The sequence below is a fragment of the Podarcis filfolensis genome (assembly GCF_964270895.1).
Source record: "Podarcis filfolensis genome assembly, chromosome: 2".
Classification (NCBI taxonomy): Eukaryota; Metazoa; Chordata; class Lepidosauria; order Squamata; family Lacertidae; genus Podarcis; species Podarcis filfolensis.
The window spans coordinates 118,486,977-118,630,581 of NC_139605.1; the positions used below are offsets into that span (position 1 = coordinate 118,486,977).

Genomic DNA, 143,605 nt, shown 5'->3' on the forward strand with positions numbered 1-143,605 from the left:
TGTTCTGTAAAGTCTGTCATCGTTTGGTAAAATAGGCCAGCTATTATGCCTGTATCACAGCTGTGGGCCTGAGACAGGGAGAGAACAGTAGCCCATAGCTGTTTCCCTTTTTTAAAGGGAAATTCCCTTATTCTGAATAGGATTCCTCGCAAGAAAAGGGAAAAGTTGACAGCTATGCAGTAGCCATCTAGTGGAGTTAATGGAATGTAACTTAATCATTAAAATCCTCTTCATGATTGTCTTGTTTCACCCCAAGGGACAAAGTATATGCTTAAAAACAACAGTTTTGCCTGAAGTTGTGGAATGGCTTTGAGGAGACCAGAGTCTTGACTCTTTATGAAGCCATGGTTTGACTAGTCTGCGTGTTCAGACTAAGGTATTAAAATGTGGTGACAGTGTTACCTTGGTGTAAAAACACAAATTGAATGGATAGTATTCAAGGAAGTCTTACTCAGAGTGCAGCCTTTGGGATCACTTTTAGTCCCGTCCATTAGTTTCAGTGGGTCTATTCTGAGTATTGGATATGACGCAAGCTCTCTGAAATCCTACATTACAAACAAGGTGGAAATGAAGGGTCTTCTCAGTAGTGGCGCCCTCCCTGTGGAAGCCCTCCCATCAGATGTCAAGGAAATAAACAATGATCTGACTTTTAGAAGACATCTGAAGGCAGCCCTGTTTAGGGAAGTTTTTAATGGTTGAAGTTTTATTTTGTTTTTAGTGTTCTGTTGGGAGCCGCCCAGAGTGGCTGGGGAAATCTAGCCAGGTGGGCGGGGTATAAATAATAAAATAATAATAATAATAATAATAATAATAATAATAATAATAATAATTTTATCAGATCCCTCTCTGTGTGTTGGCAAAGTGGGAAGAGGTAACCAAATGGGAGAAGGAAACAAAGATTTCCAGGAGAGGTGATGTGGCTACAATTTTATACCTTAGAATAACTAAATCAAGGTCATCAACATGGTGCAGTTACTCTTCTAAAAACCAAATCAAAGAGTGTTTGCATTTTGCTATGAACACCTCATATGTAAGTTCCATTATACTCTACAGTGATGCATATGGCAATGTGTATTGGTGCTTTCAGAAAATAATTACAGTGGTACCTCAGGTTAAGAACTTAATTCGTTCTGGAGGTCCGTTCTTAACCTGAAAATGTTCTTAACCTGAAGCGACGTCTTCAGGTGCAAGGAGAGCCCGGGCGATTTCAAACGTCTCCTCTCCGCAGACGCTGAAGAATATCGCCCTCTTCTTGGCGTCTTCTTCATCGGTGACCCCTTTGGCTTCTAGGAGGAAGGTGAAACGGGAGGCATACACTTCCCAGTCTCCAGATGCTGGGTTGAACGGCGAGAAGCTGCTGTCGGTTGCCATTCTGAGTTCCTTGTGTCCCGGAGCTGAAGCCTGGATACACGGTGCGAGGCAGCGGTGCGGCAGGTGGCGGTGCTGCGGTGCTGTGTGTGGCAGTCAGCTCAGCGGGATCCCACCTTCGTCGCCAGTGAAATATACTCAGAGTCGCAAAGTGATTTCATGCTCTTTATTCAGCTCATAGTGGTGAGGAGGAATGAATGAATGTCCCCTCAAAGTATCTGCTTTATATACATTATTTACACAATGGGCTGCACATGATTGGCTAATTCTGGAATTCTACTGTAAGCCAATCAGGTTGTGGATTCACTTATATCTGGAGCATGATTTGGTGGTTCCTGCCAACCAATCATACTGCTGCATTGCTCTAGGACCAATCAGACTGCTGCATTCTGAATTCTATTGTTCTAGGACCAATCAGACTGCTGCAATTTGGATCCTATTGTTCTAGGACCAATCAGACTGCTGCAGTTTGGATCCTATTCAACTCAGTACATAACAGGGACTATCAACTACGATGAACTGAAATAATAATACAGTGGTACCTCAGGTTAAGAACTTAATTCGTTCCGGAGGTCCGTTCTTAACCTGAAAATGTTCTTAACCTGAAGCCCCACTTTAGCTAATGGGGCCTCCCGCTGCCACTGCGCTGCCGGCGTACGATTTCTGTTCTCATCCTGAAGCAAAGTTCTTAACCCGAGGTAATATTTCTGGGTTAGCAGAGTCTGTAACCTGAAGCATATGTAACCCGAGGTACCACTGTACATGTGGTCTGAAGTCAAGCTTGCAAAAATATATCATTTGCCCGATAATAAATGTTGGAAATGTAAAGAAAATGAAGGTACATTCTTTCACCTTTGGTGGACGTGCCCAAAGATTAAGGCTTTCTGGGAGATGATATATAATGAAATGAAAAAGGTATTTAAATATACCTTCCTGAAGAAACCAGAGGCCTTTCTCCTGGGCATAGTCGGCCAATTGGTGCCAAAGAAGGATAGAATTTTCTTCATGTATGCAACAACAGCAGCAAGAATACTTATTGCAAAGTATTGGAAGACACAAGAGTTACCCACCCTGGAAGAGTGGCAGATGAAGGTGATGGACTATATGGAATTGGCGGAAATGACTGGCAGAATCCGAGACCAGGGAGAAGAGTTGGTGGAAGAAGACTGGAAGAAATTTAAAGACTATTTGCAGAAATATTGTAAAATTAATGAATGTTAGAATGATGCTGGATTGAAAATAAGTGGCATTAGCAACAAAGTTAATAAGAATATGCAAAAATGAATTGATAATGGATGAAAATATAGAGTTATAATATGTTAAGATATAGAGTTAAGATAAACGAAAGAGGGTAAGGATGTGCTGATTTGATTATTTAAATGGGAATACAAAAAGGGGAGGTGTGAGGAGGCCAAGGAAACAAGCTAATGAGTTTAAAGTTACAAAAAATGGATTTGTTTTTAATTCTTTTTCATCTATTTGTTTTTTGTATTTTGTATTTTTATTCTTCTTTTTTCTCTTTTATGTATTTTTGTATGTTCTCTTTTTTATCTTTTTCTTTCTATATGACTTTTTTCTATTTTGTAAACTTAACTTATGTTTTTGTAAAATCTCAATAAATATCTTATAAAAAAAAATGAAATCACTTTTTTTAAAGAGCATGGCTTTCCCCAAGTAGTCTTGGAGAGTGTAGTTTAGCCTCCACACAGTTACAATTCCCAGCACCCTTAATAAACTACGGTTCCCATGATTTTGGGGGGAAAGCTGTGTGCCTTAAATATGCATTGAATGCACTTTAAATGTATGGTGTGGTCCTGAGACATGAAGGCGAGAGGTGAGATGCTCCCTTTGCTACCCTTAAATTATACCCGTGGCTCCATGACTGAGCATCTCAGATTAAACCCACAGTTATGTAGGGAGGACGAAGCACATTCTTTTCATGCAGAAGGCCTTAGGTTCATTCACTGGCGTTGCCAACTAGAAGCCACCTGCTTCTCAAGACTCCAGAGAGCTGCTGCCAGCCAGAGCACGGGTTGCAGCGTGGGCCGCCGGGCCAGCCCTGTGTTGCCAAGCAGGTTAATGGCTATTTGTCTGGTGCATCGATTGGCTGACTGGGTTGCTGGGGCAAATTGCATGTAGCAAATTGGTGGGTGGGACCATAGTCTTTAAATATTGGGGCACTCTGGCTTTTGGTTTCTCTTTAGTAGAGTGCATCGGATCACCCGCCCGCCCACCCTGTGTTCCGGTTGACCTTGCTTTGCCTGTCATGGGGTCGTCTGCCTTGGTGCAGGGGCCTAGTAGGAATTTTGCCATTTGGCTGATTGGCTGGTGCCATTTGGTTTTTGCCTACTACTTAGCAATTCGTCACAACTTGTAAGGTTGCAGTTAGGCATTGGTTATAAAAAGCTGGTGGTGGAGGGGTCAGGATAGGCTGTGCCTGCCCCTCCAATGGTGCTGAAGGGAATTCCGTTAAAGGAATCCTGGGGCTTGCCATGATTTCGTCCAATCCCTGAAATGGGACCAGGGCCGGCAAGCCTTGGGGAGCTGGTTGGGTGAGTGGTGAGAGACTGACGCTCAGCTCAGCTGATCGCCAGCATTGACTTTCCCTTCAACTGGCTTCCGATTGGAGCTCGGAATGTCAGTTCTGTCCCAGGCGGGGGGACAGATAGTCATAACCAATGTCTAAACAGATTTTGTATTTTAATAAAGTTGTGGCCAAAATAGTGCCCAAAAACCTAAAACTAAAATTACGTGTGATGTGTGAATTATTTTGAGGGGTGGCTTGGGGACCTACGCACGCAATACTACGCTGGATGCTCCAATGGTCTAATTAAGAACAAGGCAGCTTCATATGCTCCAGCCCTCATCCAGCCTGGGGACTAGTGACATGACTCAAAAAGACTGAAAAAGGATGTCTGAATTCCAGAGAAAGACCAGTGTGAATTGTGGAAACAGTTTTAGCAGATTGGCAATGAACATAAAACCTGTGGGGTGTTTTTTTTTTTTTTTTTGAGGAAAAGAAGACAACGAGAACAGCAAGCTTAAAAATGACAGTTGCTCTTTATTTGTCACGCAGCCTTGCATGGGTCCATAGCCATTAGAAACAAGCGTTAGAATTCAGTGTTACAGTTCATAAAACAGCAGCAGCAGAATAAGCAATCACCTTTTCCAATTTTGCTTTCACTTCAAAGAAGGAATCAAATACGATTTTGCTGTTAGAAAATAAGCTCCATGCATGTTACAACAGAAGGGTGAGAGCAAGATCTTATCACTGGTGTCTCAAAACTATTTCCTTTTGGCAAGATCTGATGACTTTACGGGTCTACAGCTTTACACTGTCTCCATTCGAAATTACAAAGAACATGCTTGAGCAGGAGAGAGATTTCAGAAAGTGTGTGTGCAGGCAGATTCATGCTGCCTGTCTACCTGGAAGTTCCCATAAGCTTTGATGTTAGCTGTCTATTAAGCATAGCACTGAAAGCTGTTAATTCAACCAAGAACTTAACTGTAAGTGCAAGCTTAAATCCGATTGCCGTCCAAAGGACCTAAGGGTGTATTTAAGGTTAACCATCTACTACACAAACTTTTCTAAAATGGGATTCCCTTTTTTACACACACCTAGGAGAAATCATGCAATCACTGAACAGTGAGACCCTGTTGCTTAGTAGATAATTTTGAGACCTTTGTTTAAAGAGCTCTATGGATGGCTCACGATTTGTCAGCACAGGAGCTCACTGCGCACTGGCTGCAGCTGATCCCGGTGCAGAAACCTGCGATCCGAGTCAGCAGTGCTGGATCAGGGTGCAAAGGTCTGGATCCATATGGCAGGCAAACTCAAATGGAAAAGGTGACAGTATCAGAGGGGAAGAGCTTTGCTGAGCTATTTACACAGTGGGCTGAAGAGCTTCGATTTGCAGGTGGCAACGCTCATTGCTATTTCAGAAGTGGTGGTGGTAGTGGCGAGTTAACCCTTTTTAATAGACACTTTTCTTGCTCGAAGTGGTTTTTGATACAATTTTCACACTGGAGCTTCCTCCTCCCCCACTTGAGGAGACACGGCCCCCGCCAGAACTGTAACTGCTACCACCTCCCATACTGACTCCGCCGCCGTAGCCACTGCCGCCGCCGAAACCACTGCCGCCGCCGAAGCCGCCGCCGCTGCCGCCGCCGAAGCCGCTTCCACCTCCAACCGCATAGCCGCCACCGCCTCCTCCGAGTCCAAAACCTCCTCCCATGCCACCACCGTGTCCTCCTAACGCAAGGCCACTTCCGCCAGCGTAGCCAGAGGTGGTGGTGCTGCTGACCACAGCTGGAAAATATTAACAACGGAAAGTTAAGTTCCTTGTGTCTCTTGGAAAGAGCCATGATTTCAACAGAATCTCTTTGAACCAATGTTTCTCAAACTTGGGTCCCCATCATCCCTAGTGGCCAGGGATGATGGGAGTTGTGGTCCAACAACAGCTTGGAGACCCCAGTTTGAGAAACACTGCCTTAAGCAAAGAAAAACCAGCAGCTCGCTTTCATTTTCAGAAAGGCAACCAATTTATACTAGCTGCTATTCAAATTTTTCAAGCTAAAGTGTCGTCCCAGCTACCATTTGGGATCCCAATATGGATACAAGCATATAATAGTGATTTAGATAAGATACACTCAAGTTTCTTGAGACGCATCCTGTTTAGGGAAGTTTTTAATGACTGAAGTTTTAATGTATTTTTAATATTTTGTTGGAAGCTGCCAGATGGGTGGGATATAAATAATAAATTAATTATCATCATCATCATCACCACCACTACCACCATCATCCTGGGGCTCCAAAATTCAATCAAGTATGAGACAATGTGTGCAGGACTAAGTATACACATGATGGAATATTGGTTGTGGGCTAGCACTATAAAATACTGGCTGTGTTGCTGTTGCCAACCTTTGAGTCTGCTTTCTGACTTATTTAAGAACTCTTAGAAATCCAGATCTATTGGTATTGATTTGGAACTCTTGTGTAATTCAAGTGAGCAATATATTTATCGCAATATTCAAATCAGATTAAGGGACATTGAAAAACAAAACATCAAGTCAGTTGTAAATAAAATTTGCTCCCCCAAGTTCTATGGTTTAAATACAACAGATAACAGGGTCACTTATATTTCAAAATTAAGAACTCCAGTCCAATGCAGGGCCTTTATGTTAGCCCAACTGAACTGTTTTGTCAAGGGCAGATATTTAGCTTTTGTCAAGGGCAGATATTTAAACATCCCCAGAAACGACAGACATTGCAGATGTTCTTTGAACGAGCCAGACACAATAGAACACAGTTTTTTCTACTGTCCATTGTACAACCAGCTACGCAAACGAGTGCTATTTTGGGTGTCTAACATCACGGCACTAGGAAAGTATCTGATTCTATCTGTCTGATATTAACTCGGAAGAAACTGCAAGGGTGGCTGAGTTTTTATCAATAGTATCTCATAGAGTGGTGAATGGCACTATTTTGCGGGAAGAAACTCCAATGAAAATCCTCGTTATTACATATTTTTAAAGTGCAAGTAGATAAATAGGTTCCGCTCTGGAGGGAAGGTAAATGGCGTTTCCGTGCGCTGCTCTGGTTTCGCCAGAAGCAGCTTAGTCATGCTGGCCACATGACCTGGAAAAACTGTCTGCGGACAAACGCCGGCTCCCTCGGCCAGTAAAGCGAGATGAGCGCTGCAACCCCAGAGTCGTCCGCTACTGGACTTAACCTTTTTTTTTTTACAAGACTGTTTATTTGTATATATTTTAAAATTTTATATATGGATGTTTTATGATGGCCTATATTTGTAATGCCTAATAAAGGTTTGGCGAAGTAAGTAAGTAAACAAAAAGCAAATCCAGAAACAGAGATGGTACTTACAGTAGCTCACATTTCCAGGGCCTTCTGACAACCTAGGAAGATGAAAGGAGGACATAATTGGTATAATTAATTCAGTGGATGCCTCAGCTTGTAGTAAACTAGGTCCCACATTTTAATCTAATCAAGGAGCTATTGTGAAGACAGAACTCTTGCGGAGTCATCTGTTCCTTAGCCAAGTAAAAGTTGCATATTCACACAGCATTTTTTTAAAAAAAAAACCTGCAAAGAAAAGTCAGCTCAATCTCCTTTTTTGGTCATATTGCTAATTGCTTTAATAATGCATATATGCATGATTCTGTATGTTTGTTTGTTTGTTTGATTATTCATTTATTTGCTTTCCCTCTATTCTAAGCAGCTAAAGACAAGTAATTTAAAGCAAGCAATTATCAGTTTTGTATGTGTGTGTGTGTTTTTAATTATAAAAGTAACAATAAAATAGGCAACAGGAGTGTAATCCCCACAATAATCACAGTAAGAGAAAGTCACCCGCCAACATTCTCAAAAGACCTTCCCAAAGAGCTACAGTTAAACCAAACAGATGTTATTGCATATGTAATGATAGGACCAGATGGTCCCTCTGGAAAAGGCAAAGGGAATCTGTGGCTCTTGAGATGTTACTGAACTCCAATTCCCACCCTCCCCAGTTAGCATGATGAATGATCAGGGGCGATGAGAACTACAGTCCAAAAACTTTCAAAGGGCCATAGGCTGTTATACTTCCTTGCTATACTGTAGAAGTATTCTTTTCGCATCACATTTCAACAAATGCTGAGGTTAGCCCCATACCTTGGCATCTAAGTGCCTAAACACAACTGCACAAGAACATGATATTGTGGTTGGATTGCCAGAAACCTTACTGGCGCCTCAGGCACATCCATCAGTACCGTCTTTTAGCTTCAAGGTGTGATTTTTGCCTGGCTTTGAGGTGAGTTTGGAATGTTCTCTTTGGGGGAAATTTAAAATGATTTTTGACGGAATCTATTCAAAGGGGAGATGACCGATTGGTTTAGTAAACCATCAAGGGCATTTTTGCTAGAGTATGGTTGCTGCTGCCAGCCTACCTGATTTCCTCTCCTTCTAGCAGCTTCCTGTAGGTGGCGATTTCAATGTCCAGGGCCAGTTTGACGTTCATCAGCTCCTGGTACTCCTTCAGCTGCCTAGCCAGGTCCTGCTTCGTTCTTTGCAAGGCTTCCTCCAACTCATTCAGCTTATGCCTGGCATCCTTGAGGGCGAGCTCTCCGCGGTCCTCTGCCTCAGCAATGGCAGCTTGTAGATTGGCACACTGCACACAAGGAGATTTATTTATTAATGATACTAATAAAAAGTAACTGCAATATCTGGACAGTTTTTGGGACCATCACCAATAAATAATAATTGTGACTTCTGGACATTTTTTTGGGGGGGCGGGGTTATCACTATGGTCCAATCAGTGGCGTAGCGTGGGTTGTCAGCACCCGGGGCAAGGCAAGTAATTTGCGCCCCCTAACCCATGGATGTGCGCCCCCTAACCCATGGATTTGCGCCCCCTAACCCTAACCCCCAGATGTTGCACCCGGTGCAGCCGGCCCCCCTGCACCCCCACGCTACGCCACTGGGTCCAATCTTCCCCCTTCCCTACACCAGAATAAAAAAAGGTTTCACCCAGTTAGCATCTAAAGTTTTTGTTTCTCCTGCATCAATCAGGACAAAGCAGAAACAGTGGCTCCAGATATTCCAGCCAATAGCCAACATTGTCCAAGAATTAAAGCAGAGGATTTGTGCTCTCAAAGATCTGGATGTTTTCTTTCACCAAATCTGCCAATGGCATTAATGGAATCCATGGAGTGCTTTTCAAATAAAGTTTGACTGCAACTCCTGGAAAGTACTATTGGAATGGTTGCTGTGGGGAGATGGGACTTCTGCGTGAAAACTGTTACAATGGACATTTTAGGGGAAATGCTCTTTCCATCCCTTAATGATTCATGAGTAATTGCAGGAAAGTCCAATGGACAATGAATTCTGATGCAAGCCCTGAAATGGCCATGCTCACATGCAACAAGATGCTCTGTACAGCTTCTGCTATCTGCAGAGGTAACCCAAGAGGTATGGACACTGCATGCACAATTGTAAGAAGGTGTAGATATAAAACCATAATAATAACTAGATTGACTCATTGTAGATACATGCTAGGGGTGCATTATCATGCACCCGAGCATGTGTGTGGGTTGTTCATTTTGCCCATTTTCTGCAGTGCTGGAAATAACCTACATTTGATGAGGGCAGACCTGTCCCAAAGCAGTAAGGCTGAGTGCAAACTTTTTGCATGTAAAAAATATTATACTTCAGCAGGGCCTCCACTGTACACTGTATTGATTCCCTGCTCCCCACAGGTATGCCTCCATGTGCATACTATATATATATATATATATATATATATATATATATATATATATATATGGTTTTTTTTTGTTTTGCTTTTTGCTTTGCGGTGCCCATTCCCTAAGAGTGGATATTAAAAGGCAAATGATCAATATAAATAATAATTAGATTTGCTTTGCTTGGCTTGGCAATAAGGGAAAGATATCAACACACTCCTATTGTGAACTTTGTAGGGTGTGGACTCTTTCAGTACACTGTCTACCTGTGTGGTACCTAGGGAAATGTGGAGGAGGAGATTCCTCCTCGCCTTTGCAATGCCTGGGAGATACTGTAAAACAACTAATTTATGGTTTGTTCAGCTCTCTTGCATAGACACCCTGTAGCACTTGTGCAATGAGAGCTGTATTATTATCCGTGATATTTATCAGCACTGTGAAACGGACTGATAGTGATGATTAAACCTTTGTTACAAACAACATCAACAATAGCAACCAACACCATTTCTAAAGCCAGTTTCACAGGAGGAGGAGAAAGAGCCGGGCAAATTAGTGCTCCCAGACCCTATTTCCATGAATCTCCTGCTGCTTCTGTACCCATTTTGCTCGCCTTTCTTGTTTTGCCACTGCTAGTGCAACAGAAGCATATCTCCCCATCCTTCCCTTCTCAACTGCACTCTGAGGAAGGGAAGGAGCTTCTTTCTCAGAGCAAGGCATTCTGGGAAGAGGTGGCCTGGGACAGTGCCTGCACTGCCACATTGGGCTCACCTTGGCTAGTGACCTGTCTTGTGCTAGCCCTGGTATGACCTTGTTGAGGGAGACTTGGTTTGCCCAAAGTGAGTTAGCAGCTACACAACTACTATTCTATGAAACAGAAGCAGCCACTGGTCTGCCCTGCATGTCAAACATAAAAAGATTGTACCTGTTTCTTTATGGCATCAATTTCACTTCGCAGCCTCTGGATCACCCGGTTAAGCTCAGAAATTTCTGTTTTGGTGTTGCGAAGGTCATCGCCGTGGCGTCCGGCAGAGACCTGTAGCTCTTCATACTAATATTCAGAGGAAAAGGAGGAAGGGTTAGAATCTCATCCATTATATATGGTTGAAGCCCCCACGACACAGCTGGGAAATCAGGTGGGAGTGAGAACTAAATGTAGCCCCAAAGGAGGACTGGATTGAGGGAGGCCTGGGACACTGAATTTCAGATGATAGATAAATAAGAGTTGTAAGGTTTCAGTGTGATCAATTGTCATTGCATATGTCTTTTGCTGGGATGCGGGTGGCGCTGTGGTCTAAACCACAGAGCCTAGGGCTTGCCGATCAGAAGGTCGGCGGTTCGAATCCCCGCAACAGGGTGAGCTCCCGTTGCTCGGTCCCTGCTCCTGCCCACCTAGCAGTTCGAAAGCACGAAGTGCAAGTAGATAAATAGGTACCGCTCCAGCGGGAAGGTAAATGGCATTTCTGTGTGCTGCTCTGGTTCGCCAGAAGCAGCTTAGTCATGCTGGCCACATGACCCAGAAGCTGTCTGTGGACAAACGCCGGCTCCCTTGGCCAGTAAAGCAAGATGAGCACTGCAACTCCAGAGTCATCCGCGACTGGACCTAACGGTCAGGGGTCCCTTTCGCTTTCCCTTTCCCTTTCCATTTCCCTATGTCTTTTGCTAACACTTTGAGGCAGCCACAACTGAGACAGGGAATTAGCTAGCAATCTCAGGGTGTTCCATACATCTCTGTCTTGCATCGAATGACACGGTTTTGAAAAGCAAATCTGAGAAGTGAGGGCTCAGCTTTTGCTGGAGGCCTGCAGGATCACCAGGCCAGATGTATCTGTCAAGCATTATTTCTGGATGAAGCTGCATCTATGATAGGGCTGGTGGGTGCACCTCAGCCTGCTCTCTCCAAACAGGAGATCTGCTTGCGATCCAGGAGCAGGGCTGGCCAGAGATATTTTGGATCCTGAAGTGGAAAATCTAAATGGTTCTTCTCCTCTTTCAATTTATTTTTTTTAAAGTTATAATAAAAGAAGTTACTTGCTCCACTTCAATGACACTAAGAATCTGCTGCCTGAGGCAGCTGCCTACTTAATAGTAGGGCCAACTCAGCCACAGAGGAAGAAAGCTGCCAAGATTTGCTGCGAGGATTTGCTAAGTTTTATTTGCTAAGCCACTCTTCATTCAGGTCCTCTTTCCATTAATACTTTAGGAATGGAATCTCATTGCCACACCTTTTACATTGCTCTGCCTAGACAGTCAAGATCAATTCAAGTTCCTATTTGCTTTCTGTATCTGTGTTGCCGCAGTTTATAATTCCAGCTATTTATTTCTAGCTTGGCTTGTTGAGCAGCAGGGCAGCAAAGGGGGCACATTTCCACCCCAATCTCAGTCGTTTCACTCTCTTAGCTTTTCACACTTCTTTTAAGTGTTGTGAATACAATCCTTATACACTACATATGTTGCAAATCTTAGAGAGTCTGACTGATGTATCTCCTGAGGAAGACCCTTCATATTTGCTTCAAATTTGACTTTAAGTTGAACCCAAGAGTATCTCTGAGTATTTCAAGCCTGCCTGGTCTACACATGTCAATGAGTTAGGAGGTAAAATCTGGCTGAGGTAGCAGACCAGGGGTCACCAGTGTGGTGTCCTCTAGATGTTGTGGTCTCCAGCTCCCACCATCCCTGATCATTGACCATGCCACTGAGGCTGGTGAGAGTCCAGCAACAGCAACATTGACTATCCCTCTACTGCTTTAGGTTGCAGGTGGATGATGCCATTTTGGAATGTTCCCTTATCAAAAACTTTCTCAGCTTAGAGGTAACTCCTAGGCCTTGAGCTGCCACTCACCTTGCTTTGATACCAGCTTTCAGCTTCGGTTCTGCTCCTGTTGGCAATGTCTTCATACTGTGCCTTGACTTCAGCAATGATGCTGTTCAGGTCCAGGCTTCTGTTGTTGTCCATTGACAGCACAACAGAGGTATCTGATACCTGCTGCTGCATATTGGCTAGTTCCTGCAAAGATTAAAAAAAAAATGTGTCTGATTGTATGAAGCAATGGAACATGGCAGTTTTGAATGTAGAAAATAACAACCTTCTGTAAATTCTCCAAGCCTGAATTTTTTATTTTATTTTTTGGAAACATGTTCATTTATATTCTGATTTGGCTTCTACTTTTCATCCTCCAGTGTTCCCTATGATGGATTTTGTTGCATTCTGGAATGCATTGAAAGAAGGCAATATAAATGTATTTAGGGAGTTGCTTACTTAACATGGTTGTTATCTAGGTAATTGTACTGACAGAGCAAGGAGATCCCCACGTGGAACCCATTTTTTATGTGAATAGCCAGTGCAGATATATTTATGCATCTTCAACCCCTGTCACATTGTGATGCTCATCAAAGCCCAATGAACTAACTGCGTTTTGATTGGCATCCCCAGCCGGTACCACCAATGCTTAAACGTAACAAATTGTCTGTGATTCAAACTGCATCAGGGCCCAAACATTTTCACATTCTTTCAGACACGGGTGCAAACTGAACAGGACAATCTGCCAGTTCTACTAACACAGTATTATGAAAACACTCAGGATTCTTTGGTTTTGGCCTCCAAAAAGGAAGCTGTTGATCTGATGATGACCAAAGTGCACATGAAAAACTGGAAACTCTGGAGGATTATTTTTCCTAATGGCATAGTCAGCGCAGGGACAGATATCTGGGGTCCCACTCATCAGAATGTGCAGGAGGACCCCAAACACAGCAAGACTATCTTACACATCACTATCTAGAAGACTCACTCCCAATAACACCATTCAGTCCAGAAAGTCTAAAATTACCAAACTACATCACTGCCCCCACTTTGCTTGAATTTTGACACTTTGAACTGCAGCATGAATGAAATAACTGTGCAGTTAACAAATCTTCCCCTTTTGAGACATAAACCTTACATATATGTTTTGAAAATTGTAGTCTGATCCTCAGCTCAGCTATACATCGACACACACAGAATAGGCAAGATAAGCCAGAGTACTATTTTTGTTTGCTCTTTCTAAAGGCTAAGAACATAAGAAGAGCCCTGCTGGATCAGGCCCAATTTAAAGGCCCACTTAGTCCAGCATCCTGTTTTCACAGTGGCCAACCAGATGTGTGTAGGAAGCCTGCAAAAAGCCCCTGAGTACAACATCACACTTACCACCCACAATTCCAAGAAACTAGTAATAAATAATAATACTGGGGGCAGGGGCATTGCTTTTGTTTGTTACTGTGCTGTGTATTTTTGCGTTTTTATATTGTAAACTGTGATCCTGAGATGAAGGGCAGTATAAATTTAATAAAGAAGAATAAAAAGAATCTCTAGAGGAATGCAACTTCTGACAATGGAGGTTAAACGGGGGTAGAAAAAACTTGTGGTTTTGTATCACCACTGCTGAATTCTAATGTGTGGCTTCACTTATTAGTTTATTATAACCGCCCATTATCATTCTCATCTTTCTTCCCAACTGCTGGGAGCTAAACTCAAATTGCATTGAATAAGCTTCAGTTACCAAAAAAAAAAAAAAAAGTTTCCTAATCAAAGTGATTAATATGACTTGGATCCTGAGCCAAGAGCGGAGGTGGATTTTCCAAGGCTTGCAAGCATCAAGCCCAGACTAGACACTTTCCCCAAGGGAGAAGCGTTATTCAAATACAGCTCCCTGTCTTCTTCCAGTAATAGCTGGAGGAAAGTATTCATACATTGCACAAGATGTGATAATTGATGCCAGTAAGTCTCTGCTCGCTTTAAAATCTATTCAAATGCATCAGCAAAGGTAGGTGGGGACAAAAATAATAATCCCCAAAACCTCCTTGAGAAATGTAACGTTCCCAGCGGAAAATGCAACATGAAATTTTCCACAGTGGAGTATCTAAATGAGTGATGCATTTATACATGCTTCAACAAACCCATGTGATTTGCATGTCTCAGGAGTTCCTCCCATACCCTCCTTTTGCTTTTCCATTAGCATTTTGCTTTTTAGATGGCCCTCTTTATGTTGTGTAAAGAGGTAATGTTAACTTAGAATGGTTTTGTTGCTGTTGTTTAAAGGGAAATGTATTTTCAAGATGAAGGTCCAAATCGGAATTCATTTTCCCTCTAAAATGTTCTGCTGCAGCTAGTGGAACAGCTTCCTAGCCCTATGATCTTATATATATATACTTTCGTTTGCCTGAACTACAATAAACATGCCTCTACACACACACACACACACACACACACACACACACAGTTTGAAAATGTGTATCTTTCCAGAGAACTTTTCTGTAATTCCAGCTTTCCAATATAGTTCCTGCCTACTTGAGGATGCATACAAATTAGAGAAGCCAGGATTCTGCTTTAAGTTCCCAGCACCTACTGGGCTCAGTGCGTCTATGTTTTCTGGAGGGAGGATAGCACATGTCTTGCATGCAGAAGGTCCCCAGTTCAGTTCCTGGTATCTCCAACTGGCAGGGCTTGGAAAGGCACCTGGCAGAGATAATGCCAGTTGGAGTAGCAAGTATTGGACAAGATGCTGCAATGGTTTGTACTGGCTAGGAAGTTCATTTCAATTCTAGAAGTGAAATTTTCAGGTGCCTAAGGGAGGACGCTTACCATTTCAAACAGGTTTTTCAGGAACAGAATTTCATCATTCAGAGAATCTGCTTTGCTACCGAGCTCAATCTTGTTCATATAGGCACCATCAACATCCTGCAAAAAAACATGAGAAACGTCAGTATATTTTGAGGGGTGGGGAGAATTAGAGCTATTTAGGACCATCTTTTGAACAATGCAGCAAATCAGGCAGGTTTTGTTTAATCTCATGAAGAATCCAATATTGCAGACATCGAATGTCGCCCTTCCATTTTTTAAAAAACTGAAGTTTGGCAGGACAACATGGGCATTGAGCAGTTGTTAAAGGCCACAGCAGAATAGCATTATTAAATGTAGAAACTGTCCAAGATCTGTCACTATCAACCTCTGCAGCTGGAGACTCTTTGGTACTATGCTATATCAAAGATCTGTCAACCAAGCCTGGCAGTTGTGTGCTAGAAGAGAACCAATGCTTTGACTCAGCACAGAGCAGCTGGTCATTATTCAGGACCAGGGATGGTGAACTTGTGGCCCTCCAGATGTTGTTGGAATCCAACTCCCTCCAGTTCCAGTCAGTGGCCAAGGATGGTGACTACAACATTTGGAGAACCATAGGTTTCCTGTCCTTCCACCATGTTACTTAAGATATTGTAATGATAAAATAAAATGTACCTTCTTCAGCACCACAAATTCATTCTCTGCACCGGTACGCTTGTTGATTTCATCTTCATATCTGTTGGGGCAACAGAGAGCAAAGGTAGCACCAGTACTTTGCAGGATGAGAACCTAGCATAGCTAGCAGAAATAAAGCATGAGGAGGTCAAGAGCAACCCATTCTATTCAGAGTTCACACTTCGCCAAGGCGTTTGGTTCAAAGTCATTGGCTGCCAAATTATCTCCTTGAAGCTCAACACAACCAGGTTATTAACCCTTGCAGAAGCATCATCTTCACAGTGCGTGGACTTCTCCTTGGAGGACTTCCAGAGCATGTTGATAGATTACCAGGATCATGCTTTTAATGGCCAGCTGCAATTGTCTCCCGATGGCCTCTCTCACGCTTTTCTTATTGTGCTCTTATCTACACTACTGCAGAGAGCTAGTGGAAGAAATCTGTGTCTGCAATGGATGTGTTACATTCAGGCTTTCAGAATCCACCCTCCTCCTTTAACTGCTAGATACACATTGACTCTTCTTGCTGGATGGATTAGCAACATCACTTAAATGTCAAGCCAAATATGAAAACAGAAAATTCTGCATGCATTTTAAGGGAAAGCATGCACTATAGATTTAAGTTGGTTTAGCAATCCTCCCACAGGGAAACCCAGGAACAGTAGTTCAATGTTCAGGAGTAGGCAAGTATGACAGTACTCAATTCTCTGAGCAATTTCAACCCACAATATTATACGGGAGAAGCCATTATTGGTAGACTAGCATGAAATAGATGTTTTTGCAGCATAGGTAAGCTGTCTTGCTACTTGCCCCACCCAGTTACACAGAGGGGTGGGTGAATTAGTCAAGTTCTGTTCTAAAGGTTCCTCATTTTTCCAATCTTAAATACAGTATTCCATATCTTCCACAGCAATTTGCATTAAAAAGAATCGTCATGAAAATTTGTATGCACTTTAAAGCACATTTTAACAAACACATTTTTGTATTCAGTTTTAACGTACACCTTTTAGCCAGAAACTTTCCAGAATATAATGCATCTTTGTATGCTATTTTCATGAATACCTCTGTCATTATGCACATTTCTCCCTAATACATGCATAGTTTGGTAGAAAACTGCATTGTGAAATTCAGAGAAGTGCAAAATTCGACAGACGGCTGTGTTTCAGTTTGCATGTTGGTTCTAGAAGTGTGAATTAAGTAGGTTTCCCATGCAAATGCAAGAATGTCTCAACCCTCCCGAGTTTTGGCTTGGCTAGACTACTTAGGAGATACAAAGCGATTTGTTCTACAAATGCTTTTCTCTCCTTAAGCAATACTGAAAGGCTGTTTCATGCACCTTACATGTTTTTGGCATACATCTAATTTTCCCCTTTAGAAATGCTTTTAAAAATTGCAATATGTGAATAAAACAGCCACATGTCTGGAAACATGTGTCTCATATCACTGAGAGCCAGGGATTGGCTGGTGACCTCAGCTGAGCATATATACCGACTCGCTCCCATTAAATTTGTAAAATGGCTCTGAAAGGCAGTAGATGCCCCTGCTGTAAGAAAAGACCTCTGTGCCATGGCATCAATGATGCAATGCTAATTCACTGTACAGTTTAATGGAATCTCTGATTGCTTAACTAGGTGTGGCAAGAGGAACTGTGGTTGTGTGTTAGAGGCATCCCTTTTATGAAACTTCATGACTTAGGGCCAAGTGAACCCTTTTGCTGGGCAGGGTGGAGCAGACTTCAACAAGAGAAAGGCAGGAAGGATTTGCATCTCGCAGGTTCATCTTTAGAAAGCTCTGCTGACAGATCTTTGGTAATTTAGTTTGCCTTCCAGCAAAAGGATTTCAAAAAGGGGAATTTTTTTGGGTATAGATAGAGAAATTATTCTTACCACCATTTCATCTATCTCCTTTTTGCCCTGACAGTCATTTTGAGCAATTTGATGGAGCGGCACTGCCAACAGAGTATTAGGCAGGAATCCTAGCCATGTTTACTCAGAAGTAATTCCTACTGAATTCAGTGGACTTATGGCTAGGTAGATGGGAGTTGGGAATGCAGCCTTAGCTTCACCCATGAATTCTGCCAAGCCTTAGCCGACAAAAGTTTATACAGATTCAAGAACAGTTGTTTCGTTAAACAAAAGGAAGCATGCGAAAATAACTTACAGAGCCATATAATACTCAGTCAACCTGAATAAACATGTTTATGATGTACAGTAAGCGCACCCTGGCACTTCTATTTGGATCAGTTCAAGGAAGGTAAAGTTTAGTTCTCCAAGACTCCCAGAAAGAAAAGGAGTGATTTTGTTTGCCACAAAACAGGTTACTCCAGATCAAAGGACGCAGTGTATTTTGGTCGTTAGATATTTTGGGACCAATAGAAGGTGCTAGCCTATAAGAACATTCAGATTCTTACCATATCTAAGGCTGCAGCCCTATCCACACTTACTTGGGAGTTAGACCCATTGAACTTAATGGGATCAACTTCAGGGTTAACAAATGCCTATGCCTGGGCCAAACCCCTAGCAGTAAATGTTACCCTTATCTCTCTGTATGGAGGTTAGACGGAGTATTCCTATTTATGTGAATTGGAACAGACAGGTTCTTACTTGTTCTTGTAGTCTTCCACCATGTCTTGCATGTTCCTCAGTTCTGAGTCTAGTCTTCCCCGTTCATTCAAAATAGAATCAAGCTGCCTCCTGAGGTTGTTGATATAAGTCTCAAACATGGGTTCAATTCTGTTTTGTCGAACAGTTGTTCCCTGCTGTTGTAAGAGGTCCCATTTGGTTTCAAGGACTTTATTTTGCTGTTCCAGGAATCGGACCTGCAAGATGGAATGGCAAAGGCATTGGTGGTGCTGTATATAGGCAATCCACAAATCTGCTGGACAGAAGGGGATGAGCAGTCCATTGAGACAGATGGAGATAATAAGTGAAGACCCAACCTTGTTCAATGAAGATGTTGCCTTAACCCCTTAGTCCTTGTCCCCCAGCTGAAACAGAACCTAAATGCATCTTCTCACATCTGTCCCTTCTTGTCCTCTCCTCTCCCCATTTGTCTCTTTCATCTCAGTGTTTAAGTTTAGACGGTAAGCTCCTTTGGCCAGGGAGCTAACTTTTGCTTATGTTGCTCCCTAATGTGCCAGAATGGTACAACAGAGAACAGAAGGAATTATGAGGGATAAAAAAGAGAAAGAGCAATGAGAGGAAAAGGGGTCAAGAAAATCAGGTAAGAATGGTGAAAACTTCAGGAATGACTGGCAACCTCTGCTTAGACACTTTGCTACTACTACCAGATCCTCAGCAAGCGCACACTATTATCAACCAACCAATCAAGAGTCACTCCAAAGAACATAGACCTAGAATCATTAGGGAGGAGTTGATGCTCTGAGTAATGTTAAAAATTGTGTACTTTTTATATGCATATTTTTTGGCATGCCTAATAATAATAATAGGGTGCTAGATTTTCTTTATCACATTTAGATCTTGTTATACACCAGAGAAACACTGACCAGCTGCACTCTAACCTCAATGACACCACACTGCCATCTTGCAAAAGAGATTTGTCACTTTGTTCTAAGTATTAACAGAACCATACATGGAGATCATGCTCAGCTCCAACAACTGAGGAGCTGACTGTGAAACGGATGCCAAAAGCGAGCCTCTGTGACAGATGTTCAGAAGCAATCAAAGGCTTCCAGAGTTAGACTACTTCACTCATGCTGTATTTTCCCTCTACTAGTTTTGGAGACTAGAGATGCCCAGCTTCTCCATGACTGGGGACCTCTCTATTTTCCTTGGAGAGGATTTTGTTCACTCAGCCAGCCTCCGCACAAACAGTATGCCAGGAAATGACGTGGCCATCCCAGCCATTAACAATGAATCTACTCAACAATTGCATGCACACAATGTCTCTAGAAATTGGAATGCTTAATCACTCTTAAACATACTCCTACTTATAACACAACCTCATGGAACAGCAACTTTTTTTTTTCTTTTGCAGGTTTTAGATCTGAGACAAGGAATCAGTAGCCCTTTGTTTTGCTGTTAGACTGCCACTTCCATCAACCCTGGCCATTGGCCATTCTGGCTGAGGCTGATGGGATTTGGAGTCCAACAAAGCCTAGAGGCTAACACATTGACTACCCCTGGTCTAGACCATCTTAAAGAGCCATTGTGGTGTTGGCCTGATTTGGTGACAAGTCACCTGCAACTTAGTGCCTTGGTGGTTAAGAATGATCACGAAGGTATTAATTCTGGTACTTACCTTGTCAATAAAGGAGGCAAACTTGTTGTTGAGTGTCTTGATCTGTTCCCTCTCATGTGTGCGGACTCTTTGGATCTCTGGGTCAATCTCAAGGTTGAGGGGTTGTAGGAGGTGCTGGTTGACGGTCACCTCTTGGATGCCACCGGGAGGGCAAACTGGAAACCCTGGGCCACCTCTTCCACCAAACCCTGGAGAACCTACCATAAAGCCACCGGCACTTCCCATCCCAGGCCCGCCAAAACCAAAGCCACCACCGCCACCGGCACCAACACCATAACCAAACCCAGCTCCTCCACCAGCGCCATATCCAGCACTAACGAAACCGGGTTGGAAGCCCCCCATGCCAACACCGTAAGAGATGCGCTTGCTTCCACCCATGTTGTACAGGCTTCGGCTGCCGAATCCACCGACTCCAATGCCGCCGCCACCTCCTCCAGCTCTTGCTCCTCCAACCCGAGCAACAGAATAGGAGCTGAAACTCGATCTTCCACCACCACCACCACCACCGCCACCAACTATTGCGGAGCCAGAGCTGAAGCCTCTTCTTGCCCCTCCGGAGGATGATCGAAAGGATGTGAAACTCATGATGGTTTCTTTCAGAGAGAAAATGTGAGGAAAGGGTTTTGACTAGAAGCGGAGCTGCAGGGAAAGAGCAGAGGATGGAGAAGACGGAACCCCTCTGATATAGAGGAGCCAGAGACCTCCCCTTTTATCTGCTTGGGAAATAACCTGGCACGGGATCTCAGGCAACCTGATCTACTCATCATCTTGATATGCCTTGCAGCAACTTGTCTCATTAAAACACACCTACTTGAGGCGGTAGTATGGAATTGGGAGGAGGCATTTGTTTGCAGTGAAGCGATAGACGTTTCCCCCTTTTTATTTTTAGTTAGGCGTCTCATTAAAAGAAAAAAGAAAAGAAGAGGGAAATAAGAATAATTGTGGAAATTACTAACCACAATTGCCACCCGCCTCCTTCTCCAACAGAGCCTGTTTACACAAGGGTAGATAAAGACCATGCTGCAAGATACAGATCTCCACAAAGTGTGGTCATGTGAATTTCATGACTCCATCAGGAGTCGTCTTATGGTTTCCAGTGAGATGGGAGCAAACTTTAAGCAACTGTCTGTCTGCAAAGGTGGTCTCCTGTTCCCTCTTCTGGCTTTTTTTTGGAGGTGGAGGTGTTGATGTGCATAAATGATTTGTCATTTGCAACAACATTGTACTGACAACTGAGCTTTGATGTTCCTATGTAGTTTTTCTGCACCGTGAACTCTGTGAAGTAGATTGCAGCTGCCTGACAATTGAATTACAGCTGTGGTTTGTTTAGCCCAATCCTAACTTCTCTGACTGGCATCCTCTCTCTGGAGTCTTCCCCAACCCTGCTGAATGAGATCCTTTCCTAGAGATCCAAGGACTAAACTGGAGATGTTCTCCAGGCGATGCATATGCCCTGCCAGTGAGCTTCGCTCCTTAGACAAAGATAAACTACCAAAACGTCAAAGCTAAGCAGATGCTTGAATGAGGTTATCCTTTCTCTGAAGCCATCTCTGATTGCCTCTTGTTTAACAGAGCAATTCTATGCATGGTCACATAGAAGAAAGTCCCTTGTGAGTATATTTAGGATTGCAGCCTTAAAGCCTCAACCGTCGGACTATAACGGCAGAAGAACTTTCACACGCAGCTATAGATCTATGCATTATAATTCAAAAATGTTTGTAAGCTGAGCAGCTCCGTACCACTGATCTGGAAGATTGCTGGAGAGTGGAAAACCAAGAGGGTCAAGTGAATTCTAACATTGCTTTTTGCTCAGGAACACAGCATTTTAAGACAGGAAGGGGACTTAAGAGCAGAGTCAGTGGAAACCGTTTGTGCAAGGCTGGATTGTCTACAGAGTTCCCCTCCCTGGCATTAGACTACCACCGAGACGACACCCCATCACTGGAGGCAGCAGCCAAGATATGCTGATACAAATGGATCCTACTATTCTGTCTTTCCTCTTGTTAAAGCATCAGTTCTTCACTGACTTTAGGTGGGGAAGCAAGCAGAGAGGGAGGGGAGGAATTAAAAGCAAAATGAGACCACCAACATCTTCTTTCCCAAAGTGCCTTACTTTATGTCATTATGGTTTCTTGTATTTTGTAACATTTCAATATCTTATTTTTCCTCCAAGGAGCTCAAGGTGGCATATGTGGCTCTCCCAGATTGCCCATTTGATCCCCACCACACTTCTCTCTAGGTTAGGCAGAGAAACAGTGAGTTGCCCAAAGTCATGCAGTGAGCTTCGCGGCTTTGGAAATGATGGTTCCAAAATATTTGTAACGGTTTGAGGTCAGTAGAAAATCTTAATTTTATTTTTAAGTATGTTTTCAGAATTAAGCATCAGAGCAAATGGTGGGGTTGGGTTCTTAAATCTATAACTATACATGCAATTCTTAAACCAATTACTCCAAAGTCGCCTTAGCGGCAAGGTTTCAGAATCAGTGGTTAGGAAATTGCAGTGTAGAGGTCACTAAGTGCAAGCTATGAACTGTGAGAAAGCACTTCATGTGCATCCTTGCTCAAGGGGAATTTTTGACTTTGGCTTTCTCATCCTTTAAGAGAGTAGAATATTTGAAAGTGGGAGAAATCCACCTATGGATGTATACTAATAACCAAGCGATCTGACAGCTTGATCCTGTGTTAGTTGAACTTAATGCTTCCTTTTTTATTCTGTTCAACTGGGCTTCATTGTGGTTTATGTGGCCACAAGAATGCTAAGCAAGTCTCTACCTGGTCAGTATCTGGATGGGGAACCACCATGGAGGCCAATGGAAGCGATTCTGCTTTATCCAAGAGGCAGAGCAGCTTGTAACACGCAGGATCAGCATGTTTCTCTCAAGCAGACAATCCTTGCTCTCATTGTCGCTACATACAGAGCTGACGACTGCACAGCATGACTACGATTGGCAAAGTCACAGCATGAGAGTAGGAGTTTGCACAGTCAGACCTGTAAGGTACAAGCCCAGAGATCGTATCCAGACTGAATGGCTGAAGGGCACCAAGCATTGTCCCATTGCTGGAAACTTTTCCAAGACGAGAGTGGTGTTTTCGGTTCAGTTCCTCCCCGCCTCCTTTTCTTTTTTCCAGACTATCAAGAGACTTGATGGAACCTGAATCACGGGCCAATTCCATTTCGCACAGCAATCAGAAAAATCTGATGTTTGCACAATTCGTTCTGTTTCCAGGCATTCCTGTCCCTGCACACCACCAATAACGTGAGTCATTCACACCCGAGGCTCATTGAAGGAGGATATGTTTGATTGCTGTTTGTATTATTTAGCATAAATCTGCTTCAGCTGCATGGGCAAGCCTGTACTGTAATCCTGGAAGTGTACAAGTTTGGGAGAGCATTACTCCTTGGGTGATCCTGGCACACTCCCACCCCGCCGAGCCATTCCTTAGTCCTTGTGGAAGATGTCAACGCAAAAGCTGAAAACATTATTTAAAGTTGGATTCATTTTTGACCCATGCATGCATTCACTGTACATTTGAATCTGCTTTTTTAAAAAATAAAAAAACTACATTTTGGCAGGTCCTATTTGTTCCTCCCCACTACCCTGAAAGAGAGAGAAAATACATTGATATTTGATAAGTTGTTTTATTGTTTCCAAGTGTTATTCCTATTTCTGATTTTCATGGCATCAGAATAGGTTTAGACGAATCCCTTTGCAATTTTGATACATTGCCATAGCTGAAAACTTCATGCACATACATTCATTTGCATTCACGAGGACCCAGACATGTACAGTGTTTGTTACAGTGCAAGTTCCCTAACATTAGACAGTTTTTCAAATACACGCATCTGACTTTTTAAACAACGTTCAGCATATTTATTCTTCTTATATAACAGTTTAGCTCAAAATGGAACTTCTGGGCGAGTTGGGGTGGTGGTGGATCAGATTCAGGGCTACTCTTTAGAACAATTCATTCGTGGTGATTGGTGAGACTTACACCAATTCTGGCAGGAAAAGGGGGGGGGAGTACAGTGGTACCTTGGTTTGCAACCGTCTTGGATTACAACCGTTTTGGATTACAACCACATCAAAACTGTCAACCCCCCCTTTTTTTGGAGGCCCCATTGGCGAAAGCATGCCTTGGGTTACAACCTGTTTTGGTTTACAACTGGACCTCCAGAACGGATTATGGTTGTAAACCAAGGTACCACTGTATGTGTTCATTTTCTTGTCTTGCTCAGGTTGTTGGGGATTCTTTAGCCTTTAGCTCTTGATGCTCTTTTGACTGGTGGAAGTTTTAGATATAATTTTCACACCAGAGCTGCTTCCTCCCCCAGTGCCTTTTCCACTCCCAGAGCTGAAATTGCCCCCTCCTGAGCTAAACCCACTGCTGCCGCCTCCGCCGCCGCCTCCTCCAAAGCCAAGACCACCAAATCCCCCTCCTCCTCCTCCAAGACCAAGGCCAAGACCACCAAATCCGCCGCCACCTCCTCCTCCAAAACCAAGACCACCAAATCCGCCTCCTCCTCCTCCAAGACCAAGACCGCCAAATCCACCGCCGCCACCTCCGAGACCAAGACCGCCAAATCCTCCTCCTAGGCCGCCACCTCCTCCACCGCCGCCGCCTGCACTGGAGCTCACAACAGCTGTGGGGGGAAAGGGGAAAGTTTATTAGGTGCCCATGGGGTTGAGAAACTAGACAATTTCATCTCCCCGCCCCAGTTATTTGTGTTTCTAATATTAAGTTCAATTTCCACAGCAGTTTGCATATACAGTCGTACCTCGGAAGTCAAACAGAATCCGTTCTGGAAGCCCGTTTGACTTCCAAAATGTTCAGAAACCAAGGCGCGGCTTCCTATTGGCTGCAGGAAGCTCCTGCAGCCAATCAGAAGCCACGACGGACATTTGGGTTCCAAAGAAGGTTTGCAAACCGGAACAATCACTTCCAGGTTTGCAGTGTTCGGGAGCCAAAACATTCGACTCGCAAGGCGTTCGACTTCCGAGGTACGACTATTTTTAAAAGTTCTGAAAATTTACCAGCATTTTAGTGCACTTTATACACATTTTTGCAAACAGTTTCCATATGCATTTTGGTGTGTAATTCTCCCTCATTGCATTTAAATGGAAGTTTCCCCCTAACATACGTATTTGCACATTGTTTTTGGATGGAGAACTTAGTTCCAAAATTCAGTGTGAATTTTGAAGGATGGCTGTGTTTCAAGCTTGCACATTGTTTCAGGAAATTATATTGGTTCACATCAAATTGAGAACAGAACCAACTTTCTTCTCCATTCCTAGGTACCAGGTATAATCATCAACTCATAGTTGGGGGGGGGAGGGAGAGAGATTTGCCAAAATTTACTGGTTTTCTTTTGCTATTTTAGCCCCACTGGTCTTCACCACTGATGGATGCAACTATGGATCAGTGAAGGAGGACATGTAAAAAATAAGGTAAAGGACCCCTGGATGGTTAGGTCCATTCAAAGGTGTCTATGGGGTTGAGGTGCTCATCTTCCTTTCAGGCCAAGGGAGCCGGCATTTGTCCACAGACTGGTCATGTGGCCAGCATGACTAAACTACTTCTGGTGCAATGGGACACCGTGATGGAAGCCAGAGCGCACGGAAATGGAGTATGTATGGATAGACAGCAGGAGTTGAGCGCATGATCCAATGGTGGGTAGGAGTGAATGGGGAATTCCCACAGCAGCAGTGCTCATCATTCTCATGAGGTACCTGACTGGGATTTTGATCTGGACATCTCACCATAGGTGGAAGGCCAGAAGAGGGGAAAGATATTCCATCCTATTTGAAAGCAAGAAGAGAGCTGGTTTGCTGGTGATAAAAGGAGAGGGCACTGCTGAGGAAGAAGCCCCTTGGAGGCTGGTAGAAGGAGGAGGAGGAAGATTGGGCTGAAGCAGCAGGATTTCCTCCTGTGTTATGGGACTTGGGGGGGGGACGGTACAGTCCTGTGATCCTCAGCAGAGTGGATGTCCACTGGACAAACCAACTTGCTGCTTTTATGCCACCCCTCCTGGTCCAAGGCAGTCTATGGGAACTTGCCACTAAGAGCCTTGCTTGCTTACAACATTGTGCAGCTCCCTTCCCATGGTGACTGTGGGAATCTCCCTGGGAAAAAGGGACCAGCCTTTTCCTTGGAACAGCCCCAGCTGTGTGCTATTGTTCCCAGCTGGTAGCGCTGGAAGAAGCTGCTGCCTGGAATGCAATACCAAGGAAGGAATCCGATCAGGTGCCTAACTGGGATGGCAGCCCTTCAAGATCTTCTCCAGGGTTTCCAAAACATTTGGCAGCTGGGGCATAGCCTCTCCCCAGATTAAAACTGCAAGCTCCTTCCACTCTCACACACCAAGAGATGCGTCTCCTGCCTTGCAACTCTGGGACAGCCTGTTTAATCTTGTCTCCCGGCATCCCTCGCTCCTGTCCGTTTGCCCAGTCATTTGGGCCTCAGGGATGGGATGCTGCTTTCTGAATTATAGGGACTCCCCCACACCTATGCCTATAATCTGTAGTGAAGGAATTCTCTGTGCATCAGTACTCCTTTGTAATGATGCCAGTGTCCAAATATTGGCAGAGGGAGAGAGAGAAAGAGCAATGATCAATGCTACGTGGAAAGAGTCGTGGAAATGTCTAACATGGCAGCTTAGTTCATCAAGGCACACCAGCTGGGGCGCGAGATCTGAAATATTCAGTTTCTCCCAGCTTCTAAATTTTCCAGTGTTAAGTTCAGTCCACACTAGTTTGGGTGGAATTCAACATGGTGTTAAGTGGGGTGTGCATGTGTTGAATGAGGTCTACTTGCACAGCAGGACTGTCCTCTCTCCTCCCCCTCTGTACCCTATGTGCCCCCTAGAACTGTTGTGGGGATTTAGGGGGTACAGGGGCATGGGAGGTGGGTGAAAGGTGCAAAGTACCATTGCATGAGCAGACCTCATTCCATACATGCAACATGCAATCTGGCCTTTGTTGTTGTCATTCTGCACAGAAATATGTATGCGTTTTGTGCACGCTTATTCTAATATAAGGATTTTTATTTGCAAATGTTCTCTTTTGCATGCAATTTTCCCAATTATTATATTGTAATATATTATATTTGCTAATATTTCATGCACATTTCCTTCTAATAATGGACTTTTTATATCCAGCTCTTGGCTGGATATACAACTGTTGAAAAATTTGGAGGTGCAAATTTGGAAGTATAGTTGTGTTTCAGTAGGCGTATCAGTTTTAATGGATGCACTGGTTCAAGAAACGTAAATTACTGAATGAATTTCTTCACCATTCCTAACATTTGCCCTTTTTGTGGTGCACAGTGTACTCCATGCACTATTTGGGAATAAATGAACTAATCATCACCATCACATTATTAATAACTTATTCTGGGCCAGGCAAATAAAATAAAATGCTCATGATACTTACAGATGCTTACGGGATTGACTCCTTCTCCAGTTAGCCTGTTGAAGAAATAGCAAAATGAAAAATGGCTCATCTATTACAATGAATATGGTCTGTTGTATATATAAGGGACAATGTTATCTGTTAAATAGAGTTTCCAACAGCTACAACAATATATTTCCGTATTTGGCTTCCTGTGTGATATATACAGTATCAACAAAAAATCTACTGAAGATGTACTTAAGATTTGCAAGAATTTGGAAAAATAATTGATGCACAATGGAAGCAAAGATATTGATGCTTAAGATCTGAGCTGTAAACTTAGAGCAATACCTCAAATACTCTCAAAGTCCATGGCACCACAAGGAGCACTGTTTTTCCTACTGCATCACAATTCACAAGATTAGCGAAATGATTTGTGTACTAAAACATTTTCTTTTGTGTTTGAAGAAGATAATCAAATGTTGTCTTACTTATTCTTGCAATTTATAATAATAATAATAATAATTTGATTATTTATACCCTACGCATCTGGCTGGGTTTCCCCAGTCACTCTGGGCAGTTCACAACATATCTAAAAACATACTAAAACATAAATCCTTAAAAAACTTCCCTAAACAGGGCTGCCCTCAGATGTCTTCTGAAAGTCAGATAGTTGTTTATTTCCTTGACATCTGATGGGAGGACGTTCCACAAGGAAGGCACCACTACTGAGAAGGCCCTCTGCCTGGTTCCCTGTAACCTAACTTCTCACAGTGAGAGAACCGCCAGAAGGCCCTCGGAGCTGGACCTCAGTGTCCGGGCTGAGTGATGGAGGTGGAGACGCTCCTTCAGGTATACTGGGCCAAGGCTGTTTAGGGCTCTAAAGGTTAGCATCAACACTTTGAATTGTGCTCAGAAAAGTACTAGGAGCCAGACAAAGCAAACTTAACAAGCATCCATGGATAGAGTTGTGCCATTGCAGATATTGTTTCATCTCCACATAGAGCCCCCTGCAAAAAGAAACTGAAGCAGCTCGTAAAGTTATGATCACTTTATCCAGCTCACCTGTTCTCCTCCCCTTCCAGCAGCTTCCTGTAGGTGGCAATTTCAATATCCAGTGCCAGTTTGACATTCATGAGCTCCTGGTACTCCCGCAGTAGGCGGGTCATTTCTTCCTTAGCTTTCTGTAGAGCATCTTCCAAGTCAATGAGTTTGGCTCTGGCATCTTTGAGAGCTAATTCACCTCGCTCCTCAGAATCCGCAATAGCTGTCTGCAGATTTGCACACTGTAAGGAGGAAGGTGTTGTTAAATTCCTTGTCCTCTTTAGTCATTAGTATTTGTACATTCATTATTATTGCTATAATTGCTATCATGATTACAGTGGTACCTCAGGTTACATACGCTTCAGGTTACATACGCTTCAGGTTACAGACTCCGCTAACCCAGAAATAGTGTTTCAGGTTAAGAACTTTGCTTCAGGATGAGAACAGAAATCGTGCTCCAGCGGCACGGCGGCAGCGGGAGGCCCCATTAGCTAAAGTGGTGCTTCAGGTTAAGAACAGTTTTTTGCTAAGTACGGACCTCCAAAACGAATTAAGTACTTAACCTGAGGTACCACTGTATTAGTGTAAATACTGCTGCTATCATCATGCATTCATTTATTTCTTAGTCCTTGAATAAATGAGGCTGCAATTCTATTTTCTAAGGCGTGAACTTGCTTTTGAGTCTATGTACACAGGGCTGCTCATTTTGGGATATAAATTTTATTTCCGTCCTTCCCAGATTCTATTGCGTGGTGAGTTCCCGCCCCCCACCAGGATAAATAAAGACACGAGACACCATAATTTAAGGTTAATTGGGCGAATTAGGCCACAACTTTATTGAATTCAGGAATGAGAGGCGTTGGCTTAGGCATTGGTCCTAGCGACTATCCGGCTCCAGCCCATTTGCTGGAGACACGGGGAAGGGTTAACACTATATCGGGGGAGTCTCCTGCCGAGGCACGTCGACTAGGAGCTCCCCCGGGTCACCGCTCTGGGGCGTGCCTTTGGCCCACACCTCCATAGGCTTCGGACAGGGCCACGCCCCCTGGAGTCCTTTAACGGACCACCCTTCGCTCGCTGGGGGGAGGTGATGGCGTTCCTCCCCCCCCCCACATCCTCTTAACCCCTTCTTACCAATGCCTACCGCCAATGCCGAGAAGTTGTGACGAGTTGCTACGAGGTAGGCGAAAAACCAAAAGGCTAGAAATTGCCAATTGGGAAAAATTCCTACCATGCCCCTTGTGGCGACAGACCGAAGTCCATAGTAAAGTCAAAGACCTACCTAAAGCCTACCTAAAGGGAGGGAGGGTGGGAAAACGTGAGGGCTAGCCGGCGAAAGGAGGGCGAGCCCCCTCTGCGCCGGCCCTAAATAGGGCAGGCCACGCCCCCCAGCCACTGATTGGCTGGCTGGGGGGGGGCAGACCCGGCCGGGATTCCCCTGCTCTCGCGGGGGCTGCAACCAGCCCCTGCTCCCGTGGGGAGGGCGTGAAGCCCGCAACCCCACCTCCTGGGCAGGCCGGAAGTGGCTTTGTCAGTTTTCATTTTGATGAATTCCCACACTTTTACAAAGTTCCAGCCGAAAACAGGACTTCCTCTCCCTGCCACCCCACAAAGTATTGGCAAGGCTATCCAATGCAGATGGCCTCTGTCATGTGACCCTTAACCAACACTTGCCTTTTAAAGCATTGCTACGTTGCCTACTGAGAGAGAACATTGCATCAATTACAGATTTTCTTACCTGGTTCCTGGCGTTTTCAATTTCTGACCGTATCCTTTGAATCATCCGGTTGAGCTCTGAAATTTCTCCTTTAGTATTACGCAGATCATCGCCATGCTTCCCTGCACTGGCTTGGAGCTCCTCAAACTATAACAGCAGGGAAGGGAAGGCAGAGATGGGTTGAAGGAAAGACACAATTACGCAATTTTCAAAGATTCTGCTCATCCACACTCCTCATTTCTGGCATTGGGAGGTCCAAATGGCATCACCAAGAGGACTGGATTGAAGCAGCCAAGAAGAGCTCTGCTGGATCTAGCTAGCATCCTGTTTTCCCAGTGTGGCCAACTAGATACTTATGGAGGAATGATGCCTCTCATCCTTCAGGCAGCTAACTGGTTAAAAGGTAAAGGTAAAGGGACCCCTGACCATTAGGTCCAGTCGTGACCGACTCTGGGGTTGCGGCGCTCATCTTGCTTTATTGGCCGAGGGAGCCGGCGTACAGCTTCCGGGTCATGTGGCCAGCATGACTAAGCCGCTTCTGGTGAACCAGAGCAGCACACGGAAACGCCGTTTGCCTTCCCGCCGGAGTGGTACCTATTGATCTACTTGCACTCTGATGTGCTTTCGAACTGCTAGGTTGGCAGGAGCAGGGACCGAGCAACGGGAGCTCACCCCGTGATGGGGATTCGAACCGCCGACCTTCTGATCGGCAAGTCCCACGCTCTGTGGTTTAACCCACAGCGCCACCCTTCAGGCAGCTAACTGGTTAATGACCCGTTAATTTAGGGACTGCCAATTGCTGGCACCTAACACTCAATTCAGTCACATCTCAGCTGAAAGGACACGCCACATGGATGAACTTTGCAAATTTGATATCTGAATTAGTCTCTCATGTTCCAAATGTGTTTTGGCTCAAGATATTAGACTACGTAGAAAGTTAGAGTAGCCCGTGTGGACTTTCTCTATTTCTCATCAGGAAGCAGGATTCAAACTGTTGTGCAAGTGGATTTCTGGGACTATCCTGGCCACAATCCAATATGGAGATAAGATTTATAACAGGAATCTTGAGACTAGATTGTGACATCTTGTAGACCAAACTAGATGTGACATGTTAAATGAATCTTTGCATTTCATAGACACATTCTTTAAAATGGAAATAGCAGTCACAGTGGCAGAGGAGAGATTGATAATTACTGGGATCACAGCAGTTGGGGAGCTGGCATTTAATTCTTTCCTTCCCTCCTTAACTACGACTACCCCCCAACTGCTTCATATTTACTCCATTTCAACTTCCCCACCAAGCTTAAAAGATCCTAAGCAACTCCAGACCCATGTTTTATCAGAAGCGTCCCTTGGATGTACTGGGGCCCAAGGCCACCTTCCATGCTAGAACTGCTCACCTTAGTTTGGTACCATGCCTCTGCTTCAGCTCGGCTCCTGTTGGCAATGTCTTCATATTGTGCTTTCACCTCAGAAACAATGCCATTCAGGTCCAAGTCTCGATTGTTATCCATCGAGAGGATGACAGCAGTATCAGACATGGAGGCCTGCAACTGAGCTAGCTCCTGAAAAACATAGAAGACAAAATTTGGTTAGAAAACATTTCATGTTTGGGGGGTTATTGGGGTGGGACAGGATCAGATCGGTAGGAGACACACATCTGTAAAATGGTCAGCTTTCTAGGGAACAGGGTCACATGGGGGAGACCTTGACATTCATAACAAACAACAACAATAATAACAATTGAAGATTCCGAATCTTCAGTGGCAGATGAATTTTGGATCTCTAATATGAAACATCAAATCTTTCTTCTATACATCATTAATACCATCTAAAATTAGGACCATTGTTTGTGAGAAATCACATTAGGACAATGTAAATCCAAATATTTAGGGGGGAAGGCAAAATGTAAAAGAAAGGATGGTATTTAGAAATGTCATGCTTCTTCATATTGCCGCCTTAACATTTATCAGCCTGACTTCTAGGTCTATGTTTTGAAGGTAAGAGGAAGACTGAATACCGATTCATAGAGGGCCCTCAGGAAGTTGAGTTCATCGGTCAGGGAATCCACCTTGGCCTCCAGCTCCACCTTGTTCATGTAGGCAGCATCCACATCCTAAAAAGACAGTAAGAAACCAATTATTTGTGGTTTTATATTCTGATTTTGTTCCATGAACTTCCCTGAGACCTTCGGATATATGGCAGTATATCAGTTCAATACATAAATAAACTTTGCTTAGATTTCATTGGAGAGAAAACAGGGAATGGGCACAATAAAAAAAGATGCAAATGTCCACTCTTAAGGAGATTCATTATGGAGTTATAAAGGCAATGTTCTTTAGAAGCTTTTGTTATTATTTTTCGCTCCCTTTTTATCTCAAAAAGAGCAATCTTTGTCAGCACAGATGCTATTTTGGGAAAGATGCCCAAGTCCATTTAGCTGCTTATTTCTTTGCTCAGCAACTAGTCTTCCTGGAGGGTGATTTGTGGGATAGTGGATGGTGCCTTAGTCCAGAAAATGGCCTAAGAGCAAATTAAGGGTTTCCTTCCAGCTTAGTACAAAATGCACCAAGAGAAGTCACACCAAGCCAACAAGTCCTTTTCTTGATGCATGAAACATAATTTGGTCAGATGTAATATTGGGTCCCTCTTAATTAACCCAGCTGGTCATCAACCTTCGGAGCACGAAGCCTCACCTTCTTGAGCATGACAAACTCATTTTCGGCAGATGTGCGCCGGTTGATTTCCTCTTCGTATCTATCAGTACAAGAAGCAAAAAGTTTCAGTTTGTAACTATTACATCTATTCAACGTGCCTTTAGGCATTTCAAAATGAACCACAATGATATTGTCGTACATAGCACATACTGCACTTATTGCCATAAATCACCTTTGAAAACTTATTTACTTCCAGTGTGTTCCCAGTGTGTAGATATGATGTTAGGATAAGGGCCCTGATTGCAGAGCCTTTGACACTGAACTCTGCTCATCCTATATATCTGCAGAAAAATACCCCCCAAATTAGGGTGTTGTTAGGAGTGTGCCTGCAGAACATGGATCCCCAGATTTTTTTTTGTATGTGCCCTGAGTGTTTCTGATTGGTACATGAATTCAGGGGGAAATGAATGGGCGTGTTTGTGATTTGATTTACTCACTAAGCTATTGGTTTGTGGGAATAACTTAAGATGGTTTTATATAGTGATGTTTTTGGTATAATGGATGGGGTTAATTGAAAGGGAACCTGATTTGGAATGGAGTGGTATCTTTGAGAAATCAACTGAAGTACAAATTAATTTAAGAATTTATCTGGGATCATTTGGATGGAAAATTAGTTGGCTCAGCTTCTGTGACATTTAAATTCAACAGTCGCACCCGTATATCAAAGTAGCATATGAAAATATTATGCAAACATACGTCTGTGAGCCTTTGGCCTGAATTTCCTCCAAATTTCAAAAACCTTCTCAAAATATTCAATTACCATTGAAGCTGCCATTAGTCAATTGGTTAGTACCCCTTATAGCCATTTCCTTTATGGATGGAGGCAATCTCTGTGCCGGATGGGGGTGAGTTCAAAGGACCTAGCTGTACAGTCCACAGGTGATCATTAGATATCAGCAAACAAAACAAAACCTGAGAAATTTTTTCTTTGGCAATTTGCTTCCCAAATTCTTTGGATGCATCACTCAAGGTGTATCCACATTCCCCACCCCCGACCCCGAGGCATCATTTGGTTTCAGTTGCAAGGACCACCAGCTCTCACAGGAATCTGTCTGTCAAAAGTCCTTCTTAGGGAGCCTTCATCATGAAGGTGCATGGCAACTTGGAAAAGGGACTTTCCTGTGTTGGCACCCCAACTCAAAAACGCTTTCCTCCAACCTGCTCACTTTGCTTGCTGAGTTTTATGTAGCAGGCCATTGCTTCTTTTCTTTTTCAGGCTTCTAATGTTTCATTATAGGGATGCGGGTGGCGCTGTGAGTTAAACCACAGAGCCTAGGACTTGCTGATCAGAAGGACGGCGGTTCGAATCCCCACGGCGGGGTGAGCTCCCATTGCTCGGTCCCTGCTCCTGCCAACCTAGCAGTTCGAAAGCACCTCAGAGTGCAAGTAGATAAATAGGTACCGCTCCGGCGGGAAGGTAAACGGCGTTTCCGTGCGCTGCTCTGGTTCACCAGAAGCGGCTTAGTCATGCTGGCCACATGACCTGGAAGCTGTATGCCGGCTCCCTCGGCCAATAAAGCGAGATGAGTGCCGCAACCCCAGAGTCGGACACAACTGGACCTAATGGTCAGGGGCCCCTTTACCTTTACCTTTAATGTTTCATTGAGTTGTGCTGCTTTTACATGCCTTTCTTACTGCTTTGTAATTAATGGGTGTGCTTTTGGAATTGCTATTTTAATAGTTTTGTTTTTAAACTCTGGAAGCCACCTCAATTAAAATAATCGTAATAACCAAACTATTAAAGTAAACTATTGGGTGTCAGTTTTGCCTATCAGGAGTTAAGAAAGCATGTAAAGCTGAACCCAAAAATTCCAACTTCCATCTGTTAACATTAACAGTCAAGGAAGATGCTGTGGGACTTGGCTGGAGAGGTTGTGGCACTCCTTTCACTCACTGTGACAGTGTCCATTAGTTTCCAGGCTTGGAGCTGAATGGCAGCCTGGGTAACTGAACTTGGGCTCTAGAGGTATTCCTCTTTCTCTTGATTTCTCTGCTCCAGATCAAATGGCTGTTTAATCTTGGGTTGGGGGGCTGCTTGAGGAATTGTACATGCCAATGAAAAATAAAGTCATACAAGAAATAATGTTCATGTTAGTAGCATAGCTGTCAACTTTTCCCTTTTCTTGCGAGGAATCCTATTCAGAATAAGGAAATTTCCCTTAAAAAATGGGAAACGTTGACAGGTATGTATCATAGCACAAAACCAGTAGCCCATACCTAGCAGCCTTCACATTACAGAGGTGCATAGAAGCACAGATGCGCTTGCAAAGCAAATTCCCTCCATGGATGACTCAAGCAGGTGAGGCAATCCACAAGCTCCAGACGAAAGCAATTAAATCCCCAATTCTCATTAGCCAATCTGATCTGGAGGCAAACTCTCACATTAATTCCACCTTTGACTGACAGGTCTCATTGTGTCATCGTGGTGTGGTCTGAGATAGTAGCCCTCATTGTGTCATCTGGGTTTTGGGAGTTTCCCCTGTGCAAACTGGTTTCGTGCCAATTGAAACCTTTACGAGTTACTTTATCTTTGCACTAGCTATGAGAACCAGGACTGGCCCTACCATTAAGCAGTGAGGCCACCTGCCTCAGGCAGGAATGGGGGAGAAATCCAGTATTATTTGCATCCTGATGAGAAACCAACTAATTCACACTTGTCAAACCAATACGCAAACCAAAATTGTCCTTGAAAGTTCTCTGCAATTTGATGCAGTTCACCACCCAGTGTGCAAAATATGCATATGTTAAGGCAAAGTGTGCGAGAGAATGCATACAGCAGTAAAAGTAACATGCAAGTCACAGAATGCATTATATTAGGTGAAATTGCTAGCAGAAATCAGTTTATTAGTAAAACTGCATCCAAAATAAGTGTATTAGGAGAAATTCAAATTAAATTCTGTTTTTTAAAAAAATCAAATTGCTATGGAAATGTGGAGAACTGAATTTAATATTTAAAAAATGAGAAAGTGAGAAAATTGACAGATTTGACCACTCCTAACCTCTGCTGACAGATTTTGACACATACACACCCCGTTTTTCTAGAGCATTAAACCCTTCCGTTCAGATCATTTCGGTCCCCAGGGTAGCTCCAACTGCTAAACAGTAGCAATCATAGTAACATCAAGAGGGTAATCGAAGTGGGCATATCTGGCCTGCCTAGTCCAACCAAGTCTTTGTGATACATTGCCAATTGGTACCCTAATCCCGGCCATTGTTCTTAGCATGCACCAACTTGGCACTCAACCTCAATGCCTTAACACCCAATAGGAACCAGCATAACTTCTTCATGGCTGAGGCAAATTCCAGAACACGCTTAACCCAGGTGTGAGGGACAGCTGACTTGTCATCAGTCCCATCATTCATGGCCAATTGCTGGGGATGATGAGGATTCAAAAACATCAGGAGGGCCAAAGGCTCCTCACACTTGGCCTAACCCTTCGTTTCCTCTACTTGGCCTGCCCCTCTCCCTTCACCACTTCTGCCCATGCCTATCCTACATGCAAATCCCCTTCCTTAAGCTCATTGGGACAAACAAAAGAAAAACAAAGAAATCGAATATATCTGAACCAAGAAAAGAACTGTCAAGCAAAATAGTCCTCAAAGCCTAACTACTGGCTCACTTCAATTGTCAGGACTAGCAGGTGTTAAGGTAAAGGTAAAGGACCCCTGACAGTTAAGTCCAGTCATGAACGACTCTGGGGTTACGGCGCTCATTTCGCTTTACTGGCCGAGGGAGCAAACGTTTGTCTGCAGACAGTTTTTCCGGGTTTTGTGGCCAGCATAACAAAGCCGCTTCTGGCGAAACCAGAGCAGCGCATGGGAAATGCCGTTTACCTTCCTGCCAGAGAGGTACCTATTTATCTACTTGCACTTTGACGTGCTTTCGAACTGCTAGGTTGGCAGGAGCAGGAACCAAGTAACGGGAGCTCATCCCATCGCGGGGATTCACACCACCAACCTTCCGATCGGCAAGCCCAAGGCTCAGTGGTTTACACCACAGGACTTCCTGCGTCCCTTTAGCAGATGTTACAATCCCCCTAAATTGGATCTTCTCCCCCTCTCACTGAGGCCTAGTCAGTGTACTTAATCCGTCTCCTACGGTAGGTTTACCCTGGCCTTGCTCTTGCAGGAGGAGCAACAAAACAAAATCCCAGTGATACAGAGAAGACCAGCTACCAGAGAGTAATGCTCCTGTCCTTATTCCGCAGGGTGTAACCTGCCTTGGAGTATCTCTGGTGTTTAGGTGGAGCTGCTGCACAGATATGTGTGATCATGGCAGACCAAGAGAAGCATCTCTAAGTGAAGGCGGTCTGGCTGTCAGCTAATTCAGCTTCTATGTGTTTATATGTGTATGTCCCACAAGCAGCTTTTTCATATTAATGTCTTCCCAGTTACTTAAAAAGTTGGCTTTTTCAGCCAGTAGCTTGAAGAGGGCTGAACCAAGCCTTGAGGCAAAATGTCCAGATTCTGATTCACCATATCCTGGTTTGACTCACTTTGAAAAGATTTGCCACTCTGCAGTCTGAGCTATTGTTGTGGCATTTGCAAAGTTGGCCCAACATGCTAAGAAGCTCCGAAAAGGCCCATTTCTCTTGATTTCAACCACATCAAAAATGAATGGCTGAATGATTCAGTCTTGAGTCAGTAGCCAGTTTCCACTGCTCCCTGGTACTATTAGTAATTGCTTCTATAAAATGTTTTATCAGCATACGCTGATCTTAGTCAGGTTGCCCTTGATATTTATTTATTTGCCATGTTGTTGCAGTTATGGAAGGGGTAAGAGAGTGGCTTATTTTCATATATTGGAGATATTCAAGAAAGGTCCTATTTATATAACTTGTCTGAGACAACACAACTCTACATTTGGACCAAGAGAAAAGCGTTGATCTATCACGACTGCAAAGTTATTTTTCAGAAATGCCAGTATGAATCCAATATACACAACAGGAACAATTTTATACCACTAATATACTCTTTTAACATCTAGGGGAATGTGATTAATACAATGTATATGACACAGTGCAATATAAACAAAATATTTCCATTTCATTTTGTATCAGGGAGTTTTTAATGTTTGACATTAAGTTTAAGTTGTTAAGTTTGATGGTTTATTATGTTTTTATATATGCTGGAAGCTGCTCAGAGTGGCTGGGGGAACCCAGCCGAGTGGGCGGGGAATAAATAATAAAATTATTTATTTATTGCAAAATGTATTATGTGTATACAGGAGTACATAGTGCATATAGGAATGGGTGCTTGCATATGTCTATGACAATTGCATTTGACACTGTATATAGCATGCATCCCATTGTATGTAGAGTCTACACCCCAGAGGGAATCTGAACAGCCTCTGTGGGCATTATCACAGCTACTCTGCCACTTTCTATCTCTTCCTATGAAGATGGTTCGAAAGCCTCAGCCAGTACAGAATTCGGCAGTCAGGTTAATCACCAGGGCAAGATGATTTGAGCATATTACACTGACCCTGGCCCAACAATAGAGGCTACCAGTTAGTTTCCAGGCCCAATTCAAAGTGCTGGTTTTGACCTATAAAGTCTTAAACGTTTCAGGACCAAAATACCTCAAGGACCATCTCTCTCCATATGAACCTAGCTGGACCATGAGATCATCCCGAGGCCCTTCTTTGTGTGCCTCCTCCTCCTCCATATGAGGTCCAGAGTGTGTCAACTCTGGGTTTGTGAGATGCCTCAGGGAGGCTCACCTGACACCTTCATTATACACCTTTATGCACCAGGTAAAAATGTTTCTCTTCTCCCAAGCCTTTGGCTGATTAACATTCTATGTCCTTTTAAATGTGTTTTGTGGGATGGTGAGACTATTGGTTGCTTTTGTTTTTATTTTGTTGTGTTTTTATCTTGGTTTTTTTTATTTTGTGACCCACCCTGAGATCTAGGTAAGGCAAAGGATCCCTGGACGGTTAAGTCCATTCAAAGGCCACTATGGGGTTGCAGCACTCGTTTCACTTTCAGGCCAAGGGAGCCGGCATTTGTGCACAGACAGCTTTCCAGGTCATGTGGCCAGCATGACTAAACAACTTCTGGCACAACGGGACACCATGATAGAAACCAAAGCACATGGAAATGCCATTTACTTTTCCGCTGCAGCAGTACCTATTTATCTACTCGCACTGGTGTGCTTTCAAACTGCTAGGTTGGCATGAGCTGGCATGAGCTCACCCTGTTGCGGGGATTTGAACCGCCGACCTTCTGATCGGCAAGCCCAAGAAGCTCAGTGGTTTAGACCACAGCACCACCTGCGTCCCTTTAACCCTGAGATCTACGGATGAAGGGCGGTATACAAAATAATAATATTATTAATATTATTAATATTATTAATATTATTAATAATAATAATATACTTTCTAACTCTTCACTCTCAAGTCTGCTGGAATAGCAGATAAATATCTGCCCCCCCATCAGATATTCACTTACTTGGTCTTGAAGTCTTCAACAAGATCCTGCATGCTCTTCAGCTCCCCATCTAGCCGCCCCCTCTCATTCATCAGGCTGCCCAGCTGTTTCCTTAGGTTATTAATGTAAGCCTCAAAGAATGGATCAAGGTTGCTCTTGCTAGCACCAGTTTTCAAGCCTTGGTCCTGCAAGAGGGTCCACTTGGTCTCCAGAACCTTGTTCTGTTGCTCCAGAAAACGGACCTGAAACAAAGGAACACATGAAGCTCTTTCTACTGAATCAGAATCCCAGTTCAACTTGCCCAGTATTAAGAAGAGACCCTCTAGATCAGGCCTAAAGCCCATCTAGTCCAGCATCTTGTTCTCACAGTGGCCAACCTGTGGGAAGTTCGAAAGCAGGACCTGAACGCAACAACACTCTCACCACCTGTGATTCACAGCAACTGGTACTCAGAAGCATGCCACCTCCAACAGAAAATTGTTTTCATGGCTAGTAGCCATTGATCTTTCTCAACATTGCTATATGAGATCCTCTTAACTGGAGGTGCCAGAGGTGGACCTACTGCAGGCTGACTACCACTTAGCTACCACCCCTTCACAGTTGAAACAGCTTGTGTGGGTTTCTTTTTTCCAGGCAACCCTCGTGAAAAATGCAGATATCTTGATTTACAATGCCTTTGACATTGGTATGGTGACCCCATCCCAGCTTAGCCTCGCTATTTTATATGGTATTTGTAAATTTAGCCTAATATTGGTTACTCTGACTGGCAATAACCCTCCAGGGACTCAGGGAGATCGTTACCATCACCTGAAATCCTTTTAGATGCAGATGCCAGAAACTAAAACTGAGGGCTTCATTAGGCAGAACATGCTAAGGTAAAGGTAAAGGGACCACTGACCATTAGGTCCAATCATAGCCAACTCTGGGGTTGCGGCGCTCATCTCACTTTATTGGCCGAGGGAGCCGGCGTACAGCTTTCGGGTCATGTGGCCAGCATGACTAAGCCGCTTCTGGCAAACCAGAGCAGCGCATGGAAATGCTGTTTACCTTCCCGCTGGAGAGGTACCTATTTATCTGCTTGCACTTGATGTGCTTTTGAACTGCTAGGTTGGCAGGAGCAGGGACTGAGCAACGGGAGCTCACCCCGTTGCGGGGATTCGAACCGCCGACCTTCTGATCGGCAAGTCCTAGGCTCTGTGGTTTAACCCACAGTGCCACCCACGTCCCATAGAACATGCTGAGCTAAATAGTAAAGGGGGTAGAAATTGTGCAATTATTCAGTTAAATGGTAGCTCCATGAAAAATAGTCTAAATCCTCGTTTTTCTTTCCCAGATAAAAGGAACAGAGCAAAAATGAATTTTGAGTGAACAGAAAGCTCAACCAAATCTTCCCCTAGTTTAAATTTCCTCACAAAAATGTTGAATTTATATTCTCCCACTCGAGTCCTTCCTCCACAATATTTCCAGTTATGGTTGATGAGTTTTAGATTAGAATGAAGAAACAAGACTTTTAACTATTCAGTTAGACTACTTCTTGGGGGAGGAAATATCCTAACCCTTGAACTTAGAAAGTGAAATTCAAATTCATCTTCTGATGATTCGACAAACACTCTGAATGGGTTTTTGTGTGTATCTCTAGTAAGATTGTTATAACACACATACACCTGAATTCAAAAGCCAGCCACCCAAACTCAACTTGTGTCTATGCTTACATGTTAAGACATATGCATTTGTCTTGAGTCTACCTCCTTATCTTCAGATAAAGCATAAACATGGTTTTCTGCTCTTCCTGTACTATCCTACAACAGCTGAATGAAGTCTCACCTTGTCAATGAAAGAAGCAAACTTGTTGTTCAGAGTCTTGATCTGCTCCTTCTCCTCTTTCCGCACCTCTTGGATGGAAGGATCAATTTCCAAATTGAGCGGTGCCAGGAGACTTTGGTTAATGGTTACTTCTTGGATGGTGCCACCAGCTCCAGGTCCACCGCCACCAAAGCCCAAGGAACTTTTGGATCCACCAAGTCCGCCACCAAAACCAAATCCACCACCACCACCACCCAAACCAAAACCACCACCTCCAGCTCCCCCGCCAAAGCCATACCCACCACCAGATCCACCACCCAAACCAAATCCACTGCCGGACCCTCCACCAAAACCCAATCCGCCGCCGCCACCAAATCCACTGCGGAGGTTGCTGGCTCTGCTGCTGGAAATTCTCCTATTGCCACCAAGATTATAAAGACTCCTGCTGCCAAAGCCACCGCCACCTCCACCACCACCAATAGTGATCCTTCCAAAACTGCTGCCACCACCGCCACCGCCGAAGCCAACTCCGCCAGCTCTGGCAAGAGAAAGTGAGCTGAAACCAGATCTATTGCTACTTGGGACAATGGCAGAGGTGGCGGTGAAAGCCCTGCCGCCACCGCCGCCTCCTCCTCCAGCCCTGATACTATAGGACTGCCGGTTCATCTTTGTGGATTGCCTCTGAGAGATGTTGCTATGGAGGAGGAAGCCTAAAGAGTGGTGCTCTGGTGGGAGAGCCCTTGAACATGGCTTCTTTTATCCTCCGGGCGCCCTGGGTTTGGCCGCTTTGGAAGTCAGGAGATCAATTTAGCGCATTCATGATTTTGACACACCTGGAACGCAGGTGTCCAATTGGACTTGTTCAATGCTAATTGAAGAGAATACACACACACACACCTATGTAGTGATAGGTGCTTGCATCGCCTGAGGCCTTATGATCAAATTACCAAGTATTCAGAAACCAACCATGTGTTAAGGGTTAATCTAGCCAGAAGTTGTCAAATATTTAAAGGAAGTTCTGCTTGCTTGCTTGCTTGCTTGCTTGCCTTCTTTTTGAAGAAAATGCTGCACAGCATCATAAATTTTATGCAACTGAAACATTGAGTTTGAAAGGGGATCGATCAGCTTTGGTTGTCAACATTAATTTGTGTGCGTTATGTTTTGTCATTTCATAATACATGATCTTGTAGTGTGTTGGTTCAGCAACTTCGTGTGCCTTGCTGAGCTTATGCTAATACAGGCACATCTCGTTTTATTGCACTTTGCGCTTCACAGGTATTGCTCTTTGTGAGGAAGCAGGTGCAGCTTCAGGTAGCCTGGCCGCTTTCAGGGGACGGAAGACCCTGTCCCCCTCTCTTCGGGCCCTGGAAGTGGAGCTGGCTAGGGCTGGAGATGGTTTTTTGCCTTCCTGCCCCTGCAGTGGCAGCGGCGGTTGCAGGGCGGAGCTGGATTAATAGGCTTCAGTGTAGGGTAAGCATAACTTTTATGTGCACTGGGAAACAACATAAATGGTGTGGATTGCTTATTGCAATATTCCCTTTATTGCAGTGGTCTGGAACCAAACATGCAATACAGTGGTACCTCGGGTTACAGACGCTTCAGGTTACAGATGCTTCAGGTTACAGACTCTGCTAACCCAGAAATAATACCTCGGGTTAAAAACTTTGCTTCAGGATGAGAACAGAAATCGTGCAGTGGCGGCAGCGGGAGGCCCCATTAGCTAAAGTGGTCTTCAGGTTAAGAACAGTTTCAGGTTAAGAACGGACCTCCAGAACGAATTAAGTTCTTAACCCGAGGTACCACTGTATCTCTGAGGTTTGCCTGTATGTCCATATTACAGAGCTGCAAAATGTATAGAAAAAGGCACTCCCACATTGTTGTGTTACCAGGCGCATACCACACATACCGTTTAATCATAACTGAATCATAAACCTGGAAAAGCCACCACTTTTAAGCATGCTTTCTTTAAAGTTAATTCCCTTACCATCAACAGGAGTTCAATGAAGTATGTTTAAGGTGGAAGTGTTGAAATAGAATGTTACCCCCTCCCATCAGATATGTACTTTGATCATTCTGTGCCAATCCCCTCCTTTTTTCTTTCTGGTGCCACCATTGCAACTGAGATGTTCAGGAGTTGGATGCCTTTCTCTATCAGCATGGACTAAAGTGTTTGAGATGTTTGAGATTGCAGGTAGTGGTGGGGACCACGATTAAGTTGTGAGCATGCTTGAGGTTCATAAAATTATGAATTATGAACTGTGGGGGGGATGGATACAGAGTAAATTAGATAAATAGGAAGACTTCAGGTTGCCATTTTAGCTAATTTGTGGGAGGTTCAAGAGACAAACACTCACAATAGTTTGACCCTACATTTCTGACCACATCAAATGCCAAAATATTAACAAGTATCTTTATCTTTTCAACTTGAGGCCCTTGACAAATATCCCTCCTTCCTGCTGCCACCCTTAATTGGCCCTGCAGGTGATTGGTTATATTATGCTGTTTTTTGCTCATGCTGTTATGTTTTAGTTAATTAGTCTTGTGATATGTATCGCACATTATGTGTCATGTTGCTTTTTTCTTTTTAACCTTGGCCTTTGGGAGATGTAGTTATTCAACAAATCTAAAATCTAATTTGCCCATTCCAAAGTTGCTTAGATTTACTGTTGCTTCAGTAAGAAAAGAAAGTTGTTGTAGTCAATACTATTTGTTCAAGGAAAGTCTTCAAGCTACACAGTTTAAATGCACAATTTAAAGACCAAAAGAAATCACTAATTACCCGTATGCTAGCCATAGACAAGGTTCTACTCATTTCCATTCATTTTATTCCAGAACAGTAGGCATGCATGATTCATCATACACATCAGTTAGTGGCTATGAAGGGCAATGCATATTTCTTAATAAAAATATTCCGTGGTCCAGGCAAGCATCAGAATGCAGGTGAAATCTACATATGTATCCATTCATCAGTTGCAAAGGAAATGTTTTGAGTATTCGGATCTCCTTTCCTGGATGTTTGTGTGTGCCAAACTGGGGGATATCAGAATTTTCAGTTGCAAATAAATACTTGTAAATAAATAGACTGCAGGAAAGCAACTGTTGGTTAAATAAATTCCAGAAGTGCATTAATAAGCAGCTGTTTGAAAAGAGAAAGGTGGCTGCACATTGGTTTGACTTGACTTCATGTAATCAGATCCGTTTAGGAGCAAAAGAGCTGGAAAGCAGAGCATGTCAGCTTCCAAGTTTTGATGGTTGATTTCTCAACCCTTTCTTGTAGTGCAGAGGAGGAGCCATTTCAAGTCCATCAAAAGTCCTGTGCACTGAGGGGGAACCTCCTTGGGCCTACTGAAAGGTCTGCTTGTGTTTTGAGGGGAAGGTGATACAAGCTAGAGGAGGAATAAATGGAGATGAATTTTGTAGGAAACGTGGTACGTTTGAATTCTTAGCTAAATGTTTTAAAATTGTGTTGGTTTTCATAGTATTTAGTTGACATTTACATTTTTTTTAAATCAGTTTCATAAGCTTCCTCAGACATCCTGGTGCCCTCCAAATATTTTGAACTCCCTGATTCCCATTAGCCCTAACAAGCATGGCCAGTGGTCAGAGGTTATAGGAGCTGCAGTCCAACAGCATATGGAGGGCACCAAACTGGGGAAGGTTACTCTTGTGCTATTGGACTCATCTAAATAGTAAGCATCAACCAGGCAGAGGGCCTTCTCGGTAGTGGTGCCCGCCCTGTGGAACGCCCTCCCACCAGATGTCAAGGAAATAAACAACTATCCGACTTTGAGAAGACATCTGAAGGCAGCCCTATTTAGGGAAGTTTTTAATGTTTGATGTTTTGCACATTTTTAACATTCTTTTGGGAGCTGCCCAGAGTGGCTGGGGAAACCCAGCCAGATGGGTGGGGTATAATAATAATAATAATAATAATAATAATAATAATAATAATATCATCATCATCATCAAAGGGCATTCATTGGCTTAACTCTACATCACATGTATAACCTCCAACATTCTTTCTGAGTCTTTCTGAGTAAAGTAGCAAAAAGTTTACTCACATTTCAGTTCACGATTTTATCGCTACGATTTTAACTACTAAGTAAAGGCAGGCTTTACTTAGTAGTTACACAAAGAAAGAGTGAGTTCATCTCATATGGAGACTGAACTCATGTGCTGCTGGCTGAGGGCCAGCAGACAGCAAAATTACATTTAGACAACAAAATGGCTGCAGGAGAGCAGCATGGCAGCAAGAGATAGAACAAGACAACAGAAAGATCAAACAGGCTGAGAAAATGGCTGCATGACTTGGCTCTTTTGTGGAGTCAGCCCATCTCCCAGGTAACATGTAGGGGGAGGAAACTCCAGACCAGTGGAAGAGGAAATTACACTGACTGGATGTCCCCCTGCATGTGCCCACTCTAGGGAAACAAGGAATGTTGCATTTGACTGCACCAATGGATCACACCCAACATAGAGTGTGTTGTCGTTGTCGTTAATTGCATTTATTCCTGACCTTTTTCTCCAAGGAGCTCAAAGGTGAGATACATGGCTCTCCACCCCATTTAGTCCCCCACATTCTCCCCTTTGAGATAAGTTAGGTCGAGAGGCAGTGAGCCATAGCTGAGTGAGCATTTGAACCCTGACCTCCCACATCCTAGCCTGGCACTCTGAACACTACACCACACTGGTACAACTGGCATTGCCCTTAGGATTGACATTGTGTTCTGCATGCAGATCTAGCTAAACAATGGAGCGCAGGCTTTGCGGATCCAGGTTAAGTCGTTGGCATCTGTTTTTAAAAGGATTTCCGGTTTCAGAGCTGGGGAAAACCTTCGGTCAGAGAGGCTTCACAAGTCTTTCCTGGAGAGCTGTAGGCTGCGATGGGTGAGACGGATCAGTTTTCAAACACTTCCTAACCTCCCAGGAAAGAGAAAATATTGCAGAGTGGATGTATGTGATCTCACTGCATCTCAAACATGAGGAAGATAATGAGATTAAGGGTGTGTCAGGGTCCAACAAAACGGTGGAAATTCTGCCTTCAGGCTTTCAAACTTCAGCTCGCTGCATTTAAGGTATTTGTGCAATGTGAAGGCTAGGAAGCTTGAACAATTTCCTCAGCTGACTCTCTTCCAGGGCTGGCTCAGCTTCAGTTGTGGGAAGCAAGATTACGGTTCATTTTTAGAAAAACAAAGGCTGCAGTTAAGCCCAGGATTTAAGTCAATGCAAGTCTCAGCTAGAATGGCATGGGGCAGGTTTGGATGTGGAAAACCCTGGATCAAATCTGTGCTCAGTCTTGAAACTCGCTGTCTGGCTTTGGGTTAGTCTCTCTCTCTCTCCTTACCCTGCTGCACTACTAAAAGATGAGATGAGACGGTACTTAGTGTAATGGTTAGAGTGTTGGACTAGGATCTGGGAGACCAGGATTCAAATCCCCGCTCAGCTATGAAGCCACTAAGACTGACTTTGGAATCTAGACACATATAAAAAATGTTGTGAAAATACTTTTTTGAAAAACATTTTGAAAAATATATAGAGTTTGCCATAGCTCACCATCGCCATCTAGTGACACGTTTGTATAATGCACTTTTAAAAGGTAAAGGTAAAGGACCCCTGACAGTTAAGTCCAGTCGTGAACGACTCTGGGGTTGCGGCGCTCATCTCACTCTACTGGCCGAGGGAGCCGAAGTTTGTCCGCAGATAGTTTTTCCGGGTCATGTGGCCAGCATGACTAAGCCGCTTCTGGCGAAACCAGAGCAGTGCACAGAAACACCATTTACCTTCCCGCTGCAGCGGTACCTATTTATCTACTTGCACTGGTGTGCTTTTGAACTGCTAGGTAGGCAGGAGCTGGGACTGAACAACGGGAGCTCACCCTGTCGCGGGGATTCGAACCACTGACCTTCCGATCAGCAAGCCCTAGGCTCAGTGGTTTAGACCACAGAGCCATCCACGTCTTTACAACACACTTAAAGCGTTTTATTTGCAGCTGTATACCTGAGTCCACTGTCTCCCAGCCTAACCTACCTCACAGGGTTGTTGTGAGGAGAAAGTGGGGTGGGCAAACCATGTGTGGCACCTTGGGCTCCTTGGAAGAAAGAAGGGATATAAATGCCATGTGTGGATGAATAAAACTGCCAAGTGCCACCTTTCCCAGAAGTGAAGTGGGTGACAGTGCAGCAAGGGAGTGCTCCTTTTCAGCTGTGACACCCTGCCTTTTAAAAAACCTCCCCACGGTGGTTTAATCTGAAGCAATATTGCACACTTTCAGATGCCAGGCACACTTTTGTCCAGGCTTTTAGACTTGCTAATGTATTCTTTTAGCTGTCAGCTGATTTATTTGTTAAAATTGTTCTTATGTATAGGATTTTTTTTTAAAAAAAATTAAAAATGCAAACTACTCTGGAGTGAAGGATAGTATAAACAGGTTGTGTGCATAAAGGTATATACACACAGACACATTCATTTATCCATGATCACACACACACACTGACAATGATGATGATCCTTTAAAAGAGGTTTAAACCAATTCATGGAATAGAGGTCTATTGGTGGCTCCTAGCCATGATGGCTTTGCTCTGCCTCCACAGCTGGGGTGCAGTTATGTTTCTGAATATGCCCTTGTGCCAGATCCTGCCTGAGGACTAGCATTCATCTGGGTGGTCACAGTGAGAACAGGATGCTGGTTTGCATGGCCCATTGGACTCATCCAGTCATTCTTATGACAACGAGAAATATACAGTGGTACCTTGGGTTAAGAACTTAATTCATTTCAGAGGTCTGCTCTTAACCTGAAACTGTTCTTAACCTGAAGCACCACTTTAGCTAATGGGGCCTCCTGCTGCTGCCGCGCCACCGGAGCACGATTTCTGTTCTCATCCTGAAGCAAAGTTCTTAACCTGAAGCACTATTTCTGGGTTAGTGGAGTCTGTAACCTGAAGCGTATGTAACCTGAGGTACCACTGTAATAATAATTATATTAAGTAATGCTATGTGCTCCATTTCTGAGGAGGCAGAGTGAGGCACAAATGTATTAAATAAAAATAAAGTACAACAAAATGTGCTTTCCCCCCATGACAGTTTATTGGCTATAATACAGAAAGCTACAGCAATGAGCAAAGAAAGAAAGAAAGCATACAGGTACGTACACAGGTCTTTTACAGAAAACAGGACTGGTGCTTGAACTTTCCAATCCCTTGTTGCCTTTCAAATTACACACATTCAACATTACATTACACCATCCTTCCTCCCAGAAGTTTGGAACTATGGCTTCCATCAGCCATCAGTGGGAGTTGTAGTTCAAAGCATCTGGTGGGCAACAGGCTGGTGAAGCCTGTGTTAGGCACACTGACTCAGGCCCAACAGAGAACACACAGAGAGGAAAAGCAGAGCTGTGCACACACAGTCTGCTAAACAAAGCTGTCATCTCACTAACCAGATGTCTGTTGGAGAAAGGAAGGATGGGAGACTGAATCCAGGCTCTCCAGCTCCACCTTTCAACAGCTGATTGTGAGATTCTATCTTTGATTACTGGGCTATCTGTGTGCAGCCCCAGCTGTGGTGCATGTGATTCCCTATCCAGCTGCTACCTGGACCAGGGAAACTGTCTACTACATCACAATGCCCTAAAAAGCTACTTTTATGAGGTAGTGGCATATATTCCTCCTCTACAGAGCCGATTCAGATATTGTGACTTGGAGGATTTGGTTTTCATAAGCTATTAATTGTTGTGTTGGTTTATTTTAATGCACCAGACTTAATCTGGGTTGTACCTGTTTGGCAGCCATTGGTTTCCCCACACCTTATCAGCAAAAGCACCCTCCTTTCTATTACACTCTGAGGATAAACACATTAACTTGGAAACAGAAACGGGCAATACTACTTTGTTCTGCTCTGGAGAAAACTCTGGAGATGCATTTCTCAACCCCCCACCCCACTCCCACCACAACATAATGTTCCAGAATCTCTCTGGGACTCTAGAAACCCAGTTTCAGTGGATGAATGTCCACTGTTCACTTTCTGTAGTTCTGTTCAGGGGAATCAATTACATGTTCTACCCGTGTGTGAATTGGGGAGTAGGGCTGCACCGACAAGCTCTGCCCTCAACATGGCGTCCTCACACCTAGCACAGATATCTGTATGGAGGGAGTCTTCATGGGTACAGCTGTATACATGAAGATTCCCTCATTGCAGCTATCCAGGCCCTATGTGTGGATGCCCAGGGGTGGAGTAAATCAGAGGACATGATCCTGGGGGCAAGATGAGCCATTTTGATCCTAATTCTCTGCTAACAGAGAAGTAGTGGGTCTCACTGCTCATGTGCAGGGATTGGGCCACATTGTTATCAACCTTAGCACATGGATGGCATGATGTCCTCATTGGCAGAGGAGGTCTCTGCGCATGCATAGTGAGCTTCATTGTATTCCGAACCTTTCAGACATGTGACTAGGGAATGAAGGATCTATCAATTTTAATTCTCTCAGTTTCACATTTTTACAATCTTGAGTTCAGTTCTCCACATTTCTGCAGCAATTTGTGAATGTTTTAATCATCCCCAAAATTTCACAGAATTTTATGGTGAATTTCTCTGTCTCTCCCCACACACATACACACACACACTTTTGTATGCAGTTTTGACCAACATTCACATTTTTGTAAGCAGTTCCTTCTAATAATACATGTATGTAACTGTCACTGATATGTTCATTTCTATGCACAGTTTCCCCCATAATATATGCATTTTTGTACATTGGTTGGAAAACTGCATTGCAAAATTCAGATAAGTGGGAATTTTGAAGGATGGCTGGGTTTCAGTTCTCATATTATTTTGGAAAATCCGAATTTGATAGATTCAGCCATAAATAAGAGCTGAATCAAAATTCTCCCCCATACCTTACATGTGGCAGACTGTTCTGGTTCTGTTTCATGCCGGTGAGCCCCCACTATGATGTGACTTACTCTGTCAGAGGCAGAACGGCCAAATTCTTGGAATTCGTGTTTTCTTGGAATCCAGTAGCTTCCCTTCTTGTTGCTGCATAATGTGCACAGTGCCCCTGAGTATCTGTAGCCCAACCCTTGTTGCTTTAGCCAGCTCAACCCACATCACCAAGAACCTAGATATGTAAGCTTCCCCTTCCTGCTATTTGAGAAATGGCGGGTGGAATCATTGACGTTAAACCTGACCATATTCTTAGTGAAGTCTTACTTAGCCTTTGCTCTGCTTGACCTTTGGTAGCCAGTGGAGTGCCTTCCCCTTTGACGCCTGTTCTGGTTGCTTCTGAAAGCAGACACCGCAACTCTTAAGCGTTCGGATCCACAAGCATCGACCTCCTTTGGACAGCAGTCACCTCCTGGCTTTGCAACATTTTGGGAAGAGCATGGGGCATTGGCTACAGCTGGAAAGGAAACACATGGAATGGTTATTGCCAAAACTTCTTTGGGGCACCAAACATGGATTCTGATCTGCAAAGAACAGGAGAAAAGAACAAGGAAGACTACTTACATACGCTGACTGAGTTTGCACAATCTTTGGACATCCTGTGTGGGCAAGGATAAAAGAATATAGCACGTTCTCTTCCGATTACAGTCACATAATCCCCAAATCCCATCTTCAGGTGTTTATTACCTAGATCAAGTTTGGGGGACCGAGCACAATTTAAAGTATTGGTGCTGACCTTTAAAGGCCTAAACAGCCTCAGCCCAGTATACCTGAAGGAGTGTCTCCACCTCCATCGTTCAACCCAGACATTGAGGTCCAGCTCTGAGGGCCTCCTGGCGGTTCCCTTCCTGTGAGAAGTGAGGTTACAGGAAACCAGGCAGAGGGCCTTCTCAGTAGTGGCCTGCCCTGTGGAATACCCTCCCATCAAATGTCAAAGAAATACAACTATCTGACATTTAGGAGACATCTGAAGGCAACCCTGTTTAGGGAAGTTTTTAATGTTTGATGTTGTATTGTGTTTTTAATATCCTGTTGGAAGCCGCCCAGAGTGGCTGTGGAGGCCCGGCCAGATGGGCGGGGTATAAATAATAAACTACTACTACTACTACTACTACTACTATTATTATTATTATTATTATTATTATTATTATTATTATTATTCCAAAGGGTACATTCCCCTTCTGGAGGTGGGGTGTATACCAGTGGTGGGTTGTGCCAGACGGAAAAGTGGACAGAGTAATTCAGTAAAGTAAGTTATATTCCAGCCATGCAGAAGTCAGAGGTTTCTGTGTGTGCGCGCACACACACACACACCCCTCCATACAGGTATGGAAGAGGCGTTATTGTGCTTCAAGGACACATCCCAGCACTCAGAGAGGGTGGGACCTCTGGGAGGTCATGGCCTGGGGAGAGTCCCGAGAACCAGTTTGAGGGCCCTCGTTTTAAGAACTCCATTTGCAGCCAGGATTCTCTGGATGCAACCAAAACTCTGTACTCCGAATCACTCCAAATATCACACCCATTTACTGCTTTGAGATCCCTAAGTGCAAATTAACCCTTAGTTAAAGGTAAAGGTAAAGGAACCCCTGCCCATTAGGTCCAGTCGCGGATGACTCTGGGGTTGCGGCGCTCATCTCGCTTTATTGGCCGAGGGAGCCGGCGTACAGCTTCCAGGTCATGTGGCCAGCATGACTAAGCTGCTCCTGGCAAACCAGAGCAGCGCACGGAAACGACGTTTGCCTTCCTGCCAGAGTGGTACCTATTTATCTACTTGCACTTTGATGTGCTTTTGAACTACTAGGTTGGCAGGAGCAAGGACTGAGCAACAGGAGCTCACCCCTCGCGGGGATTCGAACCATCAACTTTCTGATTGTAGTTTAGACCACAGCGCCAACCACGTTAACACTTAGTTAACTTTCTGTTAACATAACTTTTCGCTGTGATTCCACTGCCATTGCTCTCCCAACAGTTTGCAGGCTCACCTCTCCTCTTCCCCTTCCAGCAGGCTTTTGTAGGCTGCAATCTCAATATCTAGGGCAAGCTTTGTGTTCAGTAGCTCCTGGTAGTCACACACCAGGCATGCTAGTTCGTCCTTGCCGTTCCGAAGGGCCTCCACCAACTCAGCATATTTCTCCTGAGCATCCTTCAGGGCACAGTCGCCACCGTCCGTCCCATCACAGATGGCCTTCTGCAGCTCATCGTTCTGCAGCGATTACAGAAGTTGGTCAGGTTAGCCTCCATTTCCTTGTGCCGGATAACCAGAACACAAAACCCTTCAGTGTACAGATTTGAGGTGGTTGTGCAGTGGTTTAATTTCTCCATCAGAAATTTGGACTGGTCCCTGCTTAGGATGGTGGAGAAATATGATTCATTTCTCATTTTGAATTTTATTGCTATTCATGTTTTTATACTGTATTTTATGCTGTGTTTACAATTAAGTGTTTTAAATTTGTTGTTAGCCGCCCTGAGCCCGGCTTTTGAACCGGGAAGAGCGGGGTATAAATCAATTTTTTATTATTATTATTATTATTATTATTATTATTATTATTATTATTATTAGGCAAAAATACCCAATGGGCACTTCCTGAAACAATATGCAGGCTGAAATGCAGCCACCCTTCAAAAATGTGTGCAAAAATGTGTATATTCAGGGAAGGTGTGGATAAAAGAGCACACCTTAGTGAAAATAACAGAGAGAAGTGCATTAAATTAGTCAAAACTGCATGCAACAATGTGTCTATAAGGAGAAATGCAAACTAAGAACCAAGAAATTTACGGCGGTTTGCTCAAAGAGAAAAGATTCCAGTTGTTGGAAGTGGTCTTGTTGTGATCTCTGCTTGGTCTAATTCCCAGTCTGCCTATATTCACCAAGCTACTCACAGCTGCTACCCTCAGCCTCTCATGCCTTTGCCTTTCAAGCATCCTTGTCCAAAAATTCAGATTGTACGATATAAACAATTAAGAAATAATAAACTACTTTATACAAAACTGTATTGCATGTGTGGTCTTATGTGGATTCGTCGTTGTTGTTGTTGCAGAATTTGGATTTTTTAAATCTGGTTGCCTGACCTGTCCACCACCAAACTTACCTCCTTTTGCACACTCTGAATTTCACACTGAAGCTTCTCGATCCTCCTTCTAAGTTCTGAAATCTGCTGCTTGTATTTCTTCAGGTCTCCCTTGAAGCAGCATCTCTTGCTCTGAGCCTCTTCGTACTAAGGGCATAAACAAGGGTATGATGGCTATTTAGCAAGGGCAGCTATAATGAGGAAGATCAGATGCAAAGAGCATAGGACCAGGTCAGGCAGAGTGAGACAACTACCTCATGCAGCAGATTCTGGGAGGGTGGCAATGATAGCCCCCCGCCCTTCCTTCTGAGTCCCTGCCCCACCCCAGCCACACTCATCCACCTGAACTGGTCTCCTGGCAGTTTATATAGCTTTATATGGTTACAAGTCAATGGACAAAATAAAGAACCCCAGTCTTACAATGCTGCAAATTGAGAAGATATCAAAAGCAGCCAGAGAAATATTTGTGAAGAAGAATGAGGGCAACCTGAAATATTTCAGCAAATGAGTACCCCCTATCACGATTGCATAGTACTTGTGTCATTAAGACCCTTTTTCTTTAATAGACCACTTTTTGAATTTGTGACATTTCGCCCACCTTGTTTCAGCACCTACCTTGTTTTGGTAGAAGGCATCTGCCTCAGCTTTGCTCCTCTGGACAATTTCTTTGTACTCTTCCCTGAGGATGGCAATAATGCTGTCCATGTCTAAACATCTGCTGTTGTCCATTTTCACAACCACATCCAAATCTCCGGTGTGATGGTCCAGTTGAGCTTCCTCCTAAGGATATTGACCCAAATGCATCATCATTTGTCCTTAACCCCTTATCTCAAATACTTCTTCTCTCTGCCAACTTTGCTAGAGTTGTAATAAGGCAAATCTGTAAAGCAGGTACAAATGCTAACAGCTGGTTCACATGGGCAAACACATTGCTTGAGCTATCATTACTTCCTTGCTCAGCTCTTTGTGGTGACTCTTAGCTGAACATGTGAATTGGCATCAGTGCAAAGCATTGCATCTGAGTTTGAGTTTGGGTTAATTAATCTGTAGTTACTCATTCACACATGTGTGGATGAACTTTAAAATGGAAAGTGTAATGCCGGTGGTCAACAAAAGAGGTTTAAAGACTAACAACTGGGAAACACTGGCCTGCTAGCGCTCTAATTGGAGAACAGCCTTTACCAAAGGTGTCATGGGCTTTAAAGACACTTGAACTCAGGACGCAAGGGAGAAACATGCTAAGAGGAAGGCACGCTTGGCAAATCCACACCGTGATCAACTCCTGCCCAGAAACCAATGTCCCCACTGTGGAAAGACGTGTGGATCCAGAACTGGCCTCCACAGTCACTTACGGACTCATTATTAAAACTGTGTTTATGGAAGACAATCTTACTCAGCTATGAGTGATTGCCAAAGAAGAAGGAGAAGAATGCTGTGAGTCACTGGGAGAATTTTTTTGCATAGCAAGAGACTTAACAATTTTAATATCTCATCATAACACTGCTCAGAAATATGCATTGTAACCTAAAAGTAGGCCTAATTCACTTGCAAATCCAGGCTAGTTAGACAAAGATGCCCACTACATGTCAACCAACCACTGGAATTTACAGAGCTGGCCCTATCATTAGGCAGAATGAGGCAGCAACCTCAGGCAAATCATTTTGGGTGTCATTATGGCAATTATTAGTGATCTAAATGATGATGACTCACTGCCAGCGAGGGAGGGAGGTACTTAAGGGTTTTATTTTATTTTTTGCCTTAAGTTCAACAATGACTAGACTTGGATACTCTTCACCTTTCCTTGTGAGGGTGGGGACCACTGTTTGCAGCTTTGCTCCATTCAGACCAGCTTTAGGAATTTGCTAATCAGATTCAGGAAGCTTTTCCCTCCATGTCCATTACTTCTTCTGTACTTACCAGGATTCGAATGGCACCTTGAGATGTATAGGCTAAGTGGAGATAATATGGAGTGTCTCTGCAAGGAATGTCTCCTTACTTACCTTCAGATATATGCATCTCAGGAACTCAATCTCTTGGGAGAGGAGACTGACTTCTATCTCCAGCTCTGCATTGTTCAAAGCGACACAGTCTCTACCCTGCAAGGATGACATTTCCCTGTTATTTATATTCTACTGTTTAGATATGGTTTCAAAGGAAAGGGGGGGGGGAACGTCTAGAGTTTGCTTACATGAACAGACTTATGAGACATTTTATAGATGGCAAATCCATTTCATAGAATCATAGGACTGTAGAGTTGGAAAGGACCACAAGAGTCATCTAGTCCAACCCTCTGCAATGCAGGAAACTTATGTTCAACATGAGGCTTGAACCCAGAGCCTTGAGACTGAGTCTCATGCTCTACTGACTGAGCTATTTCTATTAACAATCTTACATAGGTCCTTGGTCTAATTTCACAACTCCTTTTTATTTACTTGATGCATTTATGTCTGACCTATTTCTCCAAGGAGCTCAAGAACTGTAGCCAACACTGTTTTACTCAGAGTAAGGTAAAGGTAAAGGTACCCCTGCCCGTATGGGCCAGTCTTGCCAGACTCTAGGGTTGTGCGCTCATCTCACTCTATAGGCCTGGAGCCAGCGCTGTCCGCAGGCACTTCCGGGTCACGTGGCCAGCGTGACAAGCTGCATCTGGCGAGCCAGCGCAGCACACGGAACGCCTTTTACCTTCCCGCTAGTAAGCAGTCCCTATTTATCTACTTGCACCCGGGGGTGCTTTCGAACTGCTAGGTTGGCAGGCGCTGGGACCGAGCGACAAAAGCACACCCCGCCGCGGGGATTTGAACCGCCGACCTTTCGATCGGCAAGTCCTAGGCGCTGAGGCTTTTACCCACAGCGCCACCCGCGTCCCCTTTAAAAGATAAATAGGTACTGCTCCGGTGGGAAGGTAAACGGCGTTTCTGTGCGCTGCTCTGGTTTGCCAGAAGCAACTTAGTCATGCTGGCCACATGACCTGGAAGGATTTAAGTTAGTTGTGTCCATTAATTTCAATGAGTCTATTCTCAATATGGCTAACATGGAAAGCGTGACAGCACAGAAATGCATGAACAGAGGATTTGAGGCCCAGTCCTGCCACATTATTGCTGTCCAAATGGGTTACAATGTAATAAAAGACAGAATTAAAGCAAAATGATTGCATTCTAAAAAGTTATGGGATTTTGCCAAGCGATTTCAGGGTATGCATTGATCGGAAATGAAGCAGTTAGACTACCCCAAAACCTTTGCAGGTACAAAGAGTATTTTGCAAACACAAACACAGATAACTGTCCCAATAGTATCACGACTACAAATAAGCATGAATGCATAATAAAAAGGATGCCTGATAGGACCCCAATAATTCATAAACCATGGTCTCCATCCCTCCACCTGGCAGCCTACTGAGCTGGGAGGAAGCAAGATAGAGGGGTGTCAGATGGTGGTGGTGATGACGGCAACAAAGAAAACTGAGTTATTAAAAAAATGAAATGGGGAGATTTCTCGTTTTCAAAACATAGATATTTCTGAAATGAGGAGAAAACCTCATTATTTTTAATTGAAATGTTTCAGCAGGCTATACCTGTTTTATTGTGTTTTTAATATTTTGTTGGAAGGCGCCCAGAGTGGCTGGGGAAAACCAGCCAGATGGGCAGGGTATAAATAAATTATTATTATTATTATTATTATTATTATTATTATTATTATTATTATACCAATGGCTTCTTCCTCTTACCTTCTTCAGTTCTGCAAATTTGTTCTCTGCAGCACAGCGTTGGTTCACTTTCTCCTCATACCTGTAAGGTAGGAATTAAAATGAAACTACAAAGGGGTGGTGATCAGTTCAGTATTTCACTCACTACTAAGAACAGAACAACATATTATGAGCCCAGCTGAATTAGGGCAAAGGCCCAGCGAGTCCAGAATCCAGTTCCCACAGCACCCAACCAGATGTCTCTGGACTCCCACAAGTAGGATATGAACACAATAGCATTCCCTCACTGCTGCTACCCATCAACCACTGCTCAGAGTCATATGCCACGCTGACAATCTGATGTTCCCACTGCTGCATCTGCCACTGCACTGAGCTCGCCACTGCATGGCCCCTTCCTATTGGTAACTGGCAGTGATGTGGCATTAAGAAGCCAGGTGACCAATGCCCACCACGCCAGCCACTACTGGGTACTAACTACAGAGGATTTCCCCATTTATCAGGGATAAGTGGATTTCCTGGTCTGGATGGTGTTTCCATTGTAATCCAATGACATCTGCAAGCACCACATTATTTACCGCTGTGGTGGGCAATGCTGGGCTAAAAGTACTGGACTAACTCTTTATAAGAACACTCTGAATGTGACATATTTCCTCCTTCAGATAAGCTGTGCTTCAAGGATGTCTATGACTCAATTCACCTGTTTGTTCAATCTCACGGTGGACACTTAATAAAAAGTGGCTGTGTGTCGCAATTCATTCATTGGAGTTTGCAAAGTGGAACATGCTGTCTATGTCAGGGGTAGGAACCTAAGGCCCATAGGCCACAAGCAGCCCACGGGGGTTGTTTAACTGGCCCACGAGCTGCCCCTGAACCGAGCTGCCCGCTCGGCGAATCCCCATGCGCTGCGCTAAACTGGAGCAGCGACTCGCTTCCTCCGGGCCGAAAATTGCATCTGCGCAGAAGCAGACATCGGAAATCATGTCTGCGCAGACGCAGACACAGGAAATCACAGTCGCATGCACGATCCAGCCTATGGGGGGATCTCCCCTGGAGTGAACCAGCCCAGGCGAGGTAAAGCTTGCCGACCCCTGGTCAACGTGAATGATCCTGGATTCAATCCTTGCCATCTTCTGTTAAGGGAATCTAAGGGACCGGGAAAGACCTGTGCTGGACGTCTTTGAGATACTGCGTTTGACAGACCAATGATCTGACTTAGGTAAAGGTAAAGGGACCCCTGACCATTAGGTCCAGTCGTGGCGGACTCTGGGGTTGCGGCGCTCATCTTGCTTTATTGGCTGAGGGAGCCGGTGTACAGCTTCCAGGTCATGTGGCCAGCATGACTAAGCTGCTTCTGGCAAACCAGGGCAGCGCACAGAAACGCTGTTTACCTTCCCGCTGGAGCGGTACCTATTTATCTACTTGCACTTTGATGTGCTTTCAAACTGCTAGGTTGGCAGGAGCAGAGACCGAGCAACGGGAGCTCACCCCGTCGCGGGGATTCGAACCGCCGACCTTCTGATCGACAAGTCCTAGGCTCAGTGGTTTAACCCACAGTGCCACCTGCGCCCCAGTATGATCTGACTTAATATATAGCAAATTCAGATGCTCCCCTAGAGAGTCTTAATTTATTCCAAAAACCAGAGAGAAACAGAAGTGTGCAGGGGAGAAGCACAATTCTGTTAAGTCTCCATTTATGAAGGACAAAAGCCAATTTAGGGAGAAAAGACAGAAAACCCTTTACATTCTTAGAGTCATCATTTCCTTTCTTTGCACAATTCCAAAACAGCTGATTCCATGAACCGGTCAACTCACCTGCACTTGCAGTCCTCAGCCTCCTCTTTTGAACACTCACAATCAGTCTCCAGTTTTCCTTTCTCACACAGCAAATGATCCAGCTGCTTCTTCAGGTTGCAAATGAACTGCTCGAAAAGAGATTTCAGACATTTTGTGGGTGGTTTGCCTTGTTTCTGTAGAAAGGACCATTTGGTTGAAAGCAGCTGGTTCTTCTGTTCCAAGCACTGCACCTGAAATCCAACATAAAGCAAATGAATAGATACGAAGAAGATTTTGAGATTTTGCCCAGCAATGCTTACTGCTCATACTGTTTCACAGGGTATATTACAACATGGCTGCAAATTTAGTGGTTTAGTGAAGGTGCAAAATGGATTGGTGCAACTAGCTAAGAAAAGAAAGGCCTTTGTGAGAATATTGGAAGCAAAGAGATCAAAACAAGGATTAATCTATGTATTAGAAAAGGTTTGCTTAGTGCATAGAAAAGATTAAGGCCAACTGTTTTCCAGGTCTTAAAATCAACCTTGCAAATAAGTCCACCCAAGTTACTAGCTCATAACAAATGTACTCAGCGAATTACCATTTTTTCGCTCTATAAGACGCACCGGACCACAAGACACACCTAGTTTTTGGAGGAGGAAAACAAGAAAAAAAATATTCTGAATCTCAGAAGCCAGAACAGCAAGAGGGATCGCTACACAGTGAAAGCAGCAATCCCTCTTGCTGTTCTGGCTTCTGGGATAGCTGTGCAGCCTGCATTCGCTCCATAAGACGCACACACATTTCCCCTTACTTTTTAGGAGGGAAAAAGTGAGTCTTATAGAGCAAAAAATACGGTAATCACTTTTTGTTCAGCTTTGGTAAAACTTTCACATGGAAATAATTGCTACTTGATTCAGATGATAGATCTTTTACTAGTATGCTTTAAGGAGTGGCAGGAAGAAGAGGTCTATCGATGATCCATCCCACCTATAGATGCTACAGCACAAGGCTGGAAGAAATCCTGCAACTCATGGACTCCAGCAGTACATCTCAGTGGTCACCATATTGATAGCAGATGGCAGCCACCAGTGTTGAAAGGGTGATGGTGCTGCATGCTGGGGTGGGGCCTAAGATTTCTTCCAGGAAAAAGGGGTATGGCACCAGTTTCACCATTCTACAAGGACAAGGAGTCGTAACCCAACAGCTGCACCTATTGCAGATACCAGGACCAGGCTAAACATTACTTGAATGCTTCCCAGCAGCACTGGCTACGGCAACAGCCTGGTGGTGCAACGAAAGCCTCCCATTCTGATCTCACCTTATCAATGAAATCGGCAAATTGGCTGTTAAGGTTCTTCATCTGCTCCATCTCTTGTTGTCTCACTTTCTGGATCTCAGGGCAGATGTCCACATGGAAAGGCTCCAGCAGATGCGGGTCAACCTGTACACCATGGATGCTGTATCTTCTATGCACACTTTGACCATCGGCTCCACAGGTGCCACTCTTGTAGTCTCCACACAAGAATGTTGTTCTTCCACTAATCCTAGACATACTTCTGCTTCTGTAGCTGCCAGGATGAAACCGGGAGGCTGAGTTACTTGTGGAGAGTTTGGTGAAGGGGCTTCTAGCACGTTGTCTGCCTACTAAGAGCTGACGGCTCATGTTGCCTTATTGTTGTGGACACGACTGCAGAGGACGACGTAGAGATGGAGACCCAGCAGCTACAATGGAAGACCTTGGAGCTGGCCTCTCTTTTATGTGTTGGAGGAACTGGGCTTGGTTGCATGGGTAACATTGGGACTCATGTGGTTGGTATGCCCGCCAGCAAAACACAGTGCTAGGCACAGAAGAGAACTCAAAAATAAATTACAAAACAAAACAAAAAAATGCACGGCTTGCAAGAACGTCATGAGAGGATATTGTTTAATTAATCTGCCTCCTAACTCTAATTACAGTTTAGTGAAAAATGTTATCCCAAAAGGGATCTTCATGGTCTGACATCAATATCTCTGGCTCTTTTTACTTTATTATGGGAGAGAACATCTTTGTATACATTACTGTTATATCAAAAGTGCTGTATTCAAAAGAATACAGGGACAAAAATAGGGCAAAGCATAGTTCCGTGTCAAAATAATAATTATCTTAGGTGTCAAGAATCAGATATAGTTGTGGATTGTTTCTAATTTTGACCTGGGCAGAAGTCACTGGCCCGACCAATACGAATAATGAAGATAGCCATGGGATCATCTGCAGTTTGGTGGAAGAATAGTATCACGTGTTGTGGATCTATAAGGCTACTGCTTTAATTCCTGGTATCTTTCATTTAAAAAATCTCTGCTTGCACAGCTGAAAAAGACCATTTGAGGCCTTGGAGAACCACTGGGGTACATGAGACACATGGTTCTGGGGTACATGGACCCAAAATAGTGGCTTATAATCTCCCCCCCACACACACATATTCCACAATTTCCAGCATCTTTAACACACTACAATTACCAGCATTCTATGGGGTAAGACTTGTGCTTTCAATGTGTTTCAGTGTGTGTTGTGTATGTGACCATGGCATATATATGTTCATGCGTGTTTTCTGTTTGTTTATCACTGGTTATTAGTGTGTGTGTTAGATTAATTATGGCTGCAGCCCTACACACACTGATTTGAGAGTAAGCTATGCTGAACACACTGAGACATACTTTGGAATCATCATACATAGAAGGTGTGTGGAACCTTTGGCATTCCAGAGATTTCAGAACTGCCACTACCATAGGAGTCAATTGCTAGGGGTCAAGGAGTCTTCGCCCCCCCCTAAAATATTTGAGGGGGCCACCCCCAAAAGTTGATGGGCATTGTCATTCGAATGGTATGTGTGCACTGAGTCAAATGATTGATTATGTGAGGCAGGGCTTTCCTGCCCCCTCCAATATTTCATTCAGGTTGGCACCCCTGGCCACTCCCATCATCCCTGGGAATTGGCTGTGCTTGCTAGGAATGATGGGAGCTGTATTTCAGAGGCAGATTTAGGGGAGTGCGATCGGTTTGGTCACATTGGGGGCAGAGTCTCAGGGACACTGCAACTATGATGAGAGACAAGGGTGCCAAATTTTGGCATTGCACAGGGTACCACTGAATTTTGAGACCCCAAGGTCCGCCATTGTATAATTCAGCAACTTCATGGGGAGAGATGGGGAGGAATGATTCCCTGCCCTCTTAATGTATAGAATTTGCTGCACACTGCTTACCACCACAAACATTTTTCTATAGAGAGAAACTGAAGAAGATGTATTGCGCAACCCAATGTGCATGATTACTCAGAAGTGTGTCAGATGTTATTGGATCCATTTGTCAGGTAAATAATGACTCGAGTTAATTTGACTTTTTATAACTGGCTATTGTTACCTGCTGTTTTATTATGCCCTTTGATCTTATATGCTGTATTGATCTACTGTCAATTATGCCAGTTACGTTTTTATGCTACTTCTTAGAACTATAATAAAGCATGGAGTGAGACATCTAAGCTCATGGTAATTACCAACAAACTCGGATGATGAATTCTTTATGTTAATTATACTTCATTGTGAAGGGAAAGTCGTAACATTCTATACGCTGATTATAATTCTTTCATCAGTGCCAGATCAACTGCTGAGCAATTCCATTGGGTGACTTTGAGGCCTGGAATTGTGTGTGAGAGAGGCAAAAGTCTAGTTCAGGGCTGACCAGTATGGTGCCCTCCATATTTTGTTGGACTCCAGCTCCCCTCAGCCACTGCTAGCATGGCTCATGATCAGGTATGATGAGGGTTCTGGTCCAACACTTTCTGTATGGCACCATACCCTGGATCTAGTCAATTTCACGGCCAGCCACACACCTTTTCCTTCATCATATAGATGGATTCTTGCCCTGTCATATGAATGTGCAAAGGCAGAACCAGCCGAATGCCCCCTATTCCCGTTCCAGAGCTACAATCCCCTATGGAGAACTAACAACTCTAAGCCCACTTAATAACCTATAGCTCCCAAGACTCTTGAAGGGAAGCCATGACTGCTTAAGAGCTTTAAATGCATTGTGTGAATGTGGCCCATGAAAGCTTATGCCATATTGCATGGCGAGTTCCCACCTCCCCCACGGAAATAAAGACACAGGACACCAGTATTTTAGGTTAATGGGCAAAATTAGGCCACAACTTTGTTGATTACAGGAATTGAGCGGTATTGGCTTAGGCATTGGTCCTATCGACTAACCGGCTTCAGCCTGATTGCTAGAAGACCGGCAAGGGTTAACCACCAGTAGGGGAGTCCTGCTGATGTACATCAACTAGGAGCGCCTCTTTTTTTTTTTAAAGATATTTATTGAAGTTTTACAAAAACATAAGTTTACAAAATGAAAAAAGGTCATATAAAAAGAAAAAGATACAAAAAAGAGAACATAGAAAAATACATGAAAAAGAAAAAAGAGGAATAAAAATACAAAATACAAAAGACAAATAGCTAAAAAAGAATTAAAAACAAATCCGTTTTTTGTAACTTTGAACTCATTAGCTTATTTCCTTGGCCTCCTCACACCTCCCCTTTTTGTATTCCCATTTAAATAATCAAATCAGCAAATCCTTACCCTCTTTCGTTTATCTTAACTCTGTATCTTAACATATTATAACTCTATATTTTCATCCATTATCAATTCATTTTTGCATATTCTTATTAACTTTGTTGCTAATGCCACTTATTTTCAATCCAACATCATTTTAACATTCATTAATTTTACAGTGTTTCTGAAGATTGTCTTTAAATTTCTTCCAGTCTTCTTCCACCAACTCTTCTCCCAGGTCTCGGATTCTGCCAGTCATTTCCGCCAATTCCATATAATCCGTCACCTTCATCTGCCACTCTTCCATCAACTAGGAGCTCCTCCAGGGTCACCGCTCGGGGGCATGCCTTAGGCCCACACCTCCATAGGCTTCGGACAGGGCAACGCCCCCCGGAATCCTTTACCGGACTCCCTTCGATATGGGGGAAGGTGATGGCACTTCCTCCCCCCCCCCCACTCATCTGCATAACAATACCCTTACCAATGCCTAACCGCCAATGCCGAGGAAGTTGTGACGATTTGCTACGAGGCAGGCGAAAAACCAAATGGCTGGTGCCAATTTGCCAAGTGGAAAAAATTCCTACCAGGCCTCTTGACGGTGACCAACCGAAGTCCATAGCAATGTCAAAGAGCCAAACCTAAAGGGTGGGAGGGTGGGAAACCGGAGCAGCTGAGGCGCTGGAGCAGAGAAGGAGGAAAATCCTCAGGCGCCGGCCCTAAATAACGCGGGCCACGCCTCCCGGGCCAGCCGATTGGCTGGCAAGGGAGATGACGCGCCCAAGGATTCCATGCTCTCGCGGGGGCTGCAAGACAGCCCCCGCACACGTGGGGGGAGGGCATGAAGCCCGCAACCCCACCTCCTCTCCAGCTCAGAAGTGGTTTAACGTTTTATGGTCATCTGATGGTCAGTAAGGTTCCACAAGAGTTTTGGTTATTTAGCTGCATTGGACTAATAGAGCAATCCACTCTCCTAATCTGGAGCTGGGAACAAACAGAGCTAGGCTGGTCAAAGAGCTATGCTGAATCCTAAACTGGTCCAACTATCAGCAATGGTGGATATAACAAACCAGGATAGGGAAAGTGAGCCTCAATTTCCAGATGTGGCTTAACAAGTAACTTTTCTTCTCGGGGAAACTCTGCAAATTGTAACTTTGTGAGCGGAATCTAAGGGTCTCATCCTTAACATACTACAGCTCCCATGACTGCTCAAAGTGGTATCACAGTGCTTTAGATTTGTGAATGTGTCCTGTGAGGGGCAAAGCTGAGATACTTCTTGGCAGGACTGTCTATAGGACAAAATAGCAAGAGGGTGGTTGCCACAGGAGTTGCCAGAAGAGTCGGTGGAACAAAAGGTCTGTTTGGTCCATGCAGTGCTTTTCCTGATGAGCCTTCTCTTTGTGTGCGGTGCTCCAAAATGGTGTTTGTGAGTAACAGTAGGGGTATTGAACTGCTGGCTGTAGGAATGCCTGGAGACTGACAGTGGTGGCTGTGCCACCGCGGCTGATGGAAAGGGGGCACTCTGGTTGGGTATGTGGTCACAGAGGTGTATGTCCCTCTTGTTGTGAATTCATTGCCTGCCTTGGGGGGGGGGCGCATTGTCACCAGCACTACTTCCGATTGGTGGGCACACTGGCTAGTGGGATTTCTCCCCAGCACTCAAAAATGTTCTAGCTGTACATATTTTTACATACTACAATTGTACAGGTATCCACATTTCCTCTCTAGTCTCCAAGTCATTACCCCCACCCTCAGTTTTGCTGCTGCTTTGGCATGAGTTCCCACTTGGCAGCTGCTTCTTTCTCCTTCCTGGCTTAGCCACATCATTAATCCCAAGCCATATTATCCCACATAATATAACCTGTCAGGAGCACCAGAGCCCAAATGCGCATCCACCCTGCTTCTCATCGCAGGTTATACTTGTGGTGCGGAAGGCGTCTCCTTCCTGCACTCCATAACCACACGGATCATGTATGCACTTATGCTGTGTATATGAATTGGCCTTTAGACCCAGTGGGAGTTGCTGAAGACTTCATTCATTTTGGTGGCGCCTCCAGAGTTTGGTGTGAGAATGCAGCTTTGCACCATTACCATGATGTGAAGAGATTCTGCATGCAACAGCAAAATGACATTACCTTTAGGGCATTGTGGTCACTGCGCCATCCTTTGCTTTGTTCATTTGTTGACATTTGGACCAGTGGCAAAGCACATGTGTTTCCAGTTCCAGAGATCATGGCCATCAACTAAAAGAACCCACACTCAATCAGGACTAGCATTTCCAAATGTCCAGGAAGTGTAACAGACAGTGCCGGATTTAGGTATAAGCTAAACAAGCTATAGCTTAGGGCCCCACTCTCTTGGGGCCCCCAAAAAAATTAAGGGGAAAAAATTGGATGTACATTTCTAAAATATAAGATTAAAAACACCACCTACATACAGCAACAATGTTTTGTGGGTGCTGTGGTCTAAAGCACTGAGCCTTGGGCTTGCCAATCGGAAGGTCAGCGGTTCGAATCCCCATGATGGGGTGAGCTACCATTATTTGGTCCCAGCTCCTGCCAACCTAGCAGGTCGAAAGCACGTCAAATTGCAAGTAGATAAATAGGTACCGCTCTGGTGGGAAGGTAAATGGCATTTCTGTGTGCTGCTCTGGTTTCGTCAGAAGTGGCTTAGCCATGCTGGCCACATGACCCGGAAAAACTGTCTGAGGACAAACGTCGGCTCCCTTGGCCAGTAAAGTGAGATGAGCGCCACAACCCCAGAGTCATTCGCGACTGGACTTAACTGTCAGGGGTCCTTTATATTTACCTTTTAGGCACCTATGATGTAAGTAATGGGCCCCGCCTGCTAGCCTGCTCCCTAAAATATCACTGGTTTGCTTATTTCTATATATAGGGTGCCTACATTCTGCATGGACTGGTTGCATAGCAACATGTGCAAATAGCTTTAGATACCTATTAGATCCATAAAATACCACATAGCATATATTCAATACAAAAAACAGCGACAATTTGTTGTTGACAAAGGACAGCTGGACACATAAAGGGCCCCATTACCTTCAGTAGCTTAGGGCCTCATCAAACCTAAATCCAGCCCTGGTAACAGATCAGGATACTGATACCATTTGGGCACTTGCAGGCATTTATTCTTTTTTAGTTACAAGAGACAGGCTGCAAGAAGCAGCTGTTCCTGGACTAGAACTCAAATACCCTCACTGCTTCCTTGGCACTAAATGCAACTTAGTGATCTTAGATTTTGCCATCTCCTGACAGAAGATTTTATTTACTTTTATTTTTTTACATTAGCCTTGGCTGTACAGTGGTACCTCTGGTTACAGACGCTTCAGGTTACAGACGCCACTAACCAGAAATAGTACCTCGGGTTAAGAACTTTGCTTCAGGGTGAGAACAGAAATCACACAACAGCAGTGGGAGGCCCCATTAGCTAAAATGGTACCTCAGGTTAAGAACAGTTTCAGGTTAAGAACGGACCTCCAGAATGAATTAAGTTCTTAACCCGAGGTACCACTGTATTCAGTAGGAAAAACCTGAGTGCCTGGAATATCATAAACCAGCTGTTAGGGCAGAGATGGGAAACTTCACTGCCAGATTAAACCCTAGGGGTGGAGGCCCTTAGGCAGTCAAAATCTTGGGGAGCCCCTTGGGAATTATCTCCTAATAAGTTTTTGATTTTACCAACCAACAATTTCAATAAGCAAATTTGATTACACAATATTATATTGATCCGCTATTGCAGGGCCCCTAAAAGGTGTGGGGCCCATAGGCTGGTGCCTACACTGCCTATTTGGTAATCTGGCACTGGGAAATCTATGGCCTTCCAGATGTTGCTTATAGGGGCTGATGAAAGTTGAAGGTGAAAACCATTTGGGGGCCACAGGGTCCCCATCCCTGAGTTGGGAGAAGAGAGTAGCTGGCCCCTTCGTAATGGAGGCAAACTGACACACAGAGACACATGCTTTTAAGAGAGAGGATTATATTTAACTCGGACAACTCTACAGTATATTCTTAAGTCCACATTACTCTAACTTGCATATATTATTGAGCAATAAATTTTATTCCAATCCCCCCCTCCCCCAATTCCATATATATATTTTTTCTGCTTAGCCAGTGGGAAACTTGCATTCATTTAAACAAAGCCAAGATTTCATTTTGTCTTTGGGAATTAAACAAGTCATCAGAGGGCAGAAGAGATTGGCATGTATGCAATCTCTGCCAGACCAGAATGAGATGCATTGCGGTTTATATCTCTTCCTTAATTTGTTTAATCTGCTTAAGCAGATCTAAGATACAGATGCCGGGCATGTTAATGTGATTGTGGAAATGGGTGCATATGTACATACCCTGAAAATGTCTGCATGATCCTTTCCTCCACATATTTGAAAGCCAGAAATCACCTAAACCAGCCCATGCGTGGCTGGCTGGTCATGTGGGAGCTCAGCTCACAATGAAGGCTACCTGTGTGAGTGTCTTTCCCCAGCCATGCTATTTTGCAATGCCTGCATCCACACACCAGCTGAATATGTGAAAAGGAGCTTAGAGTCACTTTGTCTATTATAGGAGGAAGCAGGCATCAAAGATGCAGAATGGCTAAATCAGCCTCCTGTCACATTTATATATCTTCTTTTCTACATGTGACCCCACTGTGACTACAGCTTTCGGAATCTCCCTATATATTTTTTAAAGTAATTGTTTTTACAATGTTTTCAACTACAACTGCTTTTAATTAATTTAATTTTTTTTTTAGACTGTTTCAATTTCGTTTATAATGTTGTTTTTGCTTTTACGTTTTAAATCTGCCACTCTGGGCTCCTTGGGGTGGACAGTCAGGATATAAATTCAATTATTATTAATCATCATCATAGTCATAGTATTCAATTCACCACAGGCCCAAGCTTAAAAGTGTGGTTAATCTCAACTAGTTAGTGAAAACAAGCTGGTTTCATAAACTATGGCTTGACATCAACTTGTTTCAAACAAACTGTAGCTAAGATCACGCACACTTTGTTGGGTTTGGATGATACTATTAATGCACAGTTAATAAGAAGAGAAGTAAAGGCTAGGCTAGACTTGTTTTCATCATGGTTTATCATAACACAGCCATTATCTCCTGTGATTAATTTTATGGCAAAAACCCAATTCATTTCTGCTTTAATCTGCACACGTACTGTTGAAAGACAAAACATCCCTAGAAATCACGTGGGTTATATGTAGATTTTCTTTTGAAGTTTCATTGCCGATTCTGCAGACAACAGCACACTAAAATTCCCTAAGTGCATCCAATGTTTGCTTCCATTTCAGTCTACTGTTTCACACCGTGGACTGTGTTGTGGACTGCACAAGAAGTGTTCATCACAGCTGCAAGAGAATGATATATTCAGTGAATAAGTCTTACAGCATGTCACAGACATCAGAGGCTGTTAATGTAGTGAATGAAATCTTACAGACTACAGAAGAAAGTAAGAATCCTTGGGGTCCTTACCCAGACTCACAGGTGCTCCAGAACATATTCTTTTAGAGACGGGCCGGACGGCGGGGGAAGAAAAATAATACAGGTTGGTTATTATTTATTAAACTGAACAGAAGAGTGCTTATTATGAGATGGGTGCTTTTTTTTTTTTGGCATCTGTGAAAAATGTTATCAGCAAAATGCCGACCCTGCCCCACATAATCCAATCTGAATTTATGCTTTCCAGGGGAAATCCCATCGTTTTTAAAGGAAAATCTGTTGCCAATGACCCATTTGCAATGTTTCAATGACTTCTTTATTATTACTACAGTCATACCTCTTGTTACGTTCGGTTCAGGTTACGTCTTTTCAGGTTGCGTCCCACGGCAACCCGAAAGTACCGGAAAGGGTTACTTCCGGGTTTCACCGCTCGCGCATGTGCAGACGCGCAAAACGACATCACACACATGCGCGGAAGTGGCGGATCACAACCCATGCATGTGCAGACGCAGGTTGCATTCCTTTCAGGTTGCGAACGGGGCTCTGGAACGGATCCCGTTCACAACCAGAGGTACCACTGTATTTGGTAAATTTGTACAGTACCCTTTATCTGTAGATCTCAGTGCTGCTCACAGCTGTAGCTATTTGATACTAGGTAAATTATTAATAAAAGAACTTGGTATTTATAATCTTAGTAAAGGTAAAGGTAAAGGGACCCCTGACCATTAGGTCCAGTCGTGACCAACTCTGGGGTTGCGGCGCTCATCTCGTTTTATTGGCCGAGGGAGCCGGCGTACAGCTTCCAGGTCATGTGGCCAGCATGACTAAGCCGCTTCTGGCAAACCAGAGCAGCGCACAGAAATGCCGTTTACCTTCCCGCTGGAGCGGTACCTATTTATCTACTTGCACTTTGATGTGCTTTCGAACTGCTAGGTTGGCAGGAGCTGGGACCAAGCAACGGGAGCTCACCCCGTCACAGGGATTTGAACCGCTGACCTTCTGATCAGCAAGTCCTAGGCTCTGTGGTTTAACCAACAGCGCCACCCGCGTCCTTACTATACTTAGTAGTCAGTGCAATTTCACGATGCGATTTCCCCCCAAGAAAGCACTTTTTTGGGACAGTGGTCTTGCGCAGTGCCCCAAAACGGATGTATTTGGGTGCCATGACTGGGGGGGAAATGCTTTGGGGGGCACGCAATATCATGGGAACCAAAATTGCTGCCATGCCCTGGATTTTGGCTTGAAAATGTTGGAGGATATGGCATGTGTAGGTGAATTGCTCCATTCCAGGCTCGAAAACTTGGATATTCAAACAGAACCCTTCCTATCTAGAGATGCCGTATATTGCATTCACCTGTTCTCTTCTCCTTCCAATAATGTCTTGTATGCAGCAATCTCAATATCAAGGGCCAGTTTGGTATTCATGAGTTCATGATAATCCCTCAAGAGGCCAGCCAATTTGTCCTTGGAATCCTGCAGGCGATTCTGGAGCTCTTGTTCCTTTTCCTGGGCATCTTTAAGAGAATGGTCACCTTGTTTTTCAGTATCACCAATGGCTGCCTGCAGAGAAGCCACCTGCAAAATATGGGAGAACATTGTCCAAATGTAACACCAATATCATTCCATATTGGAGTCAGTCCCTTTCCGCCTTCCCACTCCAGCAGCAATTCTGGGCAACCAGGAATTTCCTAGAATCTTATCACAAGCTCTTCAACAGCAAGATCACTAAGGGAGAAGAGCTTCCCCAGAAAGATAATCTGCCTGCCCCTGTTGTTGAACTCCCTAGAGAGGAGTGTTGGGTAGGATGCGCCCTCAGGTCATGCAAAGTGATGCAGAAATCACCTGATAGTTGAGTCCTTTTCATGGGGACAAAAGTAACTCCTAATAATCATCCCTGGTTGTTTCAGCTCAGGGACTAACTGAATTAGTGATAGATATGTTCTCCCGGTCTCATTTGGTTTGGCTTGAAACAAGCTAAGTGATTTCTGCCCCAAACTGGAAACTGGGAAATATCCTAGCTCCCTAACCCAACACCCTTCAGATACGTTGGATTACAAACTCCCATTAGCCTCAGCCAGCACTGCCAGTGGTCAGGTGGAGCTAATTTGAATTAATAAGGACCCCACTAAGACTCTGATCAGGGATTCCTGCATTCCTGTGAGTTTTGAAGCTGCTGCTCACCCACCATAACTCTTCTTCCCACTCACCCACCTACCCACCTATAGACTTCCAAACCTCCTTTCTCTCCCCATTCACCTGCTTACCTGGCTGCTGAATCTGGTAGCAAAGGCAGAGGCAAAGTCTTCTCCCTATTCCCCTGCCTAGAGTTGCTTCTTGGAAGACTATGCATGTCAGACAGGGGTTAGGGGCTGGGTGCATGGAGTGGGAAAGGAGTTGAATTCTTCTCCAGCTCAGATTAAAACCTGAGCCAGAGAAGAATTTATGGGACTGTAATACATCTCTCACATTTGTAATGAACGTTATGAATGTGTCCCATGTTTCTTTTTCAGGAAATACAAATTTCAGAAACACCTTTAAATAGCATATGGTTACAAACCATTAGTGGTACCATAGAAAAGCCAGTAAGTTGTGTCCTTCAGTTTGTGAAGGCAGGCCTTAAGGTCTGACACTCCCACCAAACCAGGGCTGACTTGGACCAGGGAACACAAGAGCTTCCTCACCTTCTTCTTCTCATTATCTGTCTGGATCTGCATTATCTGTATCACCCGTTTTAGCTCAGTAATTTCATTGTTGTTTTTTTCCAGGTTTGCATGGAACTTGTATCGTTTGTTCTGGAGATCCTCAATCTAATATTCAGAGAGAAGGCAGAAGAGCAGAGGTACAACTTCATGCTTAAATATTGGGAGAGAAGCAGTGATGGCTCCCCCCTCATTGGCTATGTCGGGGGTGGGGACCCTTGTTAGTGGGAGGGCCACAGTCCTTTGTGGATAATCTCCCAGGGGCCAGAGGCAAAAATGGGTGGAGCAATGCCTATGACAATTACCTTTGTAAATAGGTGACATTACAATCAACTTACCTCTCTATCCTCCATCCACACAAACAAAATGCACTGTCATAATTCAAAGATGCTTCTATCTGGACATAAGCACTTGAGGAGGCAATGAAGCAGGGTCAATGTGAGGCATGGACTGGGGAGAGGGCTAAACAGAGGGGCTTGGAGAGCCACATTTGACACCCAGGCCTGAGGTGTCCCTGCCCCCCAGGGACTATATAAAAACTATGCCACAATCCTCAGCTACCAAACTAGGACCACCTTCCTCAACAGAGTTCCTGTGAATACTGAGTTCTTTGAAAAAAATGCCCACACAATGGGCTGAAATTAAAATAAAACAACAAGTGTGCTTCAACCGTGCATACTAGGAAAGTTTCTAAACAGCTAAGTGGTGTTCCAACTCTGAGAAATTTTCATTTTATTTTGTTCTGGTTTTGATCCTCCACTTCACTGGTGAATGTGTTGATTGTAATGTGAAACTTCGTGGCTGCCTCACGGTGAGAGAGGAATGCTAGGAATGTATTTTGATAAGCAAGGACTGTGTGGATCTCAAAGAAAGCACTCAATATGGTGAAAATATTGAAAAACACCCCATTGACTGTGGTGTCATGCAGCAACTATTGAATGAACGATGAAAAGAGCTCAAAGCAAAGGAGTGGACCCTGTGTGAGAGGAAGAAAGAAAGGGAAGCTGCCAGGTGAGAGCTGAGAGAGTTCACCTCTTTCTGTGTGAGACAAGAGTTAAGATCTACATGTGAGAGAGGACTTTGCATTCTTTTCCTTCCTTTTCTTTTCTTTTGTTTAGATTAGTTTGCTTTTTAGTGTATTATTAAAAGTCTTAATAAAATCTCATGTAAAAAGGGAAAATGCACACAGATTCCATATGAGGGATTGATTGAGATACAACATTAAGTTTCCCCAAACTAATTTCTGAGATCTTTGCTAGGACTAAGAGTACATCCGGGAGTACCTGTAACAGAATGAGGATTTATGCTTGTTAAAATGAGGATAGTTAAAACAATATTATAATCTTTTAAGTTTGAGGAGGAAAGACTGCTTTAGAACAACAATAAAACTGATAAACAAGATAGCTGGTTGCATCTGAGGCAAAAGCTGTTCATATCCAATGATATATTAGAAACTATTCAGAAGGAACCTGATGGAGATTCAGACATCAAGATCCTGTGCCTCCACTTATCAATTCACCAGAGCAATTCACCTGGCAAAATAACTTTCTGTTGGGCCTTTCTGGTTCTAAGCTTGCAAACTATGCCAAAACAGTTCTTTGAGGGGTCTGGTTTCTGCAAAGGTTATATATGTTGGCCATGCTTACCGAGATATGATACCCTTGGTACCTACAGTACCTATGGGACCGCCTCTCCTGGTATGCCCCACAGAGAAACTTACGGTCTTCAAATAAAAACATCTTGAAGGTCCCAGGCCACAGAGAAGTTAGGCTGGCCTCAACTAGAGCCAGGGCTTTTTTGGCCGTGGCTCCGATCTGGTGGAACACTCTGTCACAAGAGACCAGGGCCCTGCGGGACTTGACATCTTTCCGCAGGGCCTGCAAGACAGAGCTGTTCCACCAGGCCTTTGGCCAGGGCACAGCCTGACTCCCTCCCTCGGCAATCTTCGTGGAGCTCTGGCCCAATGGTTGCCAGTGGCTTGAATTAATTAATTTTATAATGAAAGATTTTAGAGTGTTGTTTGTGCGGTACTTTTGTACTGTTTTGTTGTTGTTAGCTGCCCTGAGCCCGGCTTCAGCTGGGGAGGGCGGGATATAAATAAAATTTATTATTATTGGAGGTGTGGGTGACAGTCAACGCAACCTTTGGGCTGAAAAGGGTTAGCTATCCATGTTTTAACCCTACATCTTGTATATGTGGTGGGAAATCCAAGGAAAGTCTAGATTACAATTTATTTATTTTTAAATTGAGTGTTGGTGTCCATTGTATTTTTATGATTTTCTCTGTTAAATCACCCTGGTCATCACACATAAATATATGAAGCTCTATGTATTGGTGAATAACCACAGAGATATTTAGCTGGATGGATGTCATATATCCAACTAATTTAAGATGAAATATCTTTGTGTGGTACAAGTTGTGTTGTGTTATATTTAGAGTAATCTCATTGGCAGTGGCAGTGACACAGTGAAGGTTTGTTTGGAGAAAATGTGGTGGATTTGTAAAACTGACTTCCAAAGGAGAAACTGGCTTCATTTTGGTTAATTTTATTATGCTATTATGCTCCTAAGACTTGCTTGGTGAAACAATAAATCTGATTAACTGAAGAGTAATCTATGGCTTTAGATGATCAATATGTGGACCTGGCAGTCATTTCATTGCACTGATTTTAACAAATGGATAGAACAGCAGAGTTTTTCTATTTATTGAGAAATCTGACAGCTAGAAGTTGGCAAGCAAGGATGTGAAAATCAAATTGCTGAAAATCTAGGGTCTGGTTTCCTGTATTTTCTGATTAGCTAGATTCCTTTAAAAAGAAGAAGAGTGATGTTGAGATTCTGAAATAACGTCGCCTGGCTGTGAGGTGTGAAGGCTGCTCCCCGCAAGGCCCTTTCCACCTAGCTTAGGGAGCTGGTCCCACACTCACCAGCCCTACAAAAGAGGTTCCTCACGAGGCTGGAGGAACATCGCCCAGCTCTTGTTTTATTGATTTAATATGCTGTACACCGCTTTGAGGTTTTTATTAAAAATCTAAAGCGGTATAGAAATTGAATAAATAAATAAATATCTCAACCCATTCCATGTCTCTTGGTCATACCTGGCTCTTGTAAAAGATATTAGCTTCTTCTTTGCTTCTTAGTGCGATGTTCTGATACCATCTTTCAATGTGCTGGATCAGGGCATCCATGTCTAGGCCTCTGCTGTTGTCCATGCTGACAACCACAGATGTATCATAAAGTTGACAGTCCAGCACAGTGCGTTCCTGCAGGTTACACAGAATTTGAGTGACATCCAGCAGTATAGAAAGCATCAGCAAACTAATAATAAGAATATAATAATAATTTTATTTTTTATACCCCGCCCATCTGACTGGGTTTCCCCAGCCACTCTGGGCTGCTTACAGCACATAAAAAATTGTAAAACTATCCTGAGGTGCAGGACCAAGGCTAACTTATGTGTCTTGTTTGGAGCAATTGATAAGATTCACATATCATTTTGTTGAACACTACACATTTAAAACACCTCCCGAAAAAAATGTGGAAACTATAGTTTTTAAGGGTGCTGGGAATTGTAGCTCTGTGGGGGGTAAACTCCTGCACCCAGTATTCTATCTGAAAAGATAGTCACACAGATCTAAACATTGTGATCCAAAGCATAAATTGCTTAGAACAAAAATCAAAGGAACCAGTAGGACTCCTGCGTTGAAATGAATAGCATTGCCTACAGAAGGAAAGGATCAAGATCCATAGCTCAGTGATAGGGCAACTATTGGGCATGCAAAAAGTCCATGGTTCAATTCTTGGCATCTTGGCACCTGATTTCCCAGAGATGCACAATTAAAATATCTGAATTGAGGGGTAACAACAGCTTTTTATGCTGCGACTTATCTTAACAGACCTCTGCAAAGAAAGCTCTCAGGAATTCTACAGTCTCTTTCAGCAGCTCCTTCTTCATTTCCAGTTCCTTCTGATGTTCATATGCAGCATCAACTTTCTAGGGGAGAAAACCGGAGATTTAATTCTTATGCCATTCCAAAGCCAACACTATTCATTTATTTTATAGCATTTATACACCAATTAATATTTAAGTCTTTCCCCCACACACTGAAATATATGTTTGTAACATGTATCCATCCATACAAGTTTATATGCTTAGGCTGAGTTCCCTGCAATTTCAGAGTTCCAAATTGCAATGGAGCCCTTTCACCATGCTTTTCAACAAGACCTTACAATTTATGATTATATGGAAATATCTGATGGTTCCTTAATGCAGTGATATAGCCAGAAAGAGGTTATCCAGGTATGTACTTTACTAGGGCATCCGTGTTTATCAAATGCCTTTTCTCCCAATGAAATGAGGCTGGCTGCTTGTTACATGTATCTCCATCTCTTGAAGACATCAGCTGCGAGTGGCAATGAGAAATCAAGTGATGTACATTGTTTCGGCTCTCCATTTCTCCACGCTGATACATTTTCGAAGTTCAATAGGAATATTCGGTCTTCGAGATCAGCACTGTGTTCATGCTGAATTATGGCAGTCTATATCATTCCCTTTAGTGGAGCAATTTCCCCATCTCTCCAACTACCTCTCCCACCAATTTGGAACAAGAAACATCAGCCCCCAAAGCATCCTATAGTACAGGGTGGAGAACCTGTGTACCATAGCTGTAGAACTACAGTTTCCATAATCCCTGACCATTGACTGGCTGTGACTGATGGAAGCTAGAGTCCAAGAAAAAACAGAGGACTGCAGTGGCTTTAGGAATTGCTTCTTGGGACCTCTTCCCACATTTATGTTTTTAAAATGCCAATAATAATGTTCTTTTAAATGAGTACACCTAATAAATGGAAAGTGTGAATGTAACAGAGGGCTCATCCACACTAATTTTCCTCTGCACTTTCTAGGCACAGGTCTGTGGTTTTCTGGACCACGTCTGAATGCTTCTCTCTCCCCCCCTGCAATTTGTGGGAAACCCAAATTGCCATTTTTTAAAATTCTGATTCAACTTTAAAGAGCAGGTTTTCCTGGGGAAAGTGGACTTGGATCAGGAAAGTGTACCTAGAAAGCATGGGGCAAAAGGTAGAGGTAGTTAGAGAGCCCAGAGATGTGCATCACAACCTGGAATTGACTGCAGTTCCTTGCTGATGTTCAATGCCCCAAGTTGCCTTTACTTATGTAAATTAAAATTAAAATGTGTAAATCTAGAAATCTCCACTGTATTCCTCATTTTGTGCTGGCACACACATTTTACTGTGCAGGCCTACCTAAATCACTCACCTGCTTGAGCAAGACAAACTCATTTTCTGTATTTGTTCGTCTGTTCAGCTCTTCTTCATATCTTGCAGGATTTGAGAGGGAGAGAGAGGGAAAGAGAAAAACTTTATCCAAACACAAAAAGCAAGCATGGATTACATTTAAACACATGTACAAAGCCCCAATGGTCATTTGATGTAATGAAAAGCTGTTCAGGATGGGGGAATTTTGAGCCAAGAAACAGCAGGGACAGCAAAAGGAGGAGTTCATTGAATCCCATTATTTGCTGGCCTCTTTTCTCTTCCACATCCCCTTTCCTGAAGCTGCTTTTATTAACCCCCCAGTGTTGCAGAAGCAACTAAACATGTCTGTAACCCTGCACGGGGGGCGGGGGGAGAGGAGCTTGGGGATGCTATTTTTAGTGGCTGGACTGGCATGAAAAGGGTTAAGCACTTTTGACCTCTTCTTCTGCCAATCCTCCAGTCAAAATTGCCCCCTCCTGAAACAATTTGACATCAGACCAAAACAAAGCCTAACAACCAGTCATGCAGTCTTTATGACATGCATTTTCATGCAACACATAATTAAAATGTGACAGGGACCATTAATCCTGTGCTGTAGAAACCAGGATGAAAAGAAGAAGGAACTGGAAACAGAACAAATTATATCACATTTTAAGTAGCATACATCTTAACTTCTCTGGGTATGTATGCATCTAGACAACAAATCTTTTCCAAGATTGTACTTGACGGTTTTGAATGTCAGTGTTTCAGGGGAAAAGAACATACATACATTTAAGTTTAGTTAAAACACCACAGGACTAGTAGAATTTTTTGGTCAATGACAGGTTTGAGGATTGCACTCTCTTGCAAAAGTACAAATGCCCGAGGTGGCACTATGGAGAGGGAAGGTTGAAGCCATGGTAGGTTTCAGTCTGGTTTTAGACATGCTTTAGATGTTAAATGACAGGTTAAGGGCTGTTGCCCAAACTGAAAATGCCATATCCCATTCTCTCCCCTGCTTTCCAGCAACGCTTAAGCCCCCTTCACCTGTTAAGAACATGAAGGTAGTGCCATCCATTGAAGGAGCTATGACATTGTCCCAGCTCTGATCCCTCATCCATACTTCCTTTTGTGCCACAGGTCTGGGCTTTCCAGGTCTGTGTCAGACCTTGTCCCAACGCTTTCCCCCAGGAAAAACCCACATTTTACCACTGAATCAGAGCAAATATCAAGCAGGTTTTCCACAGAGCCAGGCGATATAAGAAACTAAGCTACCGGCATGATCTCACTGTTTCTTCAATATTTGAAGCCCACTTCACATTCCATGCCGTGTTGGGAAAAAATGGCATGATGTTATCATGTGGTAAAATTCATAGGAAGCAGCCATTGGATTGTAATGGGGAGTGGGAGGTAATCACAAGGTCCTCGTGTCACATGTTTAATTTCATGTGACTGGAGGGAGACAGATAAGAGATGCAGGGCTGTTGTTTTCAGCCATAACATCTAGTTCTGGCTAGGAATGGACAGAAAGCAGCATTCTACTTATGTTGTTTTATTGTATTCATGTCCCACTATTTCTCCAAGTAGTTCAAAGTTCTCCCTCTCATTTAATCCCCTTAAAGGTAAAGGTACCCCTGACCATTAGGTCCAGTCGTGGATGACTCTGGGGTTGGTGCTAATCTCACTTTATTGGCCAAGGGAGCCGGCGTACAGCTTCCAGGTCATGTGGCCAGCAGGACTAAACTGCTTCTGGCGAAACAGAGCAGCGCACGGAAACGCCGTTTACCTTCCTGCCGGAGCGGTACCTATTTATCTACTTGCACTTTGACGTGCTTTTGAACTGCTAGGTTGTTTAATCCCCTTAACAACCCTGAAAGGAAGTGACTGGCCCAGGGCCACCCAGTGAGCTTAATGGCTGAGTGGGGATTTAACCCCCCCTCTTCCCAGCTGGACCATAAAGAAGGCTGATTGCCGAAGAATTGATGCTTTTGAATTATGGTGTTGGAGGAGACTCTTGAGAGTCCCATGGACTGCAAGAAGATCAAACCTATCCATTCTGAAGGAAATCAGCTCTGAGTGCTCACTGGAAGGACAGATCCTGAAGCTGAGGCTCCAATACTTTGGCCACCTCACGAGAAGACTCCCTGGAAAAGACCCTGCTGTTGGGAAAGATGGAGGGCACAAGGAGAAGGGGACAACAGAGGACGAGATGGTTGGACAGTGTTCTCGAAGCTACCAACATGAGTCTGACCAAACTGTGGGAGGCAGTGGAAGACAGGAGTGCCTGGCGTGCTCTGGTCCATGGGGTCACGAAGAGTCGGACACAACTAAACAACTAAACAACAACAACAACTCTCCAGTTCATCTGTTGTTTTGGGGTGCACAAATTAGATAGGCTCACCTTAAAACACAAAGTGAAAGCCTTCCCCCCACCGCATTCCTAGTTCTGTGGAGGTCAGGCCATGTAAGGTCTGCCACCACTCTTGGCTGGCTGTGGACATGGGCTCTGCCTCGAGAGGTTAACTTACTTGCACCGGTTCTCCTCAACCATGCTGTGCGTTGTTTTTTGTTGGTTTTCGAGCTTCTGCTTCTCACACAACAAGCAGTCCAGTTTTTTCCTCAGCTTACTGAGGAAATTTTCACATAAGGGCTTGAGATCTTTCCGAACGGTGGGAACTGTCTGTTTCTGCAGCAGCTTCCATTTCGTGACCAGCACCTGGTTCTTCTGTTCCAAGGATCTGACCTGAAATCAAAGCAAGAAAAGCAAAGGCCAGTTGCTGGGAAGTTGTTGCAACTTTTGATAGCAAATAAATGCATGAATGAGGCTGCATTTTGCTGCTACGGGATTTGCTCTTAGGTGCTGAATATATGCTTGGTGGTTGTTTTTAAATACAAAATATAACCTATAACCAGAAAACCATTATGGAAGTGACTCAAATGATATATCTCACGTATATAATCGAAATCTTACATTATGGTTCTAAGTGTACTCTAATCCATTTTTCATGAAAACACCTCAGCCACACCCTTCTCACCACCTATGGTGTTGTTAAAATTTCTGTACTGCCCTTCATCTGAAGATCATACGGAAATTTAAAATATGAAAATCCACACAAAATGTGTAACATAGTAACAAACAAAAACAGTACCTCTACCCCACCGTTTAATAGACCATAGGTTGTTTAATTAGCCAAAAGCCTGGGAGAAGAGGAATTATTTGGCCTGGTGCCAAAATAAATGTAGCAAAGATGCCAGGCAACCCTCCCTGGGGAGAGCATTCCACAAGTGAGGAGCCACCACAAAAAAGGCCTGTATTTTCCTGTGTCCACGGTATATTGAATAAAGTATACTGTCTACCCATTTCTGCTTGCACTACAGCCTTGAACCAGATCAGAATTGCCCTCCCAAGCCACAGTTAGCCACAAAGCGAAAAGCTGTGGGCTTAAGAAAGCTACCCATCCTCTTCATGTTGGGGTGTGATCATAGAATCACAGAATTGTAGAGTTGGAAGGGACCCTTAGGGTCATCTAGTCCAACCCTTTGCAATGAGGAATATGCCACTGTCCCACATGGGGATCAAACCTGCAACCTTGGCATTATTAGCCCCATGTTCTAACCAACTGAACACCATGTTCTAACCAACTGTGAATGGGCTCTCACTGAAGTCGTACTACTGCTACAACTACTAGCATTAAATGTGCGTACCACCCTTCATTCAAAGATCACAGGGTGGTTCACAACATAAAAATACAAAATGAGAACATAAAATACATAATAAAACAAAAACAAACCAATAACCTCCCTCCCATATGAGTTTGTAGTGTGGCTATACTGAAAAATGGCATGGTGCTTACATAATATATATTTTTACCACTGGACAGCTCTGTCTCGAGAAACCTTGAAGCCAGATTTCAAGGCTGCTGGGTATGCTGCAGTCTAGCAAGCAATAACACAAGCCTTCTATGGAGAGATGTAAACACCATGGACAGAACTCTTAGCACACGATCACCCACAAACGCAGCACATTTCAACTGAGTCAATTCACACATTCTGCTGTCAAGTGTACAGGTGTGAATCAGGCCATATCCTTCAAAGTCTCCAGGCACGATTCAAAATTTGCTCTCTGCAAACATATCACTTAATGTGGCAGCAGAATTAATTAGAACTCTAACTCTGCTTGAAATATCTTAATGTTCAGCCACATGTGTGTAGTCCCTTCGGTCTGGGATCATCCCCATCATCATTAATGGAATCATCTCACCTTGTCAATGAAGCAAGCAAACTGATTGTTGAGGTCCTTTAGTTGCTCCTTCTCCAGTGCTTTTACTTGATGGTCATGCGGATCGACCCCCAGGCAGAGAGGTTCCAAGAGATGCTTGTTAATGGAGACCTCGCGGATCCTATCGCTTCTACAGCTGGCAGAAGGACTTGCTGTGCTTCTATGTCCAAAGCCCCTTGCAAGTATGCTGTGGCCCACCACTTGTCCTGCTTCCATATCGTTTCCATAGCTACTTCTCTCCTGGCCCACACAGCAAGAAATCTGATGTCTTCCACCAAAGTTATGGAAACTTTTGCTGGTGTTTCCCCTTCCTGCCAGGCAGGTGGTGGCAAAAGGTTGGCAGGTGGATGCCTCACTGATTCTGATCCCTCCGCTGCCTCCACCAGAGGAGGCAGAGGTAAAACATCTTCGAGGAGAAGAGGTGAAGAACTGTTGGTTCATCATGTCGGCTCTGTCTGAGAAGGACTAAAAGGACAAGGGGGTGCAAAGAAGGAGAGCAGCAGAAGGAGCGCCTTTGATGCAAGACCTAGAGCTACTCCTTATATGCAGCTGATTAGTCAGGCCGATTTTCTGAAATTTGCAGTGGTAATTTAGAATATTACGGGGTTTGCCTTGCCTGGCAGCAGGACATTGACCTCCACAGGCTAAAGGATGAAGTTAAAAAGTGCTAGACAAACAGTAAACAGTGTGGCACAGGAAACACTTTTTAAAATGCCCTTTTGGCAAAATTTGATTTGGAAGATGTTTTCCTTTATGAACTGATTGGCTACTCTTTTGTCAGAATTAGCATGATACAAATGAAATTCCTTGAGGGCAAAGGCACTGCAAGAATCTAAAATGCTTCCTTCTTCCTACCTTGGTTTTGCATGCCAATCTCCAAGTTTCCATCTGTGATGTTGTTCTCGCCATTGTTAAATGGGTGGACTGGACTGTGACAATTGCCAACTGCCATAGAAGCCAACTACTATGCCTCCCATAAAATATTTGAGGGAGGTGCCCCCCAAAGTTGAAGGGCATTGGCATTCAAATAGTGTGTGTGATCAATTATGTGGGGTGGGGCTTACCTCCCCCCCCCATATTTTACTCAAGCTGGCACCACTGCCACCTGCGCTCGTCATTAATTTGTCTCTGTTGGGTTGATGAACATGTCTCACCTGACATGCTCTTTATGTAGGAGTGGGGACTGGCCCATGTATGACAAGGATTTCAATAGATGAAGGAGTAGCTGTGGAGAGAAAGATGAATGCAGGTGGATATGAATGAATGTGTGCTCTGTGACCGATGCTCTGCAAATGCCTTTTTTAAAGTGACACATGTTAATTATTATAATAATATATTTCTTTTGACACTTTGCACCTTCAATATATGAAGTAAATATGAATTAATGTTTACAACGACACTTTGAAGTACTGTAAACAGGTAATTTACCCCCTGCTGAAGGAACATGGTGGCCCAGGAAAGTTAATTAAAATGCTTGGGGAAAACTTGACACTTGGCACTGACATACAAATGTTCATGCAAATAGCTTGGCCGCATCTCTCCTCCTTTTCAGGTGATGGTCCCCTTCGAACCACCTGGTGCAAAGGCAAACCTGGGGTTTCCATGGACTGTATACTCCACAAGAAGTTACAGACAGTGGAACCTCCATGGAGAGTGTTTCTGTACAATCTGGATGTTTGCAAACATGTGCAGTGGTACCTCAAGTTACAGATGTCTCAGGTTACAGACGCTTCAGGTTACAGACTGTGCTAATCCAGAAATAGTACCTCGGGTTAAGAACTTTACCTCAGGATGAGAACAGAATTCGTGCTCCAGCGGCGCGGTGGCAACAGGAGGCCCCATTAGCTAAAGTGGTGCTTCAGGTTAAGAACAGTTTCAGGTTAAGAGCGGACCTCCAGTAGCTACCTTCAGTAGCTTAGGGCCTCACCAAACCTAAATCTGGCCCTGGTAACAGATCAGGATACTGATACCATTTGGGCATTTATTCTTTTTTAGTTACAAGAGACAGGCTGCAAGAAGCAGCTGTTACTGGACTAGAACTCAAAGACCCTCACTGCTTCCTTAGCACTGAGTGCAACTTAGTGATCTCACATTTTGCTATCTCCTGACAGAAGATTTTATTTACTTTTATTTTTTTACAATAGACTTGGCTGTACAGTGGTACCTCTGGTTACAGACGCTTCAGGTTACAAATGCTTCAGGTTACAAATGCCGCTAACCCAGAAATAGTACCTCGGGTTAAGAACTTTGCTTCAGGATGAGAACAGAAATCGCACAGCAGCAGCGGGAGGCCTCATTAGCTAAAGTGGTACCTCAGGTTAAGAACAGTTTCAGGTTAAGAACGGACTTCCAGAACGAATTAAGTTCTTAACCCGAGGTACCACTGGATTTGTTGTGATCACACTTTACATTTTTAGCTGTATACTTAAAGAAAGGTGAACACCCATAAAATGTCATTTGTGAAGTGTTCCTTCAAGCGTCAGATTAGACAGTAACTACTACTGTTCTGCACTGTGGTTATAGCTGGTTAAAGAAAAATGACACTGTACAAACAGTTCCTGACCTTGTCCACCTGCCAAGACCAGACATGCATGGCCCTGTTCAGATAATGAGAAGGATGGATAATCTGGTGAAGTGGAGGAGCTGAGTGGTGTAGGTCACCTTTCCGATTTTCCCTACCCCAAAGAGCTGACTGGCACGATTGCCGATCAGGCCAGGGCTACCCATGCACAGCAATTGCTACGGTGCTTGCATGAAGCTGGATCACCAAGGCCAGGGGCTTCATTCTGCATGGTGTGCCTCCAGAGAGCACTATGTTTGCAAGGTCAGCTCCACGAGTTGAAGGATACTCCATGATGAATGCTGTGGGGATGCAGAACATCTGTGTGCAGAACATATGTGTGCAGAACATCTGTGAATCTCTCTAATTTATATCCCATCCATTATCTGTGGCGGTACACTATGATTCATAAAATACGCCAGTGGCGCTGTGGTCTAAACCACTGAGCCTCTTGGGCTTGCCGATCGGAAGGTCAGTGGTTCGAATCCCCGCAACGGGGTGACCTTCCATTGCTCTGTCCCAGCTTCTGCCAATCTAGCAGTTCGAAAGCACACCAGTGCAAGTAGGTAGATAGGTACCACTGTGGCGGGAAGGTAAACAGCATTTACGTGCGCTCTGGTTTTCATCATGGTGTTCCCTTGTGCCAGAAGCGGTTTAGTCATGCTGGCCGCATGACCCGGAAAGCTGTCTGTGGACAAACGCCAGCTCCCTTGGCCTGAAAGTGAGATGAGCACCACACCCCATAGTCACCTTTGACTGGACTTAACCATTCACGAAGAGTCAGACATGACTAAACGACTAAACAACAGCAACAACCATCCAGGGGTACTTTCCTTTACCTTTTTTACACACCAACAGAGAGGGGGGAAATCGTAACACCAACAAGACGTATAAAAAAATAACACCACCCTATGTTAGGCTTGAGGAATCCCCTCCCTCCCCCCCACCCCATGGCACCAAGAGGAAGGGAGGAAACAAGAAAGTTCTTACAAATGATTTATTCAGTCATCATGGTAAAAGGCAAAGGCAAAGAATTCTGGTCATTCCTCCATAATGAAGTTGCTCACTCTGGCTCGAACCCGCCCCTTCCTTCTTTCCTAACAGCACCTGACCCTATGGAGGCCCCCCGTGGTTAAATGTCTCTGCGTTCGTTGCTTTTGCACACTTAACTAATGTTGTGTTCTAGGAGACAGCGGATTGTCTATGCTGTCTAATGAAGCGTCCGCTGGCTGGGCTATCTACCCCCATGCTTCTTCTATATATATATATATATATATATATATATATATATATATATATACATACATACATACATACATATATATATATAAATGTTTATTAGTTTGTTTGTTTTTTTACATACCATTTTCAACAGTAATTAAACATATTTTTACATCTTATTCAATTTTTTTGACTTCCATCAGTCCTGTCTGAGAATTTTCCAATCTAATCTCTTAGTATACATTTCTTATATTCCCTGCTACATTTAAAACTCATAACCAATATCTCTATTCTTTATCTACTTTGTAGCACTTCATATATTCTATCTTACAAAACTTCTTGTAGTCCTACTAGTGTAATTTGTTGGTTACAATTGCTTTTCAAATAGTTCATATACTTCTTCCAATCTTCTGTAAATCTCTGGCCCCACAGGTTTTGAATCCTTCCTGTCATTTTGTCCAATTCTGCATGTCCATTATTTTCGTCTGCCATTCTTCTTTCATCGGAATTTCTTCTTGTTTCCATTTCTGGGCTAACAATACTCTTGCAGCAGTTGTTGTATATAAAAACAATTTAATATCTTGCCTATTAATGTCCTGACCTATAATACCAAGTAAAAATGCTTCTGGTTTTTTAAAAAATGTATATTTCAACGTCTTTTTCATCTCATTATATAACATTTCCCAAAAGTTCTTTACTTTTTTACATTCCCACCACATATGATAAAATGTTCCTTCTTTTTCTTTACATTTCCAACATTTATTATTTGTCTTATACATTTTAGCTAATTTCACTGGTGTAATATACCATCTATACATTATTTTCATCATATTCTCTTTCAAAGCATTACAGGCTGTAAATTTTATCCTTTTATTCCACAACCTTTCCCATTCTTCAAGCCGTATATTATATCCAAAGTTTTTTGCCCAATGTATCATCGATTTCAGATGCCATTCCAACAGTGTTTTATACATTTTAGATATTATTTTACATTCATTGTTTAATATTTCTATTTCAAATTTTGATTTTTTAATCATCAAATCCTTTTTTAAAAAAAATATTGTTTATACATTTCATTGACTTGGCGATAGTGCAACCAATCATTCAAATAGTCTTTAACCTCCTCATAAGGTTTCATTTTCTATTTATTTCCTTCCCCCCCCCAACCATTTCTCATAGGTAACCCAATTTTTACTCATATTTATATTTTTCACACTCATTGCTTCCTATGGAGATAACCACCACGGTGTTTTACATTCTAATAAATTTTTGTACCTATCCCATACTTCATATAAAGATCTTCAAAATATATGATTACCAAATCCTTTATGGATTCTTGTTTTGTTATACCATAAATATGCATGCCAACCAAATCTATTACCATGACCTTCTAAATCCAACAAATCTGTATTTTTTAGCAACATCCATTCCTTTAACCAACAGAGGCAAACCGCTTCATAATACAACTTCAAATCTGGCAGGGCGAAGGCACCTCTTTCCTTAACATCTGTTAACAATTTATATTGTATTCTCAATACTTCCGTGCTTCTTCTATCACTTTGTAACTTGGCAGCTCGCCAATCTCTGCCTTGTTATCTCCCTCACAGCTTGGCTGTAATTCAGACTGGCCTCCCTCCTACTTGTCAGCTACAGGAGAAGGGGGGAGACGATCTCCACCATTCTTCTTCCTCTTGATTCCAGTCCCTGACACCCTAATATTTTAGGTTAGGATGAAAAATAAATACTTCTGTAAATAAGCCGCGTTCTGTGCCCAGTAAATGCCTTTGCCCAGTGGTGCTGTGATCCATAGTAAAGGTAAAGGGTAAAGGGACCCCTGACCATTAGGTCCAGTCATGGCCGACTCTGGGGTTGTGGCGCACATCTCGCTTTACTGGCCGAGGGAGCTGGCATACAGCTTCCAGGTCATGTGGCTAGCATGACTAAGCCGCTTCTGGCGAACCAGAGCAGCACACGGAAACGCCGTTTACCTTCCCACCAGAGCGGTACCTATTTATCTACTTGCACTTTGACGTGCTTTCGAACTGCTAGGTTGGCAGGAGATGGGACCGAGCAATGGGAGCTCACCCCGTTGCAGGGATTCGAACCGCCGACCTTCTGATTGGCAAGTCCTAGGCTCTGTGGTTTAACCCACAGCGCCACCCGCGTCCCCCACTGTGATCCATAGATTGCAGCAAAATACTGGGAAAGGTTTTGTATTCTGTGTCGGGGTGCTTTGTACAGACAGCAGAGCTCACAGTACTCAATTTGCTCAGTGGGCAAGCACATGCTTTGCATGCAGAATGGCCAGCCAGGTTCAATCTCTGAGATCTTCGGGTGGCATTCCTCTCTGAACCCCTGGAGAGTTGATCCCAGTCCGTGTAGACCAGTGATGGCCAAACTTGGCCCTCCAGCTGTTTGGGGATTACAATTCCTATCATCCCTGACCACTGGTCCTGTTAGCTAGGGATGATGGGAGTTGTAGTCCCAAAACAGCTGGAGGGCCAGGTTTGGCCATCACTGGCAATACTGAGTTAGATGGACCAGTGGTCTGACTCAGTAAAAGGCAGCTTCCTATGTGTAGACTGGAGCACTGCACAGGTTTGGATCATGACTGTGAGCCTCAGAACAATGTCCCTGCAAATATTTTAGCATTAAATGCTAGGATTCCCCCACCCAGCCCTTTCATCACTCAGCATCTTGCACTTTTAATATGGGCAATTTTAGAATTTGATTATTTGATCTGATTTCTCAGTTGGACAGATGCACATCTGACAGACGCACTCCAGTATCAGGTGCAAATTCAACACATGCTGGCAACTTGTAAATATAATATAAGGAGAATAGCTACTGCAGCTACCTAATTAATAGTTTCAGAAGCTATTCTCCCAAATTTGTATTTACAGGTTGATGTAAGTACCTGAGCTGGAAAGTATAAACAAAGTGTGTTAGTACCGCATTTTTCGCTCTATAAGACGCACCAGACCACAAGATGCACCTAGTTTTTGGAGGAGGAAAACAAGAAAAAAATATATTCTGAATCTCAGAAGCCAGAACAGCAAGAGGGATCACTACACAGTGAAATCCCTTTTGCTGTTCTGGCTTCTGGGATAGCTGTGCAGCCTGCACTCGCTCCATAAGACACACACACATTTCCCCTTACTTTTTAGGAGGGAAAAAGTAAGTCTTATAGAGCAAAAAATACAGTACATACAATTTGCCTTCCTGGGCCAAATCCCTTCTTGAGTTTAGCCCCACATTCAGGGCTCACATCAGGGGTGATAGAGCACATGTACCGAACTTTCTTTGATGAAGGTCACTTCTGCCAGCTTGGTTTCCAAGGAACTGAAGGAAAGCATTTTCGCTTGTGGATATTAGTCTCCATCTTTTTAACCTTGTCTGCCATTCTCTATTAGACATACATACACTTTTCTGGACACTAACCAGTGCAAAGGATTCCTTCTGTACTTGGAACTTCCAGGACGCTTTGGCCCATCCCTTTCCAAAGACATACAACAAATAGTTAGCATTAAGTATAGGGCAAATGGCATTAGGCAGGGCCAGCCCAATACATTTTGGCACCTGAGGCAGACCCCAAAATGGTGCCTCCTTCCCCATCAGGTTAAGAAAGGTGAAGGAAGATCCTCATAAGGAACAAGGCGCATGATAACTTTCCTCATAATACAACATTTTACAATTCCCATGGCTGGGACTGATGGGAGTTGCAGTCCCAAACATCTGGAGGGCACCAGGTGGGAGGAAACTGATTTAAAATCGGCAGGTGTTTCTGAAGACTTATGGAAAGCTAAGTTGTAATTATAATAGGATAGCAAGTGCTGCTGGGCCCCAGGGGTGTTTCACCACAGATGTTTACAAACCTTCATTAGTACCTCATCTTAGTGGTAAGCTGTTTCCAGTACTGGTGCTATGAAGGTCTTAAGGTCATAGTGGCATTTCCACAGGACAATTGTTTACTTAGGTTAGCCTTTTTATAAATACAGTGGTACCTCGGGTTAAGTACTTAATTCGTTCCGGAGGTCTGTTCTTAACCTGAAACTGTTCTTAACCTGAAGCACCGCTTTAGCTAATGGGGCCTCCTGCTGCTGCCGTGCCGCCGGAGCACGATTTCTGTTTTCAACCTGAAGCAAAGTTCTTAACCTGAAGCACTATTTCTGGGTTAGCGGAGTGTGTAACCTGAAGCGTATGTAACCTGAAGCGTATGTAACCCGAGGTACTACTGTATCTGCATCTGCACATGTATGCATGTGAATATAAATGACACAGAGTGGAAGGTTTTTCTTTCTTTCAAGATAAAATGTTGGATTTTGTTCTCGCTTTACGCTACAATAGTATTAGATTCAGGTAGGTAGCCGTGTTGGCCTGATGCAGTCGAAATAAATAAATAAATAAATAAATTGTCCAGTAGAACCTTAGAGACCAGCAAAGTTTGTTCTGGTATAAGCTTTCATGTGCATGCATACTTCTTCAGATACACATGCACACGGAAGCTTATACTTAGTTGGTCTCTACTGGACAATTTTTTTATTTAATTTGTCTACAATGGTATGAAATTTGTGTCTGTGGAAAGTAACCTTTCTCTCTTCACATGAGAGGGTTATGTTCACATTGAATTGCACCAGTTGGGATATCTTTCTGCTACACTCATGTGTAGTATAAGGGTGCTATTTCCTGTCAAATCCTTATGCCCCACCCCTAGAGTTTGATTGGTCCCCCTATACTACTCTCATGCCTAGAAGGTTGGGCAAGTGACATAATTCGTCGTGGAGCTTCTATCTTCCCACCCACTAATCTTCTTGTTTGATGCTATTGTGGTTATTAACAACCCATCTCAGAATGTGAATCAGGGAGCTATTTCCATTGCTATAATTAGGGATGAGTCGAAACTGCTCATGCTGTTCTTTTTGGTTTGTACTGAAAAGCACCCCCTGCTTTCAGCAATGCACATCCGGCATTCATGTGGTTTGGATGCCATTCTTCTTGATATCATCATTCAGCTTTATTTGATCCTGGGGTGCCATCTGGCCCTCAGGATTGTGGGTGCCCACCGCTGCGGAAAGGAGGAGGAAAAGGAGCTACTGCCACCGGGCGCTACATCACGGATGTGCAACATCACACACACAACTACACGTAGTGCGTGTAACATCACATGCACTATGTGCAGGCGTGTGCGTGTGACATCACACGTCTGTGTTGTGGTGGCCAGTGGCAATGGCTCCTCTTCCTCCCCTTTTCCACAGCCAGTGAGGCACACTTTTCTGTGAGAGGCTCAGTCTCAGAGACAGAGAGACTCTGCCTCTGTGTCCAAACCCCTGTTCTCAAAATTGGGTGCCTTGCTGGAGGGTTGTGGAGGGCGGAGCTGAACCGCTTCTCTCTTAGAGGCTTTTCTCTTTGACTTTGTGGGTCCCCAGCCCCCACAATTATATTATTGCAGGTGCCCAAGCACCCACCGCCCCCTGAAGTTGGCTCCTGTGTTTGATCCACAGCCATTTAATCCAACTGGATGCAACGTTTTTGTCAACGGAGTCACAACTAATGGTCAGGTATGGTGGAAGTTGTAGTTAAAACATATGGAGGGTACCATGTTGATTACCCCTGTCTTAAAGCAAGGCATCTTCCTCTACCTAATCCTTTAGGCGGAAATGACAGGGGCTGAATTTGGAACCTTGGCGTGCAAATAATGTGTTCAGCCACTGAGTGATGGCCCTAAACCACTAGAGGAGGCCTACATAAGTGGCAGTCTATTAAGCCAATCAGCAATGTGGGGCAGGACCCCAGGGACTTTGTAAGTCTGTTTTTGCTATTCTGGACAGCAAAACTAGGGGGGTTGTCAAGCACTTTATTATGGCTAAAGGGCTGTGTATTTGGCTTGGTGGGTTATCAGTAGTGTTCTAGTGGCGAGTTGTCCCAGCCAACTCTAGTAGCATGATGGTGATAATAAATTGGAATTGAACAATGTGTACATGCTTGGGTTGAGAAGGTGGGCATTGTCCAGCTTCAACTGTTGCTCAGTCTTGCTTTGGCCTTTTTATTATAGGAAAAGCCAAAACCGGACAGGGTGTATGTGCTGGTGGTTGCATTAGAAAGGTTCTACAGATGAAAATCACTAGCCACATTGCAACTGGCATATCTGATGCTTCTTCTGCTACAACTGCATATCTAAAAGCTTGGCAAGGAAATCTGCCTGTCATAAGTTATATACCATTCTGACATTGTAACAGTCCATCCAGTCCACCTGGTCTTTTGGGATCCATTTCTGGATGCTTCAAAGAAATACTTCTTCAAAAAATGTTTCATTTTTTTTCACGTGAAGCCATTTCCGGGGGGGGGGGGGGAGAAAGTTCATCCACCTATTTTGTTGCTGTGGTTACTATTAATCATGATCAATGGCCTCTGTAATTTCATGGGATAAGTACAAGTACCCAAGCCAGGGAGATCAAGCAAAGGATTTCCTTCTAAGCATACCTCATCACAGGGGATAGCTCAAAGAAAGTGGCTGTCGGTGGGTTTTCTTTTGCGCCATTTTATGAGATGTCCCCATTTTCTGTTTTACACCTACTGGGTTTTCGTTATGAAGTTTAAGAATATTTCACAGACAAACAGCAAACCCACTGACAATTCTTTTGGCCAACCTTTTCCTTTATGTATTCAATTTGTATCCCAGTATAGCTCCCAAAGCAGCCTCAGAATTTAGGATCTTTGCCTCCACCCCACTAAACTATTGGGTAGGATTTTACCATCTCAAGTCCAGCTAATTATTCTGTATTTGTAGACCAGGCCTCATCCAAGCAACTATGGACCCCTCCAGACACCCTTTTTGTTGTTCATTTTTGATTATTTGAGCTCATGATGCTATTGGGGTGGTCATGGGTGACCCCACTTTTGATATTACTTGCTGCTGCAAAAGTTCTGGAGTGACCATATTGCTCCACTTCCAATGTGTGCCTATCCCATTACTTCCTGCTGAAATCCTCTTCCAGTTTATTTTTTGTCTCCATTTTGTTGCACTGTAAAAAAAAGGTAAAGGTAAAGGATTCCTGACAGTTAAGTCCAGTCGCAAACGACTCTGGGGTTGCGGCACTCATCTCGCTTTACTGGCCGAGGGAGCCGACATTTGTCTGCAGACAGTTTTTCTGGGTCATGGGGCCAGCATGACTAAGCCGCTTCTGGCAAACCAGAGCAGTGTACAGAAACGCTGTTTACCTTCCCACCGGAGCGGTACCTATTTATCTACTTGCACTTTGAGGTGCTTTCGAACTGCTAGGTGGGCAGGAGCTGGGACTGAACAATGGGAGCTCACCCTGTCACGGGGATTCGAACCGCTGACCTTTCGATCAGCAAGCCCAAGGCTCAGTGGTTTAGACCACAGTGCCACTCGTGTCGCTGTAGCACTGTAGCTCCTGCAAATAGCAGTTATGTGGTAGCATTGGTGAAGCATTGCAAAACAGACAAATTGAAGCAGAATAAATCCACCAATGATGAACTATTATTGCATCAATAAAGTGTTGTAAAGCACATTGCAGCAAAATACCTGTCTCAAGAGAGGGCCTGTATTAGCATATATAAGTTTAGTTACATGTTGATGTTTTCTCAGAGAGAGGGGGGAATGGAAAACACTTATGTAAGACAGATGCCAGGTGCATGCATGCAGTTTATTTAAAATGCAGATGAGGGTTTGGAGTTCTTGACAAGAAGCAAAGTGTAGGCAGTGATGTTACAACTGTGTAGATACAGACAGCACAAGATGTTTTGAACCAGTCTTTAAATGAAATAGCAATGCATGCATTGAAGTGTGGGTAAAACATATAAAAGTGCTTAATTGTTACTAATTTTTATTGCAAGTAGAGCTGAAACAGAATTTCACAGAATAATTCTGAAGATTTCTTGATGTATTCTTTGAATTAATAAACAGCTTTTAGGAAGGTTGAAACACAATTCTTGTCACCAAAACCAGGGTACTGATGCACAAGTTAACTGCAGGTAAACACACCACACACCGTCACTTCCCCCAACCCTCAAATTTGGCTGCTAACAATTTTGGATTAATTTGACCTCGAAGCACCCACATCTGTTGTAGGTCTAGTTGCAACAATACTATAATTTATATCAAGGGGAGAGTTCTGGTATGCTGAGAGCATACATGCAAAGCAGGGTCAACAAAAACCAACTGAGTAAAATATGCATATAGCTAAATGTCATTCCTGTGCAACGCAACTGGAAAGAGAAATGCTACTTTGCAATCTCATATCGGACGGTGAAGCCATTGCTTCCCCTTCTGAAATGCTTTGCTAGAACAAGGAGGGGGAGATTTCTGAATCCAAATGTAGTGAGTCCTAATTTAGCCTGTGCAAGAAAACCCAGGGGGTGAAAAAGGGGAAAAGGAGAAACCATGGAGGGAGATTGCTTGCATAGCCAAAATAATTCCCAAAGATAGCTACCGAGCCATTGAACTCAAGCTACAGCAATCCACAAGAAATCAGAAACTTCTCTGCTAGAGATCGTATGTTGGGCAGGGCTGTTACTTTAGCACATGGCTGCCACTGGCCACAAATTGAATGATTCGTGCAGCTGTCTACAGGCGGGCTTCATTCCTTCCCAACAGCTGGGTTTCAGTGGAGGCATTTTCTGGATGAAGAACTGACGGATGTTACATGCACATTTCTAACACCGGTGGTGCAGTCCCCTCGAGAACCGCCATATATAGCTGATAGCATGCCTCCACCAGACCCGGAGCCATAAGCTCCCCCAGCAGCCAAGTTCTGCACTCCAACCCCATAGCCCCCACTCCCAGAGGAGCTAATTCCTCCGGCTCCCCCTACTGCGTGGTGGATCCCACCATGGTGCCCACCCCCACAACTCCCTTCTGTAGAAATGCCTGAGCTGTGCCTGCCACCCCCAGAGGTCACCTCGTGCTTAGTGGTAGTAATACTCGAAGCATAGCCTCCGCTTCTGGAACTGAACCCTCCTCCAGCTCCTACTCCAGCACTATGTCCAATCCCATAACCAACACCGGCCGCTCTGCCTACTGAGCCAGCTGCAGTTCGGGAGCCCATTGTGTGGACGCATCCTGCACTTCCAGAGCTGAACCCGTCCCCAACGCCGCCGTAGGCGCCAACTCCGTGTTCTACGCCTCTTCCTACAGCAGCTCCAAAGGCCATTCCAGCTCCAGGTGCACATTCTCCAACCGGGAAGCCGCCACTCACCATAGCTGTGAAGGAAGACCAAGAAAACAGGTTCTGTTATTTTGCTGATAGATTTACAAATCCAAACAAACAAGCAAACAAGCTGTTGATATTAATTTTTTTGATGAGGCGAATGTTGAATATACTCACCAACGCTGACAGGGTTCCCTGCGCATATCCTGTTAGGAACAGAGAAACAAAATGCATTCATTATTTTACAACTGAAGGTGGCTTGCATATGGCGTTTTTGTACGATTGCCATATTTTGAAGACAAAAAAGGAGGACTCAGGGGGCCAGTCTTGGTGGTGGAGAATCTAACAGAGGGCCCCATCCCCAGTCTACATGCCTTTTCATGCACTCTTTACCCCAATATGTGCATTTTTGCACACATTACTTGGCTGGAAAACTGCATCACAAAAGGCAGTGACGTGCAAATTTTGCAGGATGGCTGTGATTCTTTACACACTATGTTTTGGAAAGTGGAAAATTGGCAGATGCAACTTTGAATGTGACCTGAATCAAGCTTTTCCCACTTATGGTCCTCCATATGCTGTGGGTCTGCAACTTCCACCCTCCATAATCATTGCCCATGCTGCCCGGGGCGAATGGTAGTTAGAACCCAAATACATATCCATTCAATTATATGTATATATTCAAAACGGCACCCCACCTGTTCTCCTCTCCTTCCAACATTGCTTTATAAGTAGCAATCTCAATATCCAAAGCCAGCTTGGTGTTTAGCAGCTCTTGATAATCACGAAGCAGGCAAGCTAATTTATCTTTGGCCTGCTGGTAGGCTGTCTGCAGTTCAACATGCTTGCTCCGTGCGTCTTTTAGGGCAATGTCACCACGCTGCTCAGCATCGCAGATAGCTGACTGCAGGCTTGCAACCTGGGAATGGGGAAAAGAATAAAAATTAACGGTTTGTCGGGAAGATACTCAAGATAAAGCTAAAAGCAGAAGGAAATGGGATCTCCATGGCTTCTTGCAGTGCTGATGAATGAGGGCAGGGATAGGGAACCTGCGGCCCTTCAGACATTGTTGGACTCCAAATCTCACCAGGCTCAGCCAGCATAGCCAATGGTCAGGGGTGGTGAAGTCCAACAACATCAAAAGAACCACTGTTTCCCTACCCCTGAAGTAGTAGAAGCAAGCACTGGCTTTCCTCTCTGCCGCTGCAACTTGTCTTTTACAGACCTTGCCAGTGCAAAGAATAGGAAAGGGCTATGTGATTATTCTCAAAGGCTCTTCTCATCATCCTTTTCAATAGCTAGTCATGGATATGGTTGAGATGGCTTTCTGAATTCTCCTCAGCAAATATCCTTCAAATATCCCCTGAACACTCATATATCATATTATTAGACAATCTGTAATGATGTCATTCACTGATATGTGGTTTACAGTCGTACCTTGGAAGTCAAAAAGAATCCATTCAAGAAGTCCATTCGACTTCCAAAATGTTTGGAAACCAAAGCACAGCTTCTGATTGGCTGCAGGAAGCTCCTGAAGCCAATCAGAAGCTGCGTAAGCCCCGCTGGACATTCGGCTTCCAAAAAAAGTTCAAAAACTGGAACACTCACTTCCAGTTTCCGATCGTTTGGGAGGCAAAATGTTCGGCAACTAAGTTGTTCAAGATCCAAGGTACGACTGTATATCTTGGAGATTTAACTTTGAGGTATGATTTCAGTCATTGGAAATTTACAGTATATGAATGGCTAACATGTGATGGGGTTTAAATTTTTAATAGTTCATTTGCAATGGGCATTTCAGATGTAACCATCTTTGATAGTTGCCATGTGCTAGCATTTAGTAGTTGGCAGTATCTGATGCCTTATGACCAAAAGATCAAAGCCACCAGAAGAGTCCATTGGGAATGCCTTATACCAAGTCAGACTATTGTTCCATCTAGCTCAGTATGGTCTACTGTGATGGTCAGTGGCAATGCAGGAAGGAACATTTTTCAGCCCTGCCTGGATATTCAGGGGATTGAACCCAGGAGCTGTTGCAAGCAAGGCAAATGTTCCACTATTGCTATGCAGCCTCACACCACCCAACTTTTTTGAGAGCTGGTCAATCTGCTCCTCCTCTGCCTCAGTAATAATCAAATGATCTTATTGTATCCAATACTGAGGCACAGCAAAATCATTCCCAGCAGAGGCAACAGGAAGGAAGGAAGGAAGGGAGGGAGGGAGGGACGGAGGGACGGAGGGAGGAAGGAAGGAAGGAAGGGTAGAATGTTGCTATATCTGGGTTCTTTCTTGCAGCAAACCCTCCAACCATTCTCACAGTTGGGGAACTACTATATTAGGCCTTTGTCTATGGGTAGCTTGTGATCAGCACCATTGCCGTTACAGAAAGACAAGTTCATCTGCTGAGGCTAAAACAAGACTTGCTCTACCTGCTTCTTTGCATTGTCAGTATCGCTATGCAGCCTCTGGATCACTCTGTTCAGCTCTGTGATCTCATGCTGGTTGCATTTAAGCTCTTCGTTGAATTTGCCCCGATGGTTCTGCATTTCTGCAATCTAGTGCAAGGAAAACACAATTACTCCTGGGAATCAATGCCACTGTTACCACCTGAATAGCTGCTGAAGTGTCAGGGTAAGAAACCAGTGCTTTATCTCCTATAGTGCATTTGCTGAAAAAGGCCGATAACTGTGCACTTACTGAAACATGCACATTTTTATTTATATATACACAATGGAGTATCCAGTTAATTACTTCCACCAGTACAAGAATTTCTGCTTGTACAACTGAACTTCCTGTCCCTCTCCCTGCATGCCCTTGCACTCTCCCAAAATCTGATCTGGAGGCCTGGGGGAACCTCCAGAGCGGATTTAGTGTGGTGTGGAGTGGGGCACAGGGAGAGGAGATGGAGGGAAGTTCCATTGCACAGCCAAAGGTCCTTGTGCTAGAGAGAGTACTTTGTTGGATAACTAGTCCAGGGGATAAAAATGAGTGCAGGTGTTAGCACTCAAATAAATCTGAATTGTGCACTTTGTGTACAAGTCTTGAATTTGAAATGCTGGATTCTATTGGCACAGCCCGTTATTGGGAATTTATGTATGATGTCTACTATGATGATGTTTGCGGTATAACTCTTAAATGATAATGACATAACTTAGTCAAAGTTGAGGCACAGTCCAAAGTGCATTTTTAAGGTAATAAGATGCACTGAATTTTAAGAGCTTTATTAGGATCACACTTTAATTCTAGGCTGCATTATGTTACAACTTGTGTGTGTGTGGCCAAAATGCCTCTAGTTTTGACCTAGAGCAAAGGACCACTATCTAGAGCAAGGGTCGGCAAGGCTTACCAGGCATGGGCCAGATCACTCCCATGGAGATCCTCCATGGGCTGGGCCGCCGTAGCATGACGCCGAAAATCGTGTCTGCGCATGTCCACGGTGCCGGAAATTGCTTCTGCACATGCCCAGACACCGAAAATCATGCCTGTGCAAAAGCTATTTTGGGCACCTGGGCATGTGCAGACACGATTTCCTGCATCTGGGCATGCACAAAAGTGATTTTCGGAGCCGCGGAAGGGAGTCCCCATGCCTCGCTGTGCCGATTAAGTGCAGCATATTATTACTCGCCGAGCGGGCAGCTCAGTTCAGGGATGGCTCCTGGGCTGGTCAAATGGCCTCCGTGGGCTGCTTCTGGCCCATGGGCCTTAGGTTGCCGACCCCTGATCTACATTGTGCACGTAGATCTCTAAACGATCTTCCACAATAGTTTCAGTCATCATCAACTCCATAATCAATTATTTTAAAAATCAACATATGCTTCAGAGTCAATAGGTTTGCTGCAGGGTGGAGAGATCATTGCTGCTGAACAATCTGCAGTCTGGTACAGGAAAGAAGGGTCTCTGCCTTGCTGCCTGAGTGCTGATGTTCAAGTCAAGCACTTGTGTAGCCACATTCCAAGTTGCATATTCCAACATCACAATGGTTCCTTGGGCTGAAATGGTACCCTGACCATACATTATAGTATGAATAAAGGGGCAGCTGTATTCTTGTTGAGCTAAATACTGATCATCTGCAGAGAACCCTAAATGGGGATTAATTCTGATACTCTGACTCACCTTGTTGTGGTAAAAAGCTTCAGCTTCTTGTTTGCTGGTATGAGCAATATTCTGATACCAGGCTTCTACATTTTTAAGGATGAGGTCCATGTCCAAGTCTCGTGTGTTGTCCATTTTCAGAACCACCGAGGTGTCACCAATCTGGTGGTCGAACTGAGCCAACTCCTGCAGAACATGATATGGTCTCACTGTAAGATTGCACACGGCTAACTTTTCCCTTTTAAACATCATGCTCCTAATTTGGTCAAACAAATGAGTTGGACTACTTACTGGGCTTTTCAAATTGCTCTTATTAAGACAAATTCTGTAAAAATGTGCTGGATCGCAATAACAACAGATGCTCCCAAGCTGTCTTCAAAGATACATTTGTAGGGAATAACTTCTACCCAATATTAAAATGTAAACATTTAGGCAAATGGAGACATTCCCATTGAGTATGGTGGGAATAAACTGAATTTGTAGGATGCAACCTCCATCCATCCAAATAAATATGCCCCCTGTTCTTGTTTTAATTTCTACCATCTTTTCTGCAACATGACTCAAGCTCCGATGTATATAGTACATACAGTAGCTCTTCACATAAACAAGAGTTCCCTCTTCCCTTCAGTTGTTCCTTAAAAGGTAAAGGTACCCATGACCATTAGGTCCAGTCGCGGACGACTCTGAGGTTGCAGCGCTCATCTTGCTCTATAGGCCGAGGGAGCTGGCGTTTGTCCACAGACAGCTTCCGGGTCATGTGGCCAGCATGACTAAGCCACTTCTGGTGAACCAGAGCAGCACACGGAAACGCTGCTTACCTTCCCTCCAGAGCGGTACCTATTTATCTACTTGCACTTTGACGTGCTTTTGAACTGCTAGGTTGGCAGGAGCAGGGACCAAGCAACAGGAGCTCACCCCGTCGCGGGGATTCGAACTGCCAACCTTCTGATCGGCAAGCCCTAGGCTCTGTGGTTTAGACCACAGCACCACCCCCATCCTTACAAAGCTCCAAACAGGAGATTCCACAGAGGTGAATAATGACGTGGGACTTTGTGACTCCCATTTTACATTTGGGGAAACTGAACTGAGTCTGACATGGTGGCTTGACTCAGGCACCTTCAGTGAGCCTGTGTAGCAGTTGTGGGGGGTGACCAAGCATACCTAAATCCCATTTTGTATAAGATGTCCAAGTACTAAGTTCCTATTTCTTGAGGGACAAGCTTCTCACATGGTTCATATTAAATCGTACCTCTGCAAAGACACATCTCAGGACTTCCAGCTCTTGTGCCAACACATCTACTTTGGATTCTAGTTCTTCTTTGGTGAGGAATACGCTGTCAACATCCTGGAGAGAGAAGGAAAACACACAAGAAAACATGAAAGGAAGGAAGGAAGGAAGGACTGGTAGTATTGAATTTAATAGAGCTAAAAATAATTCTGTTCTTTCTATCTTGTAATTGGCATTTTTATGATTCCAGTAAGAAGAAGCATCTCCAGGCATCTTTCCTGCTGTGTGTGTACAGAATATCTGCTTTAACTGAGGTGCATATAGGGTAGCCTTTGTGGGCAAAGTATCACATGCACAATTCCAGGTGCTCCATGGTAGTTGGACAGTATGTGTGTAATTAATATTTTCCAGGCCATGACTTCTTACCTTTTTGAGCACCACAAATTCATTTTCTGCTGATGTGCGCCTATTGACTTCCTCTTCATATCTGTTTTGAGAGAGAAGGGGGAAACACTTAGGGTTTGCTCTTACTGTTGGAAGAATTTAACAGAAAACCTGCTTTGCAAGAACCATCAGTGGGACCCAAGACAGGAGTGTTTACACTAAGGAAGGGGTCAGCAAGGTTTATCTTGCCTGGGACGGATTGGTCCCATGGAGATCCCTCTGTGGGCCAGATTGCGTGTGCAATTGCAGACACAATTTTCGGTGCCCCGGAAGCGAGTCCCCGTACCGCGCTGCGCTGGTTTAACGTAGTGGGCAGGCAGGCAGCTTGGTTCGGGGCAGCTTGTGGGCTGGTCAAACGACCTGCACAGGCCACTTCTGGCCCATGGGCCTTAAGTTGCTGACCCCTGCACTAAGGCAAAAACAAAATTGGGAGTGATTTTCTTAAACAATTTTGGCAGTTCTGGAAGATTCCCCCATTGGCTAATTTTCCAGAGATTGCATGAAAGTGTTTATCACTCCAGAGTGAGGGCAAGCAGTCATCCAGTTGCCTAGAATCACCCACATGACTGATATAAAGATATATTGGCCTCACTCTGAATTGGCTTCATTTATCCACACTGATGTCATTGTGTAGTCAAATCTGATTGGCTACCTAGTCCTATGAAAGAATGATGGGATCATGGGATCTGAAGAACAAAATAGCACTAATTGAGCAGCACAGAGGATGGAACAATGGTAGTGAACAAAAACCAGCTGATTTTTTAAAAAATCAATCTTCTCAATTTATACACTTTTTTTGTAGGCATCTGTGCTTAACATACACATTTTTGCAAAACAAACTTCCCTTATATAATGCATTTTGTATGTTATTATCACAAATATATGCATTTTATTCACATATTACCCTAGTACATGCATTTTTGTACACATTGCTTGGTTGGAGAACTGCACTGCATAATTCAGACAATTTTGAAGGATGGCTGGGTTTCCCTTCATGCACTTTTTCAGAAAGTGCAAATGAGTAAGTTTGCCTTTAATTGTTCTTCCCCATCTCTAGAAATGGCTACAGATTCAAATGGAAATGCATATGAACCCATCAGTATCAAACAATCTTACTTGAAAAGCAGCTATGCAGATTAATGGGTGATATCATCTGCATAAAGCAGATGAAATAAATTAAGTGTGACTTAGTTGGCTTTCTCCCAATGCGTAGAAGGGGAAATTGGAATAGAAACTTTTTTTTCCAGAAGAAGAAGAAGAAGAAGAATTAAAGTTAGGCAGGCTGCAAAAGTTTCATCTAGTGCAGTGGTTCTCAAACCTTTTTCTCAGGGCCACATTTTCAGAATAAAAAATTGATCGTGCCACACCAAATTTTATTGATGAGAAACACATTGGAAAACAAAACAAAACAACTCCCAGCAGTGCTTGATTTTGAAAAGAAATCTATCCATATTCTGCAAAAGAATAAAAATAAAATAAAATTATACTACACCAGGCACATCCAACTCTCAAGAGACTGTGATCTACTCATAGTTTAAGACAACTGGACAACTGACCCATTGCCAGAGTTGTTGAGCTTTTTTTTGGGGGGGTACATTGCTGGGGGTCCACAGTCCACAGATCAACCATGATCGACCAGGGGAGCACCGTGATCGGCCAGTAGATCGCGGTCGACCTGTTGGACATGCCTGTACTACACTATACTGCACTGAAATGTTTAAATGCTTCTTTGATTATCCTTGAATTTTCCCACCACACTTGCCATCGTCTCCTGCGGCACGCCACACCCTTTGCGAACCACTGATCTAGTGAATGACTTTACTTACTTTGACCTGTAGTCCTCTACCAGTTCCTGCATGTTCTTCTGTTCATGTTGCAGTTTCTGTCTCTCACTCAAGAGGCATTCTAGCTGCTTCTTAAGTGCGGCCAGGAAATTCTCATAGTAGCCTTCAAGGTTTTTCCTTGCAGGTTGGACACATTGGTGCAGAAGCTCCCACTTGGTGGCAAGCACCTTGTTCTGCTGCTCCAGGGATCGGACCTGAAAGGAATATGTTGTTGTTATTTAGTCATTTAGTCATTTAGTATTGTCTGAGAGCCAGTGTGGTGTAGTGGTTAAGAGCGGTAGACTCATAATCTGGTGAACCGGGTTCGCTTCCCTGCTCCTTCACATGCAGCTGCTGGGTGACCTTGGGCTAGTCACACTCCTCTGAAGTCTCTCAGCCCCACTCACCTCACAGAGTGTTTGTTGTGGGGGAGGAAGGGAAGATTGTTAGCTGCTTTGAGACTCCTTAGGGTAGTGATAAAGTGGGATACCAAATCCAAACTCTTCTTCTTCTTCTGACTCTTCATGACCCTATGGACCAGAGCACACCAGGCACTCCTGTCTTCCACTGCCTCCCAGTTATACTTCCCACTCTGGCAGGTCTCCCAACAGGGCCTAATTTCTTGCTGTGCATTACATAGCACAATTCAGAGGTGAGAACACACTTTCTTGTTCATGCTTTTCCGGCAACAATCCAAAATGAAACCTCGCCCCAGTACTGATCAAATTGCAAGGCCTAAAATCTTATTGGGTAGGCTACAGCTCAGTAGCTTACTATATGTTATCCCAGTTTGGTTAAATGCCTTCAACCAAGCTACTGAAAGACTTCTGTTTTCCTCCAAAAATTCTTTAGTGTATCCAATTGTGTTCCCTATGTTGATTTATGTCTAGAAACAAACCAAGTACTTTTAGAAACAAAAATTTCGTTCCTAACATATAACTTTTAGCTGTGGCTGCATTACAGATATGGACCTAATATTCTTGTTGCGGCCATGTTAGCTGAATACCAATAATCAGGATGGTTAAGAGGGATGGAGAACAAAATTAAACAGATAGGAATCACACTAGATTCCTTGTATTGCTTATCAGAAAATCCTCTGTTTGAGATAATGAAATGCAGATTGTCAGACAATGGGTTTCAAGAATTTAGTAGCCAAATCAGGAATAGGGTTTATGCAAGTTTGGGGGTGGTGCGATCTGAACAGTCAATGGTGACTTATCTCTACCAACTGACCAACCCAAATGAATGAAGGGGTTACATGCTTCAAACGCCATCGCCCCGCACCACCCATGGTCTGAAGAGGTAACTTCCTGCATTCTGTCACCTTGGTCTACTACCTCATTTTGCATTGTGTTTTTTTAAAAAAACAAAAACAAAACCCAAAACAAACAAACCCTCTTTTAATAATACTTCAGTGCAGTTTAGTCATAGACCTCAAAAATAAGTACAAACAAACCTTTATTGCCAATTAACTTATGTGTTGAGCAAGATAGTCACCCACTCCCTACTGGGAATTATAGAATCATAGAATGAGAGAATTGCAGAGTTGGAAGGGACCACAGGGGTCATCTAGTCCAACCCCCTGCAATGCAGGAATATTTTGCCCAATGTGGGGCTCAAACCCAAGACCCTGAGATAAAAAGTCAAATGCTGTACTGGCTGAGCTATGAATGAAAGTTAGAAGCTGATATCAGGCATGGGGAACCTGTGGCCCTCCAGATATTGGTGGACTAAAGCTCCCATCTTCCCTGACCTTTGGCATACCCTCCAACATTTATCCAATGAAAATAGGGATGTCCCATTCTATAATGATAAATTTACTATTCATACCCCACATGTCCTATTGGGTTGCCCCAGCCACTCTGAGCAGCTTTCAACATATATAAAAACATAGCAAAACATTAAATAAAAACTTCCCTATACAGGATTGCCTTCAGATGGCTCAGGAGTTGGATAACTCCATACCTTCAACATTTCTCCAGTGAAAATAGGGACATCCTACCACACCCTCCAACATTTCTCCAATGAAAATAGGGGCATCCTAAGGAAAATTGGGACATTCCAGGATCAAATCAGAACCCGGAATGACATCTCTAAATCAGGGGTGCCCCTGGAATATAGGGACACTTGGAGGGTCTTTTTTGAAGATGCTGTCTGGGGCTGATGGGAGTTGGAATCCAATGACATCTCTGTTCCAGAAGGTTCTTTGATGCTCTTAATTCACTTGGGGTGGGCACCAAAGATAAGACACTCCCACCTTTTCCAGAGGTTCTCATGGTGTTAGCTATAACAGTTCAGAAACAAACCATAAACTGATTCCCCTGATACAAAGCTCCCTGGCGCTTGTTTGAATGAAGGAATGCTCTTGTGGGTATGGAACTGGTTCTTCAGCACCCTTTTATCCATAAGTAACAAACGAATTGGAATTCAAATGTTTAGTTTTTCAGGGGACTTATTTTCCATGCAGAAAATAAGAATGCAGCATTCAATGCATTGCATATGGATTGTACTAAACGTATGAGATTTCCAGCAGACAAGAAAAAGAAAAGGGGTGGAAGTAGTTGGCTAAAAATAATCTGAAGGGTGAAGGAGAAACTAGTAGCTTTAGAACCTCCCATTTCTTTTTCTCCTGTGCTGGAAATAGTCTCCTGAATCTAATACAACTAGACTGCAAGTCTGTAATATTAAATGCTTTGCATTTATTTCCTGAATGAAATATAAGTTCTCCTAAACTACCCTACAACAAACCAGGTTGCAGTGATTCTGGATATCATTTTACTTGTATGCAATCTGAAGTTTCTTCCACTACCCAGAAGTCTTAGTAACTGTGCGAGTACAGAACTAAAATGAATTTTGTTGCAAGTGATATTTTTTTCAAACAGGTCTTGCAACTTATGTTTGCATTTTCACTCTACCTTCCAGTCTCACCCAAGGCAATTTGTGTATGTGTGTTTAAAAATAATAATAACCAATTGCCTTTCCTCTATGATACTTGCAACATTTTTACGGGAAAATATAGGCTGTCCAGTTTGTCCAAAATGAGGCCAAATACATTCTCCTGGAAAAACAATGCCATTTCATTTCTTCATGAGTTGAAACTGGAATGAGAAGCTCCCCTAAGAACCAGAGGTTTTTACAACAGATGTAAGATGGACAAAACAAAGCAGGAGGGAGGGAACCAAATCTGTGTTGGATTTGACATACAAAGTAGCATGTCAGGAAAACGGAGCAAATGGAAAGCATTGCAGGGCTACTTTAGCGAATTAGGAGGAGAACTTTGAACCAAGAAGCTCATGGCTCAAATGTTGTCTTTTAGGCTGTGTACACACCATACATTTAAAGACTCTCCCCCCGCCCCACCGCCAATAATCCTGGGGTTTGTAGTTTACCCATCACATTGTTACAATTCGCAACACCCTGAACAAACTACAGACCCCATGAGACTTCCCAGGGGTGAGGAGAATGCGCTTTAAATGTACGATGTGCATGCAACCCTAAATAAGCTACTATCTCTTAGCCTCCCTCCCCAACTCCTCTTCTGCAATAGGAGCGTAATCTTTATAACAAGTCTGTTGTAAAGTTTTCTGAAATAATGCAGTGGGTCCTTTACACCCTAAAGTGGTTTATATATGCGCTAAATGCATAGTTATGTTTCAGGAAAGGCTTTTAAGAAGTAGATTTCATGGTAGGATTTTAACCAGTGAGTAGGAAATGATAAATAGATGTGATTGGAGGGTACTTCTAGGACTAGGGAGCACCATGGCAGAAACCCAAAAGGAAAGGAGGAAAGGGAAAGGAGCAAAGGCAGAATGAACTACAACTATAGGAGGTTGGGGTCCTCATGAAGAGGAAAGGAGGAGGAGGAGGAGGAGGAGATGAAGAAGAAGCAGCAGCAGCTTTTGGACTTGATATCCCGCCTTTCACTCCCCTTAAGGTAAAAAGGTAAAGGTACCCCTGCCCGTACGGGCCAGTCTTGCCAGACTCTAGGGTTGTGCGCTCATCTCACTCTAGAGGCCGGGAGCCAGCACTGTCCGCAGACACTGCCGGGTCACGTGGCCAGCGTGACAAGCTGCATCTGGCGAGCCAGCGCAGCACACGGAACGCCGTTTACCTTCCCGCTGGTAAGCGGTCCCTATTTATCTACTTGCACTTAAGAGTGCTTTCGAACTGCTAGGTTGGCAGGCGCTGGGACCGAACGACAGGAGCACACCCCGCCGCGGGGATTCGAACCGCCGACCATGCTATCAGCAAGTCCTAGGCGCTGAGGTTTTACCCACAGCGCCACCCGTGTCCCTTCACTCCCCTTAAAGAGTCTCAAAGCGGCTAACATTCCCCTTTCCCTTCCTCCCCCACAACAAACACTCTGTGAGGTGAGTGAGGCTGGGAGACTTCAGAGAAGTGTGACAAGCCCAAGATCACCCAGCAGCTGCATGTGGAGGAGCGGGAAAGCGAACGCGGTTCACCAGATTATGAGTCCACCGCTCTTAGCCACTACACCACGCTGGCTCTCTTTTCTTCATTAAAAAATTGCCTTGGGGAGAAAACCCATTGGATGGCCAAGCTCTTACCTTATCGATGAAGCAGGCAAATTGGTTGTTCAAGGTCTTCATCTCCTCTTTCTCATGTGTCCGTGCTTTCTGCTCCTCTGGATCAACTCCAACCGAAAGTGGCTTCAAGAGGCGTTCATCCATCGAGACACCTCGGATCCCTTCGCCTCTGCATGGCATGCCACCACCCAAACCTCCCATTCTACCATAACCTGCAAAGCCACCCTGACACCCTTGACCACCCATGCCCATGCCTTGACCACCCATGCCTATGCCTTGACCACCCATGCCCATGCCTTGACCACCCATGCCCATGCCTTGACCACCCATGCCTATGCCTTGACCACCCATACCTATGCCTTGACCACCCATACCTATGCCTTGACCACCCATAACCATGCCTTGTCCACCCATGCCCATGCCTTGACCACCCATACCTATGCCTTGACCACCCATACCTATGCCTTGACCACCCATAACCATGCCTTGTCCACCCATGCCCATGCCTTGACCACCCATGCCCATGCCCATACCACCAATACCACCATAGATTTGTCCTCCATAGCCCTGACCACAAGCAATCCTTCGACCTCCACCACCAAAGTTATTAAGGCTCACGCTGGAGTAGCCACCAGCTCCCTGCGTCCTTGCAACTGGCTGGCACATAGGAGCACAGCTGCCTCGGCCACCACCCAGGCCACCAGTGACAGAAACAGAGGAGAAGCCCCTTCGTCCACCAAGGTATCGAGGACCACCACATATGTTCATGGTAGCTTTTTGAAAAGTGAAGCAAGCTGGTACTATAAGTGAAGCAATGGGACGAAGGAAGAGCAGAGGGCGAAGTGCAGAGAATCCCTTTGATATGAAATCAGGAGCTCCGCTCTTATATATGGCTCAAGAGCTGCATGGGGTGCAAAAAAATTAAATGAAACAGCATGGGTTTGGTTTGCCTAGCAGCCAGAAAAAGTTCCTTTTAGTGCAGCCTCTGCTCCAGAGCAAACACTTATCATATATGAAATAGTGTGAAATTAAAAAAACTTGCTTTGCTTGCAAGCTTTCTTCTCAGCGGCCTTTGTGCTTTACTTTAATTAATCTGCTTCCTCAATGTGTAATTATCTTTCAGCAAAATACTTCAAGTGGCTTGTTTACAGGTGCGTTTCACTTGCAGCTTCATCCCTTTTTATGTTTAATTATGTCAGGGAACATACCATTATTGTTAATGAGCAATTTTTCCAGGATTACCGTCCTTCATCCAGATAGAAGGACGGACATGGGGGAGATTGCGTTCCGAGTTGCTGCCAGCATTTTGCTTAAAGGGGAATCAGAAATGAATTTGAGGGGTACCTCCTTAATCAGAAATCACCAAGGACAGAAAGCGTTCCGTAAGATATGGGATTTCTCCGGGAAGGGGACTTCCAAAAGGCTCTGACTTGCTAGCAGACTTTTGCCTAAAGCAAAGCTGGAAGTGCATTTGGAGGCTCCTATGTTAAGCAAAACGTCTGGCATATAAGAATGTTGAGAGAATTTTTTTTTGGGGGGGGAGTCATGGATGTTTTGTACACACCTAGTTGTATCTATCCCATGAAACAAGGAACTTGCTAATAGCAGTAAAGGGATGCTGGCTGAAATAGGCATGACCTAAAGTAGGCTAAAAAGTAACCTAAAAAGTAACCTAAAGTAACCGAAAAAGGCTGTGGGTTAAACCACAGAGCCTAGGACTTGCCGATCAGAAGGTTGGCGGTTCGAATCCCCGTGACGGGGTGAGCTCCCGTTGCTCAGTCCCTGCTCCTGCCCACCTAGCAGTCCGAAAGCACGTCAAAGTGCAAGTAGATAAATAGGTACCACTCTGGCGGAAAGGTAAACAGCGTTTCCGTGTGCTGCTCTGGTTCGCCAGAAGTGGCTTAGTCATGCTGGCCACACGACCCGGAAGCTGTACACCGGCTCCCTCGGCCAATAAAGCAAGATGAGCGCCTGGATCACGACTGGATCTAATGGTCAGGGATCCCTTTACCTTTAAAGTAGAGGTGGGGAGTCTGTTGCCCTCCAGATGTTGTTGGACTCCAACTTCCAACAACCAGCAGGGGCAGTAGTCAGGGATGATGGGAACTGTAGTCAGATTCCTTGTCCATGGATTAAAGAGACAATGGAATGGTTTCAACCTGCAGCTAAAATCTTCTGCTTGTGATTGACAGGCACACTGTCCAGTTTCCGGTGCTTCTGAATCAGCGCTCAAGAGTTGAACTGGTGGGGGCGGGGGCGTGATGCTTTCGGTCCTGGAAAAATTGGGAGATGACACTTTTGTTGTTTACTGGTTCACCCCAGTTTGGAGAATGTAATTCTCTTTGAAGACATGCTGGGTTGGGATGAGACATTTCCCAGAACCCTTGAGAAATTGGGCAGATCTAACTGAAACTATGTTGGCTTCCCACAGAATCCCTGCAGATGTCTGTCTGCATAGGAGCTCCCCAAATACCACTGGGTTTTGCTGGCAGTGAAATTACCGTATTTTTTGCTCTATAAGACTCACTTTTCCCCCCCTAAAAAGTAAGGGGAAATGTGTGTGCGTCTTATGGAGCGAATGCAGGCTGCGCAGCTATCACAGAAGCCAGAACAGCAAGAGGGATTGCTGCTTTCACTGCGCAGCGATCCCTCTTGCTGTTCTGGCTTCTGAGATTCAGAATATTTTTTTTCTTGTTTTCCTCCTCCAAAAACTAGGTGCGTCTTGTGGTCTGGTGCGTCTTATAGAGCGAAAAATACGGTAGTCAAGCACACCTCCCCTGCCCACTAGATTATGCTAATAAATGTTTGTTTTAACCCCTTCAACAATTCCCATAGATCTTTTGCCTGAGCTTCCAAATTCAGCCAAGATTTCTCCTCAGACAAAAATTTAGGAAGTTACACGATGTTTCCAAAGTGAGTCTTCTTGTTTCCCTTTTAACCTTGTCAGTGACTCCATGGGGCCAGCTGAGTTCCCACATTTTACTAGGTTTTGAGGAAAAGCTAAGTACTGTTTAGTTTAGGTGGGGGGGACAGAGAGCTGAAATTATAGAGGTTTAGAAAAATATTCATGGCATGGTGAGTAGAGAGAACTTTCTCCTCTTCATAATATCCAAACTTGTGGCCACACAAGCGAAACCAACCAAAAGCAGTCTATTAAGGCAGCCAAAGACTTTCTCTCACACAATTAGTAATTAACTTACAGAACTCCTTGTCAAAAGATGTGGTAATGGCCACAAGTCTGAATGGCTTTTTAATTAAATTAAGATGCATTCATGGAAGATGGCTCTATTGTAAGCTATGAAGTCTCCCAGTTCAGAGTCAGTACGCCTGTGAAGACGAGTCTCTGGGAATATCTTGTGCTCGAATCCTGGTTGGTGGCTTCTCACAAGCATCTGGGTGGCCAATGGGAGGAAAGGATGCAGGAGCAGATGGGCCTTTGGCCTGATCCAGCAGAGCTCTTCTTATGTTCTTGTGCTCTTACGCTTGGGGGCTTCCCACAGGGACCTGGTTGGCCATAGGAACAGGATGCTGGACTGGCTAGGTCTTCAGTTTGATTCAGATGGGCCCTTATTCCTTCAGGACAGGGAAAACTTTGGTGCTGGAGATATTGCTGGAGTCTAATACACATCAGCCCCCAGCCAGCATGGCCAATGGTTAGAGAAGATGGGCCTTCGCTGTGATTCAGTAGCACTCTTTCCTCTTGTTCTTAAATCTACTTGCTTATTTGTCAAACACTGGTCTGAAATCACAGGAATGGAACAAAATGAATATGGTTGAGGCTTGCGCCCGGTTCCAGTGAGAAAGTTATTACAGACACAAGTATCCACATCTCAAAATCAAGTTGCTAAAACTTGTATATATATTTTATCTTTTGAGTTGTTGGGTTTGGGAGCAACTTTTATACTGTCAGTAAGACTTCAGGTTTACCTCAGACTGCAAACACTCCTCTGTTCCTCTGTTTATTTATCACTCCCTGCCCAGTGGCATCAGCCAGGCACCTTTGCTATAATCTTTTTGGTGCCTGGCCAAAACCCTTTTGGTTTAGCCAAGCCCATTCACACATACAGACTGTGGACAGATGTTTTAATCTGTTGTTTTTCTCCAAGTTCACCATTGATTTTAATTATCTTTTGAATGTTTTAAATAGTAGTTGTTAACTTTTTAAACTTATAATTTCATTGATTTATTCTTTTTGTAAACTACCTCAAGGTAGTATATAAATTTCATTAAATGAATAAAATTATATATATATATCACATGTCACAGATAAAATAACAATATTATGAATTTTCTAATCCCATGGTGGCTGATCCCCAACACCTCAGTCTGCACTCAGACAGCCCCCATGCCCCCGTCTTCTGACTTCCAAACCATCCAGAGGGTGGCACTGGCTGTTGACTTTGTAGAGCTCAGCAGGGAGGATGGGGACAAAGCTAGAATTAGCCTGCTCTGCCATTGAAGCAGCTGCCGTCTGGGCTCCTTGCCTCCTGCCCTACCAGTCCTAGAGGCAACCCCGAGGAAGAAGATGATCTGGATATAAGAAACAAGGCATGCAGGTGAGGCTGGTGGAGCAGTGACCAGCCTCCACTGCCAGCCACCAAGGTAATCCCAAACCTATAAAATATTATTAATGTACCATGTGGAAAAATTATTGTACTTGTCAATATTTATATTACAGTGGTACCTTGGTTTGCAAACAGTCTGATTTGCATACATTTTGGATTACAAACTTGTCAAACCCGGAAGTGCGTGTCCCAGTTTGCAAACTTTTTTTGGAATACAACCCATTTTGGGGGGATTACGAAAAAAAAAATTCTGGAGGCCCCATTGGCAAAAGCGCACCTAGGGTCACAGCCTGTTTTGGTTTACAAATGGACCTCCAGAACGGATTATGGTTGTAAACCAAGGTACCACTGTATATCTATTCTACATGATTTCATTTAAAGGATTCTGTTTCTCTTTTATTTCCAGCATTGCTTGGTTTAAGCAATTTGAGGAGTTTACATGCCTGCTACCCTCTGACGTTTTGCTGGCCATTCTCTTGTTGATGGTGACCTCTTCTTCCATTTCTGTGTAAGGAGCATGTGAGTGGCAACTATTAAGTTCCATTATCAGCTCTTTATGCTTGACTCATTCATCTAAGGTTAGGGCATTTCGTTGTTGGCATACGTCTGTTTCGGGAGACAATGGAGGAGTGTTTCTTTGAGGGTGAAATCAAACTGTTGGAAGCACCTGCTGTGGCTGTAGAGACCAATACGAGAGAGACATGTTTTGTTGCAGCTGGGGCAGATGAAGGCATCCAGTTTTGCTGATGATGATGCATCATGGCGTTTCTTCTCTCTGCACTCCTACCGGTGGTAATTTCTCCTCTGCTATGGATACATGACTTCACTGTTTGTCTCCATGCGCTGCAGTCACCTGCAGGGCATTCCCACATGGCAGAGTTGATGCTGCCAACCTTCATGCCACATGCAGAGCTGGTCTTCCAATGAGCCTGGCTGGCATTTTAGAGGGGATACATTTGTCATCATTTTACTTCTTGTTGGGGTTTTTTAGTTAGTCAGTCTCCTTATGGGTCTTAAACTGCTTCCCAGCAAGCACTTCCCAGCATTATACAACAGTAATGTAAAAAAAACACAAAAACATTTAAAATTAAATGTGCATAACAAAAGCAACCCTCAAATTACAAAAAGTCATATAGTGCAAAATGTGACATGGCTGTTTCATGATGAAGTTTTGCTTTTATTGTACTCCAGTATCTCTGTTATTGTTATATACTGTCCTGGGAGCTGTTTGGATGATGAGTGGATTAGATTTGAAGAAGAAGAAGAAGAAGAAGAAGAAGAAGAAGAAGAAGGAGGAGGAGGAGGAGGAGGAATAATAACAGCTAGCAATATAAGCTAGATCTGTAATGAACTTGGGAGAAGGAATTCTTAAATGTGGAATATTTCCATTAAATGCACAATACTTGATTTCAAAAACACATACATATATACGTGCTGGGTTTTGGTTTATGTGAAATTTCCTTGCAAGCATATTCCAGTGTCCAGAGAACAGTTCTCTGTGGGAAAGGTGAATCTGATTTAACTGAAACTAGTTCACACACACCCTGCAGATCACTCCCTTATTTGGGTAAGATTGACTTCTTTAGCCTTAGCTGAAACCTGTTCTTTGTCATCTAATTGCTTAGAAGTGGGACACACCAATGGCATTTTTCTGTTTTCGAAAGGGCTTTGATCTGTGAGTGTTATGCTCAACCACAGCCAGACTCATCATCACCACTTCTGCAATGTAACTGTCCTAGAGCCATTTCCATAAGCAGGTTTGTCAACAGGCAAGGTGGTAACTCTGGGTGAGGTGTGAAGTTATTCTAGTAAAGGCTTTGTCCAGGCAAATGGGTTACAAAACAAATGGATTACAAAAAATCTCTCAAGAAAATAAGATAATGCTGAACTACAAAATTACAGAACAGGAGGTAGAAGGTGCCATTCAGAATATGCAGTTGGGTAAATCTCCAGGGCCGGATGGCTTAACCTCAAAATACTATAGATCTTTGAAAGATTGGTTAATTCAGCCACTAAAGGAGGTTTGTAATGAAATTTTGGAGGGGGAAAAAGCGCCAGAGTCGTGGAAGGAAGCCTACATTACACTTATACCGAAAACTGAGTCTGAAAAGACACAACTTAAGAACTATCGCCCCATATCCCTGCTCAATGTGGATTACAAAATATTTGCTGATATTTTGGCTAATAGATTAAAAAAAGTATTAGTGGAAGAGATACATAAGGACCAAGCGGGCTTTCTCCCAGGTAGACACTTGTCTGACAACACGAGGAACATAATTGCGTGGCGATACCCGCCCCCTCCCACAGATGGAGTAAATAAAGACACCGGACACAAGAATTTAGGTTAATGGGCGAAAATGGCCACAACTTTATTGATTACAGGTAAGAGCGGTATTGGCTTTAGGCATTGGCCCTAACAGACTATCCGGACTAACCGGGAAGGGTTAAACACCAACAGGGGGAGCCCCCGTGATGCACATCCGTAGGCGCTCCCCAAGGGGTTACCGCTCGGGAGCGCGCTTTAGGCCCTAGCCTCCGTAGGTTTCGGACGAGGCGACGCCCCTCGGAGTCCTTTAACAGACCACCCTTCAAGATTTGGGGGAGGTGATGGCATTCCTCCCCCCCGACTTCATTTGCATGACAATGCCCCCTGCCAATGCCTAACCGCCAAAACCAAGGAGTTGTGACGTTTTGCTACGAGGTAGGCGAAAAAACCAAGTGGCTTCAAAATACAGCCAATTAGCCAAATGGAAAAACTCCTACCAGGCCCCTTGCGGCGACCAGCCGAAGCCCATAGCAAAGTCAGAAAGCAAACCTAGAGGGTGGGTGGGTGGGAAACCGCAGCAGCTGTAAGAGAGAAAAGGGGCGAGCCAGGGCTGCCCCGACCCTAAATGCTCCCTGGTGGGCCCGCCCCCAGCGCCAGCCGATTGGCTGACGCTGTGGGCGATGAATATTAATGCTAAGGGAATCCCTGCGACCCGCGGGGCTGGCCCCAGCCCCGCGAGAAGTAGATGGGGGCGTGCGACCGCAACCCCACCCCCTCTTTAGGTCGGGAGTGGCTTTAACATTTTGGAGAAGTTGCAAGTGAACATTAATACTAAAGCAGTTTTAATTTTTATAGATGCGGAGAAAGCCTTTGACAATATTTCTTGGAATTTTATGAAGAAAAATCTTCAGGGGATGGGGGTGGGTCAAGGGTTTGAAAATGGTATAAGTGCAATTTATTCAGAAAAAAAGGCTAAGCTAATAGTTAATAATGTGATGACAGAGGAATTTAAGATAGAGAAAGGGACACGACAAGGCTGCCCAATTTCCCCATTGCTTTTTATTTCGGTCCTGGAGGTTTTGTTAAATATGATTAGAAGGGACCGTCTGATTAAAGGTATCCAGGTCAATTGAAAGCTTTTGCAGATGACCTAGTTTTGACATTGCAGGAGCCAGAATCTAGTATGAAAAGAGTATTAGAACTAATTCAAGAATTTGGTCATGTGGCAGGATTTAAGCTGAACAAGTCAAAAACTAAAGTTCTCGAGAAAAATTTAACATCGATTGAGAAAGAGAGGTTTCAGAAGGAGACAGGTTTAACATTAGTTAAGAAAGTAAAATATCTGGGGGTTAATATGACGGCTAAGAACTTAAATTTATTTAAAGATAACTATGAGAAATGTTGGACAGAAGTGAAAAAAGACTTAGAAATATGGTCAAATTTGAAGCTTTCCTTGTTGGGTCGAATTGCAGCTATAAAGATGAATGTATTGCCAAAAATGTTATTTCTGTTCCAATCATTGCAAATTTTGGACAAGATGGACTGTTTCAAGAAGTGGCAGAGAGATATTTCTAGATTTGTCTGGCAGGGCAAGAAGCCCAGAATAAAATTTAAAATATTAACTGATACAAAGAAAAGAGGCGGATTTGCCCTGCCAGACCTTAAACTTTACTATGAATCAGCAGCATTCTGCTGGTTGAAAGACTGGCTGCTTCTTGAGAACACGGACATTTTGGACCTAGAAGGTTTTAACAATGTTTTTGGGTGGCATGCATATTTGTGGTACGACAAGGTTAAAGCACATAAAGCATTTAAAAACCATATTGTCAGGAAAGCATTGTTCAATGTCTGGACAAGATACAAAGACTTACTGGAAAATAAAACCCCAAGGTGGTTGTCACCAATGGAAGCGAAGGCTCAGAAAAAGCTCAATATGGAGGCCAAATGGCCGAAATATTGGGAAATATTGGAACAAGAAGGAGATAAATTGAAATTGCAGAGTTTTGAGAAATTAAAAGATAAAGTGCGAGACTGGCTTCATTATTATCAAATAAGAGAGGCCTATAATTTGGACAAAAAAATTGGCTTCCAGGTGGAAAAATCAAAATTGGAAACAGAATTGTTAGATCCCAAAACTAAGATACTTTCAAGAATGTATAACTTGCTGTTAAAATGGAATACGCAGGATGAAACTGTTAAATCTGCTATGATTAAATGGGCACAAGATGTTGGACACAACATTATGTTTGCTGACTGGGAACAGTTGTGGACCACTGGTATGAAATTTACGGCATGTAATGCCTTAAGAGAGAATATTATGAAAATGATATACAGGTGGTACATGACACCAGTCAAGCTTGCAAAAATATATCATTTGCCCGATAACAAATGTTGGAAATGTAAAGAAAATGAAGGTACATTATTTCACCTTTGGTGGACGTGCCCAAAGATTAAGGTTTTCTGGGAGATGATCTATAATGAAATGAAAAAGGTATTTAAATATACCTTCCTGAAGAAACCAGAGGCCTTTCTCCTGGGCATAGTCGGCCAATTGGTGCCAAAGAAGGATAGAACTTTCTTCATGCATGCAACAACAGCAGCAAGAATACTCATTGCAAAGTATTGGAAGACACAAGATTTACCCATCCTGGAAGAGTGGCAGATGAAGGTGATGGACTATATGGAATTAGCGGAAATGACTGGCAGAATCCGAGACCTGGGAGAAGAGTTGGTGGAAGAAGATTGGAAGAAATTTAAAGACTATCTGCAGAAACACTGTAAAATTAATGAATGTTAAAAATGATGTTGGATTGAAAATAAGTGGCATTAGCAACAAAGTTAATGAGAATATGCAAAAATGAATTGATAATGGATGAAAATATAGAGTTATAATATGTTAAGATATAGAGTTAAGATAAACGAAAGAGGGTAAGGATTTGCTGATTTGATTATTTAAATGGGAATACAAAAAGGGGAGGTGTGAGGAGGTCAAGGAAACAAGCTTATGAGTTTAAAGTTACAAAAAATGGATTTGTTTTTAATTCTTTTTTATCTATTTGTATTTTTATTTTTTATTTTTTATGTATTTTTGTATGTTTTCTTTTTTTATCTTTTTCTTTTCCTATGGTTGTTTTTTTTTGTATTTTGTAAACCTACGTTTTTGTAAAATTTCAATAATTTTTTTTTTTTAAATGAAGTTATTCTAGTAAAGGCTTTGTCCAGGCTGGGGTAGGATATACTGCAAGACTGTTATGGGCATGGAGCAAGTAAATTAGGAGCAATCCACATGTTCAAAGTGTGCAACAGGGAACCATACTGATTTGTATTGGTTCCAAAATGAGTACGGGAGGTTTCCCTTCTGCAGAGGGGTGCCCCTGAATTCACCATGTCAAAATCCAGCCCAACCCAGATCTCAGGGATACATCCTCTGAGCAAGAGGCATGGGATTCCCACAGAGGCACCACCACAACTGAGGAACTGGAAGAACTCACAGAAGTCCTAAGATGCCCTGAACAGATTTAGCTCATGTGTGTTTCACCCGAGCCCCACAATAACCTCCATGACAATTACCTGATCCATGCTTTTTCCACCTAAGCTGCAAAAGCAGCAAAGGACCCAGTGGGAAGCCCAGAGTTGGCCTGTTTGGCTATCAGGAAGTTCTAGCACCAGGGTCTTCCTCAGGTGCCAGGCTCTCCTCAATAGGAGGGAGAAGGCGGCTGTGGACAATGGCCTAGAGAAGCTGTGCAGGAAGAGGACTTGTCAATGAGAACAGCTCCCTGTTAACTCTGTCTTGACTAGTACCTGGGCAACTTCAGGACTCCCTGGCTTAGCCCTGTCTCTCACACTAGGTGCTGGTTTCCAGTGTAACAGGGAATAATGGTGGTGAATTAGCAGCAGCTTACACTCTGCTCCTCCCACCCATGTATTCATTTAGGTCCCTTTGTGAATGCCTAATAGGGTTGTAGAAACTGCACATTGTTAGGGAAAGTATTCCCACCATTGCAGGCGAAAGTGTTCTCACAAACTTCAGTGTTTGTGTATGCATGTTGTTTGTTTTGCAGGCAGCCTTTGACATAAGAAAAGAACCATGCCTTTCATTTTGACGTTCTCCAGTTCTGGGAGATGATTAAGAGAACTCCTGTGATGTGTTTGGTCTAGAGATGTACAGAACTGCTCTTCCCAACCTCACATCCAGGAAATGTCACTAGTTTTATTGAATATCTCTTGGATTTGCTCCAGGCTGTTGTTCTTAGGGGAGAGGAAATAATAATAATAATAATAATAATAATAATAATAATAATAATAATAATAATAAATTTTATTTATATCCCGCCCTCCCCAGCCGAAGCCGGGCTCAGGGCGGCTAACAACAATCAAATAAACAATCAAATAATCCAACATTCTAAAAACATTTCATTATAAAAATTAATTAAAATCAAATTAATGGCAACCGTTAAGCAAAATTCTGTGCAGGTTGCCAGAGGAGGGAGTCAGGCTGTGCCCTGACCAAAGGCCTGGTGGAACAACTCTGTCTTGCAGGCCCTGCAGAAAGATGTCAGGTCCCGCAGGGCCCTAGTCTCTTATGACAGAGCGTTCCACCAGATTGGAGCCGCAGCCGAGAAAGCCCTGGCTCTAGTTGAGGCCAGCCTAACCTCTCTGAGGCCTGGGACCTTCAGGATGTTTTTATTTGCAGACCGTAGGTTCCTCTGTGGGGCATACCAGGAGAGGCAGTCCCGTAGGTACGAGGGTCCTAGGCCGTATAGGGCTTTAAAGGTTAAAACCAGCACCTTAAACCTGATCATGTACTCCACCGGGAGCCAGTGCAGCTGGTATAGTACCGGATGAATGTGATCTCGCAGCGAAGACCCCATAAGGAGTCTCGCCGCAGCATTCTGTACCTCCTGGAGTTTCTGGGTCAGTCTCAAGGGCAACCCCACGTAGAGCGAGTTACAATAATCCAGTCTGGAGGTGACCGTTGCGTGGATCACAGTGGCTAGGTCAGGGCGAGAGAGATAAGGGGCCAACTGCTTAGCTTGGCGGAGATGAAAAAATGCCGCCTTTGTTATAGCTGTAATCTGCGCCTCCATAGAGAGGGAGGTATCGAAGATTACACCCAAACTCTTAACGGACGGTGCTGGCACTAATTGCACCCCCGCAAGAGATGGGAGTTGCCCCCCCAATCCCATATCGTCCCGTCCCAGCCAGAGGACCTCTGTCTTCGAAGGATTTAACTTCAACCGGCTCCCACGTAACCATCCAGCCACAGCTTCCAGACATCTGGTCGGTGTGTCTGGGGCCGAGTCAAATCTGAGGAACAGTCACCAGTTTCACTTCAGAGGTGGACAACGTATCAAAAGGCATTCTCTACACATCAAGAATAATTTTATTTGAATTTATATCCTGCCGTTCCTCCCAAAGATGCCCAGAACAGCAAGCACATCTGCAATAAAACCCTTTTTAAAAAGAAGCATTCTAAAAACAGTTTTAAAATTTAAAAAATAGTCACAGTTTTGAAAAAATATATAAGACATTCTACAAACAGTTCAAAACATTCTCTCATCCAGTGATCTCAAGGTTGCCAGGAAGAAGAAGAAGAAGAGTTTGGATTTGATATCCCACCTTTCACTCCCCTTCAGGAGTCTCAAAGCGGCTAACATTCTCCTTTCCCTTCCTCCCCCACAACAAACACTCTGTGAGGTGAGTGGGGCTGGGAGACATCAAAGAAGTGTGACTGGCCCAAGGTCACCCAGCAGCTGCATGTGGAGGAGCGGAGACGCGAACCCGGTTCCCCAGATTACGAGACTACCGCTCTTAACCACTACACCACACTGGCTCTCAGGAACAGTACCCTTCAGCCATCAAATGTCTGGGTAAACAGGAATGATTTTAAATTCCTCATGAAATGCAGAATTGACAGAGGCAGATGCCTCTCACCAAGGAGAGCATTCCACAGATGGAGAACCACTTCTGAAAGGGCTCTCTCCCGGGTCAACACTATCTGGGCAGTCTGGGCAGATATAGATTTTTCTCTCCACCAATGCTGGGGAAACTATGGCCCTCCAGATGTTGCTGACCCTGGCTGAGATTGACAAGAGTTGAGAGCTGGAGTCTAACAACAACTGGGGGGCAAAATCTTCTCCACCTCTGCACAGTGCTATCAGTTCTACTCTTGTCATAGAATTTCCCACCTTCTCTGCCCTCCCTACAGAGTCTTTTGCAACACATCCTCATTCCTAACATCTTAGGTGGCCGCCTGTGGCACCAAGCAATTTCCATGTTGTGCTTTTAGACCTGGGAGTGACTTGTGGGTGTATTCAAAACATGATCTTTGAGAAAACACGAACATGCAACTGGGAAATAGCCCTCAGATACATAGGCACAAGTACCAATTTGGTGGGGTTCCTGCTCAGAAGAGAACTTAATGTTATTCCAGCTTTGAAGATAATGTTGCCAATCACCATGAAGGAACCACTTGAAAATCAGGACCATCCTTCACTGGGTAGTAATTGCAAAATAAACTAAAGATCTTGACAGTAAATTACAAGGATCAAGTTTTTGAAACCAGTCTAACCAAGTAGAACAAGTTGGAAGAGAGCAGGAAAATATTTTTTTTAAAAAATAGAATGTACAGAAGGAATCTGGAGGGGAATTTACTCCAATGTAGTGGAATAATAGGAGATTCACGACAAACAAAAGGAAGTGGTTCTTCACACAGTATCTAATTAAATTATGGAACTTGCGACCACAAGTTGTTGAGATGGCTACCAATTTGGTGATTTGATTAGATGAATTATAGGAGGATAAGACTATCCCTGGCTACTACACATGATGGCTACATATTACCTCCAGGATCACAGGCAGCATCCCAATGAATACCAGTCACTGGGGAACAATAATGGCAAGAAGGCAATTGCATTCATGTCTTGGTTGTGGACTTCCCATTGCTTGACCACTTTGAGAAATAAGATGCTGGACTAGATGGGCTGTTGGGTTGAAATAACGACAGACAGGTAGCGAGTGTCATCTGGGAGGCATCTCTCGAGCAAGTCTCGGGGAGTCCCTTTTATTGAATATTACAGCATTGCCACACATGTGCTTATTGTTGATTGGTCAACACAAGTACAAAGCAAAGGTTGCATTAATCACCAATAGATTAAAGGCTGGGAAAGGGAGCACAGAACTAGACAGGCATGAAAACCTCCTAATTAAAATATAACTAATGATTGATAATGTAAGACTTAAACAATTACGTTCCAATAGATGTGGTCAACTATGCATTAAGGACAGGTCAGGGTACGGTGTTTCATGAACTCAATGTGAACTGAACATTCTGGGGTGGTGAGGGAATGTCTTAGTATTGGGACGGTTTGTGCAGCATTATGTGCAGGAGCGAAGCGTGAGAGCAAGACTTCCCATCAGGCCACAGTCGTGTATAGGATCATAGCATCCAGCATCCCATCAATGGGCCTTTGTCTGAATCCAGCAGGACTCCTCTTAAATGCTTTTGGTGGTGGTGAGGGGGCTGCCAGGGAGAGGAAGGAGCATGTAAATCATCTCCCACCTACTCCCTTTCACCAGTACTTCTATGGACTGAAGCATTCGAATACAGCATTTCATACTGATGATTCAAATTTTGGATGTGAGAGCTGAATAATTTGCAGGCAATCCTATACGCATCTGCCCAGATGCAAGTCCCATTCCATTTTGTAGGACTGAGAATAAGTGAACAAATACATGATTTCCACCATAAAAGTTGTTCACATTTTTAAAAATTATATTTTGATTTTCGGCAGGAGTCAAATATGAAATCTCAGAAACAGTCAAATATTGTTAAATGTGAAATGCTACTGCATATCATCTCTCAGATACTGTCAAATGTTAGGATGAGAAAGAATGCTATCAATACTGAAATACAATCTCAAAGTTAAATATCAGTTCTGAAGATCAGAAAACGATTTTGGGATCAAATTCATTTCAGTTCTGGTGTTCATAAATTAGATCAGGAGCACTGAATAAACAGAACCACCCTTGTTTAACAGGAAAAACATTGTTCTGGATGTAATCTCTAGCAACATTCTTAGGTTATCAGATGTTCGTGCAAATGTTTAAAAAGCCTCTCCCTTATTTCAACTGGGAAATGCATTCAGAGTACTTATTATATACCTATTTTCTTTAAGCAGTCAGCGTTTCCCGTACTTGAAGTTCTAAGAGTACAGGCTTAGCATCTGATTGCCAAGCTAACAAATATTTCCAGATTCCTATCTGAGTTTTAGGGAGATTGTGGAAAGGAACTCAAGGGATAACCACTTATGGTTTTAAACTGATGGGTTTTGATAAAAACCTCATGCCAAGCAAAGAATGCAACTACCTCGCCCAAGGACAGGGAGCCATCGTTCAACTCCCATCAGCCTCAATCAGTAAAGGAGGATGAGAGTTGTAGCTCAACAACATCTGGAGGGTATAATGTTGTACCTGACTAGAATATAGATCCTCATTCCTGCTTTACAAATGAACAGGGAGGCATATGAATATGTAGCTGCCTCCATCATGTCTTTGTAGGCCCAGAAGTGAGAGCCAGAGAATTCCCAGCTCCCATTTTTTGTAAACAGTAGGCCTTCTGAGACAAGAATTTCAGTATTCAGTGCAAGCATCTGTTTAGAATGGCTATGCTCAGTCAGCTTTGTGTGGGGCATATGAGTAACAACACACAGCAATTTTGAACCCACACTGAGAGCATTTCTCTTGCCACTGAAAAACCACAGCTGACTCCTCACATCTCGTACTTCTAGAGATGCTAACAAGTTGCTGTGACTGGCATATTTTTGCAAATGCTGCTCCTGTGAACAGCTCATTCATTGGAACATTAGAAAGTGGCCAGAGAGGGGGATGCCCAGGTGACCACAGCTCAGGTGAGCAGCTGTTGGGGTGAATAGGCCAGCTGCAGTAACACCTGCACATAGGGGCCTAGCACATGCTTTAAAAAATATTTGCAATTTGATCCATAGATCCATGAGAAGAGTATTGGTTGTGGATCCTTTCCTCATTTTCCCCCCTTTGCAAACAGATGGGAAGGTGCAGGGTGAAGGGGATGTTGGCATGGTGCAAATGCACCAGCAGGAATGCCAAATGGCTCCACTAGTGTGTTTGCACCATGCTGACCCTTTTGCCAATTCACCCTTTCTCCTCTCCCTCCTGGAAAGCAACACTGGCCCACCTGCCAGGAAGCTAGCCTAGGGGCTCTGTCCCCACCACCCCTGCTCCGCAAGCCACTTCTGCAAAGAGGGTGACCAAAATTTCCTGTGTACAGGCTGGAGTATCATATATTGGCTCTTAATGTAGTAAGTTTTGAGTCACTACACAAATAGGTGGGTCTGGTTTTATTTTGTAATAACTATGGTATGAAATCTGAACACCTTGACTTTCACAACCATAACTTTAATCATGGGCTGTCAGTGGACGGAGCAAATAATTATCCAAAGTTTATGTCCTTTAGACAAAACATCAATGATATTATATATTGCTGTAAACCACATAGAGGATTGTGTTAGGTTTATTTTAAGAACCAAGCAGTGTGTATTTTTAAAATAAATAAATAAATAAATAAGGTCAGGAGTTGCAACTGCACTCAGTTGAAGTGAACATTCTGAGACCAAATTTATAAAATCAGCAGCTTTGTGCCCATCTTATAAAGATGACATGAGATGACAGTTATGCATTAGAATAAAGGTCACACTTTTATCACTTAAACTGTGTGATGTGGGATCATTAAAACATCCATTTGGAAACGTGCTTATTAGGGGGAAAGCGGGTTAGTGAAAATAACATACAAAAATACATTACATAGGAAGAGATTGCAAGCAAAAGAGTGTACATTAAGCAAAATTACATACATAAATGTATATATTAGAAATGCACACTAAAATACTGACAAATATTCATGAGGATTTAAAAACAACAACCCCAGACTGCTATAGGAATATGGAAAATAGAATTTAAGACTGCAAAGATGAGAAGTTGGGAGCAACAAGTACTGACAGATGCATCCATCCCTTGGGCAAGTGAAACCTAGCATATACAGTGGTACCTTGGTTTACAACCATAATCTGTTCTGGAGGTCCGTTTGTAAACCAAAACAGGTTGTAACCCAAGGCGCGCTTTCGCCAATGGGGCCTCCAAAAAAATGTGTTTGAAAAAAAATGGGTTGTAATCCAAAAAAAGGTTGCAAACCGGGACACACACTTCCACATTTGACGTGTTTGTAATCCAAAACATATGCAAACCAAGATATATGCCAACCAAGGTACCACTGTAAATGCAAATGCAAATATTAGTGAAAATAAAAATCCATTATAATGGAGCAGTTTCTTTGCGATGATAGATAGATGATAGATAGATAGATAGATGATAGATAGACAGACAGATGATAGATAGATAATGGCAAAATTGCATACAAACATGTATACTAGGAGAAATTTGCACTAAAATGCTGGCAACATTTTCCTGAGGAGTTTTTATAACAAATAATTTGCAAACTGCCGTGGAAATGTGGAGAACCGAACTTTAAGACTAGAAACTCAGCCGCCCTGAACCCGGTCTTGGCTGGGGAGGGCGGGGTATAAATAAATTATTATTATTATTATTATTATTATTATTATTATTATTATTATTATTATTATAGCAGCTTTGGATACGCCATTATCCCACCACAAGCATCTTTAGACATCCCAGGACAGTGATTCTTATATTTTCCTTCCCTCATAGACCACTTGAACATTGCTGGTGCTCTCAGCAAACCAGTTAATAAACTTTTATGGTACTACAAATCAAATATAGCCCATTACCAGACTGTTATACCTGCTTATGAAAGCCATGGCTCCCAGATCTGGCTTCCCCTGACCCCTCTGCCCCAGTAATCCAGCCCTGGACAAAACCACCTCAATCTCCATCATAAAAAAAATGAAATAAATAAAGTACAGTGGCAAGTACAGGTGGGTTGCTTTTTTTTAATGCTCTGAAACTTTTCATGGAATGCCTTAATGGAGGTTGTGGACCACCATTGTTCCAATGGTTGAACAATGTGGTGGTGTAGTGGTTAAGAGAGCCAGTGTGGTGTAGTGGTTAAGAGTGGTAGTCTCGTAATCTGGGGAACCGGGTTCGCGTCTCCGCTCCTCCACATGCAGCTGCTGGGTGACCTTGGGCTAGTCACACTTCTCTGAAGTCTCTCAGCCCCACTCACCTCACAGAGTGTTTGTTGTGGGGGAGGAAGGGAAAGGAGATTGTTAGCTGTTTTGAGACTCCTTCGGGTAGTGATAAAGTGGGATATCAAATCCAAACTCCTCCTCCTCCTCTTCTTCTTCTTCTTCTTCTTCTTCTTCTTGTTCTTGTTCTTGTTCTTCTTCTTCTTCCACAGACCACAATTTGAGGACCTCTGTCTTGTATCTCTCTATCCAACCAAGATCATCTTATCTTTTGAGCAGAGGCAACTGCTGCAAAGAAGGAAGCAAAATGAAAAATATCTAGCTAAGCCCATGTTTTCTTCCAGTATTTGATTCCATGACACATCATTAGTAAAAGATCACAAGCAACCATTTGGTTATCCATGCATTTTATTGTAGAGAACAACAGAGACATAGGGATTTCTGGCAATGCTGAAAAGCCGAATGCCATGCTGCAACAATTTTACGCACTGAGATGAGAAATAACCACCAACCACAAATATTGTAGGCACAGAACCTGAAAAGAACACTTGGGAAGAACCCCAACCTCAAGTACAGAGCTTGTGTAATCTAATGCATTTTCAATGATGGCAAAAAATGATACATGAAGAAGGGCTTTTGGTCTTACACAATGACCTTCACTTAAATGGAGTGTTCTTGTGATGTTATGAAAGGCAACTTTTGAGGGAAACCCATCATTTGCTATGAATGACCATAATTACTACTTATAGGGCATCTAAACATTTCTGTGGTCACTTGTCATGCCATGTAATACAGAATTAACCTGACAGGGGAAGAATGTGGTGGCACAAATTGAATCTTGAAAATAAACCAAGCCAAGTTTTCCATCTCTTTTTTTGAGGAGCACATCTCTAGGCCTCATGGTGATGGGGAAAATTCTCCATTTATGATTCAGCATTCAAAAGCCCTTAGAATATGTGTGTATTTCGGAGGGGAGGTGGTTTAGTGCTCTGAGTGGTCAAGATGCTGAGCTTCTTATTCTTGGTTCATCTTTCTTGATGGACACCGATCCCTTTACTCTGTCCTTACATACTATCTCTACTATTGATCTCCAGTTTTCCCTCACCCACTTTTCACCATTGCAGTCTTTCCTAATAAATTCTATATTCCGCACCCTATCCAATTTGCACTACAAATCAGTTAGAAATACTATATGAATACTTGTAGATTTTGTGCATTTGGATTTCTGAAGCTGTTTTCTGCTTGAAATATTTTTGCTTTGTATTGCAAAAGAGTCTGACAATGATGTCGTACCATTTACATTACCAGAGTAAGAGAAGGACATTGTAGTCCAAACATAGGGAGGAAACAATGAACTGGGGGGGAGCTACACATATCCTTGTATTAGTCAGAACGGTACAGAAGTGTAGGTGTGATAAGTCATTTAAAGTTGTCTACATCACAAAGAGAGACTTAAAAAATGAACCAATGCACAAAGCCTTTTTAAAGAGGTACAGATGAAACTCGAAAAATTAGAATATCGTGGAAAAGTTTATTTCAGTAATTCAACTTTAAAGGTGAAACTAATATATGAGATAGACTCATGACATGCAAAGCGAGTACATATGTACTGAGTACATATGCGTGCTTCTATTTCTTAGAGGTCCAATATTGCTCTATTTGCAGTCCTTGTTTTGCTGATTTCATTTAATATTCTAATTTTCTGAGATTGTTAATTTGGGGTTTTCATCAGCTGTACTCCATGATCATAACAATTATAACAAATAAAGGCTTGACATATCACGCTTTGCATGTCATGAGTCTATCTCATATATTAGTTTCACCTTTTAAGTTGAATTACTGAAATAAATTAACTTTTCCACGATATTCTAATTTTTCGAGTTTCACCTGTACTTTCGAATAAAACACATAAAAATATATGATTGATTTTATTGAGGGTATGTTTCATAAAGATGTCAGTGTCAAAAATAAAAAAGGAAGAAAAGGTGGGGGAAGTATATGTGACGCAGCAGCAGACACCTTACTTTAAGGAAGAAGTGGATTCATTAGAGTGCAACTACAGAATGGCCCAAGGAAAAGAGGAATGTTGTTAAAAAGATTTCATGTGTCACGAAATCCTATAGCACTGGCAGGGGCCCTGATCACTGCTTCAGGTAGTGCTTGCAGATTGAAAACGACTTGATTCAAAAAATGAGGAGTTTATATGAATCATGTTAAATTGCAGTATTTCTGAAAGGACCTACTGCTCCAGGATAACACACTCCAACATGGGCACCTACTGGTCCAGGATAACACACACCTACAGGAACACCTACAGCTCCAGGGCAACACACACCTACAGGAGCACCTATGGCTCTGGGAATACACACACCAACAGGGGCACCTACTCCTACACAGGGTTCCCCCCCAAAGCCAAAACCTCCTATAGATGGGCCACCTACCCCAGGCTGGCAACCCACAACCCCCAGGCCACCTGCAATCCTAGGTCCAAATCCAGCTCCAAATGGGATGACACCAGGTGGTCCATAACCCCCAGACAGGTAGCCTCCATCTGGGCAACCTCCTCCTATACTCCCAGTGGCATGCCCCTTGCTGGCTGATGCTTGTGCGCTTCCTGAGCTAAACCCTGCACCTGGGCCACAGTCTACCCCTATGCCAGCTCTTCCTCCTGTTGTGGGACTGTCAATGCCTACAGGAGAACTTGGTTTACAAGCAGATTGAGACACATTCTGGGAGCTGTATTGTGTTCCCGAGTAGAGTTCTGCATCTGCAGAGGCATGTCCTGCATCTACATGACTATCTACAGTCCTTGGGTGGTTTCCAGCACTTCTGGAGCTCCTTTTGTAGCTCCCATGGCCTCCTGCACTATAACCTCCACGATGTCCTTCACTGTGTCCTCCACCGTATCCACCACCTGGAGGACCATGTGCACCTGAAGAAGTAAATCCAGCAGAGCCCTCTGTGTAGGGTGGCTTGAAAACATCTGCAAGGAGGAAACATTCAGAAGTGAGATTGGAACTGACCCTGCCAGAAAGAGACCTGAGTATCACCTTATCTTTGCAGCATTGTTGTTGCTGAGTTGCCATGAGGTGAAAACTGCGCTGGAAATAACCCTAGCATTCTCTCTTTCTCTCTGTGAGTGAATGAATAGCAATGACTGAATGAAGTGGATTTCATTTGGAGTAGGTCAGTTTGAACCAGATGAGTGCAATGACCTGAAAATCAATAGTTTTCTAAACACAGTTCAGATTACCTCCGACTCAGGTGGGAGTTTAACACAGAGACACGACACCTTCAGTGTTGGCACAATCATTCCTTAGCTATCTAAGTGGCCAATATTGGACAAAGTTAATGTGGGAATCAGTTCTAACTCTATGATCCATCAGACCAAAGAGCAAAAGTGGTTAATCACGTGGGCTATCTTCCCAGCAGGTGGGCTGCTGCTTACTGGCAGAGGGAAGGTGGTAGGGAGGTTGGTGCAGTGCAAACACACTGGCAGAACAAATTCAGTTGCACTACACTGACCTCACTGTCTCCTCAGCCCATCCCCTCTCCCTGCCAGGAAGCAATAATGACCCACCTTCTGGAAAGCTACTCTTACAGCTCTGCCCAACCCAATGAATCACTTCTGCCAAAGAGTGCACCATATCGAGATTCATCGGGACAATAAAGGGAATAGTCTGGTTGATTGATAGAAATTATTTGGGGAATGCCAAATAATCTTCTGGGAAGTCTAGCCAGTGAAGCATCAAAATGGCTTGGGTTCAGCAGATCTAAGCAGGAACACAAAGCAGGAACCTGGAGAAGGAGTGAAGTTACACACACACACACACACACACACACACACACACACACGAGCACTCCAGTCTCCAATTGTTAAGGATGCAGAAAAGTTATAAAGGCAGCAGACATGAAAAAGGAAACAACAAGAGAATGTAGTAGGTTGTCCAAGCCCAACACAACCTCATTGGTTTTACTCACCTATAGCAACAAGATTTCCTCTGACTATCCTGTTGCGGAAAAAAGAAAATGCATAATTGCTGTTAGTTTACCTTGATTATGGATTTGAAGCAGAATCCACCCAGGCAATTCTGCTGCACATGCCTTTTGCAAATGCAGGGTGGAATTCGCACCTACAACATCTCTTCATTTCAATGGAGAGCACATAGCGTGTCAATATCTTATTTAGAAAGTACTAGTTTCTATACAATCAGACAAGTTCAATCTTAATTAAAATCACTTATTGCTTATCTAAGGTCACGCTAGCCCAGTTGATTGTCATCTTAATCTACCAGATTGCCCCATTATGGTTTCCTGTTTTGATGCCTGTGTTTCACAGAAATGTTTGCGCTCGGAACAGCATGGCCATCTCCAAAACTGGAAACACCATGGATGGACTTCAGTGTTGCACTATGGTGAATGTCCCATTAACACAAGCATTGTAGCTTGCCAGGCAGAACGAACACACCTTTACTTCTCCCATGCACTTTTCTGGGGATGGGGCTTCTCCCAACCACACCAAGCCCATTTGGGGGCATGGAGGGAGGAGGGGGAAGGAAACCCCATTGCACAAGTGGAAGCCCATTTTGCTTAGGCAACGCCTGTACCATGTCTCCTGTTCCTATCCCTGCATAACATTTGATGATGGAAAATGCATTATGTGACATCATCATGTTGTGAGTTGACTTACCCAACCAACAGCCAATGGAGAACTATATAGTGGTACCTCAGTTTACAAACTTAATCTGTTCCACTGTTCGGATTCCATTCTTAGAGAAAGGTAAAGTTCTCAAACCAGGACACTATTTCCGGTTTTGCAGAGTTTGTAAACCGAATAGTTCTTAAACTGGACTGTTCTTAAATTGAGGTACAGTGGTACCTCAGGTTACAGACACTTCAGGTTACAGGCGCTTCAGGTTACAGGTGCTTCAGGTTACAGACTCCGCTAACCCAGAAATAGTACCTTGGGTTAAGAACTTTGCTTCAGGATGAGAACAGAAATCGTGTGGAGGCGACATTGTGGCAGCAGGAGGCCCCATTAGCTAAAGTGGTACTTCAGGTTAAGAGCAGTTTCAGGTTAAGAAAGGACCTCCAGAATGAATTAAGTTCTTAACCCGAGGTACCACTGTACCACTGTACTAAGGTGTGTGTTTTCTCTAGGACCGTTAGTGAAAGTGTGTTGAAACAGCATTGAGGTGCTAGAGTATAGGAGTCCCCTTGGTCCCTAATTAAGTCTCCTGCCCTCAGACGCACTGTCTCGGGATGAGTGTTGAGGTAAGGGTAAGGGTCAGCTGCTGGTCTTCTAAATGTGGAATGCGGGGGAATTGCTTTTCACTTCAGACAGCAAAATGCCTTGGGCTTGCTTTATTCATAGGTTTGTCTTCTGTGGATAAGTCCCATGTTCCAAGAAGGGCAGCCTGGCATCAGGCTGTAGCCAGAGGATCTACAAAAGTCATCAGCACAGCTTCAAATCAGGGTTGCCAACTTGAATAAAAGATCGGGGGGGGCAAGTAAGCCCCTCCCCACATAATTGATCACATGATGGGGTACACGGACACCATTTGAATGGCAATGCCCATCAACTTCGGGGAAGGGCTGGCCCCTAGGACTTGGCTCCTATGCTTCAGATCAGGCTGGATCCAGCTGCTGGCCAGGAGCAGAGTCTTTCTCATTCACAATTTGGAATGAGTTGCTAACAGAGATCTGTGTGGACACTTCCCTAGTTGGCCTTCACTGGCAGGCAAAAATGTTTCCAGCTCCATGTCTTCATGGCTGAGCCAGGAGCAGATGGCATGGTGGGGCAATGCCATTAACCTGACTGTCCTCTAGCTGAGTCACTGCTGCATACTAGGATGAAGACAGGGTGGAAGCTGTGAGGTCAGTACAGTGCAAATGCGCCAGCAGGAGCACTGGATTGGCTCCACTAGCATGCTTGCACCACATCAACTTCGTCAACTCCTCACCTCTCATCCTTGCTATCCAAGACTGCAACAATGACTCAACCACACATCTTGAGGGTTGCTGATGAATTTTGCTTGTAGCAAAGTTGCTCTTTAATGAAATCGGAGTCAAATCAAAAATAAATAAAGGAGGCTAAAATAAATCTCGGTGCATTTAACTAACTATGTTTAACATGTTTACATGTGTGCCCATATAATTTTGTATAATTCGCAGTTACCTGTACTCCTCCCCTTCCAGGAGTGTCTTATATGTAGCAATCTCAATATCCAGAGCCAACTTGGTGTTCAGGAGTTCATGGTAGTCCCTCAGCAAGCCAGCTAGGTCATCCTTGGCCTTCTGGAGGGCTGTCTGCAGCTCAATATGCTTATCCCGAGCATCTTTAAGGGCACCATCTCCACGGTGCTCAACATCACAAATGGCTGATTGCAAAATATCAACCTGTCAAACAAAGCAAAACAAAAATCTGAACTGATTTAAGAGGAAATTCTGTAAGATTATGTGGTGACTAGGGATCAGTGAATCAGCTAATTTCTGTTTCTCTCCGTTTCTCATTTTTCTACCGTTCAATTCAGAACCATTAACAAAAAATGTTAAGTTCTGATTGGAGGGAAAGGATTGAAACCATGAAAGAAGCCACCCACTTAAATCCAGGCAGTTCAAATACGTGGGAGCAGAGTGGCCAAGACAAAAGAAGAGGAAAGGGCTGAATTTTCCCCACTCTGCAAATGGCTTAGATTACTTTTTTTGGAAGCCATCCTGGAGGCCTGTAGTCATATTTTAAATTGTTAGCTATCAGTAGCAGCACCTGTGGTGGGATGGAACTGACCTCCTGACACTAGTATCAGAGCTGTTTACCTGCGCGGGGTTAGGATGGGGCAGCAGTGAGGTCAAAGTCATATGGTTGCACTGGTGAGAACACTGGATTGGTGGTGGCATTCCTGATGGTACAACTACACAATGCTGGCCTTCCTGACACCCACCCCACTTCATCCAGGGCAGAAGCTTTGCTCCACCATTTGCTTTGCTTCTGATATTGATATTGATACTGATATCGAAACAATGGCAAATAAAATCACCAGTCAGATTTTGCTACAATGTTACTGAGGGCAGCTCAGAAGAGAGGAAAGAGAAGCAGGTCAAACTGACCAAAGAAGCTAGCATTCTCCCCCAACCCCAAGTTTCTATGCTCAGAAAGATCTTCAAGGGGAAAACGTTCTTCAGCGCTGAAGTTCTCAAGAAATAGTAAGGTGTTTTGGTTTAGTCTGATGTCACTTGTAGATATGGTATGGTTGACCATCTGCTCCCAAATAAAGACATAGCAAGTGACGAATTCTCTCCTACCTGCTTTTTAATAGCATCATTCTCAGACTGCAACTTATTGACCAGCCTGGTCAGATCTGCAATCTCGTGCTGATTGATCTTCAGATTGTCTGAGTATTTCCCTCTTTGCTCCTGGAGCTCTTGGAACTGGTACCCAGAAAAGAGAAGGCTGTTAATAAGAGAATTGTCACCAAGTGAAATCTGAAAGCTCATCCTTGGGTGAAAGGATGCTTGAGTTTCAGTAGGGTCTACCAAAAGTTTCTGGTGAAGGGGATCTGCATATATGTAGATTGTTATTAGCTATTTACCTTCCTTAAAAATAAATTGAATTCCACACTTATAACAAAACAAATATACATCTCAAATTATAAGAACAGTATAGAAACAAGACATATAATAATAATTGGAGAAAATATAAATTATAACTAACAAATATTCCCAGAAAATATTGTAGTGAAACTGTTGAGGACTGTGAGAGACTTTGGAGACAAACCATGTCCGTCCATGTTTATAAAACAATGAAATCACACAATACTGCCCAAAACCAATCACATCTACAGTGGTACCTCGGGTTACATACGCTTCAGGTAACATATGCTTCAGGTTACAGACTCCGCTAACCCAGAAATATTACCTCGGGTTAAGAACTTTGCTTCAGGATAAGAACAGAAATTGTGCAGCAGCAGTGCAGCGGCAGCAGGAGGCACCATTGGCTAAAGTGGTGCTTCAGGTTAAGAACAGTTTCAGGTTAAGACCAGACCTCCAGAACGAATTAAGTACTTAACCCGAGGTACCACTGTACACTGGTTACCAGCTTGCTCCCCCCCAAAAAAAAGAATCACTTAGAATGAGAATGAAAATAACTTTGAGGAAAGGTTAAGGTTGCTTTTTTAAAAAAGTCTAATAATGCTTCACAGTAGTGGGATGGAGGGCTCCCACATCTTCAAAATTGGAGTGCACTTGCAGTACTTTTGGTTCATTACCACCTTTTAATCCCTCTACATTATCAATATATACACACTGAAAAATTGTGACAAAAAAAGCAATCTTGATGAAATCTTGAGTACAGTCAGGGCTTTCTTTCAGTTGGAACTCACCGGAACTGAGTTCCGGCAACTCTCAAGTGGGCACCATTGCCATTCAAAGAGGACGAGGGTCATGTTCATGGTGAGTTCTAACACCTCTTTTCTAGAAAAATAGTACTAAGTATAGTGTCTTGCTGATGTGCACACACCCTCTTTCACACTGGTTAAGGCAAAAAGCAAACAGGTTCTTTGACCCAGCCATATATAGGACCCTGTACAGATTTCAGAAATAAAAGCTAGAACAATGAACTTCTGTAATGCATTGGTTCCACTTCAGAAACATGTTCAACCTAATTTGGAATATCATCAGTTTAGATGAGCAGAATTTTGGAAGCATTCCTAGACTTGCATCCAGTAGTTTTCCCTTTATCATGACAGTAAATGTGTGTTCTGAAAAGCTGCCTGCTCTCCCAGTTCAGTGCAATGCACCTCTGTCCTGGCTTACCCTGTTTTCATACAAAGCATTGACTTCTTCTTTGCTCCTCTGGGCGATGCTCTGATACCAGGCCTCAACATTTCTGATGATGCAGTCAACATCCAAGCCTCGATTGTTGTCCATTTGCAAGAGGATATTTGTGTCACAGACATGGCCATCCAACTGTGCTAATTCCTGCAATTCACAAAAAGGCTGCATGTGAACGAGAAATTAAGGAATTTCACACCTCTAGGTTTAGTTTCTAAAAAGCGAAAGGGTTAAAGTAGATTGGCAGATGACACTCACTATTCTAGAAGCTCTGACCTAATGAATATAGGCTCAACAGATATGAATTGTAAAAGCACTCTGCATTGGACTCAAAGGTAGTGGTAGTAGTATTGGGGGTTTTTATTTTTAAAATGTGTTTTTATTGATTTTCTAATATCGTTCCAATAGCAGCCTCATTATATGTGACGGATGGATAAGTAAATCATCTGATGAATTACCACAAGGAGACTGTATGTTTGGAACGAAGGGGGGGGGGGTGGAGGAAAAAACTTTTTTTTCCCTGCATGATGTGACATTAATAACCCTTCACCCCAGATAGAAACAAGATCGTCGCGTTTCTATGAATCACAGGCAGGATTTTAAGAACTATGTGGGACGGAGCATAACAGGAAAGAAGACTGGAGAACGGTGAGAAAAGAGGAAAATTACTTATGACGCAGTTAAAAAATGGTGTCTCGCCATGACAGGTCTGCCGGAGGAAAAAGGACTGGGGGAGGAGATTCAGGATTGTTTGAATGAGAAGGAATGTTGGAGTGTAAGTTTGACCTGACAGAACCCCCAGAATCATTTGATTTATTCGGTAAGCCTGAGAAAAATAAAGGACAGATCGGAGATTAATTTTGTTTATGGAAGCGTTGTACAGAGGCTGCCCCGGATTGATATGATTTTTGGAAGAGTACAAAACCCACATAGAATGCCAGCTTCTAACCTGCTTGTGAAAACCATCAGAGATCGCAAAGAAAGGAATTTATGATAACAACAAGAAGAGAAAGGAAGTAACAAAGGACTATCCGGATCAAACTGGACAGAACTGTCTAATTAATGCAGTAAGACAAGTGATAGTTTTGGACTCGAGCTGAGCTTGATGTATGGGTATTCCCCCCCCCCCAAAAAAATTTGGCTGTATAATTTGGAATTAATGCGATATGGATAATGTGTTGTGATTGGCCTGTTAATAAAAATTATTAAAAAAAAAAACAATAGCAGCCTCATTATAACAATACAGTCATACCTCATGTTATGTTTGCTTCATGTTACGTTTTTTCAGGTTGCATCCCGTGGCGACCTGGAAGTACCGGAAAGGGTTACTTCCGGGTTTTGCTGCTCATGCATGCGCAGTAGCGCTAAATCGTGCTTCGCACATGCTCACAAATACCAAATCGCGCAGCACACTTGTACAGATACGGTGCTTCAGGTTGCGGGCTTTTCACGTTACGAACGGGCCTCGGGAACGGATCCCATTCGCAACCAGAGGTACCACTGTACCAATTTTATCCAGTTAATATAATTATTTAAATGTCAAATTATACAATTTAATCAAACTGCATGCTAGATTTTATAGTTTTGTTTTTCTATATTTTTTCTGCATTCCAAAATCTTAATAATTCCCATTAAATTCATATATAATAATCCCTTATATAACAGCTACAATCTTGTGATTTCATTTGTGTTGGTACATTAGGTAATTTATAAAATTTCAAGTGAGGAACTTTAACTGTAATCTTTATTCTTTCCAGTGTGTGATGTTTTCCCATCCATATATGGTGTTATATCTTTCATTCCTATGACTGTTGATGGTTCCTGTCATGCCTTGGGAGAAGCGGTTATCTCACAGTTTCCAAAAATCACTGCATCACTTCATCCTGTAATTTGGCTTCCAGTAAACAAACCGTCTTTGCCATTTTTCCTGCCTAGGAAGAAGTCTGAACCCAGACTGCAAATAGTTAATCCAAAAGCTTCTATTCCCGCAGCTGGTAGACTCCTTTCCTTCCTGCCACTGATTTATGGCCAGTTATCCTTATCTCAAAAACATTCCTTTGTGGATAACAGAGGTCACAGGTTCCCCATCCCTCATCTAAAGGGTACTCACTTAGTTTCTATTTTGTCTGCACATATCAATCACCTCTGAGACAACTATTCACCATTTCCATGGGACACTACCTTTCCACTGTGAGTAGTAATTCACCGAGGAGAATGCACTCTCATTCTTTACTTCAAACAAACCTCAGGCCTGTCTTCATAGCATAAAGGGCTATGAATTATGTTTACACATTCAGTCCATGAGTCTCAATATCCAAGACTGAATCATACTTACCTCCAAATAAACACATCTGCGGAATTCAAATTCCTGTCTCAGCAAATCCACTTTCCCCTCCAGTTCTGTCTTGCGTAGTGCGAGAGAGTCTACATCCTAAAGAAGATGGAACTGCTAATTAAACATGAACAATTGCTGAGATAATAATGACAAGGCCAGCTGCAGGTTGGAAATGTTCAGATCAAGTAACTAAATATTCAGAACAGACAACTGCATATGCCCAACTGCAAGTCCATGAAGCAGGAAGATAAACAAAGATGCTCTCTTTTATGACTGAAATACACATAAGCCTTCAAGAAATGACAGACCCAAGAATTAGAGTGGGAATAAATACACACCCACCTTGTTCATGGTGAATATTCTTAGGGTTCATGAATATTCAACAGGTATTTGATGCTTGGCAATCCAGAATAAACAGATGCAGTACAGGTGGTGACCATTTTGCATGGGGGTTCCATTCCTGACCCCCACACGTGTCGGTGAAGCACACTTAGGCTTGCCCTGTCCCCCCCCCATCCTACCCCTGCCTGCTTTTCAGGCCAATTCCAGATCATGTGTCCAGCTGCGTGTCAATCAGATGCACATAAAATGGTCATTGCCTATAACTGGTAAGCACTAACAGTAAAAGCAATTGACAGTACCTGACACATAGCATTGGTTATCTGACCATCTTTCATGGCCAACAAACAGAGCCTTTGTCAGTATCTGAACAGACAGGCAGAAATTAAACAGTATTTTAAAGAGTTTTTAAAATTTGCAGAAATGTAGTTTCGGAGAGACCCTAATCTAGACTCAGGGGCCATTGCTTAGCAACATAGAGAGGCTAGGCCTGATGGCTCCATCTGACCAAAGACTTGGATCCAAAGGTTCTTACATGAGCAAAAAAGCTTTTGCAAGGTTTTCCCTACAAATTGCTCTGATTTTTTTCATCCTGCTGCAACCCCCTAACCCATACCCAATCCCTTGCGGGGTATCCTAACCCTTGGGAACAGATTTTTCTGCGGGTGCAGGAGGTTGGGGTGGTAGAAAAGTCAGAAGCACTATTGTATGAAGAGTTCTGATTGCTCTTGTCTGGATCCAACACAAAGAGACTTGTGTGGAGAGGCTGAAGAAAGGCAGCTTAGGCCTCTGGACCAATTTTCCATTTCCTGGCTTTTGGCCCTGACTTCCTCGGGAAATAACTCTGGCCAGGTCAAAAGGTATCTGCATGGTGCTGAGACTCATCTGGCAGATGGCATTCTGAGGGTGACACATAGGTGCCAACTCCCTGGGGCTCTGTGTGCCCAAGAACCCACAAAATTCCCCATGAAGAGGTCAAACACCCACAAATTTCAGTGTCAGGGCCATGCGCGCTGCATGGCACCCATGGCCCTTGTCATCCATGGTTGCAGGACCCAGCTGACACTCCTGGGATGACGTGAGAGATTTCCTGCTCAGAGGGACACCTGCCACGTGGGAAAGTGCAAGTCAAAGGTTGAATTGCTGGCAGGGGCTCAGTGTTGCCTCCAGGACACTGATGTAAATAAATGAAGGACTTAACTTGCAGTGAGACTTTATCCTCCATATGAAAACCACTGAATCTGAACACCAATCTGAACACCTTACCTTTTTGAGTAGTACAAATTCATTTTCTGCTGTGGTACGCCTTTTGAATTCCTCTTCATATCTGTTGAAACATGAAGGGAGAGCTCTGTGCAACTCAAAAGCACCTTTCTGTACCCCATATATTAAGGTGCACAAGAGCCCTGTTCAGATGTTCAAAGATGTCCCTCCCATATTTAATAATAATAATTAATAATAATAATAAATGCTTAAAATGCAAATTACTTGCACTTCAGTTCTTCTACCAGTTGTTGGATAGCAGCCTCTTCACTTGCTAGATGTTGCCTTTCATTCAGTAAACAGTCTAGCTCCTTCTTCATGTTGCAGAGGAAACTTTCATAGAACGGTTCCAGGTTTTTCTTTGCTGGTGTGACATGCTCTTGCAGGAGGTTCCACTTTGTTTCAAGAACCTTGTTCTGCTGCTCTAGGGTTCGTACCTGTTTCAAAACAAAGAAACACCCAAATGATACCAAAATACAGTCAATCAGAAAACAAACCAGAGAGAAAACCTACTTTCAGAACAGGCATTTAAATTGCTTTTTGTGTGTATTGCATTTAAAGAATAAAGGAACCCTGTTGGATTTGTCCAAAGAGCTATTTGACCAGCTCTGGTACAGAAGTAGAATATGAGCGTTATAGCATTGCCCCATTGTTTTTTCCTCTTGATTCTGGAGGCAGAATATATAACATAGCGACTCTGTCAGTTGCTAGTGAAAACTTTATCCTTCATGAATTTGTCTAATCGTTTGAGATAACTCTCTTTTATAATTCATTTCAGCCTCTACAAATGTCCATAATCCCATGTGCCGCCATGTGCACGCAATTTGATCCCATTGGTTGCTTGCATGATGATGCAGAGCCATTTTTAAAGTGATCCAAACTAAAAGTACCCATGTCATGGGCCTGATTGGGCTTCTTATTTCGAGTTAAGTCAAAAACATTTGCCTTCTCACCTTATCAATGAAGCCAGCAAACTGGTTGTTGAGGTTCTTCATCTCTTCCCTCTCATGATTTCGTACGACATGTTCCTGTGGATCAACTCCCAGATGCAAAGGCTTCAGGAGCTTCTCGTTGATCCTGACTCCATGGATGCCATCCCCCCTGAAGTTAGAATATCCTGGGAAAGGCCCGCAACTTCCAACAGAGTCATAAATTCTGGGGCCGTAATGACCCACCCTGCCACCAAACCCCATGCCGCCATAGCCACCAAAACATCCAGCACCATAGCCACCATAAGAAATTCTTCTGCTTCCGCCCAGGTTAGAAAGGCTTTGGCTGCTGAAGCCACGGACCCCATATCCATTTCTGACTGGATGGCGTACAGAGGCGACATATGTCCTGTGCCCGCCTAGTCCACACACAGCAGATGCCGAACTGAATCCCCTTCCTCCCATGAAGGTCCTTGCAGCAGACATGTGATGAGTCATTGCAACAAGCTGGGGATAGGCTAGTTCCAAGAAAGCAGGTGCAGCAGAAGCAAAGTGGAGAGAGCAATCCTCTGGCACAATACCTCAAAGCCAACTCTTATATGCAGCTGAGGAGTTGGCCTTGATTGGTCTAACATTTTAATTTTGGAGCATGCATGGGTTTGGCCTGCCTCAGGCCCAGGAATGCCCTTCGATGTACAGAACATAATAGTGAATGCAAACCTAAGAAATAATGAGAATTTTTAAAGGAATTGCTTTGTTTGCAAGCTTGGCTTGTAGGATATTACATTTGAGAATCATTTCCCTTAAATGCATTAATTATACTTTAGACAGAAAATTATTTAAGGGAGTCTTCCTCTTTCGTTGACCACAGCCGATAACATTCTGCAGAGTTGCAAGTCAAGGCTGTGCTTTTAGGATCTTAATTTTCTTGTTACTGTCCCTTTTTTCTTTGAGCAACAGATGAAACTCATGTTTGCTGCTTCTTTGCCATCCATCATACCGCACACAAAAAAAAGCTATCCTCAAACTTTGTTTATACAAAGGATAAATTTGAATGTGAGTTACCACTCCTATTTGAATAAATGGAGACTTATAAATGCACAGATGTGTCAAGTACTCAACAGAAATGCACATAGAATTGTGGATTAGGGAAAAGATGGATTCTTATGGCCCAGTTTTACTTACTAAGCTCTGTTGATTTCAGTGGGACAAAAATGAGTGTCACAATGCGACTAAAGCAGCAATCTGTTCTTCTGTGAAAATTCCATTATGCACAGCTTTGTGACATTTATTTAAGTAGAAGAAACACAGGTATAACCAGCTTTCTTTGTTTGACTGAGGCCATATCTGCATTGTACATTTAAAGCAGTATTATACCATATAAGCAGCAGCCATGGCTTTCTCCAAAGAATCCTGGGAACTATAATTTGTTAAGGGTGCTGGGAGTTTGTTAGGAGTGGCCTATTCTCCCCATAGCAACTGGAATCCCCAGAGTTTCCTGGGTAGACGATTGATTGTTAAACTACTGCAAGGCAGGCATCTACAGTGTTGGTGCTTAGATACCTACTTCAAATTCACTTGTTCCCCCAGACTTTCCCAGAGGGTGATCCAGTTGTGTTCATGTATTAATCTGAATGACTGATTTGTGGTGTATTCTCTGTTTGTTTTATGGTTGCAATTTTATGGCTGATTTTTATGCTGCTCACCACCATGATAATTTTCTCTCAATAGGATATGTGTCTCAGTGGGACACTGTGAACTGGGTAGACTTGATTGACAGAGGCAGTAGACAATAGGTTCAAAGCTGAGACAGAGGTCTGCACCCAATGGGCACTGCTGTAGTGAGAGGAGGCAGAGAAGGGAGCGCAAAGCTCTAACTTAGCCCTGACCTAGCACCTTAGTTAGGAAAGACACAGGGTGCTTGCATGAGCAGGCCATAGCTGTCAACTTTTCCCTTTTCTTGCAAGGAATCCTATTCAGAATAAGGGAATTTCCCTTAAAAAAAGGAAAAAGTTGACAGCTATGGAGCAGGCACAGGGGCTTCTAGCCAAGTGGGGAAGGTTGAGGTGCCAGGTACAGGATCAGGCCTACTCCATTTGAATAAAGTAGAGAGGTTAATGGTGAGGATGGGGAAGATGTTGATGAGAAGACAGCAGCCTGAGCTTGGGGTTAGATCAGTTTCCCCCAAACTTGGTTCTCTAGCTGTTTTTGGACAACAATCCCATCATCCCTGACCACTGGTCCTGCTAGCTAGGGATGATGGGAGTTGTAGTCCAAAAGCAGCTGGAGACCCAAGTTTGGGAAACACTGGGTTAGACCTACACTGGCATTATGGGTAGCATCAGTGGCAGCTTCTGAGGACTGTGTAATGTGGAGCAGGAGGGCCAAGGAAGGGACTGAATGGTTGAATTTGTGCCAGCACTGTAAGGCTTGAGGTGGATTGGTGGGAATGAGAGGATCTGGCGGTTGTTGGCTGGGCAGATAAGATGAAAATAAGATGGGTGGGCCAGGAGGCAGCTCATGGTCTCATTCCTCATAGCTGATCGTGTTGAGTGGGTGTGATGAGAGTAGCTGTTCATCTTTGGCTCTTTCTGTGAAATGTTCAGTTGGGGACTGGGGATGGAGGGTTTGGGGGTTTGGGGTTTTTATTAAGAGGAGTAAGGCCAGAGCTGAGCTGATGACAGGGTTGGTGAGCAGCATGAGCAAGGAGCCACTGTCTCCCCTGACGTTCTCAATGCTCGTGACATATAATTTTTTTGCTAAATAAATAGTTGCCAACAGAAATGGGATGTGGTTCAGTGGACTGCTAGTACATACACCTGTGTGCACTGATAAAACAATGTAAAATGACAAACTTGATAAATTGTACATACAACTTGAGGGGGTAGGGTACCAACATTCAAGAGTGCATTCTGCACAACAAGAAATACTGATGTGATCGTATCTATGTGATCAAGACTACTTTGTTACTGTGCATTAGGAAAGGGGGCAGAAGCAAAGAAACTGTAACAACTAAAAGACTAGGGCAAACTATGCATGTCCCAAATGTGGAATTTATTTTGCAAATCATAGTTAAACCACAAGAATGTGGAATTTGCATTTTATTGTTTATGTTGATTCCTTTTTATTGGGTTTTGTAAACCGCTCCCAAATTTCTGATGTGATCTATGCAGCGGTATATAAATTAACTGCATAAAAAAACCAATTCACGAGGCATGGAATGCAGGGCAGAATGAATCCCCGAAGCAATAAAGGAACTGAAAATAGGGTATTATCCTCTCCTTCCTAAGTGTTCTCTTCCTTTGTTTTGGTGCCTAGCACAGAAGAGATGAAGACAATTCCTCCGGTTTCTTGTAGCTCTTTTCACATGAGATTAATTACATTTGCTGGGGGGCGGGAGGCAGGTATCTGCAGTCACAACAAACCCTAAGGTCCTAAAGTGACACATAAGTTATTACAAGACAACCCTCCCCCCCCCCCGCTTTATCTTTGGGATGTTAAAATAGCTTGCTGTACTGGGTGTGGACTTGGAATTAAACTGAGGACAAGAGATGGGAAAGGAAAAGGCACAAACTTTGCTTTCGATGCTGAGTTATAATATGAAACATGTTGTCATCTTGTCTGGCAGGAAAAGCTGACCCACACATGAGGCAAAGTGAGGCAATTGCCTTGGGTAGCAGGTTCCATGGGGAAGCAGATCCAAGTGGAAATCTTTATTACCTCCTTGTTTCCAATGTAGATCTTCACTTACCCTTACCTAGTGGAGAGAGGGCACCATTTTGAGATTCACCTCGGTGCCAATATATATTGATCTGGCCCTGCTAGCAGGAGAACAACGTGGAATATTTTGAGACATCTGTACCTTTTTCTCTGGACATGACTGCCCCATTACTCTTTGATGATTGGAAATTCAGATAGAGTTGCTACATCTCTAGAGTTACCCATCCTTACACACACACACACACACACGAGCAGTATCGTTTCTGTGGAGTTTGGAACTGACAGGGTCAGTACTCCGGTGTGTCCTGTGTCTGAGAAGAAAAGGAGGGGGAGCAGAAGGAGGGGCTTGTCGCAGAGAAGTGACGCACAAAGTCTTTCTGTTTCCTCAGTCAGTTTCACTTCTCGGTGAGCAGCAGAAGCTGCGTGTGTGCTCCTGGAGCACGGAAGAGAATGTCTGAAGTTTCGGACGGTTTTATTGCTTTGTAAATAAACGCTTCTAGAGATAAGAACTGAGCTGTCTTTGGACTTGATTTATCCCTCATCTCACACGGACGGGACCGCTGCAGCTCTGCTCCCCTGCCGCGTCAACTTCCAGCAGAGCGACGCAGGGAAGTGTGACTGGACGCAGGGGTTTGATTTATGCAAGAGGTTATGGACGTGTCGTGTTTCCTGACAAGTGTGAGAAGGGAGGAAATTACCAGCGTCAGTTTGCTGTAAATCTCCTGCCAGGAAAGGGCAGGAGGGAGATGCCGGAGAGAGGAACCAAGAGCCAGGAGGAACGGCTGCTTCGGAGGTCCGGCTTGCTGGCAAACTAGTGAGTACGCTGAAGCCCCCGGGGAGGGAGGAAGAATGGCTGCTGCACAGGCACAGCAGAGCCAAGAAAGCTACCCCGGTGAGAGGCTGAATGGGGCCAACTGGGAGGCCTGGTCAAGAAGAGCAAGGGGGTGGTTTGTGGCCACAGGGCTCTGGAGTTCAGTCCAGGAGGAGCCGGCCCCACCCATGCAGGCTACTGCTCTGCTGAGTGAGAGAGAGCAGAGAGAGCTTTGCCTGCTGAAAGCAAGTGTGGACGCTTTGCTGTTGCCCCACCTGGAGGGCGTTAAATCGGCTCAGGCCGCGTGGCAGGTGCTGAGGAGCCTGTGCAAAGGCTCAGCAGGAGCCAAGGGCTGGAAGGAAGCCGAGGGCCAAGGGAGCAAGCCCCAGGCCGGAGTGGGAGCCACATCAGAGGGGGCTAGAGGATGCCCAGAGAGAGCACCAAGCCCAGAGGGGGCTGTTCCGGGAAGCTGTTTCTCTGCTTCGCCATGTTTGTGTGCTGGAGAGCAGCTGAGAGCTGTGGAAGAGGGCGCAGGCTGCACCCCAAGAGGCAGTGGGGGGGCAGGCCAGGCAGGCCATTCCAAGAGCTCTGAGGAAGCGAAAGGCTTCGAAAGTTGTTTGTGCTTTGAGGCAACGTCCAACAGCGCTGGGAAGCATCCGCTAGAGGCCCAGGCTGCCAAGGACACTGGCCGGCGTGGAATGTCAACAAAGCAGGTTCCCAGGGCAGGTTCCCAGCAACGGCGTGGGAAAGCTGCAGGCGGGGAGGAAAACAAAGACAAGACGTCTTATCACCTCACAGCTGCGCTAGCGTCTCTGAGAAAAGACAAGAGCCTTAGCCCGGGAGAGGCTGTCGCCATGGCAACCGATGGGAGTGCTAGCATCGCCTTGGCATCTGTGGAAAACAACCAGAGACACTCTTTATCTCTCGTCATCGATTCAGGCGCCACGCATTGTTTAGTGACATCGTCTGGGCATTTGAGGAACTGCAAGACAGTTAAAACTGGACGTTATGTTACTTTAGCTGATGGGTCTCAAAGACCATTGACTGAAACTGGTCTTCTTTATTGCTCTTTCATAGACCATTGGATAGAAGCTTTTGTGGTACCAGAGCTTGCCCACTCTCTTCTAAGTGTGCCAGCCCTTATGGCTGCTGGGTTTGATGTTTTGTTTTCTAACAATGTGTGTTCCTTTTTCAGGAATGGGAAGAAGATCCACAGTGTCCAGAGAAGAGGCACGCTCTTCCTGATCGAGATGCCCATTGAAGATGGGGCTGGTGGGAAA

General features: G+C 43.7%; 6 protein-coding genes and 1 long non-coding RNA gene across 9 annotated transcripts; 1 reads left to right on the forward strand and 6 right to left on the reverse strand.

Moving 5' to 3' along the window:
* Positions 1–4,409: 4,409 nt before the first annotated feature.
* Positions 4,410–20,891, reverse strand: LOC310755880 (keratin, type II cytoskeletal cochleal-like). The gene is made up of 9 exons (XM_083599284.1): positions 20,129–20,891; positions 18,472–18,686; positions 15,872–15,932; positions 15,221–15,316; positions 12,446–12,610; positions 10,529–10,654; positions 8,314–8,534; positions 7,253–7,284; positions 4,410–5,677 (listed from the first exon to the last, which is right to left on the reverse strand). The coding sequence occupies exons 1-9, from the start codon at positions 20,711–20,713 to the stop codon at positions 5,343–5,345; spliced, it is 1,836 nt and encodes a 611-aa protein (XP_083455410.1). The 5' UTR covers positions 20,714–20,891; the 3' UTR covers positions 4,410–5,342.
* Positions 20,892–22,425: 1,534 nt separating this feature from the next.
* LOC310756022 lies at positions 22,426–27,065 on the forward strand. The gene is made up of 3 exons (XR_014544655.1): positions 22,426–23,385; positions 25,509–25,575; positions 25,893–27,065. It is a non-coding gene; the product is annotated as an uncharacterized lncRNA (long non-coding RNA).
* Positions 27,066–27,399: 334 nt separating this feature from the next.
* On the reverse strand, positions 27,400–42,315 carry LOC310755982 (keratin, type II cytoskeletal 5-like). The gene is made up of 8 exons (XM_083599564.1): positions 41,250–42,315; positions 39,447–39,667; positions 32,974–33,034; positions 32,298–32,393; positions 31,678–31,842; positions 30,299–30,424; positions 28,582–28,802; positions 27,400–27,593 (listed from the first exon to the last, which is right to left on the reverse strand). Exons 1-8 carry the CDS (start codon positions 41,892–41,894, stop codon positions 27,506–27,508), a joined length of 1,623 nt encoding a protein of 540 aa, XP_083455690.1. The 5' UTR covers positions 41,895–42,315; the 3' UTR covers positions 27,400–27,505.
* Positions 42,316–50,647: 8,332 nt separating this feature from the next.
* LOC310754228 (keratin, type II cytoskeletal 6B-like) lies at positions 50,648–60,373 on the reverse strand (the record flags this gene model as incomplete). The annotated part of the gene is made up of 8 exons (XM_083595931.1): positions 50,648–50,690; positions 52,149–52,369; positions 53,256–53,381; positions 53,850–54,014; positions 55,235–55,330; positions 56,959–57,019; positions 58,750–58,961; positions 60,029–60,373. 8 exons carry the CDS (start codon positions 60,371–60,373, stop codon positions 50,648–50,650), a joined length of 1,269 nt encoding a protein of 422 aa, XP_083452057.1.
* A 9,732-nt stretch (positions 60,374–70,105) lies between these two features.
* Positions 70,106–81,432, reverse strand: LOC310754230 (keratin, type II cytoskeletal 6C-like; the record flags this gene model as incomplete). Its single annotated transcript, XM_083595943.1, has 7 exons — positions 70,106–70,330; positions 71,437–71,562; positions 74,552–74,716; positions 75,352–75,447; positions 76,732–76,792; positions 79,238–79,452; positions 80,971–81,432. The coding sequence occupies 7 exons, from the start codon at positions 81,430–81,432 to the stop codon at positions 70,106–70,108; spliced, it is 1,350 nt and encodes a 449-aa protein (XP_083452069.1).
* Positions 81,433–92,427: 10,995 nt separating this feature from the next.
* Positions 92,428–106,905, reverse strand: LOC310755860 (keratin, type II cytoskeletal cochleal-like). 3 transcript variants are annotated; one of them, XM_083599235.1, is made up of 10 exons: positions 106,604–106,905; positions 106,092–106,387; positions 101,527–101,738; positions 99,683–99,743; positions 99,278–99,373; positions 98,050–98,214; positions 96,366–96,491; positions 94,638–94,858; positions 94,117–94,145; positions 92,428–93,992 (listed from the first exon to the last, which is right to left on the reverse strand). In XM_083599235.1, the coding sequence occupies exons 1-10, from the start codon at positions 106,836–106,838 to the stop codon at positions 93,394–93,396; spliced, it is 2,040 nt and encodes a 679-aa protein (XP_083455361.1). In that variant the 5' UTR covers positions 106,839–106,905; the 3' UTR covers positions 92,428–93,393. The 3 variants fall into 3 exon arrangements, with proteins under 3 accessions (XP_083455361.1, XP_083455360.1, XP_083455359.1); XM_083599234.1 differs by having other exon boundaries at positions 106,092–106,534; XM_083599233.1 differs by having other exon boundaries at positions 106,092–106,905.
* Positions 106,906–125,747: 18,842 nt separating this feature from the next.
* LOC310755861 (keratin, type II cytoskeletal 75-like) lies at positions 125,748–138,427 on the reverse strand. Its single transcript, XM_083599236.1, has 9 exons — positions 137,819–138,427; positions 137,091–137,302; positions 136,869–136,929; positions 135,264–135,359; positions 132,911–133,075; positions 131,402–131,527; positions 130,278–130,498; positions 128,081–128,109; positions 125,748–127,082 (listed from the first exon to the last, which is right to left on the reverse strand). Exons 1-9 carry the CDS (start codon positions 138,290–138,292, stop codon positions 126,313–126,315), a joined length of 2,154 nt encoding a protein of 717 aa, XP_083455362.1. The 5' UTR covers positions 138,293–138,427; the 3' UTR covers positions 125,748–126,312.
* Positions 138,428–143,605: the final 5,178 nt, after the last annotated feature.

What these genes read in the sequence shown, in the direction of transcription:
- LOC310755880 (XM_083599284.1), bottom strand. Translation starts at nt 20,713, where the DNA reads ATGAGTTTCACATCCTTTCGATCATCCTCCGGAGGGGCAAGAAGAGGC. An exon ending in TTGCCTCCTTTATTGACAAG is followed by an intron (nt 18,687 to 20,128) that starts GTAAGTACCAGA and finishes TCCATCTTGCAG; the next exon opens with GTCCGATTCCTGGAACAGCA. An exon ending in AATTTGTGGTGCTGAAGAAG is followed by an intron (nt 15,317 to 15,871) that starts GTACATTTTATT and finishes GTTTTTTTGCAG; the next exon opens with GATGTTGATGGTGCCTATAT.
- LOC310755982 (XM_083599564.1), bottom strand. Translation starts at nt 41,894, where the DNA reads ATGAACCGGCAGTCCTATAGTATCAGGGCTGGAGGAGGAGGCGGCGGT. An exon ending in GTTGAAGACTTCAAGACCAA is followed by an intron (nt 33,035 to 39,446) that starts GTAAGTGAATAT and finishes TTGTACTGATAG; the next exon opens with ATACGAAGAGGAAATCAACC. An exon ending in AGTTTGTCATGCTCAAGAAG is followed by an intron (nt 32,394 to 32,973) that starts GTGAGGCTTCGT and finishes CTGTCTTTTTAG; the next exon opens with GATGTGGATGCTGCCTACAT.
- LOC310755860 (XM_083599233.1), bottom strand. Translation starts at nt 106,838, where the DNA reads ATGAACATATGTGGTGGTCCTCGATACCTTGGTGGACGAAGGGGCTTC. An exon ending in TTGCCTGCTTCATCGATAAG is followed by an intron (nt 101,739 to 106,091) that starts GTAAGAGCTTGG and finishes TATTCCTTTCAG; the next exon opens with GTCCGATCCCTGGAGCAGCA. An exon ending in AAGCTTTTTACCACAACAAG is followed by an intron (nt 96,492 to 98,049) that starts GTGAGTCAGAGT and finishes TCCTTGCACTAG; the next exon opens with ATTGCAGAAATGCAGAACCA.
- LOC310755861 (XM_083599236.1), bottom strand. Translation starts at nt 138,292, where the DNA reads ATGACTCATCACATGTCTGCTGCAAGGACCTTCATGGGAGGAAGGGGA. An exon ending in GCAGATGTGTTTATTTGGAG is followed by an intron (nt 133,076 to 135,263) that starts GTAAGTATGATT and finishes TGTGAATTGCAG; the next exon opens with GAATTAGCACAGTTGGATGG. An exon ending in CTGGAAGGGGAGGAGTACAG is followed by an intron (nt 128,110 to 130,277) that starts GTAACTGCGAAT and finishes TTTCCGCAACAG; the next exon opens with GATAGTCAGAGGAAATCTTG.